The sequence below is a fragment of the Cucurbita moschata genome, unplaced genomic scaffold (assembly GCF_002738365.1).
Source record: "Cucurbita moschata cultivar Rifu unplaced genomic scaffold, Cmos_1.0 Cmo_Scf00002, whole genome shotgun sequence".
Classification (NCBI taxonomy): domain Eukaryota; kingdom Viridiplantae; phylum Streptophyta; class Magnoliopsida; order Cucurbitales; family Cucurbitaceae; genus Cucurbita; species Cucurbita moschata.
Window position 1 is genome coordinate 6137020 of NW_019268518.1, and position 120766 is coordinate 6257785.

At 37.2% G+C, this 120766-nt stretch overlaps 28 protein-coding genes across 30 annotated transcripts in view; 13 read left to right on the top strand and 15 right to left on the bottom strand.

The window, feature by feature from the left end:
* The first annotated feature begins 132 nt into the window (after window positions 1-132).
* On the top strand, window positions 133-2200 carry LOC111462530 (GDSL esterase/lipase At3g27950-like). Its single transcript, XM_023106136.1, has 5 exons — window positions 133-471; window positions 653-853; window positions 965-1137; window positions 1476-1743; window positions 1819-2200. The coding sequence occupies exons 1-5, from the start codon at window positions 222-224 to the stop codon at window positions 2070-2072; spliced, it is 1146 nt and encodes a 381-aa protein (XP_022961904.1). The 5' UTR covers window positions 133-221; the 3' UTR covers window positions 2073-2200.
* Window positions 2201-5056: 2856 nt separating this feature from the next.
* On the top strand, window positions 5057-8130 carry LOC111462538 (RNA exonuclease 4-like). The gene is made up of 7 exons (XM_023106148.1): window positions 5057-5122; window positions 5213-5364; window positions 5434-5564; window positions 6249-6472; window positions 6541-6753; window positions 6823-6903; window positions 7731-8130. Exons 1-7 carry the CDS (start codon window positions 5097-5099, stop codon window positions 7969-7971), a joined length of 1068 nt encoding a protein of 355 aa, XP_022961916.1. The 5' UTR covers window positions 5057-5096; the 3' UTR covers window positions 7972-8130.
* On the bottom strand, window positions 8027-10102 carry LOC111462548 (2-methylene-furan-3-one reductase-like). Its single transcript, XM_023106158.1, has 4 exons — window positions 9675-10102; window positions 8859-9182; window positions 8604-8763; window positions 8027-8521 (listed from the first exon to the last, which is right to left on the bottom strand). The coding sequence occupies exons 1-4, from the start codon at window positions 9882-9884 to the stop codon at window positions 8253-8255; spliced, it is 963 nt and encodes a 320-aa protein (XP_022961926.1). The 5' UTR covers window positions 9885-10102; the 3' UTR covers window positions 8027-8252.
* Window positions 10103-14414: 4312 nt separating this feature from the next.
* On the top strand, window positions 14415-16221 carry LOC111460778 (homeobox-leucine zipper protein HAT5-like). Its single transcript, XM_023104070.1, has 4 exons — window positions 14415-14496; window positions 14615-14748; window positions 15133-15372; window positions 15844-16221. The coding sequence occupies exons 1-4, from the start codon at window positions 14415-14417 to the stop codon at window positions 16219-16221; spliced, it is 834 nt and encodes a 277-aa protein (XP_022959838.1).
* LOC111462489 (potassium transporter 8-like) lies at window positions 15284-23432 on the top strand. 2 transcript variants are annotated; one of them, XM_023106085.1, is made up of 9 exons: window positions 15284-15372; window positions 18802-18910; window positions 18979-19468; window positions 19555-19608; window positions 20586-20846; window positions 20929-20981; window positions 21787-21910; window positions 22001-22255; window positions 22335-23432. In XM_023106085.1, exons 2-9 carry the CDS (start codon window positions 18875-18877, stop codon window positions 23387-23389), a joined length of 2328 nt encoding a protein of 775 aa, XP_022961853.1. In that variant the 5' UTR covers window positions 15284-15372; window positions 18802-18874; the 3' UTR covers window positions 23390-23432. The 2 variants fall into 2 exon arrangements, with proteins under 2 accessions (XP_022961853.1, XP_022961846.1); XM_023106078.1 differs by lacking the exon at window positions 15284-15372 and adding an exon at window positions 18526-18712.
* Window positions 23433-24166: 734 nt separating this feature from the next.
* LOC111462509 lies at window positions 24167-27966 on the top strand. Its single transcript, XM_023106107.1, has 7 exons — window positions 24167-24560; window positions 24713-24793; window positions 24872-25048; window positions 25465-25635; window positions 25793-26005; window positions 26096-26184; window positions 26835-27966. Exons 1-7 carry the CDS (start codon window positions 24476-24478, stop codon window positions 27642-27644), a joined length of 1626 nt encoding a protein of 541 aa, XP_022961875.1. The 5' UTR covers window positions 24167-24475; the 3' UTR covers window positions 27645-27966.
* A 720-nt stretch (window positions 27967-28686) lies between these two features.
* LOC111462519 (folylpolyglutamate synthase-like) lies at window positions 28687-33967 on the top strand. 2 transcript variants are annotated; one of them, XM_023106122.1, is made up of 17 exons: window positions 28687-29129; window positions 29524-29626; window positions 29721-29851; window positions 29930-29995; window positions 30168-30277; window positions 30509-30569; window positions 30816-30899; window positions 31003-31059; window positions 31341-31401; window positions 31577-31623; window positions 31703-31780; window positions 31856-32020; window positions 32118-32408; window positions 32571-32649; window positions 33268-33420; window positions 33506-33654; window positions 33728-33967. In XM_023106122.1, exons 2-17 carry the CDS (start codon window positions 29617-29619, stop codon window positions 33782-33784), a joined length of 1599 nt encoding a protein of 532 aa, XP_022961890.1. In that variant the 5' UTR covers window positions 28687-29129; window positions 29524-29616; the 3' UTR covers window positions 33785-33967. The 2 variants fall into 2 exon arrangements, with proteins under 2 accessions (XP_022961890.1, XP_022961882.1); XM_023106114.1 differs by having other exon boundaries at window positions 28691-29129; window positions 33491-33654.
* A 323-nt stretch (window positions 33968-34290) lies between these two features.
* Window positions 34291-35476, top strand: LOC111462557. The gene has a single exon (XM_023106171.1). The coding sequence runs from the start codon at window positions 34824-34826 to the stop codon at window positions 35280-35282; it is 459 nt and encodes a 152-aa protein (XP_022961939.1). The 5' UTR covers window positions 34291-34823; the 3' UTR covers window positions 35283-35476.
* A 1356-nt stretch (window positions 35477-36832) lies between these two features.
* On the bottom strand, window positions 36833-38636 carry LOC111431288 (RING-H2 finger protein ATL46-like). The gene has a single exon (XM_023067874.1). It carries the CDS (start codon window positions 38127-38129, stop codon window positions 37014-37016), a length of 1116 nt encoding a protein of 371 aa, XP_022923642.1. The 5' UTR covers window positions 38130-38636; the 3' UTR covers window positions 36833-37013.
* A 1225-nt stretch (window positions 38637-39861) lies between these two features.
* Window positions 39862-43087, top strand: LOC111455487 (WAT1-related protein At3g28050-like). The gene is made up of 7 exons (XM_023097205.1): window positions 39862-40150; window positions 40233-40298; window positions 40389-40502; window positions 41488-41725; window positions 42184-42342; window positions 42432-42583; window positions 42717-43087. Exons 1-7 carry the CDS (start codon window positions 39960-39962, stop codon window positions 42910-42912), a joined length of 1116 nt encoding a protein of 371 aa, XP_022952973.1. The 5' UTR covers window positions 39862-39959; the 3' UTR covers window positions 42913-43087.
* A 644-nt stretch (window positions 43088-43731) lies between these two features.
* On the top strand, window positions 43732-45051 carry LOC111464296. Its single transcript, XM_023108442.1, has one exon. The coding sequence runs from the start codon at window positions 44270-44272 to the stop codon at window positions 44819-44821; it is 552 nt and encodes a 183-aa protein (XP_022964210.1). The 5' UTR covers window positions 43732-44269; the 3' UTR covers window positions 44822-45051.
* A 1204-nt stretch (window positions 45052-46255) lies between these two features.
* Window positions 46256-49112, bottom strand: LOC111464286 (xyloglucan glycosyltransferase 4-like). Its single transcript, XM_023108431.1, has 4 exons — window positions 48107-49112; window positions 47711-48019; window positions 47231-47635; window positions 46256-47156 (listed from the first exon to the last, which is right to left on the bottom strand). Exons 1-4 carry the CDS (start codon window positions 48737-48739, stop codon window positions 46515-46517), a joined length of 1989 nt encoding a protein of 662 aa, XP_022964199.1. The 5' UTR covers window positions 48740-49112; the 3' UTR covers window positions 46256-46514.
* A 3860-nt stretch (window positions 49113-52972) lies between these two features.
* On the top strand, window positions 52973-54361 carry LOC111462615 (peroxidase 31-like). The gene has a single exon (XM_023106262.1). The coding sequence runs from the start codon at window positions 53164-53166 to the stop codon at window positions 54259-54261; it is 1098 nt and encodes a 365-aa protein (XP_022962030.1). The 5' UTR covers window positions 52973-53163; the 3' UTR covers window positions 54262-54361.
* Window positions 54362-54601: 240 nt separating this feature from the next.
* LOC111462609 (U-box domain-containing protein 40-like) lies at window positions 54602-56503 on the bottom strand. The gene has a single exon (XM_023106249.1). It carries the CDS (start codon window positions 56256-56258, stop codon window positions 54621-54623), a length of 1638 nt encoding a protein of 545 aa, XP_022962017.1. The 5' UTR covers window positions 56259-56503; the 3' UTR covers window positions 54602-54620.
* Window positions 56504-57992: 1489 nt separating this feature from the next.
* Window positions 57993-61380, bottom strand: LOC111462622. The gene is made up of 7 exons (XM_023106275.1): window positions 61075-61380; window positions 60787-60920; window positions 60295-60344; window positions 59666-60198; window positions 59443-59523; window positions 59104-59166; window positions 57993-58234 (listed from the first exon to the last, which is right to left on the bottom strand). Exons 1-7 carry the CDS (start codon window positions 61117-61119, stop codon window positions 58151-58153), a joined length of 990 nt encoding a protein of 329 aa, XP_022962043.1. The 5' UTR covers window positions 61120-61380; the 3' UTR covers window positions 57993-58150.
* Window positions 61381-62154: 774 nt separating this feature from the next.
* LOC111431406 (ferredoxin-thioredoxin reductase catalytic chain, chloroplastic-like) lies at window positions 62155-64841 on the bottom strand. The gene is made up of 6 exons (XM_023068034.1): window positions 64625-64841; window positions 64291-64403; window positions 63705-63754; window positions 63526-63597; window positions 62848-62908; window positions 62155-62465 (listed from the first exon to the last, which is right to left on the bottom strand). The coding sequence occupies exons 1-6, from the start codon at window positions 64716-64718 to the stop codon at window positions 62421-62423; spliced, it is 435 nt and encodes a 144-aa protein (XP_022923802.1). The 5' UTR covers window positions 64719-64841; the 3' UTR covers window positions 62155-62420.
* Window positions 64842-66389: 1548 nt separating this feature from the next.
* Window positions 66390-67301, top strand: LOC111460787 (metalloendoproteinase 1-like). Its single transcript, XM_023104082.1, has one exon. The coding sequence runs from the start codon at window positions 66390-66392 to the stop codon at window positions 67299-67301; it is 912 nt and encodes a 303-aa protein (XP_022959850.1).
* A 1407-nt stretch (window positions 67302-68708) lies between these two features.
* LOC111460796 (metalloendoproteinase 1-like) lies at window positions 68709-69554 on the top strand. Its single transcript, XM_023104093.1, has one exon. The coding sequence runs from the start codon at window positions 68709-68711 to the stop codon at window positions 69552-69554; it is 846 nt and encodes a 281-aa protein (XP_022959861.1).
* Window positions 69555-70801: 1247 nt separating this feature from the next.
* LOC111460805 (metalloendoproteinase 1-like) lies at window positions 70802-71512 on the bottom strand. The gene has a single exon (XM_023104106.1). It carries the CDS (start codon window positions 71510-71512, stop codon window positions 70877-70879), a length of 636 nt encoding a protein of 211 aa, XP_022959874.1. The 3' UTR covers window positions 70802-70876.
* Window positions 71513-75833: 4321 nt separating this feature from the next.
* Window positions 75834-76891, bottom strand: LOC111463086 (metalloendoproteinase 2-MMP-like). The gene has a single exon (XM_023106900.1). The coding sequence runs from the start codon at window positions 76889-76891 to the stop codon at window positions 75899-75901; it is 993 nt and encodes a 330-aa protein (XP_022962668.1). The 3' UTR covers window positions 75834-75898.
* A 1122-nt stretch (window positions 76892-78013) lies between these two features.
* Window positions 78014-78859, bottom strand: LOC111460835 (metalloendoproteinase 1-like). Its single transcript, XM_023104164.1, has one exon. The coding sequence runs from the start codon at window positions 78857-78859 to the stop codon at window positions 78014-78016; it is 846 nt and encodes a 281-aa protein (XP_022959932.1).
* A 2102-nt stretch (window positions 78860-80961) lies between these two features.
* Window positions 80962-81873, bottom strand: LOC111460843 (metalloendoproteinase 1-like). Its single transcript, XM_023104177.1, has 2 exons — window positions 81516-81873; window positions 80962-81467 (listed from the first exon to the last, which is right to left on the bottom strand). Exons 1-2 carry the CDS (start codon window positions 81871-81873, stop codon window positions 80962-80964), a joined length of 864 nt encoding a protein of 287 aa, XP_022959945.1.
* Window positions 81874-83804: 1931 nt separating this feature from the next.
* On the bottom strand, window positions 83805-85240 carry LOC111464924 (metalloendoproteinase 3-MMP-like). The gene is made up of 2 exons (XM_023109209.1): window positions 84674-85240; window positions 83805-84607 (listed from the first exon to the last, which is right to left on the bottom strand). The coding sequence occupies exons 1-2, from the start codon at window positions 85191-85193 to the stop codon at window positions 84174-84176; spliced, it is 954 nt and encodes a 317-aa protein (XP_022964977.1). The 5' UTR covers window positions 85194-85240; the 3' UTR covers window positions 83805-84173.
* Window positions 85241-88789: 3549 nt separating this feature from the next.
* On the bottom strand, window positions 88790-93656 carry LOC111464915 (ABC transporter B family member 15-like). The gene is made up of 7 exons (XM_023109199.1): window positions 93275-93656; window positions 93124-93178; window positions 92856-93034; window positions 92291-92748; window positions 91449-91989; window positions 90486-91385; window positions 88790-90408 (listed from the first exon to the last, which is right to left on the bottom strand). Exons 1-7 carry the CDS (start codon window positions 93518-93520, stop codon window positions 89041-89043), a joined length of 3747 nt encoding a protein of 1248 aa, XP_022964967.1. The 5' UTR covers window positions 93521-93656; the 3' UTR covers window positions 88790-89040.
* Window positions 93657-109122: 15466 nt separating this feature from the next.
* LOC111464085 (PP2A regulatory subunit TAP46-like) lies at window positions 109123-112737 on the top strand. Its single transcript, XM_023108169.1, has 9 exons — window positions 109123-109435; window positions 109521-109643; window positions 110564-110650; window positions 110806-110904; window positions 111111-111272; window positions 111456-111491; window positions 111577-111648; window positions 111822-112102; window positions 112252-112737. The coding sequence occupies exons 1-9, from the start codon at window positions 109355-109357 to the stop codon at window positions 112505-112507; spliced, it is 1197 nt and encodes a 398-aa protein (XP_022963937.1). The 5' UTR covers window positions 109123-109354; the 3' UTR covers window positions 112508-112737.
* A 311-nt stretch (window positions 112738-113048) lies between these two features.
* LOC111464094 (phytolongin Phyl2.2-like) lies at window positions 113049-114457 on the bottom strand. Its single transcript, XM_023108182.1, has one exon. The coding sequence runs from the start codon at window positions 114066-114068 to the stop codon at window positions 113328-113330; it is 741 nt and encodes a 246-aa protein (XP_022963950.1). The 5' UTR covers window positions 114069-114457; the 3' UTR covers window positions 113049-113327.
* A 1081-nt stretch (window positions 114458-115538) lies between these two features.
* Window positions 115539-116033, bottom strand: LOC111460852. The gene has a single exon (XM_023104189.1). The coding sequence runs from the start codon at window positions 116031-116033 to the stop codon at window positions 115539-115541; it is 495 nt and encodes a 164-aa protein (XP_022959957.1).
* A 505-nt stretch (window positions 116034-116538) lies between these two features.
* LOC111431386 overlaps window positions 116539-120766 on the bottom strand; it is a 6693-nt gene continuing 2465 nt past the window's right edge. The window contains exons 3-5 of the mRNA XM_023068012.1: window positions 118343-119911; window positions 117406-117553; window positions 116539-116766 (exon numbers count right to left, since the gene is read on the bottom strand). Coding sequence (XP_022923780.1) covers window positions 117524-117553; window positions 118343-119911 — 1599 coding nt within the window. The 3' untranslated portion in view covers window positions 116539-116766; window positions 117406-117523. The remainder of the gene's footprint in view (window positions 116767-117405; window positions 117554-118342; window positions 119912-120766) is intronic.

Here is a 120766-nt window from a genome sequence, read left to right on the forward strand (position 1 = left end):
CTTTGTCCACGCTTGTGGCCCCCCCCCCCCATGTCGCACCCTTCTCCAAATTCAATCCATCATCTAAAATCCACTCTCCGCTCATTTCGTCTCAGTGCGCCGCTACTTCCCATTATCACAAGTTGCCTATCAAACCACCGCTACTTCCCATTATCACAAGTTGCCTATCAAACCATTCAAAGTCTGAGAGGCATTGCTTTTGCTTAGCGTAGTGGAAAATTATGGACCCACTTACGCTCCGCCGTGTGTTGGTGTTTCTGTTTCTGGGTTTAGTGGGACGAACGGTGGCGTTGGCTGGCGGCAGCGGCTCCGGTTGTGGGTTTCCGGCCGTGTACAACTTCGGCGACTCAAACTCGGACACTGGTGGAATATCGGCTGCATTCAATGTGATTCAGTCACCTAATGGCGTAACCTTCTTTGGACATCCTTCTGGGAGGGCCTGTGATGGCCGTCTCATTATAGACTTGATTGGTAACTAGCCAAATTTGTTCATATCTCTCTGTTTGTGAAGGTTATGCACAAATTACTTACACTGTAAATCATAGCTCAATAAGAACCACAATTCAACTGGAATCCACCTATTCTTGAACTCAAAATCATAGTTGAATTAACTCCATTTTGAGCTCTTATGATTTGTGTGATTCTTCTGCAGCTGAGAAGCTGAAATTTCCATATCTGAGTGCATATCTTGACTCAGTAGGAACAAGCTTTAGGCATGGAGCTAACTTTGCAACAGGAGGTTCGTCGATTCGTCCCGGTGGTTACAGCCCTTTTCATCTCGGCCTCCAAGTATCACAGTTCATCCAATTCAAATCACGCTCGACCTATCTATACAATCGACTCCGCTCCAATAGTCAGTTTCTCAATAATTATTCTTTGCACATTACACTTCTCAGAATAGAACAGAGCTTCCTCTCTTTGTTGTATGAATTTTCTAACACAAATGTTGGCTACTTGTTGACAGACAGGACATCTCTACCAATGAAAAGTATAGCGAGGCCCCAGGAGTTTCCGAAGGCACTATATACGTTCGATATCGCACAGAACGATCTCTCCTATGGTTTCCAACACTCATCAGAAGAACAAGTTAAAGCTTCAATTCCAGATATACTAAACACATTCTCTGAAGCTGTGGAAGTAGGCAATCTAAATCACTCACTCAACAATGCACATAAAAACTGTAATGACCCGACTTTCCGCACACACATCGGTCGGAGAGGGGAACGAAAGCATTCCTTATAAGAGTGTGAAAACCTCTCCCTAACAAATGCATTTTAAAACCTCGAGGAAAAAGCCCAAAGAGGAGAATATCTGCTAGCAGTGGGCTTGGGCGGTTACAAATGCATAAATTTATACATTTTTTGTTGTTAAGTGATGACTCCGACTGATGTGTGCGCGGAAAATCAGGTCATTACAAAAACACTTCCAGAAACTTTAACGAAAGCTCTGATGTTCTTTTTTGGTGTATGTTTCAGCAACTGTACAAGGAAGGGGCAAGATATTTCTGGGTGCATAACACAGGTCCAATTGGATGTCTGCCTTTTGCTATTCTGGATAACAAGAGGCCAGGTAATATAGACAGTGTCGGGTGCGTGAAGAGTGCAAATGAAGTCGCTCGAGAACTCAACCGACAGCTTAAGAATCTGCTGCTAGAGCTAAGGAAAAAGCTTCCTCAAGCTAGAATCACACACGTAGACATGTATTCAGCCAAATATCTGCTCATAAACGACGCAAAAGCGCAAGGTTGTCACCTTTTTTTCTCGATGTCTGTTCGAAATATCGATCGGAAGTTAACTTTAGTATTGGAATTGGTGGCAGGTTTTGTTAATCCAGTGAAGTTTTGCTGTGGGAGCTTTCATGGCTTTTATATTAACTGTGGGAAGAAGGAAGTTGTGAATGGAACAGTTTATGAGAATAATCCTTGCGAAGATCCATCAAGGCATGTTAGTTGGGATGGCATACACTACTCTGAGGCTGCAAACTTGTGGCTTGCTAACCACATTTTGAATGGCTCATTTTCAGACCCACCATTGTCGATTGATAAAGCTTGTCAAGCTGCTCATGATGTATGATAATGACGGTAAGTTTGATGAATTACTTGTTGATTCTTCTCAAGAAAATGCTTAACATTGAACATGTGAGCATGAACTGTAGCCACACCTTTTGAAAATATAATACGTGGTTGTCAAGTGATTCTCCACTCATTTTGCTTCCTGTTTGTTTTGGAGTTCTTGTCATCTATTATCAACCACTCATTTCTTTGTACTCCATTTTTTCTTCCAAAAAATTTCAGGCCCTTAGAAGTTACAATATGATTGTGTCCTTTTGGTCAAGAGGGTTCAATCTTTTCCGTGTTAGCACTTGCTAGGTTCGTAGTTGTAATAGTCCAAGCCCACCGCTCGTAGATATTGATTACCCTCTTTGGGTTTTCCTTCTGGACTTCCCTTCAAAGTTTTAGAACGTGTCTACTAGGGAGAAGTTTTCACACCCTTATAAGGAATGCTTTGTTTCCTTCTCCAACCTAAGTTAAGATCTCGCACTCCACCTCCCTTATGGCCCCATATCTCCTGGTTGGCATGCTGCCTGGTGTCTGGGTCTGATACAATTTATAATAGCCTAAATCCATCGTTAGCAGATATTGTCCGCTTTGACCTGTTACGTATTGCCGTCAGTCTCACGGTTTTAAAACGCGTCTGTTAGGGAGGTTTCCACACCCTTTTAATGTATGCTTCGTTGTCCTCTCCATCCGATAATCCGTGGAGGGTGTCAAGTTGAAGATTTCAAGCAAAGAATGATAAAGAAAACTCTATATAATGATCTCCTCATCCTTGTGTAACCAACTTTTAGCTTGATGTAACCACCCAAGTCGGCTTCCCTTAAGAGAGCTTAAGAATGCTTCTGTTCGTTTTCTTCTCCAACCGATTTGGAATCTCACCATCTACCCCTTTGGAGGCTTAGAGTCTTCGATGGCATTTTACTCAGGGTTTGGCTCTTATACCATTTGTAACAACCCTAGCTTAAGTTCACTGTTAGCGGATATTGTCCTCAAGGGAGAGGTTTCCACACCCTTATAATGAATGTTTTGTTCTACTCTCCAACCAACGTGGGACCTCTCTACGTCGAATTGAAAACCATAAACTCTGAGCGTAGAATAACATGATCATCAACTACTCTTTCACCTTTTTTGTTTCCTGGTATCTTCAAAGAAGGATCCCTATCAAGATCCCCTGCTGATATGGTTCACATTGATTTTTCATGCCCAAAGAATCTCCATTTTGACTGATCCCCACTCTACCTTTTTCAAAGTCAAAATCCCTCAACTTCCTCTCATTTGCTAGATTCTTCCATTCATCTTTATTCATATCCGACCCGCTAAGTGAAACTAAAAGCAAACGATGGGAATGCAACCAAAACAAAATACATGGTTGAAGTCAAAAGTATGACGAGCTTATATCTAAAGTAGACAATAACAAATGATATTGGTCCCAGTGGACTGCAACGTCCTTCGATGCAGTGTCCTCTCGTGTTACTTAAGATAAGCAAATAGAGTTGACTTGGGAAGATACCTGTAAGTGGCAGTGAGCCACAAAAAGAGCAACACAGAATAATGGTTCCTTCCCATTTGAATTGCAACTTTGTTCTATTCTCTTCATCAAAGACAAAACCCATTTTGTCAAAAGAATGTTGAGCCCTTTCTCTCCCACGTTTCTAAAAGTCAAACATGAAATCCATGTCTCAGTACTAAGTTATTGTTGTTTTGATTTAATCTTAGAATTGTGTGTTACATATTATGATTTGGTCTTCTTTTTTTTTTTTTTTTTTTTATACTTTAAGGATAAATTAAATTTAAATCTTTTACCTTTTGTTATTCTGTTTCTTACTTTCATAGAATGAAAAAGGAAAAAGATAACAAAATTTCTCATTTTCTTACTTTAGGTAAAAAAAAAAAAAAGAGTTTTTTGGACAGATAAAGGGTAAGAATATGAATATTTGAATATTTTTTTGGACAAATAATGTTAAAAGAATAGGAATAAAATGTGTTTAATTTGAATATAACTTATGACATTCCCTTGACCGCTTCTTGCAATTATTTTAACATGTTTTGTTTTCACTCACGTATTTATTAAGAAAATCTAGAATAGTACTATTATAGGATTGGTTCGTTCGTGTACCATTCATTTACTCGAATGCTCAAACCCCTTTCTAAAGCTATTACCTCGACAACTAGTGCCTCTTAAAAAGACACATATTCCAATATTTTATTGATTTATTTCTTTAGTGAACTTATCATGTTGGTTCCATGAAGGATTCCTCATCTCATTCATGCACGTACGTGCTGAGGAAAAGGAGAGTCTTAAAATAACTTTCCCCATTCATTTCATGATCTCACCAATTTTGAAATGAGGATTGAAATGAAAAATTAAGTTAAATTTGATCCGTATAAATTTGAAAACCCATCGATTACTATTCGGAGGTAATAAAATTCAAACATTTGATGTTTTGGTCGAGAACATATATTTAAATGAGTTGTCGGCTATAGACACTAATGTAAATTTTGTTCTCTTCAATTCAACTAGAACCATAGGTCCTGAATTTCTACGCGTGAATTTTTTCAATTATTGACTATCAAACCCTACTCAAGGTAGAACGGGCCCTTATGTCCTGAATCCTCAACTAAAATGTCGAATGTAAAGTCATAACTAACCGAATAAGAGCACTCGTATAAAAATCTAGAATTAGCATATTTTTTACCCCTTTTTTTTTATATTTTTTTTTTATTTTCTTGTGATGGAAGTGATGTAGGAATAAATAATATGGAGACTTTGATCATATCCTCAGCATGTAGCCCTAGCTGAATATATACAAATATTCTGGTTCCTTTATTATGGGACCCCAACCCTTTCTGGATCACTCCATTTCTAACCAGGGGAAGAATAGGGTTATATATTCACCTCAAACTCCCTTTCCCTCTGCAAAATCAAGTGCCATCGCCCGTTCGAGAACCCGAGCCACCGTTATAAATACCTTCTCTTTTGCCACCATTTATCATTAGAGTTCGGTTCGATTTGGTTTGGTTTGGTTTAGTACGAGCGTATATGGATCACCCATCTGAAACACTAAGGTCTCTCTCTCTCTCTCTCTGTCTCTCTTAATTTGTACCATTCTCTGGAGGGTTTTGTTAAAGTGTGTATAATTTTGTTTGAAAGTGCAGGCACAAATGTGCAGCTTGCTTCAGGCAGTTCAACAAGATAGAGCACTTGGTAGAGCATATGAGACTCTCGTTTCACTCTCTTCATGAACCCACTTGCTCCCTTTGCCACAAACACTGCAGATCCTTTGAATCTCTCCGGGAACATCTCATTGGTACGCCAAAGTTTCCATTTTTAGTTTTGAAATTTTGATATTTAAGCTTATAAACACTACTTTCATCAGGGCCTCGGCCTAAGCAAGAATGCAACAACGTATTCGTCATAAGAGGATGCAAAATCTGCTTAGCCATCTTTGAGAGTCCTCACACCTTGAGGCTTCACCAAGAAAGATGTCAACTTCGATCTCCAAATTCGGTATGTGAAAAATTATTTCATCAACCGTAACAGCTCAAGCCCACCGCTAGTAAATATTTTCCTTCAAGATTTTTAAAACATGTTTATTAGAGAGAGGTTTCACACCCTTATAAAAGATGGTTCGTTCTCCGTTGGATTTTACAATAATATATTAAAACCAGGCTCCCAAAGGGGGTTGGCACGAGGCAGTATGCCAACAAGGATACTGCGTCCCGAGGAGGTAAATTGGAGGGTCCCACATCGATTGGAGAAGGGAACGAGTGTCAGTGAAGACACTGGGTCCTGAAAGGGTAGATCGTGAGATCCCACATCGTTTGGAGAGGAGAACGAAGCAACCTTTATAAGGGTGTGGAAATGGGGGCGAAAAAGAAAAGAAAGGAGAGGGATGGGATTTCTCTCGCTTTGGCATAGTGGGCCCCATCGGGAGGCCCACACGACGGGTTATTAGCTCAGTGGTAGAGCGTGCCTCTGATAATTGCGTCATTGTGCCTAGGCTGTGAGGGCTCTCACCCACATGGAAAACCTCTCCCTAACGTATGCTTTTTTTTAAGGAAAAATTCAAATGAGAAAGCATAAAAAGAACCATATTTACTGGCTCCCAAGGCGAGTGAGGGTGAGTGGGAGTGGTTGTACCTTGAAATGCGTTTTATCTTCTTATTTGACATCAAAATTGCTTCCTTACAGAGTCAAATCACGACCCGTTTTCGCAACATGGGAATTTGTGACAAATTGACGAGCGACAACGGCCGCATGAGGCGCCATGAAGCAGTGGCATTGGCATGCAGAATGGTGGGCGGTGGCAGCGATGGGTCGTTAGATATATGCGCAAGGGTGTGCCTGATTGACGAAAACGAAACCATCATTTTCTCTACTTATGTCAACCCAACGCTCCCCATCACAAACTATAGGTACAACACATCCCAACTTTAGAACTAAACTAACCCAAAGGGCTCATCTTTTGAATTATCATATGCAGGTTGGAGTCCACGGGCGTTGGTCCAGAATACATGAGGGATCGTGCAATGCCATTGAAGCAAGTTCAGAAGAAAATTCAAGACATCCTGTGCAATGGTGAGCCGATGTGGAAGATTCGACCTGGGGTGGGAGGAAAAGCAAGGATTCTTGTGGGTCATGGCTTGGGAGATCACCTCAAAAGCTTGCAAATTGAGTATCCACCATTCATGATAAGGTACATACTTTGAGTTCTTTCCAGATATGAAACTTTAGCTTCAGTTCTTTTTGTATGGACTTTTCACAGGGACACTGCCAACTATCCACCATTGATGAAAACAAGCAAGCTCACCAATTCTCTCCACTATCTAACACAAGCATATCTTGGGCAAGTTCTACATAACCCTACCTACCTCATAATTCATCCTTCATCTTTTTTTTCTTTTTCAAGAAATCTCTCCATTCGGGTTAAAAAGTTTTAAAATTTAAGAAAAAAGACGAATTTTTTATGATTGTGTTTGATAAATTTCAAATTAGGGCAATGTGTGGTGAGATCCCATATCGGTTGGGAGGAGAACGAAACACCCTTTATAACAGTGTGGAAGCCTCTCCCTAACAAACGCGTTTTAAATACCTTGAGAAGAAACCCGAAAAGGAAAGCTCATAATATCTATTAACAATAGGCTTGAGTCATTACAAATGGTATCAGAGCCAACGAGGAGGTTGAACCCCGAAGAAGGTGGACACGAGGCGGTGTGCCAGCAAAAAAACTGGACCCTAAAGGGGGTGGATTGTGAGATCACACATCAGTTGAGGAGGAGAACGAAACACCCCCTTCAAAACGGTGTGGAAATCTCTCCTTAACAAATCCGTTGAGGAGGAGAACGAAACACCCCCTTCAAAACGGTGTGGAAATCTCTCCTTAACAAATCCGTTTTAAAAACCTTGAGGGGAAATCCGAAAGAGAAAGTTGTCCAAAGAAGACAATATCTGCTAGTGGTGAGCTAAATCCATTCCAGCAAAGCTTATGAGTTAATCTCTTATCGTGTCTGGCTCTAATTTAGCTGCCTTTGTTATAGATCTTTATTGCGTTTTTCACCTACATGTCTGATAAATTCACATCTTTGATATATAAAGAGGATATTCTAACACGAAAAGTTTTGTATATACTAGGATGAAAATTGATAACGAGTCGGGTGCCATTTGTTTATGCAGATACGATATTCAAAACGGAAGCAAAGATCCTTATGAAGATTGTGTAGCGACCATGAGGTTGTACATGAGAATGAGATCCCAAGTTCACAAGATAGAGGAGTATCCATTGGCTTCTGACCCACAAAACAAGAACAATTTTGCAATTTGGAAGCAATTTGAGCTTGAAAGGATGAGCCCAGAACAGATGTTGGAAGTCTCAAGATCTGATTATTATTGCTGGTGCTTGGACTCCAAGCTTTAATTAGACCTTAACTAAACATTAAACTTCATAAATCATATGATAAGTTTGTAATAAATATGGAGAAGAATGTGTTTATGCATTGCAAATTTAAATAAAACTCTCAAAATTATGGTCAAAAGCTATTTCGTTCCAGCTCTAAAACAGCAAACATCACAACAATGTACATTAAGCAAGATGAACAAGAAACATGATGTGCAGATTTTACACAACTTATTTTCCCAAACACAACAAGGATTCTTCTCCGGTGCATTATGACAGAAAACTGATTAAGAAACTTGCTTCTAAGGGATGGGATAAACCATAACTTTCCCAGTAGCTCGGGAGGTTTCAAGATAGGCGAATGCATCGAGAGTGTCGGAGAATGGGAATGGAGATTTGGGGTCGATGATCGGCTTCACCTTTCCATTTTCTAGGTAAGGTTTCAGTTTCTCCAACATGGCAGCATCTGAAGTAAGAAGGAAGAAAGCATCTGGAAATTCTGCAACTGGTGCAGCAATGCTTACGATATTCCCACCTTCTTTGATCGCCTTAACGGCTTTATCGGGCTGGCCTGCAGTTTGAAAATCAAGACATGGATCATTTGTAGACATTTTCTCATAGACTAACAATCAGGTGAAAAGTGTAACTATTACCGACTGCATCGTAGACTACATCGAATTTCTCGGGAAGGTCTTCGAAGTTTTCCTTTGTGTAATCAATAGGCTGATCAGCTCCCAAGCAACTCAAGAATTCCTGTTTTGATGTGCTTGCAGTAGCAACAACTCTCGACGCACCAAACACGTGCTTTGCGAGCTGTCTCATACAGAAACACCAAGATCACATTAGCCAGCAATGAAGAAGAACAAAACTTATTAGACAATGAGTGTAGCAGCACAGATATCATTTACCTGTATAACATAAGCTCCGACTCCGCCAGCCCCTCCCAAAACAAGGATCGATTTTCCAGCAGAGAACCCAACCCGTTCGAGACCTTCATAGGCAGTTTCCATGGCAAGGGGAAGGCTGGCAGCCTCTAAGAAACTCAGATTGTTAGGCTTCAGAGCCAAAACTTTCTCTTCTGTAGCAGTATATTCTGCCAAAGTGCCAACGTTCTTTGGCTTATCTAGTGCTTTGTGATTTATATCTCCATATACTTCGTCTCCTACCTTGAACTTTTTCACCTCACTTCCCACCTTCACCACCACACCAGCAACATCATAGCCAGGTACTGACTGTAAGAACAAATCAATTACAGGAAGAAGAAGACACATAATATGTTAGTTCCCAAACTTCCCCACAATCTCATTAATTAGAGAAACCAAAATCATCTCAATAAGCCACCCTGATTTTGCATCCATTCAATTGCTAATCCACATTTTCTTTTGTTGTTCAACAAAACGATATGATATGAATCCGTATGGTTTGACTTCGAGATTCAGTCTAAAATCTCAAAGATGTTATGATTCCAGATATACCAAGATATTCTCATTAATGCAGAGGGTTCTATGTTTGCAACAGGGTGTTAGATGAATTTCTTCAGGATCATATGAGAAACGGCAGAAAGAACTACACAATATGTACTGATGAAAAAGAGCTGAACTCAACCCAGATCAGATGGTATCGTGCATGCAAAATCAAGAACAGACCCAGAAAAGCTCAGATCAAAACAAAACAACCCATGTAAAATCAAAAGAAAAAGAGAGGGAGAGAGAATGATAACTGACCGGAGGGGAGTAGTTAGAAGGTTTCAACATTCCATGGATTCTCTTGTAATCAATGGGGTTGAGAGATGCAGCAACGACCTTGACAAGGACCTGGTGTTGGTTGATTTGAGGAACAGGGAAATTGGAATCGAGTTTAAGAACATCGGCAGTGTTGCCAAAATCATGGTAGACCCAAGCCTTCATGTGGGTGGGAACAGAAGGAGCAGCCATGGATGGGATGGAGAGGGAAGAAGAGAACCCAATTGAAAGCGATTTATTGAAAGTGAGGTGGAAATTTCTGAAGCGGAAAGGGGTCTAGTATTTATTGTGGGCGGAGGCTTCAGGAGTTGATGAACAATTGTGCAGGTTTCGGGTCTGGATCATCGGATTAATACCATATTAATCTCAGGTCTTTGAATTTGATTATCGATTTGGACCCAATTGAATAATTTTCAGTCTCATGATTAATTTAGTGGGTGGAAAGGAAACAATTCGAAAAGTATATTCATATATTTATGGAATATGACTTAATTATCAAATGATCTTCGTCAATATATATATTAAATATAAATGCGCAGGTCTTAACGGGGGGAATCAATCCCACAAAATCAAACTATTATTCATGGCCTTAGTCATTCATTTATAATATTTTGTTTTTTTCTTTTCCCAAAAATAAACTTCCATGAATATTTTTATTTTAAAATAAATTATTTCTTCATGCCATCCGGCCGTTAAAAAAGAAAATGTGCAAATATGTAATAACTTTCCTTTTAAACTTTTTTAATTATTCTATTTTCTCTCATTCCGATGGGATTTTATATACCCCTCATTTTCGGGTGTATAAGAAGTAAATTTAAAAAGATTTATTACATAAAAAAAAAAAAAAATCAACTACCATGTCTTAAAATATTTAATATTTTATAAGTAAATTGGGATGTTTTTTAATCATTTTCTTACTAAACCAAACTATTCGATCGTTATTATTAATTTTTGTAAAGATTATTTATGAGGATTTTAGAGCACCGTAACAATCAATTTTTTTTTTTTTAATTTACTGCTTACGCCAATTATAAAAACTCCAAAACTAAGATTTATTTAATATTTTTGTAAGCCTAATTTTATTTGTCTAATAAATTTCTTACCGGATCTCTGCATCTTTAATATTTTTAAGTTAACAAATTATTAAATATAAAAGTAACATATCTATCTAATAAAGAAAATTATAAAAATTCATGCAAGGAAAAGTTAAAATTTATTAAAAACAAAATTATTAAAATATAAAATTTTAATTTGTTTGGACATAATTTTAGGGTAAATTAATAAAAGTTAATACCCTTAAAATTTATTAAATTTTTTAAAAGGTCCAAAAAAAAATATTCTTACGAGAAAACTATTAATACTTTATTTCAAAAATATATTTAAACTTTTAATAGCGTTGAAATTTAAAAAAAATTCATTACTGTTTTTCAATTTTCTTCAAAAAGTTCAAAAATACTTTTACTATTAATACTGCGTTTAAAAAATATTTATGTAATTTTAAAAGTAATATTAACACCTTCAATTTTATAAAAAAAATTTGCAAAAATTATTGTCATCAATATATAAACGAAAATCGTATATAGATTATTTTCCAACTTTTTAAGTTTACAAAGGTAAAAAAAAACTAGATATGTTTTTTAAGTTATTAATTTTTTTTTTTAGGGTATTAATAAAACCCTTATAAACTCATAGACATTTTTTAAACCCTTGTATTATAAAAAGAATTTTTGAATAGCAAAAAAATAACTTTTTAAATTTTTAAAAATTGAAACGTATTTTTTAGAATTTTCTAAAAAAATAATTTAAAGAGTTTTTATGATTATTTTTAGACCCTTTTTAAAAAATTAATTTAGCCTAAATTTTAACTTATAATAAATGTTTAAATAAATAAAAACATTTTAGGAGAGGAAAAATGATGAAATAAAGAATGAAAAAACAAAATTAAAAAAAGATTAAATGAATCCAAAATAAATAAAAATATTGAGAATCGAAACCAAACGTAAAATTGACTAATCATGGTGTTAATACCCACTAAAGATGGAACATATATTTGAATGAATTTAATTGGGGGAGTGAATAATGGAAATGTATGGGTTTCCATTCACCAACTCATAAAGAAAAAAGGAACCCAAAGAATATTTAGATATGAATGTTGGGCCGAAGAAGAAGATGTATAATTAATTTTAGACCAATCTTTGAATTCTTGTTTAATACTCATCCAGTATAGGGAATCTAGGAGACACCCATCACCATCAATAAATGCTTTTTTTTTCTTCACTTTCAAATTCACCGCCAAATCAACATTCAACACATGTACATTAAAATTATATTATATGCTTTTTTTTTAATGTTATGTAACCATCGAAATCGAATTACTTGAGTGAAGTTTATCTTATGACCGCTACATTCTCCACTACTACGTACCATACCCTAATCCATTCCCTCTTTGTTTACGATAAAACCTTATTCCATTCAAACAAATATCAATTCATTTTTAAATTCTTTTCAAATTACTCTTCTGCGTTCAATAACTATTTTTTTTTTAATTTATAAATTATCTCTCTGTTCTTGGTGTTCTTGGTGAAGTTTATAAAATCTTATTTATATTTTTTAAAATTTAGATAAGAATTTTTTTATTTTTATAATGAGAAACTATTGTAAAGAAAATGTGAGAAAATAAATATTTTTTTTATAAAAAAATCATGCACTAAACCCATCTTTTCTATCTTTTATGTATTTTGAGATAAACGGATTGGTGAAATAAACTAAAAAAAAAATGCATTATTATATATAATAAAATAAATTTAGTTTTCTTTTAATAAATAAAAATGATATAAATTAATTGATTCTCTCGATGCTCAAAAAAATTCTCTTCGATAAAACACGGTTTGCATACGGTATGGGCAAAAAATACAATTTTACGAAACTTCCGTAAAGAAAATGATATAAAAGAATTTATTCTTTTATATATATATAAATTTTTTTGAACGAGTACATTTTTTATTCTCGAGTTTTTAGTATAGTTTTTATTTAGTTTGAAAATTTCAATTTTAATTTTAAAGTTTTGAGTTTTCATTACTCTTTATTTTTTTTTTTATCATTGATGTTAATTTTTTTATTAATTAGATTAAGTATTTTAAATTAATTATAATAAAAAATTTCATTCCTATTAAAATTAATTAAAATTTGTACATCGTACTATTTAATTAATTAAGAGAAGTCAACACCAAAAAGATTAAAATAATTAAGAGAAGTCAACACCAAAAAGATTAAAAGTAAGTATTAGTGATAAAAACTCGAGAATAAAAATAAAAAATCTTAAAATATAGTAACTTATTAAAAGTTATGAATGAAATCAAAATTAAACTCGAAAATAAAAATTAAAATGTGATTTTTGGATTTTAGAGATTAAAAGATTTTTTTTTAAACGTAAACATACAAATTCTTTTTCTCTCCACCTTTATCAATCGTTTATAACTCTGATTGAATTGATTTGTGTAGTTATTATATTTTGAGAAATTATATTAAAAAATTCCTAAAATTTTTATATTGGCATCCACATAAAAATTGATTGAATTCATTCCATAGTTATTATATTTTTTAAAAATATTAAATACAAAATTGTAAAATATCCCAATAAAGATGCTTTTGAAGCTTTCTCTTATTTAATTCTTTGATTTCTTACTTTGGAATATATATATTTTCTTTTATTCCTACTTTGGTGGGAGACACCAAATGACTTCGTGTTGCATTTAATTTCCTCCATTAAAACAAAAGCTATTTTCCACTTTTACACCATTTTTTTTTTCAAATGGGTCTCTAATCTTTTGACAATTTCATTTGTCTAAGTCCCCATTTCATGGTATATATAAAACAATATAAATTTATTTACTTTGAAAAATAAATGAAAATTTTAGCTTATTATTATTATTATTATACACCAAACTCTTGCACGTGCCAAATAATACATATGTTACCAACAAAGGAAATAAAAAAGCCATCTTTTTTAATTTTATCTGTATGGGAGCCCATTTTAATATCACAAAATTGAATGGACAAGACAATTCTGATCGGACGGTTCAGATTTAACCTGTATTTATACATATTATTCGTGGTTACGGAAAAATTCCAAGATTACAAGAGGATGGTGCCGAATCAGTAGGGGTGTTCTGGTCTTTTCACATTATTGGGAACTATAAATTGCGGTCGGACCCCGACTATCAAGTTTACCCGCTGATAACAACCAGAGGTTGCACAGTGCGTCGTTGAATCAATTCCTCTCTGGGACTGATTTCCCGGTCGTCGGAGTTCCTGTTTTCTGATCAAACATTCGTATTCTCTCTTTTTCCATCTCTCTATTTCTCTTTAGTGTTCATTTTGTTCTTCGATTTTTCTCTGATTCGAGGTTTGTTTTTGTGTTTTTTCTCAGAGGTTTTCGAGACTGACGAAGAGCTGGGTAATAACAGAGCTGGTGGTGTGATGGGGTTTTGTGTTTCCCCATTGGGAACACCGGCTAGGTTACTGTGGAGTACCAGCTTCTTCCGCCACAAGCTCATGATTTTTTAATTTTCAGCTCTGTCGCTGGAAATACCCAACCCCCATCTAAATCTTTTCTTCTTTTAATAAAGATCTCCCTCGATTTCGTGTTCCTCTGGCCAATCCGTAAATCGCTGGTGATCCCCTCTCACGATACCTGTTTCAGATTTTAGAGAATAATTGATGATGACGGACGGTTTGATCTTCAACCGGTCTCCAGGTCACAGCAACATGCTGTTTTTCGGTAGTGGCGATTCCGTTCTTCGTGGTAATTTTCATTTTAGTTCACTGATTAGTAGAGGAATTGATGAATTTTTCATTCGAAGGGGGTTTTAATAAGTATATCGAGATAAAATTTCTTTAAATTGTGATTCTGCAAATGTTAGGACCAAGGTTCGCGATGGGGATGGAGGAAACTTCAAAGAGGCGACCCTTTTTCAGCTCACCGGATGACCTGTTCGACGACGACTACTACGATGACCAACCGCCTGAGAAGAAGCGCCGGCTAACTCAAGAGCAGGTATTCAAGCAATTCTAGTTTTGATAATATAGCACATTTATTTCATTAATTGTTTCGAATCAATGCTGATCTCATTGTTAGCAAGTTCTGTGATGAGAAAAAATTAAGCATCGTTCTTGGATTATGAAACTTCACTCTTTCTCTAGATAAAATGCTAAAGGAAAATTCCCACAGGGGAATCGTGTACATGGCTAGTATAATTGGGTACAATATCAAGTTCATTTTGAGTATACAGTTTGTTTCTGTTCTGTTTCTGGTTTTCTTTACTGTTCTTATTTTTTATCCTTCAATGTTCCATTGCTTATTAATTACTGAGACTGCGCACCTTATATTTTTATAACAATCTTTACTGCTGATCAACCCTTATTCATGGCCAACGATTAGGTGCATCTGCTGGAGATTAGTTTTGAATCAGAAAATAAACTGGAGCCAGAGCGCAAGACTGAGCTAGCAAACAAACTGGGTCTGCAGCCAAGGCAAGTGGCTGTGTGGTTTCAAAATCGCCGAGCTCGATGGAAGACAAAGCAGCTCGAAAGGGACTATGATCTTCTCAAATCTTCATATGATTCCTTTCGTTCGAGCTACGACTTTGTTGTCAAGGAGAATGAAAGGCTCAAAGCTGAGGTATCTATCCCCACTGAAAGCTATATAGTTTGTCATTTTGGCACTTTGGTTTTACAGTGGAGGTTTTACCCTTGCTTCTGAACTGTTATTAATTGTCCATAAACCTTTCATATGTTTATGCCATGTTTTGAAGATGCTGAAAACTGTCTTTGATGTGACATGTTTTCTGGATATAAGTTTAAGTAGAATTCTTTGTGAACCTTTAGGATGGTGGCCATTTATCTTAGTTTCTTAAGATGACTCTGTAGTTTCCAGTTAATCTTGCAAGTTTCTTAGTCACATTTAATGAAGGACGTCTTGTAAACTTGTGGTCGTACAATTGAGTTCGACTTTTTAGGCACGAGAAGTTAATCTGGCATAGGTTCATAACCCAATTCCAAGGATCGAGAGAATATATGGGTTACTTTCATAGGGACTCAGTATTGTTACATACCCACCAGTCTCTTATGCATGCTCAATTTCTGAACTCAGGTAGCTTCATTATCTGAGAAACTTCTAGCTAAGGAAGTGGTTGAATCCTCGTTTCAAGCTAAGAAATCCGAGCCATTTTTGGAACACCAAATCCTTGTTCCTGTTGTGCAACACAGCATGAAGATTGAGGACCACCATAGTTGCAGGAGCAATGGAAGTGCCGTGCTGGACGAGGACGGTCCTCATCTCTTAGACAGTGGGGATTCGTACCTCCTGAGCAATGACTATAATGGCTGTGTTTTGCCTGTTTTTGGAATGAACTCGGAGGAGGAGGATGGAAGTGACGATGGTCAGGGTTACTTCTCAGCCATTTATACAACAGACGATCAGCAGACGAATGAGGTAGAGCCTTTGACCTGGTGGGACTGGACGTCGTAATGCAATGTTCGAATCATCTCGATATGTAGTTGGGTGGAACTAAAATATAAGGTTTACTATTTGATACAGATGAATAAGGTTAAGGCTAGTGTGAATATTCCTTAGTTAATGTATGTGTATGGATAAAACTTGCATCTTGTACCATTACAATGTTGTTCTGTGTTAAGGCCTTAGTTGGGCACCTTCAGGACTGGCCAAGTTGTAAAAATCTTTGTAATGTTGACCTTTTCTTTTTCGTTTCACACCCTCAATGTGTTCATCTTTTAAGAGCTTCCTTTCACAAGCGTTCATTTTTTTACATTTTAGTCTAACGCGTTAGTTGGGCACTTTAGAAAGCACGTGATTAAGAACAAAACATGTTGAAAGGACTCATGTTGATATATCGGACTCATGTTGATATATCAGATAGTTTTTCACTCTTAGAAGTGAGAAATAAGTAACATGATAATCTCGTAGGGAAATGTCGAGACATGCAAGTGTTGATTTTAGTTTCAAATCTTGGATATGGGGTGTAACATATAAGTATTATAAGATCATGAGTTCGAGAGTTGTAGAGAATCAAATAGTGTATATCAAATCCTTTTTCTGTGCCACGAGATCTCAAAGAACAACATCCGAATTCATTGTATTTGAATAGATCAATCCCTCTGAACCCATTTTTTTCAGAAGAACAAAGACAAATGCTAGCTTGTTCCTCTCCCCACCTTGACTAATGAAACAGGAAAGACATTAAATGAAAAGGGTCATGTTTGCTGCAAATTAAATGAGGGTTGCTGTTGGAAAGATGACAAAAAAAGTAGCTGAAAGGATGTAACTTCATGACCATGGTGGCTACATTCCAACCTTTGAACTCATCTCAGTTCATAGTCCTTGCTTCTTTAATTTAGACTCCCAATACCTCCAAAGCCAAAGAACCCGGCAAAGGAATTGAGTGGCCAAACAGTGAATAGTGGTTTTGGTCCCCAAACAGTGAATGGTGGCTAGATTCCTACCTTGAACTCATCATCTCAGTTCATAGAAATTGTCCCGTTACCTATCGCCTTTTTAATTCTCTTCGGTCTCTTCAACTGATGTAGGGTTTCACAATCCATCCCTTCGAGTTCCAGTGTCTTCACTAACACATCGGGTTGGGGGAAGTTTTCACACCCTTATAAAAATGTTTAGTTTCTCTCTCCAACCAATGTTAGATCATACAAGATTTTGAATTTTGAGATCCTTTTATAACATAGCATACGACCGACAAACAAGATTTTGTATTGACAAATTATACTATGAACTTTACATCCTTGTAAGAGTTCACATATGAATAATATATATTAAGTTACACGACTCAAATTTAGAAGACATAAGGAAAGTAAAAAAAGAAAAAAAAAATTATAACTATTAGTAATCTAATTAAGTTTGATAATTGATTATATGATATGTAAAAATAAAATAGTATTGGCATTGTCCAAAGTACTAAAAAGAATGTGTATTGTAGGACCCTATTTCCACCCCTTGACATGTGCTTTGGAATAGTGTTTTGAAATTTCTACTATTTTCTTTTTGTAAGAAAATAAATTATTGGAGAAAATCATGATCAGCTTCTCAACTAATATCACGAAATAACAGTTCGACTTTACGACATTTTGAATGTATATTTGTATTGTATCAAGTAAATAGTTATCGTGTTTCTTTTTATGTTCATTATTGTTCTCCCCTGATCATCAATTCTTCTACTCGCATGGATACATTGAAATTATTGAATTTTGCTATTTGATCTCATTTCTCTTCAAATGGTCAACTAATTAAAGTTGACCGTTTTTCCTTCATCAAGAGATAACGGTAATCATGTTAGTAGTCACATGCATTTCTTCTTTTCTTCAACGATTTTATTTGCTTTTACTTTCTTGATTTTGTTAGTGAATGAAGTGGACAACTCGATAAAAGAAATTTGATATGTTTTTTTCGTTCAACAATGGAGGGACGGAAATATTGGAACCTCTAACTTCTTGGTTGAGATTACCTTTGACTAAATTAACTGAGCTACGTTCAAATTTACAAGAAATTTGACACGTTGGTTCGAAATAAATGAATATTGTGTATTGAATTATCTAAAAAGAATAAAATAATAGGAAACAAACAAAAGAAAGGATTATCCACCAATGTATTTATATCCTACTTTTCAAAGAAACAAACAAGAAACTTACAGAAATTAAAAACAAACAAAGAACGTGTTACTTGCACAATCAATATGTTCTAACAAAAATTGATTCCCCCATGTTTAAAAAATTTCCTTTTCCCAAGCTTAGTTATTTCAGTAACTGAGAAACAAAATGGATCGTAAATTCTAACAAACTATGATACTTTATTCATTAAAAAAAGCTTGAATCAAGCTCAGCCAATCAAACCACATAATAAATTCTGAACAACCATTGCTTTCATAGTTTTCTTTTCATTCTTCCATTGCTATCATTGCGAAGGAATTTTAAGCTTTTCAATCACAATGCATGTTAGTTGATACAGTACCCACGTTTCTCAGATTGAGCTCATTAAGTTCATTGTTCATTGTTCATTGCTTGTCTGCATTTTCTTTTGCAGTTTTCCTCCATGCAACTGACTAGAAAGCTTCCTTGCTTCAATTTTGGGACATTTTTCCTCTGAATTAGCCTTAATGGATCCGAACTTGATCTGGGGTTATCCTGAAAAGGTATTTCCATCTGTTATTTCAACAGATGGTTCTCGAAATCTGATCTTCTTGGCTTTATTTTGTTGCAGAGGGATTCATGGAGGACAATTTTCACTTTGGCTTATCAGGGTTTGGGGGTTGTTTATGGGGATTTGAGCACTTCTCCGCTGTATGTGTACAAAAGCACTTTTGCAGAAAACCTTCAGCACTCTGAGACGAATGAGGAGGTTTATGGGGTTCTTTGCTTTGTGTTTTGGACTTTGACACTTATCCCTTTACTTAAATATGTGTTCATAGTTCTTAAAGCTGATGATAATGGCGAAGGGGGAACTTTTGCTCTGTATTCACTGCTCTGCCGCCATGCTCGCCTTAGCTCCCTTCCAAATCACCAGCTTGCAGATGAGGAGCTTTCTGCTTATAAAAGAGATACACCTGAACCCACTAGTAATTTTAGTTTCAGTTCTTGTTTGAAAGCAACTCTGGAGAAATGTAAAGTTTTGCAGAGAATCTTGCTTGTTCTTGCCTTGATTGGGACTTGCATGGTTATCGGTGATGGAGTTCTCACACCAGCAATTTCAGGTGGCTGATTTGGTTTTTATGTTTTATTAGATTCAAAAATGTTATTCTAAGTTGGGAGGTTTTTGTTTTTTGTTCATATTTTGCAGTCTTTTCAGCTGTGTCAGGGGTTGAGTTATCCATGGCTAAGGAACATCACCAATGTAAGTTTCTTTTTCAGTTCATCCCTGAATTTTGTGATACCTTGATGGATCTGCATCTACTGTTTCAATGGAGGCCAATTGATCTGTATTAGCTTTTGTATTATCTTTGTATCAACATGTGAGATCTCACATTGGTTAGAGAGGCGAACGAAACATTCTTTATAAGAATATGGAAACCTCTCCCTAATAGACACGTTTTAAAACCCTGAGGCCGATGGCGACACGTAACGAGCTAAAGCGGACAATACCTGCTAGCGATGGGCTTGAACTGTTGCAAACGGTATTAGAGCTAGCCAGCGAGGACGCTAGCCCCTAGGGGGTGGATTGTGAGATCCCACATAAGTTGGAGAGGGGAACGAAGTATTCTTTATAAGGGTATGGAAACCTCTCCCTAGTTGACACATTTTAAAACTGTAAGGCTGACGACGATACGTAACAGGCTAAAGCAGATAATATCTGCTAGTGGTGGGCTTGAGTTGTTGCAAATGATATCAGAGCCAGCCAATGAGAATGCTAGGCCCCTAAGGGGTGGATTGTGAGATCCCACATCGGTTGGAGAGGGGAACGAAACATTCTTTATAAGGGTGTGGAAACCTCTCCCTAGTAGATGTGTTTTTAAAACTGTGAGGCTGATGACGATACGTAATGGGCCAAAGCGAACGATATCTGTTTGCGGTAAGTTTGGGCTGTTACATTAAAATTCTAGATTCGATATCTTCTCAAATGCTAGGAAGTCGATGAGTAGAATTGCTGGTTCGGTTAGATATAATCTTGAATAAGATGATCAAATTTGTAAAATGGTTTGGTGGAGTCTGCTAGTTCTTGCTTTTGTCGTACTATTTGGTAGCAACTCTGAATGGTCATAAACATTGCACAAATGAAGGCAAGATTTCGATCATATGAATTATGAAATGACATTTACTTTTAAGTAACATTTTTTGGTGTTTGATTCAGAAGAACGTTCCGTTCTCTTGCAGATATTAAAGTCCCTCTGGCATGTGCCATTTTGGTATTCTTGTTTGCATTGCAACATTACGGCACACATCGGGTCGGGTTCCTGTTTGCTCCAGTTGTAATTGTATGGCTTCTATGCATCAGTGCCATTGGTTTGTACAATATCTTCTATTGGAATCCTCTTGTTTACAAAGCACTCTCCCCATATTACATGTATAAGTTCTTGAAAAAAACCAAAAAGCAAGGTTGGATGGCGTTGGGCGGAGTCCTCTTGTGTATAACGGGTACGATGATGTTAGATCCAACCGCAATCAATTCTTTACGTCTGTTTCCTTTGTTTCTGATATGGTCGATTATGATTTTCAGGCTCGGAAGCAATGTTTGCTGATCTTGGACACTTTTCACCTTTTTCTATCAAGGTACTAATCTGATATTGTCTACTTTGAGTATAATCTCTCGTGGCTTTACTTTTGGTTATCCCATAGGACTCATACCAATAGAGATAGTGTTCCTTACTTATGAACCCTCGATCCTCCTCTTAATTAGCTAATGTGGGACTACTACTCTCAATAATCCTCAACAATCCTTTCCTTGAACAAAGTACACCATAGGGCCTTCCCTGAGACCTCCTTCTCTAGAGCTCTCGGACGTCTCCCGTAATCGATACTCAACTCTTCTTTGGAGTCTTTGAACAAAGTACACCATAGAGCCTCCTCTGAGACTTCCTTCTCTAGAGCTCTCAAACAGCCTCCCCTTAATCGATACTCAACTCCTTTGGAGTCCTTGAACAAAGTACACCCTTTGTTCGACACTTGAGAGGCTCGACTCCTTCTGTGGAGCCCTCGAACAAAGTACACCCTTTATTTGACACTTAAGTCACTTTTGACTACACCTTCGAGACTCACAACTTATTTGTTTGACACTTGAGGATTCTATTGACATTGCTAAGTTAACCGCTTGACTCTGATACCATGTTAGGAACCATGATGTTCCACAATGGTACGATATTATCCACTTTGAGCATAAGCTCTAAAGGCTTTGCTTTTGGTTCTCCCAAAAGGCCCCATACCAATGGAGACTGTTCCTTACTTTTGAACCCATGATCTTCCTCTTAATTAGCCAATGTAGGACTACTCCTCTCAATAATCCTCAACACTCTTTAGCTTTCTAGGTCACGAGCACAATATTTCAATGTTTTCGTAACAATAAGTCACAATGCTGCAGCTTGCTTTCACTTTTGTGGTTTATCCATCCTTAGTTCTTGCATATATGGGACAAGCTGCTTATCTTTCTAAGCATCACAATCTCGACAACGATTATCGAATCGGATTCTATGTTTCTGTTCCTGGTAGGTTGGTTTTAGTATTACCTCTCTTTTTAGTTGAACCAAATAGGCCAATATGAAGTAATGTAAGGAGCTGCCTATGTCTTTTTGCAGAGAAAGTAAGATGGCCTGTTCTTGCAATAGCAATACTTGCAGCAGTTGTGGGCAGTCAAGCAATCATCACGGGCACGTTTTCGATCATCAAACAATGTTCTTCTTTGGGTTGTTTTCCAAGAGTAAAGATCGTTCATACGTCTTCGAAAATACATGGCCAGATTTACATTCCCCTCATCAACTGGATACTAATGATATTATGTTTAGCTGTTACCATTGGATTTCGAGAGACAGAACGCTTGGGCAATGCAGCAGGTATTTGTTCATTGCTAATGCTTTTTATCATCTGTTTCTTGAACTTAACGACATGTCGGTCTGTTTGTTTATCATTCAGGGTTGGCAGTTATTACCGTTATGCTAGTCTCGACGTGTCTAATGTCACTTGTTATTGTGTTATGTTGGCATAAAAGTGTCTTCCTAGCCATAGCCTTCCTAGTCTTCTTTGGCTCCATAGAAGCTCTCTACTTTTCTGCCTCTCTTATGAAGTTCTTTGAAGGGGCTTGGGTTCCTATTGCACTTTCACTGACATTCCTTGTGGTTATGTATGTTTGGCACTATGGCACTCTAAAGAAATATGAGGCTGATGTTGAAAACAAAGTCCCTATAAATTGGCTCCTCGGTATAGGTCCCAAAATCGGGATCGTTCGGGTTCGGGGGATCGGCCTTGTACATACCGAACTCGTTTCAGGGATCCCTTCCATTTTCTCTCATTTTGTCACAAACGTTCCAGCCTTCCACCAAATTCTAGTCTTCCTCTGCATCAAATCTGTCACAATGCCTCATGTGAGACCTGAGGAAAGGTTCTTGGTAGGAAGAGTTGGGCCAAAAGAGTATCGACTCTACCGCTGCATTGCACGATATGGCTACCGTGATGTGCACAAGGACGACTTGGAATTCGAGAGAGACCTCACCTGCAGCATTGCAGAATTCATCCGATCCGAGAAAACAGAATGCAACACTTCCAGACACGAGGACTTGGATGACAATGACGACAACGAAAGAATGAGAGTGATTGGGACTTCATCAACTCAACTAAACGGTATACGAATGTGTGAAAACGAATCGTGTTCTTTGCCGATCGTCAGCAGTTCAGAGATAAGGTCGGAGAGGTTGAGGAAGAAAAGAGTAAGATTCGTTCTACCCGAAAGTACGAAAATGGATGTCGATACAAGGAGAGAACTGCAAGAGTTGATGGAAGCAAGGGAGGCAGGAATGGCATTCATAATGGGACATTCATATGTGAAGGCAAAGAAAGGATCAGGTTGGATGAAGAAGGTTGTGCTTAATTATGGGTATGATTTCTTGAGGAAAAACTCAAGAGGCCCATCTTATGCTTTGAGTATTCCCAACGCTTCTACTCTTGAGGTTGGTATGGTTTATTATGTTTAAAAAATTGTAATTTTTGGTATTTTTTAAATCGGAAACAATTATGTACACAAATTTGATAGTTTAGGGACTTATTAAATACATTTAAATATATTTTAGTCTCTTAATCAGATTAATTACATAATTTTTTAAAATTTTGAAAAAAAAAACATGAATTTTGATGGGTATTTAAAGCAATGGATCATATATATATATACACACACTTTGGTTAAAGTACAATTTGAGCATTAAAGATTAATTAATAGATTTTTGAAAGAAAACATTCTTTGAGAGAGAAAGATTAGAGGTGTATTACTGTTATTAATATTATTCCACACATAATAATTGAGATCTGAAATGGAAAGGCACGTGATGGGCTGAGGACAACAAATCATTAAAAAACAAAAAAACTTTTTCTAAGATTTTTATTAAATTGATATCCTAATTACACGCTAAGTTTAGTTTGATCTAATAATAAAATGTTTGAATCGAGTTTGATGGGTTTATTCAAAATTTTGTATGATATGAGCCAATTTGATCGATTTTTCATTGAATGTTTGAATCATCCACTCATAACAAAGCTGAAGTTTACAAAAACTTGATTTTGAAGTTTTACGGGCTTTGGACCAAAAGCATAGGGAATGTTTCTTTATTGTAATAGTCTTCTACCTTCTTTCTCTTTGCCCGAGAAGGTGATTTCTTATTTTGTTATTTTTTAATAAAATTGAATTAGAGTCGAGTTGATATAAATGGTGACGGGTTAATATGTTCGGGTGTGTGCTGGCTGGTTGGTCTCACTCTATGCTCTACTGGCCCTTCGGCTCTGTTTCCGCCTTGGTTTTGTTTTGGGTTTTGGCCTTACTACCTCAATTTCTTTTTCACTCATTGGGACAGCTCTATCTCGTCAATTGCATCTTCTAAAACCACTAAACCTTCTTTGTCTCTTTCACTGTCATTCCTTCTGAGAAAAGGGTACCACATGGTTGATATGTAGAGGCCAAAACCGGTCAACTTTCTTTTCCTCTTTACTCCACTCTTCCTCTATATGTGTACCTTCAATCCCCCAAGTTTTTGAGGGTTTTCCCTCCTCAATCTTCCTCATTCTCGACAATGGCCAGGATTTCCCTCGCTTTTGCTCTCGTTTTTCTTCTTCTTTTTGGTGGGGTTTCTCCTGCTTCTGCTTCGCCTCCTGGAAGTAAGTATATTTGATGATTATGATGACGATGAGGAAGATGAGTAATTTTGAGAAGCACCCATGTCCTTAATCTTATGATTTTTGCATGTTTTCCCCTCTTTAAATGCTGTCTATGGCTCACTCAGCCTACTGCATTTCCACTTTTTGTGCAGAAATTGTTCGTGGGGTTGTTTCGAATGTGGTTTCTTCTCTTGTGAAGAAGTTATGGTCGATGAAATCCACTGCCAAAACTGGTATGGATCTTTCTTAGCTGCCTTGGATATGAAGTGGTCTGTAATTTTTTAACTGGGTTTTCTGCTTAATCTTCTCAGCTGTTTCCAGCCGTTCGATGATGAAATTCGAGAGTGGATATACGGTTGAGACGGTGTTCGATGGCAGTAAGCTGGGAATCGATCCTTATTCGGTCGAGATGTCGCCTAGTGGGGAGCTGCTGATCTTAGATGCTGAAAACAGTAACATCTATAAGATCTCAATGCCATTGTCTCGATGTAAGCATCCTTTTGGGTCACCATTTTTATGCCACATGATGAACATTGAGCTCATTATTTTTATGACACATGATTGGAAGTTTCAAATGGAAGCTTGTGTTTTACTTTCTTGAGCTCTTGATTATTTTTTCTAATAGATTATTGTACTTTTGTTTTGAAGAAGGATCCACTTTTTGGAGTACGATGTACGTTTCTTAGTTCTGTCTCTTCTTGGCACTTGATGGTATCAGTTTTGGTCCTTTATTTCTTCCAAGCTTTGTTAGGCTAAAAAGAGAAGGCTATTCACCAAAAGTTGTGGCATACATTGGTCATTATCTGAATAAGACTTAGTAGAATGTTTTATGAAAGGATCTGTATGCACTACCTATACTTTTCTGATGAGTTTGCTGCAATCTTCTCTACTGGATGATGTGCAGATAGCAGACCAAAACTGGTTTCAGGATCTGCAGAAGGATACCCCGGACATGTCGATGGCCATCCAAGAGAAGCAAGGATGAATCATCCGAAAGGGCTTACTTTGGATGAAAGGGGCAATATATACATTGCAGACACAATGAATATGGCTATCAGAAAGATTAGTGACACTGGTATATCTACAAATAATCAGGATTTTGTAGTAGTATCCATATTAATATCTGTCTTCCTTTCAACGTAACGGTCTGGTTTAAATGTGTATGCACGTGGAGCTTCTATCAGTGTTAAGTTTCATAGGGTGAAAACTCTTATATGTGAGGTTAACTGCAGGGGTTACAACTATTGCTGGTGGAAGATGGAACCAAGGGAGTGGTCATATTGATGGTCCTAGTGAAGATGCAAAGTTCTCAAATGATTTTGATGTTGTTTATGTGGGAAGTAGCTGCTCTCTTTTGGTTATAGACAGAGGAAACAAGGCGATTCGAGAGATTGAACTTAACTACGACGACTGCAATACTCAATACGCTGATAGTCTCAACTTGGGTAGAACGAAAAACCTTACTCCTGCTATGTTCTTCATCTCTGCTATTTCTTCTTATGGTAACATGAAAACTGTACAATCTCTATCTGCAGGGGTAGTGTTGTTGGTTGCTGCTGGTTTGTTCGGCTATCTGCTTGCTCTGCTCCAACGTAGAGTGCAAGCAGTGCTTTCTTCACCAAAGGTAGATCATTCCACAAAATTCATATTTTTTCTCGTTTCAAAGAAATAACTATGTTGTCTCATATATACATACATTGTTATGAACATCTGGGTGCTGCCATTTGGCGGATGGTAGTGGGTTGTGATTTTGTAAGTTGAGTAATTATTGTGTAACAAGACAAGCCCGCCCACTGCTAGCAGATATTGTCTTCTTTGGGCAGATTTCCCTTCCAAGCTTTCCCTCAAGGTTCTTTAACATGTTTGTTAGGGAAAGCCCAAAGAGGACAAGATCTGTTAGTGGTGGGCTTGAGTTGTTACAAATGGTGTCAAAGCTAGACACAAGGCGGTGTGCCAACGAGGACGCTGGGCTCCCAAAGGGGGTGGATTGTAAGATCCCACATCGGTTGAAGAGGGGAATGAAACATTTCTTATAAGGGTGTGGAAATCTCTCCCTAACAGACACGTTTTAAAACCTTGAGGAGAAACCCATAAGAGAAAGCCCAAAGAGGACAATATGTATTAGCAGTGGGATCGGACTCTCGTATATGTTACGTTACAAATAGCTACTTTTTCTTTTTTCTTTTGTCTTTGTGTTAAGAAAATTCATTTTATTGGAAATCTTGGTTTGGATGAAAATGAAATGGACCTTAATGCTTCGTGTTTGGATGGTAGGATGAGGATGTAAGAAGTCATCAAATGAAGAAGGCTGCACAAGCTGCCCAATATCAAAGACCTCCTCTCAAGTCAGTCAGGCCTTCCTTGATTCCAAGTGAAGATGAACCAGAGAAACTGGAGGAAGGATTCTTTGGTTCGCTTGGGAGGCTTTTCGTCAACAGTGGCTCGTCTGTAGCCGACATCGTTGGGGGATTTTTGCCTGGATTTCGAAGGAAGCCTCTCAATAACCAGATCCATCAGCAGTTTCAACAAGTCAACAGACATCCAAACTCTTGGCCCTTGCAAGAAAGTTTTGTGATTCCAGATGAAGACGAGCCACCATCCATTGAAACGAAAACTCCGACAATAAAAAAAACGTATCCATTTATGACACAAGACCTCGATCGATCTCATCAGTTCAAGCCAAACAGAAACTACTTCAATGGGTGGGACAATGGTGGTGAATTCCATCAACAGCAGCAACAGCCGCAGCAGATACATCATCAACAGCAGCAGATACAGCAGCAGCCGCAGCAGCAGCAAATACAGCAGCAGCAGCAAATACAGCAGCAGCAGCAGATGCAACATCATCAGCAGCATCATTATCAGCAATATCAGCAATATCACCATCGACAATACTCTGCAGGTCCGACAACATACTACGAGAAGAATTGCGAGACGAAAGAAATTGTGTTTGGTGCAGTTCAAGAACAAGATGGACGCCGTGAAGCTATGGTGATCAAGGCTGTTGATTATGGAGATCCAAGATATAACCATCACAACATTCGAGCTCGATACAACTATACTGGTAATCCCAATTCTTATTGACAAGAAATAAAACATATATCTTTCAATGCTTTGAGTTGGTGAATTGGGGAATATGTGGGGGAGGAGTAGATTTAGGAGTCAGGATATGCTTTCTTTGTTTGTGCCACAAGTCCAAACCATGTTTTTATGGTGAGGACTGAGGAATGCTAGTCTTCATACAGTTGTTCATGCTTCATATTTGTTTGTCGTATTCATATCATCGGTCGAAATCAAGGATACTTGTACTTGTTAATGTTGAATGCATATCGTTAGTTCATATCAAACGTTCTTCATACATCCCATCCTACTGTACGAACAAGTCGAATCCAGAACGTGTTGGTTGGAAGATTCATTTCTGCCATTTTGAGTTTCTCTTGCAGCAAGTAAAAGAAAAATATCATGATGTTCATGTTCTAAACATTGCTGCCTCAGCTGTTTTTTATCATACCATTTGTTAAGGTATGATGGAACCATTTAGAAGTATTTGTAGACCAAACTTGACAATGAAGTATCAAATGGTTGCATTGCAAGTCTAGTGGATGTAGATCATGAAAGCAATAAAGCATTATAACATGAGGGGTTTGACATGCAACGCGAATACGACCATGGGCAACATGCCCTGGACAAGCATGACTATGATGCCAGGGACCCTTCTATAAGATTTGAAATTTCCTTTTCGAATCCAAAAATTTTTAGATATGAAGTAGAGGAGAAGTGATCGTAGAGGTAGGAGAGTTCGCGAGGGTAGAGACGAAGCACATCGCAGACTGAAATTAGACGATGGTGGTGAGATCTCATTACCTTATCTCTATTGCATTTTTTAGCAAAGAATTAAAAGAGAACGAGATAAAGAACGAAAATTAAGAGTCGAAAAAAAATAAACATAAAATGTCAGCTCACACCAACTTTAATAAATTTTTTTGGAGTAGAAAATGTGTAATTATGATCGTAAAGAGAATGAACAAAATTAGTTGAACACTTTTCAATCCAAACACATGGAAATCATTGCTATGAATCATAGAACATGTTATGACATTTAAGGGTAATACATTGCTTAATGAACAGCCTTTGTTGATCAACTCAATTTTATTAATATCATTTTGGGTATATGTCATTTTCTCATAAAGTACAATTGAAAACAATATTAGTCAATTTGAAGCCTAATTTTAAAAATCAAAACTTCGATAATGGAAGTTCGCAAGTTATCATTCACACCATGGCGCTGCTTTCGGCTGCTGATGAATCACCGCAGTAGTGAAATTCCAACGACATTGACTCGACCTCCACGCCACCCCACAACAACTTGAGCAACTCCTGCATTGTTATTGTTATTTGATCCATCCAATTCCTGTCCGCCCGAAACGATTCCTTTATCACCTGTTTCGACGGTCCAAGACATACCCTCTTCAGCTTATGCCACTCTCTTTCTCTAGCCGCCCCCTTCCAGTCTTCGGCACTCGCCCTCGGCTTCTCCGACGTTCCCGAAAGGAAGAGATTGGTGAAAAGGTGAGGACCCTTTTCCCCTTTTGACTCTGTTCTTATCTGAGCACTGAATCCTTGGTTATGGAATCTGTAATTATGTTTTGTTGAATATTACTCTGCTGCTTGTACGAGAAGGCGATGAAAATTGAACCCGTTTTTTCTTTATTGCCAATTAGTGTAAAGGAAACGGGGAAATTAGATACCCAATCGAATATATTCTTAATTAGAGCAGGGAATAAGCAGGGAATAAGCTAGACTATGAATGTAATATGTGTAAAGAAATTCTACCTCATCTTAAGCGATTAGGTAGCTTTTTTTTAGAGGGGGTTTGTTCCGTGAGCTATATGTTGGAACTTCCTGATTGTTTGATGTATTCTATGCTTTTCCCTGCATCTAAAAGACATTAGCTGTTTTGCAGCTTTGGAGAGTAGCAAACGTTGGGGGCCTTTGAATCTTTTAGACTAGGCTGAATCCTCAGGATATTGGAGAAGCAGGGGGTCATCTAGTAACCATGGAGGAAGGTATGGACACATTTTAAACCACTTTTGATGTGTTAAGCTATTCTATCATGTAAAACCAAAAAACGTTTTGGGGTTGTGATGGGTGCTTTTGAAGGTATGGGAGCATTGAAATACTCGCGGACAGCCTATGAAGAGGCATTGGATGTACTGTCCTCGTTGATTGTCAGCCGTAGACGCTGCGATAAATCTGGAGATCGGTTTGAGTTGCTGTTTGAGTATGTAAAGGTATTACTGAAACTTAACACTTTGTTATTGCTATAGTATACTTGAGCTGATGATCATTGAGTTGACGCAATATAATAGATGCTTGATTTAGAGGAGTCCATGTCGAAAATGAAGGTCATCCATGTAGCTGGCACCAAAGGCAAGGTACCATCTTCATCAGTTCATGCTCTTTCATTTGGATACTTCTACTTTTGTCCCATTCACTTTAACATTGTCAACTTAGAATTTTCAAACTTTGCTTAGAAAACATCATTGAGTTAGCTTGAAAATGATGCTGTGTTAACTAAACTTTTTTCTTTTTTCGGGACTTACATAGGGATCCACGTGCACCTTTACCGAATCCATATTGCGTAAATGTGGCTTCCACACTGGCCTTTTCACTTCTCCTCACCTTATTGATGTCCGAGAAAGATTTCGCTTGGATGGGTAACTATTGTGCATACTACGTAGTTTTGTTGTTCTTTTACGTGGTAAAGTTGGTCGACCGCTACTTTGTTTATTGAGATGATGCAGATGGTTGTCCTTACAGTAAATCCATTGATTTTTCGTTGTATCAACGACTTGCTTCGTATTATCTAACTTTATTTCTGGGACTATTTTTTCTCTTCCCACTTTGAAGTTGCAAACTCTTGAATACCTTCTAATTGGTTGTTGCAGCATCGACATCAGTGAAGAGAAGTTTTTAGCCTATTTCTGGTGGTGTTATAATAGGCTAAAGGTACAATTTGATGTGTTATTATTACTTTTAATACATAAGTTCATCTAATGGATAAAATATATGGTGTCTTTGAATCTAATTGTATATGTAAACATTATATTTAGATTCTGAGTTGCTTATTCTTGTAGTAAAGAGACGTTTGAACTCTACAAAACTAAACTATGGGATTCATTATTATCTTTTAACTGTAAATAAAGAATTTCATTGATATTTTGAAAGTTTTCTAGAACAATTTATTTTCTTCAGGAAAAAACTAGTGAGGATGTACCGATGCCTCACTTGTTTCGCTTCCTAGCGTTACTTGCGTTCAAAATTTTTGCAGATGAGCAGGTTTGATGTGTTCTTTTTATTTTAATCTTTTTCTGGATACGCTTTCTTTGGTCAATTTATTACTGGGATTATAATGATGATGTTTTTATTGTCATCAATGAAGGTGGATGTAGCTATCTTGGAGGTTGGTTTAGGTGGAACTTTTGATGCTACCAATGTGGTATGCTCATTCTCTTTTGGTAAAGTATTTCATGGCATTTTAGATATTGTTAGATCTCACTTCGGTTCGAGAGGGAAACGAAACATTCCTTATAAGGGTGTGGAAACCTTTCCCTAGTAGACGTTTTTTAAAACTGCGAGACTGATAGCGATATGTAACGGCCCAAAGTGGACAATATTTGTTAGCGGTGGGCTTGAGCTGTTACAGATATAATTTGTTCTTGATTAGAAAGTAGAAACCTTCATCAAGGTATAGCCATATCATAGATTCTAATGTTTCAGGTCCAGGCACCCATTGTGTGTGGTATAGCTTCTCTGGGTTACGACCACACGGAACTTCTTGGTTAGCCTTCTCTCGACCTTGACAATAGTTTTCCTGGAAAATAAATGTTCGACAACTGTTTGCGTTTATGGCTTAAGCACGAGCATAGATGTTTTCTATCCTGTTTGATAAGTTTGATAATGTCAAGGTTTTCTTACATTGTTGCTTTCTTTCTGTTTTGAATTTGTCTAATTAGGAAATACTCTTGGTGCCATAGCGTCGGAGAAAGCTGGTATCTTCAAGGTTTGCTTCAAGAAACTTTCCTTAAAGCATGAACGTCTAGGAATAATCATTTTGTTTCCATCCCTTCACTTTGGTGCAGCGTGGGGCTCCAGCTTTTACTGTATGTCAACCTGATGAAGCCATGCATGTGCTTAGAGATAAAGCTTCCCAGTTGGATGTATGTGCAAAGCTCTTCCGTTAGCTACTTCATGACTATGTGTTGTTCACACTGCCTTATATTTGCACGTCCCAGGTACAACTTACAGTAGTGCCATCGTTGGATCCGGAGCTTCTACAAGGTCATAAACTCGGGCTTGAAGGCGAGCACCAGTATCTAAATGCTCGTCTTGCTATTGCGCTATCCTCCACTTGGCTTCACAGGACCGGCCATTCCAATCTGTCGTACAAGGAACAGAGTGTAAGTTCTACATATGGGATTTGTCTTTGGTCCTCGGTCTTCCGTAAACCTATCTCGTGTTTTCTGATTCTTTTTCTTCTTAACAATATGTTACCAGGGGTCTTTGCCTGAGCAGTTCATAGAAGGGCTTACCACTGCCAGCTTTGAAGGGCGAGCTCAGATTGTTCCTGATAGATATAATGATATTGAATCCCCGGAAGATCTTGTCTTTTATTTGGATGGTGCCCATAGTCCTGAGAGCATGGTGGTTTGCAGTAGCTGGTTTTGTGCTGCAATAAAACATAACCAGGAAGGGATCTTAGATCATCAGTTGGATGATACTGGTACATCTTCAAATAAACTTCTTCAAGGATATGATAATGATGAGGCAAGGAAGAAATCTGTGCAGGTAGATTTCGACTTTAGCTCGACTTCTCCAAGCTCGTTTTATTGTTTGTCAAGAAAAAGGGATCATAAATAAGAAAGCTAGTTTCAGTTTGAATACCTATTCATTTATCTGTGCTTCAACTTCTTTAGATGTTGTTTAATCTAGTAGTGTTGGACATTGTAGGTGCTATTGTTCAATTGTATGTCGGTACGAGATCCACAATTGCTTCTTCAACCTCTGATCAAAACGTGCACAAATAATGGTATGTATTTGTCGAACTCTTCGAACTGAAAAAATATCATCTGGTTAATACACAGTATTTTTTTAGGATTTAAAAGAATGATCTATAATTTAGGTACTAAAATATAACATTACTAGGAGACAAAGAAAATGGAAGTTACAGAATAAGTTTTTAGCTGATGGATTAACGATTTACGTTATGAGATCCTACATCAGTTGGAGAGGGGAACGAAACATCCCTTATAAGGATGTGGAAACTTCTCCCTAGTAAACATGTTTGAAAACCGTGAGGCTGACAGCAATACGTAATGAGTCAAAGTGGACAATCCCTATTAGCGGTGGGCTTGGGTTGTTACAAATGGTATCAGAGCCAGACACCGGGCGGTGTGCCATAAGGACGCTTGGCTTCCAAAGGGGGTGGATTGTGAGATCCCACATCGGTTGGAGGGGGAAACGAAACATTCCTTATAAGGGTGTGGAAATCTCTTCGTAACAGGCATGTTTTAAAACCATGAAGCCGACGGCTTTACGTAACGGGTGAAAGCGGATAATATCTATGAGCTTGGGCGGTTACATATGTCAAAATAAAATATGCCACAAATCAATGAAATTCCATAAGAGTTTGGTTATATGAACTCAGGGGTCCACTTCAAGAAGGCAGTCTTTGTTCCAAATACATCATTGTTCAACAAGGTTGGAACCCATGGTTTAGCAGAAGCAAATGGTGAAGTAGACCTTTCTTGGCAGTTCCATGTTCGAAGGGTGTGGGAAAACATCATCCAATCTGAGAAAGGTATTATCTGTTTATGCTAGTGATCTTTTTCTAAGTCTTTGGAGCCATTCTTTATCCTTCGACATATTAGGAGGCGATTCTCAAGGCATTGGTGCCATGGTTGAAGAAGAAAGTGAAAAACCAGAAGTGAGTGGTAAGAGCTGCGAGAACAGCGCAGTGTTTTCTTCTCTCCCAATGGCCATTAAATGGCTCCGAGATAGTGTTCTGCAGCAGAACAGGTCCATTCGACTTCAGGTGCGAATATTTTCGAGTATCTAGACATGGGCACATTTGGAACGAAGAAATTTATGAGCTTTCTATTATTCAGGTCCTTGTGACTGGTTCTTTACATCTTGTGGGAGATGTGTTGAAATTAATCAAGTGAAGGACGGGACGTGTTTAGCGTCCATGGCGATGGGACTACGCTTTTACTCGAACAACGACATCAGCAAGAACTCGGTGCTAGAATTCTTTGAACATTCATGGTCTCATTATTTGTTGTTTACAAGACTCGAGGTAATAATGGCCTTCTTAGGCTTCCATTTTTATCAGGGTTACATTTATTCTCTTTTTCATTCATTATTCTTATGCTTCACAACTTTGGAATAATGAAAATGCCAAAAATATAAAAACTATACTTGTGCATCATGTTTCTTCCTAATTATTTCATTATTATAATATATATATATATATCTATATATATCTATATTACGACCCACCACTACCCAAGATCTAAATCTGACAATCATCAATTACTCATCATCATGTCAGCTGGATGACTAAATTGCCTTCCTACCTACAATCACGATTGATTGGAGAGTGAAACCTCTTCTCCGCAGACGTGTTTTAAAATTTTGTGGAAAAGTCCGAGGAGGACAATATATGTTATCGGTGGGTTTGGACTATTACAAATAGATAATATACGTCACATAGTCTTTAAAGTTGTAGATTCGATTCATATCCTTGAATTGGAGTTTGGGAGATCTCGGCTCTTAGAGGTTTAGTTCGATTTGAGGATTAACGTTGGATCGACATGTTTTAGATATAAGCTGAAGTGGTGGGGATGTTATGGTATGGTGCAGGCCACACAGCTGGAAAATATGACTCAACTTATTCCATCTGTTGCCACCTTAAAAACAACTAATAAGAGTTTTAGATTTATGTCTGATTAATTTTAAGGAAATAAAAAAATTAAGGAAAAATAAAAAACTATTTAAGGCATTTAGCGTAAATAAGGACTAATTTTCCAGCGTGTTTTCCGTTTCTGGCTTTACCCTAATTCTGCTCTCATATATTGATAATTAACTCAATAAAAACTGAGCCATTCGATTTCAAACTCAGGGAAGAGAGATTCTCTCTGAGAAGATTGATTTGCAGAAAACTTTTCTGCAAATCAATTCCATCAGATCTCTCTCCCTCTTTTAATGTCTGTTCCTCAATCTCCTGACCTTTCTTCCGACGTTAATGGCTTCCACACCGATGACCTTCTTCATGAGGCTGCCTTCGCCAGCCGTGGCTGCTGCTTCTGGCTTCCTTGCCTGAGGTCTAATCCATCGAAGTCCTGGTGGGAGAGGATTAGGGCTGCCGATAATGACGACGAGTGGTGGCTTCGAGGCTGGAAGAGGTTCCGCGATTGGTCCGAAATCGTTGCCGGCCCTAAATGGAAGACGTTCATTCGTCAATTTCACAAGAATCGCCATCGCCAATCTACTTACCGTTACGATCCGCTCAGTTACGCTCTCAACTTCGACGAAGGTCCAGCTCTCGACGATCCTTTCAGTGAGGACTTCATGCGCCGCGACTTCTCCATGCGATTCGCCTCCATTCCGGCCTCCGCCAAGTCGTCCATGGACCTCGGCAAGGATGGACCGTCCTTCATTTGATTCTGGATGGATATAATCATGTGGCTCTGGAACCTCCGTGTGTTCGATTGCTTCTCGCCGCAACCGCCGTGCGCGGTGGTCGGAGGAGGAGGAGGAGCGGAGGGGGTATTTGCTTTTCGGGGAAGCGGGGATTGTTAACAGTGGGGGTTAATTTGTGGCCAGCGTTACAATCTAAAAACTCGATGATTTATTTATTTATTTTTTTGTTTGGTTCTTCCGTTTTTATAAGATTACTTTTTCTTAATTATTATTATTTTATTATAATTATTTATTTGAAACCAAAATTATAATGATTTTTTTTAAAAAAAAATTTACAATTAAATAGTGATTTTTATATTTTAAATTATAAATTTAAACCATACATTTTAATTTTAATAATGTAGCATAACATTAATTAATTATTTGTTTCGTCGTATGAACTTAAAAGAGACTCTTATGGGATGAACTAAAATTTTAATCGCTACAAGGATGGAGTTGAACAACCTATGCATGCTCATATCGAAACTTTAGAAGCCACAAAAATAGCTATGAAATTTATCCAATACCCTTTAATCCCACCTCAAAGATGCTTTCTTAGATACCCTTAAATCAATCCCACCTCAAAGATGCTTTCTTAGATACCCTTAAATCAATTATCAAGGAGAAAAAGGACAAAGCGATTTCAAGGAATAGCGCTCAACTAATCGCATTTAAGATAACAAATGTGAGATTTGGCATCGATTAACGAGAGAGTTGGCAGTTGAATTGATTATATGACAAGCATTTAGTTAGATGAAAGATGTTCACATGGGGGAAGACTAATGGATACCCAAAAGACTCTTTCATTCATTCACTAAGATAGATGCCTATTCATTCTATCAAACTTCAAACCTTTGATGGATCCCACCACCACTCTCTCTCGCTTTCCCCTTCAAAGCAAGAGGGGCCTCATAAAAGAAAAGCTTCTTCTATGAGGGCAAGTGCCTTAAAAGGTATGACAAAAGTAAGAGCGCATGGGCCACTCATTCACACATCTTAGACAGATGATCATGCAATGGCAGCGCAGTGAGAGACAGTGCTTTTGAAGCCTTCTTCTCTGCTTTCGAAGATTTTAACTAACCTATAAATCTGCAACTCGAGACCTACAGTAATTGTGAGATCACACGTTTGGGTAGAAGAACGAAACATTCTTTACAAGAGTTTGAAAACCTCTTTTTAACGTTTTAAAATTGCGAGACTGATAAAAATACTCAACGGGCCAAAGCAGACAATATCTACTAGTTGTAGGCTTAGGTAATTACAAATGGTATTAGAGGCACGAGAAAATTGGCTCCCAATGATGGTGGATTGTGAGATCCACATCGACTCGAGAGGGAAACAAAACATCCCTTATAAAGGTGTGGAAACCTCTCCTTAGCATACGTGTTTTAAAATCGCAAGGCTAATGGCAATAGAAACAATGATTTAAGTAAGATCTACTACACGAGCCGAGTTCATTCGATTAATCATGTTGATTGCATTAGTGTTCAAGACATCACTACTCTTCCTATTCTACACCTTCTATATTGACATCATTTGAAACTCAAAAAGGATATGATTTATGGTTTCAGTGGTAGGAAGACATATGGATGGATACCAACACTTTTGTTGTAATCAATACCTCACAAGTTAGCACCAACCAAATCTCAAACACAAAAATGTAAATAGATACAACAAACATTCAGAAAAAAAACAGAGTTTTTTAGGCCATTTTTATGATGGCCCTTGTGTTTGCCTCAACCATGGCAAGTCTGTATTAAGAGAAGAATCCATACCTATCTGCGGCTCAGTAGAACTCAAATGCTTCCCCTTTTTAGACCAAAGCCAGATCTTCGAAACAGAGTAACTCTCTCCTTTAGCTACACTATTCAGCTTCTTCCCATCCAAATCTGCAATGCCCTTTGGTTCTGTCCCTTTGAAGGGCTGTTTATGGTCACCCTCTTGTTGAGCTCTAGACAAGGGAACTCTGAGCTCAGCGTCTATAACAACGTATTGATATGATCCCATTGAGTAACATCTCCTAGCATCCAAGTTGCTACTACTGGTCTCTCCAACTTCGGTCTCTACAGCCTCAGCTATGTTCATTCTTCTGAATTTTCCAAGCTTCACTGGGAAACCTCCTTTTTCATTCACTACCTCTTGAATCTCCATTCTTTTTTGACAATTAGGCAACCTATGATCTGCATTACCAACACATTCAGCTTCTTCTCCCAGTTCATTGAAATCGAACATTGGATTTTCGATTGAAAAACCGGGGTTGAATAGCGTTCCTCGACAAAGAGGGCATGTCGAATTTGATAAGAGCCAAGTGTCTATACAATTGACATGGAAGGCATGGCTGCACATAGGAAGTAATCTGAGTTGGTCCTTTTCAGAATACTCACACAAGCAAACAGCACAATCAAATGGCTCCTTAAGCCCCACTATCTCCTTATACTTAAAAACAGGAAGTGCGTCTATAAAAGCTTGATCTAAACCAGAATCATGGAGATGGAAGAGCTGCTGAAGCTGTCTTTGAAGTGCATCAGAAGGAGAAAGTTCTGGGTTTCTGTTGGATTGAGAGGAGGCTGAGGAAGATGGGTGCTTTATAAGGAATCTAACAAGAAGATGGAGCAGACCAGAAATGAAGAACAGAACAGCCAAAATCACTATGATAAAAAGAACTGCTGGACTTATCCTCGTACCGGACGAGGTTGCAGATGGCGGTGCTGGTGGGGTAGGTTCCTTATTGTAAATTACATCAAAAGGGGAAGAAGAAGAAGGCGGCATAGGAGGAGGGTAGCTCAGAAATCCATCTTTCTGAAAGATTTGATGCCGAATCCGAGTCATTTTCAAATGGGGTTGCTCCAGAAACCAATTTTGACATTCCAGAGATCAAAATACTGAAATTAAAACCATACACCCTCCGCTTCTCAGAGATCGAACCAAGCCCGAAGCCCCAAAATCAGTGAACTACAACAATGCAAAAACAAGCAAAAACCCTAAACCAGAGGCGAAAAGAGAAGATGGGTTTTGAAGGGGACGGAGGGTTTTCGGTTCTCCGTGTGTTTTGGGAAGAATGGGAGATACCCAGAAGAGTAAAGGAGAGGAGAAGGAAAAGAGGCGGTGGGTTGGGAGATACGCGCAGGGAGAGAGCGTGGGAGAGGGATTGGTCAACCATGGGAGACAAAGGGAAGTGTGAAAGAGTTGGGGTTGGAGAGAAGGGGTGGAGTAGATTGCAGCTCAACCATCGCGTCCATTGTTAATGGTAATGGCTGGATTTGAGACAAAACATGATATAATAATAATGGAAATAAGAACAAAATTCACACCCAAATTCATGCTTTGTTTCAAGACATTACTTGGAGTTTGGGGATGTAACATGTGAATGTTCTTTTTTAAAAATATAATTGGGATAATATAAATGTATTGATTTGTTTGTGTTGGAAATTAGGGAGTTTTAAGGAAAGCATAATGGTTTTCCTTTTGAAACTAAGTGGGAGGGAAAGCAAATGAATACCAATTTCATTACCACTTTGATTCATTTCTTTGCTCGCTTTGAATGGAGTTTTGCAAGTGGAAGGCTTCAAAAATGTCAACAAAAGTAATTAAAAAGCTAAAACTTCTCTTTTCCATCCTCTTTAATAAAAAGTTTGACCCTTTTTCCTTAAAAAATGAGCTAACATGATATTGAGCGGAGAATGAAGCATTCTTATACAACGTGTAAAAACTCTCCTTATCAAGGAAAAGTTGAACATCTCAAGCGAAAAGTTGAACCTCTCAAGCAATGAGTCCAATATCAAACACAACCATATAAAGTTCTTATTCGAAGGAGGTGCTGCCATGGCTATGGCTATGGAACTCCATCAGCCCATATTCACTTAAAAAGTAGGTATGAAAGTTTCAAAGTTCCGATGAGGGATTTCATATTGTTGTAGGGCCTTGTGGGCAATTCATCTCCACAGACCAGAGGGTTTCCCATGAACCTGTTTCAAACAAACTAGCTTGGACTTGGGCCTGGGCTTGGGCCTGGATCCACCTGCTACTAATATGTCACACCATCTACGCCTTCCTTATATTATATTATTTGAGGTAACTATATATTATATGCATTGGACTATACTAGGAAGCCAATACCTTCATATTATTATTATAATTATTTATTCATGGTTATGACCTAATGCCGTCTCACCAGTTAACTTTGAGCTTATTAGTAAACTATTATTAGGTTGCTACTTTCATTTTTCAACCTCTTATTAATACAATTTTCTTCTCGATAACCTAATAAAAATTTTAAATAATAATATTGATTGTCGTAAGATTTCACGTCGAGAGTAAAATAAATTATTTTTTATAGAAATATAGAAAACTCTCTCTAACAAATAGGTTTTAAAATTGTAAAACTGACACCGTGTCCGAGTATTATTTCCATTTGGAGCAAAAATATTAAAAAGTAAAAAAAGGGGAGAGTGTGGTGTCCTAATATGCATGCAACAAACCGTCCACAGATGGTCTCTTTATTACATCATTTCCAACAATTTTTGTTTGTTTTTTTTTTAAAAAAAATATATATTTTTGAGAGTTGATTTATATATAAACCCTCAGCTCCGGACTCTGTCCAGTTGTCTTCAATAACAGAGCATTTCCCCACTAAACTTTCTACTCTGTAATAAAGTCGCCATGGCGGGAAGTTACTTTATGGAAGGCGTTCTGCCATTTCCGGCGATGGTAACCATGGAGTGCATCAACGTCGGTCTCAACACTCTTTTCAAAGCCGCCACCGCCTCCGGCATGAGCCACCACGTCTTCATCGTTTATTCTTACTCCCTCGCAGCCTTCTTCCTCCTCCCTTCTCCCTTCATCTCTCGCAGGTCTTCTTCTCTCTCTTTCTCGATTAATTCTTTCTTTCTTTCTCTCTTTCGATCAAGTAATTTTTAGATTTTGATTTTGTAGATCCACGCGGCTTCCACCGCTCAATTTCTCTATACTCTCCAAGATCGCTCTTCTCGGACTCATCGGGTGCTCCATCTCTGTGACCTAATTCATATGGAATTTAATTGATTTTGCTTTTGTTCGAAAAATTGAATTGAATCGGAAGTTTGTTTGCAGTTCTTGTTCGCAGATAATGGGATACACGGGAATCAATTACAGTTCTCCGACTCTTGCTTCCGCCATCAGCAACCTTGTTCCTGCTTTCACTTTCATTCTCGCCATCATTTTCAGGTTCCTCTTCCCCCACTTCTCTTTCTCTTTTAATACAATAATTGAAACCAAAACTTATTTAAAAATATATTAATTTATATGATAGTATTACAATGAATTGTGTGGATCATAAGATTACCTCAAATAATACTGATTTCCATTTCCATCTTTTACACTCAAATTCATTATTTCTTTTCTATTATAAAAAAGTCTATTCTATTATGTCTTATTATTAAAGTGCCCACACCACAATTTTTTCAACAAGTGGGGCCATCTAATATTTTTTGTTTTTTCTTCCCAAGGTCAGGCTTTCCTTGAAATGTGATGAAAATATTAATAAAATCTCTATATTAAACTATATTTAAATTTAAATCGATCCACTTCTTTTATTAATTTAGAAGTCATGATTCATCACAAAAGTTTATCTAATTAAAATTTTTAATCCATGCTTTTATTTAAACTTGTTACGAATTAATCTTATATCTAATAATGAAAGTTGTGTGATTAAAATTATTAGGAGATGGTCGCAAACTTACTTACTTTATTATCAAATTTAATGTTTTTTTTTCTTTTCAAAAAAACATCAAAATCAATCATTAAAATATCCATTTTATTTTTGTCGTTTTTGTTTTGCTTGTAGAGTATGAGGAGCATGTATAACACACGTCTGTGTAAAATCCTGAGCCTTTAAGCCACAAAAAAAGTGGTCACTTGCCAAATTGGAGAAAGATACAGAGAGGCTATCTCTCCTTGACCAATTAGAAAATTTAAAGATGAATTGAAATTTGTTTGATAAGACACTTTTGTTCCTTTTTATGCAAATTATTGGTAAATTTGATGAAGTTAACTTGGATGAAGTCGTGGAGTTCTTATGGCTTCTTCATCTGAATAATTCAAGAAAAAGAATCTGATAATGCATGTGAAGTGGTTTTGTCCATTAAAAATAAGATAGGTTGGTTTGTTATCCTTTTGATTCAATAATTTGATTATGCGTGTATGATGAAAGGATGGAGAAAGTGGTGATGAAGAGCAGTAGCAGTCAAGCAAAAGTAATGGGCACCATAATATCCATATCAGGTGCATTTGTAGTTACTCTTTACAAGGGTCCAAGGGTCATATTCTCTTCACCACCCACATCTCTTTCCCTCCATCATCCACTTACCTCTTCAGATTCTAATTGGGTCATTGGCAGCCTTCTCTTGACTGCTGAATATATCTTGGTTCCACTTTGGTACATTGTTCAGGTAAATTTCATCATCATATTATTTGTAAGAGCTCGAGCCCATTGCTATCATATATTGTAATCTTTGGGCTTTTGTTTTCCCTCAAGGTTTTTAAAACGCGTATCTTAGGGAGAGGTTTCCACACCCTTGTAAAGAGTGTTTCGTTCCTCTCTCCAACCCATGTGTGATCTCACAATCCACCCCTTTTGAGGCCAGTGTCCTCGTTGGCACCCATTCTCCTCTCTAGTCGATGTAGGATTTCACAATCCGTGAGATCCCACGTCGGTTAGAAAGGGAAACGAAACATTGTTTAGAAGGGGTAGAAATCTCTCCCTAACTTTAATTGGATGTCTCCTAACTTTAAAAGCGGTACTATTAGAGCTTTAATCGATGCCTCAAAACGTGTTCTATGTCTATTTTTTGTGAAGAAATTTCAATATGAATATAACCAACCTTGAAACTGTTGAACATTTTTTCAGACAAAAATAATGAAGGAATACCCAGAAGAGGCAACAGTGATCTTCTTCTACAACATAACTGTGGCCTTCATAGCTGCAGTTGTAGGTGTGATCTTAGAGACAGATCCAAGTGCTTGGATTTTGAGGCAAAATACAGCGTTGGCCTCTGTTTTATGCTCCGTAAGAACCAAGAAAAGCCACTCAATACAATTCATTTCACAATGATATCTAACAAAACTTTGTTCTTTTTTTCTTTTCTATACTTTCAGGGACTTTTTGGATCATGCTTGAATAATACAGTTCATACATGGGCACTCCGGTTGAAAGGGCCAGTGTTTGTAGCGATGTTTAAGCCACTGTCGATTGTCGTTGCCATTGTAATGGGTGTTCTGTTTCTTGGTGATTCTCTATATCTTGGAAGGTATGACAACAAACAGAGGGAGAATTCTGGAATTAGCTTTCCCTTTTGTAACTCTAAAACCTCAAGTTTCTTACATGAATTCTTCTACCACTTAAACTAACTTGAAGAAGGTTAAACTTTGGTTGTGTTGCAGTCTTATTGGAGCATCCATAATTTCCATAGGGTTTTATACTGTAATGTGGGGAAAAACAAGAGAAGAAGTGGGCGATGAAGAAGAAAAAGAAAGGCATAGCCATAATGTTAGTGATGACAAGGAACCACATGAAGATCAGAAAGTACCTCTTCTTGGAAACTACAACTCACAGAGATACAGTTCAGATCATGTATGAAAAGGCCATGAAAATGACTGGTACAGCTTTTATTTACCTTCAAGCGTTGGCTATGGCCGAACATGGAAGGAAAAATGTAAAATTTGTTAGTGGTCAAAGCATGTCATAGGGTTGTAAATATCTTTAACATCGACCATGTAAAATCAAATGTGATAATCAAGGTAATTTTAAATCATTAGCGCTATTGTCTCATAAAATACTATAAACGCACTATAACTTGATTTGTTACTATACTGGTTAACGGAAGATTAGCTTAATGAATTTGATATAGAAGATTGATGTGAGATCCCACATCGATTAAAGAGAGGAATGAGTGCCAGCGAGAACATTAGGCTAAAAAGGAAGTGGATTGTGAGATTCCGCATCGATTTGAGAGAAGAATGAATGCTAGCAAGGACACTGGGCTACGAAAGAGGTGGATTGTGAGATCCCACATCGAATAGAGATAGGAACGAGTGCCGATAAGGGTTTTGGCTCCCAAAAGGGATGGATTGTGAGATATCACATCGGTTAGAGAGGAAAATGAAACATTTTTTATAAAGACTTGGAAACTGGTAATACATAACTTTTGAGGATTATTGGGAGTGAGCCACACATAGGTTAATTCAGTGGAAGATCGTGGGTTTACAAGTGAGGAATACCGTCTCCATTGGTACGAGGCCTTTTGAGAAGTTAAAGTGGAGAATATCATACATTGTGGAGAGTCGTGATTCCTAACAATAACGGGTCAAAATAGACCATGCCAGTGGCTCCCGGTTGGAGATAAGGAGAATCAAATTGAAACATAATTCAAATTCATACTCAACTTTAGAAGTGTTGAAGAACAATTGGGTCTACCAAACGGGTTCAAGTTCAACGCTGGTTGGCTCGGAGGTTTAAGCGGGCCGACCGATGCCCACTTTCCCTCCCTCTTTCCTCCCTCTCACCCTGTGTCTTCCTCGTTTCGATCCACTCGGCGGACATCTAATCTGGTTCGGCTCTTAGCAAGTGGCTTTCCAACTCCCACAGTCTCTTGCAGAGCCTTTCCCTTGATCCCTCTCTCAATTTCCCATCCATTTTCCACTCTTAGCTTCACTTCAACGCTTTACCTGCCTTTGTTCTTCCACTTCTTAATCCCCTTTTCGCGCTAACCTTCTGAAACTCTCGTCTTCAAATTTGTATTTTCCATTTCTCTTTTACCCTTTTCTCGTAAATTTAGGTTTTTGGGCATCTGGGTTCATCGATTTCTTCTGGGTCTTCGTGTTTTCTTCCGTTTTTGTGTTGTATCTCTAGGGTTTCGAATTTCCTTGTTTCTGGGTTTCGTTTATTTCTCCCCGTTGTTCACTAATTTAGTTTGAGGAGTTTGTGTTCTAAGGCGATGTCACAAGGTTTTGCGATCGAGCTCTATTTCGATCCGGCACTTGAAAATCAGGTTCTCAAGGCTTGGAATGTACTAGCTCGCCGTCAAATCAGTACCCAACTCATCGAAATTGAATCGCGCCCTCACATTACCCTATTTTCCAGCCCTTTCCTCGAACCCACAAAAGTTGAATCCATCGTTAAGAATTTCGCTTCGAAACAGGAACCTCTGCCTTTGTCCTTAGCGTCAATTGGCAGCCTTCCCAATGACAACAACATTCTCTTTCTCGGTCCAGCGCCTTCGATTTCACTCCTCCAATTCCAGTCTCAATTGTGCGAAGCAATGAGGAAAGAAGGAATTGAAACTGGAGAGGAATATCGCCTTGGCTCCTGGATTCCCCATTGCGCTGTTGCTCAGGAGGTGCCCAAGGCTCGAATGGCTGAGGCATTTTGTGTTCTAAGGGATTTGAAGCTACCAGTATCCGGGTATGCAATTGATATTGGGTTGGTCGAATTTTCCCCTGTTCGAGAGCTCTTCTCTTTTGTTCTTGGCAACACTCTCGAAGCTTGAATCTGATACCTCTTCCTTATGAACTTGTACAACCTTAAATTTATTGTAGCTGTTTTAGAGGTCCTGTTTAGGCGCTAGAGCATTACAAATAAGGATGCATTTTGTATTTCATGTTATGAATTTGATCTCTTTTATATTCAAGTTGAATCTTACTTGCTAGTTCATTTAATAAACACATTGGATTCTGTTGAAACATGAAATGAATGTTAAAGGTTTACACCTTTCACATATAATTTCTCTTGGATAAACGCTTGTACTTGCAAGTTGCAGTATGCAATGCATCATGAACACCAAAGTCTTATTAAAACTTTCTGCTCTAGATCTAACTCAAAGAGGTATTTGAATTAAACAATGCTTGGTAGATTTCAATCTCATATGTTTGTTAATGAATCTTTGATTCAAACCATATCTCCATGGCCTAACCTTTTTGAGTTTCTCTGTTATTAGTTGATGTTCGTCTCCACTGTATTCATGTCGGTACTCGTGTTTCTTTCTCGTAGAAGCATATGCTTTAGCTACCCTCGTTCAGTCTGTCGTTGAGGTCGTCGTGGGTTGATCTGATTCATCTGTTTCCTGAATTATCTATAAACATTCTCTGGTTAGTTGTTTATTCTGTATGAGTTCATCAGTCGCTTACTCGATACACCTCGATGCGCCTTAGATCACAAGAGACTTACCCATAGAAAACATGGAGGCTTTCAAGTCTCTATGCCTCATGAGATAGCAACAAAAGTGATATCAGGGGCTCAAGGAATAAGTTCATACTATAAGTGATGATAATGATGATGTTGAAAGTGATATAAAAGCATTCTTTTTTTCCCTTTTGTACTTATTATATGATTATAATGTTTATTGAATTGTTCATATTCATGTTTTTCTTTCAATTTAGTGAAGATAAGCTTCACACCTAATGGACCACTCAGATTGCTCGTAAGGATGAGTTTTTTGAGCTTCATGTCTATATAAAGGCCAAGGAGAAGACGTGCAAGTAAGCTCTCTAACCATATTGAAATGCTATCAATTTTTAGAGTGTCGTATTGGCTTTAGCAAGCCAACGCCACATCAATGGCCTAACTCTTGGAGCCATAGTCATAGCTCTGAGCTTCTGCTTCTGTAGACATGGCAAGAACCAAGCAGGCAGCCCTTGGACATGAAATCTTGTATAAAGTTCATGGTCAGATGAAAGTTCGAATGTTTTTTAACCGTAGTTTGGGCAAGATCTAAGGAACATACAAGATCAACATTTTCCGTGTTTCATGAGCGAATTGTCATTTCATTCTTCAGAAAATACAACACGGATTTTGTGTCCATAGGATATAAGAAGACTCGAGAACAGCTGGCTGACAAATTTGTTCGAGATTAGGGGGAGTTTTATAGTATATATTATAATGTATATTCTGTTTTTCTAAATAAAAAGAAGAAACAAGAACAACATCAAAATAACTTGTCTCTTAGACTCAGAATTCCCATTATTTTGTGTTTGAAACCCATATACTAACAATACTATATCGTATCATTATATTGTACAAATTTACTGAACAAAAAACCTCCAAAATCTTTATCTACCAATTTTCAAACACCAAATACCCTTTTGAAAATCTGTCATTTTTAGTTCATTTCTGCCCAGTTTTTTTTTATAAGGGCCTAAAACACCAAAAGAAACTTCATCAAATTCACTCCAAATCGTACTTTTTCAGTTCATTTGCTCACCAATCAAGTCAAAACCCACCACCAGGAATGACAAACCTTGGAATAGCAAGAAATAGAAGTGAACTCCATGTGCTGACAACAAGCTTCTAGCTGATGCAGTTAGCAGCAGAAAAGCAAGAGCCAGTTCTTTTCTATACACCTTGTTTCTCTTTTTCTTTGAACCCATTTGCTTCTCTTGTTGGTTCAATTTACTCAACAACTGGAGCCCTGACTCCGAATGTCTCCTCAGAATCTTCTCCTCGTTTGTAGTTTTAGACTCGCGCTCGGCAAATGCCAGGAAGTCGGATTCGGATGATCGTCCTGTCTTTTTAGTCACAATCCATTCGTATGAACTTCCAAGCTGGAATAGCCCCGAAACCATGGCGTTGAACTTTGTGACAGACATGGTGTTCTCAAACAAGAGGTATGGGATCAAGAAAGGGAAGGATTTAGGGGATGGAAGAATGTTTAGCAATGACATGAAGACTGGGATGTAGCAGATTACCCAGAGAGGCAATTCTGCTTCTGGAATGAACATTGTCAATGGAAGTATGACACAAAACAAAGTGAATGAGTAAAAGGGAAGTATGAGCTTTCTCAGGAGAAAGAACAGGAATATCAAGTTCGTCTTCTTCCATATTGATATCTGCACAAATCCAACCGATCGGTTTAAGCTCAACGAGTCGATCATACGACATAGGAATGTGTTTGAGAGTTTACCTTTGAAGTAATGATGGAAGGAAGGCATAATCTGAAGAGCTGCATTGGACCAGAATGCCAACGGTGTTGCTGCTTCTTGTAAGCTTCATATGATTCAGGCAACTCACACAGCACCTTGACATCATTGAGGAAGATGAATTTCCATCCCTTCAAGTGAGCTCGAACTGCAATATCCATATCTTCCACCGTCGTCCTCTCGAGCCAGCCACCAGATTCCTCAAGCGCTTCCGTTCTCCAAACGCCCGCCGTTCCATTGAATCCAAAGAAGTTCAGGAATGCCCCATTAACTTGCTGCTCCACTTCAAAATGGAAGCACAAGTTGATGTTTTGGAGTCGTGTAAGTAAGTTTTCGTCCCGGTTAACGAACGCCCACCGAGCTTGGACGAGACCGAGCTGAGGATTTCCCTGTTGACATGTTCAAAACATGTAAGCAAGCTTCCACAAAAGGTTCCATTGATTAAGAAAAGTTCATATAAGTACCTTGAAATGGGGGACAGTGAGTTTAAGGAAATCAGGGTTGGGCTGGAAATCAGCATCCAAAATAGCTACAAACTCATAATCTTTAACATAATCACAAGCCATGGCGGACTTGAGATTCCCAGCTTTATACCCAGTTCGGATCAATCTATGTCTATAAACAATATTAACACCCTTTTCATTCCATGACAGAACTTCTTCTTTGATCAAACGCTGAAGATTTCCATCGTCTGAATCATCAAGAACTTGAATCAAAATCCGATTCCTCGGCCAGTCAAGCTCACAAGCAGCAGCAATTGATTGTGCATAAACCTATTTCAATGGTGATAACAAATCACAACAGATCAGATCAAGTGTTAGTGCTCAAAAGTGAAATCAGGGAAGTTTTCGATTCATTACCTCTCTCTCATTGCACATTGGGATTTGAACTAGAACCATCGGAAAAGTTGAAGCATCTTCCAAATCATAAGCGTCATCTTGAATGATGGGTTTGATTTTCTTGAATTTGATCCAAAAGCAGCCAACACAGAGAACAAGGCGATCAAGAGATTGGATCATGAACAGAACAATGCAGAATTTAGAAAGCATTAACACCAATGGAGCAATGTAATCAACTCGAAACGAAAGCCAGGAGACATAAAACCATTGGAGAAGCCCATGAACCTCGAGCTCCAATGGGTGAATCATTCGCAGATTCCATTTCTTGAAATGGGCAACAAGTTCAACAATCAAACCCGCAATAGAAATAGCGAGAAAAGCTTTAATGAACCTATACAACTTCCCTCGGCTCTTGGAACCCTCTTCGTTAACATCCGCATGAGCAATGCGCTTCTTAACAGAAGCAAACAGAGTCTTGACAGTGATGGCGAACCACGAGAAGAAAAACAGAGCTCTGTGAGCTTTGAGGAGAAGAACCCAGGTGAGTTGCTTGGGACTGGCAGCCTTCTGCTTCTCGGGAAGCAACAAAGAATCAGAGCCATTGATTTCCATTAAGTTCTTCTCGATTGTAACCACAAGAGAGGTGGGAGCCATCTGGGTATGGACTCAAATGAAGAACTGGAAAGAAACAGAGCAAAAGAAGAAACACCCAGATGGGGAATTTTGAGTTGGAAGAAGAAACGAGAGGAGAAATCGTCAGAAAAGTGTGATTTGTAGTATGGGGAAGAGAGAGATCTGAGAAATGGGGTTTAAATTATTAAAGGGAAACCGAATCCAGAAGGTGAGGGGGAGTTTCCCATGAGAGTTGACAGAACAAAACAGAGAAGAAATGGATCTCAATTTGCTCAGCCGAACGATTCATAAAGGAAGAACAAAGGGTTTTTTTTTTTTTTTTTGAAAAGATAAATTTGTTTGTGTTGAGTAGGGCCATTACAATCAGCCCTACTGTAACAGAACAGAACAATTTCAGAACAAAATTAAGAACACCTTTTCAATGAAAACGAAAACCTAAAAATAAAAATAAAAATAAAAATAATAATGTAGAAAATTATGTGAAAAATGGTATCCGATCTATTATCTTAACTTTAATGGGAATCTGATTACATTAACTAATTATTATATTGCTAAGGTTTGGGTATGTGATTATGTAATTATTAAGACAACAATTTTCCCCTTTTAATTATTGTTTTTTTCTCTCTCTCACTTAACATGTTGTCATGTGGTCTATGATTATGTACATGTTTTTCAAGACGTTTTCAAGAACGGTAGTAAAAATTGCGAGATAAGTTCTTTGTGCCACTGATGATTTCAGTTTTCGTTAGCTGATTTACTCAACGACGAAACAAGAGTAAATGCGTTACACAATCGCTATATGAGTTTCAAAAAAGTGTGATTGTGATATATAATGCATGTCGATCGGCCATACGACCAATCCCGTCGAGTTATGTTTTTACTCTAATTGGCGGTGGAGGAAGGCCAATATTAGTATTTTGTGGGGTACATTTTAAATATTATTTTATAGTTAAGTGGGTCATCAATGTTTGGGACAAAATTAATAAAATAAAATTATATTAATTCTTGAGCTGAAATATGCATTTAATCGGTATAAACACTGACTTTTAATTATTTTATGTTAGTTATTCGATTGTAATTTCGGTTCATTCATGTACTCTTCTTTACTGTGTCACATATAATTTTTACATAACTAATAATTTATAGGTTTGACCAATTAATAATATTTAATATGAAGGAGAGAATTTAATTAAGAGTAAGGTAAGTTAATTTAAGTTTTGCATTGAATAATAGTGAGCTCAGCATCCGATGTCTCACTTTATGTAGATTTAACTCTATGTCATCTAAAGTAAAGCATATTTTATTATGGTTTAATATATCATAAATCTGACATTCAATTTTATAATAAAGTTTTCATCTAAAAAAAATAAAGAATTATTGCATACACATTATCATAATATTAATATGATGACCATAATTACCAGATTCACATCTCAATCAATCAATTTCCAAACATAAGCATATGATACTTCTTATCATACCATCTATAATCCAATCAAATCAAACACATGGCCATTTGTCTTCCGATCTTCAATTTGCATATTTCTAAGTGTATTTCGTATAAACCCGACTTATCTCGTTGGCCACACACACTCACATCACCAAATTGCCTGTCCTTCTTCCTTAATTACTCGCCCCCATGTGCTCCTAACTCCCTAAATTCTCTTCATTTTCTTCGGTCTGACCTCTGTTAGTAATCATGACTCTCTACAATAGTATGATAGTGTTTACTTTGAGTAGAACCTCTTATAAATTTATTATAAACCCCTTATCTTAATTAGCCGATGTGAAACTCCTTTCTCAACAATTCTCAATGTTTCTGCTCGAATTCTACCTCCCCGTTCTTCTCTCTCTCGAAAGGGAGAGGTGTGCGGTGGTGGGGACGGGGAGGTTTATAAGAGAAAAAGAAGATAGACAGGTAGAAACATGTGAGGGTTGGAACAAAGACATGCACATTTAAGGCTTCTGCCCTCTCACCAGAAGACCATCCCCCTAAACCCTTTCTCAATTCTCTCTCTCTCTTGGCTCCACCACACAATTTAGAATCTATCGGTTATTTTGAAATTTTATTAGTCTAACTCGTTCAAACATTGCTCGTGCAAAAAGCTAGTTTCAAATATTGGTAAGTTACACGAATTCAAACGACTCTATATTAGTTATAAATGTCAGTACGAATATATACACGCCATTAAGTTATCTAAATCATTGTCTTCCATTCGACTTCCTCTCAAAATTTTAAAATGAGTTGGTTAGAGAGAGGTCTCCTCTCCAATCGAGAGATCCACGTCTTGGTTGACACAATCCACCCCTTAAGGCTCACGTCTTCGTTGACACATTGCCCAGTGTCTAGTTCTATATCATTTATAACAACCTAAACTCATTGCTATCTCTCTACCTTTTTGGGTTTTCTCTTTCGTGTTTTCCCCTAAGGTTTGCGTCTGTTAAGTAAAGGTTTCTACACCCTTACGAGGAATGTTTCGTTCTCTCCTACTAGTTTCTAGGTTTAAACCATTTTTAGGGCCGGCAAGAAAGTGGGCCTAATAGTGTATGGGCTTATTAGGCACCCATAACATAATATGATTTAAATGGTTGGAATATGAATTGTAATCTAATGTTGATTTGTTGTATGCAATTGAATGGAAGCAGCAGATAAAGAAAGAGTTCACACAATGATGGCCTCCGAATTCCAAGAAATTAAAGAAGAATACACACAACGCTCTTGTTGCGTATGCATTTTCTTCATACCCATCAAACCCATATAAAAGGCCATGCCCCATCTTGGCTTTCAAACACACACACACATACACACACACCACCACTACAAATGGCCTTCTCTAAATCCAAGTTCCTCACTCTCTTTATGCTCTTCTCCACCCTTCACCTTGCCTTCCCCAATCAAGAACCTCTCCACGTCCCCATTGCCCAGAGTGACATCGTCGGCCATCTTCTGCCTTACGCGCAGGACTGCTGCAATTTCGACCACACCGGGAATTGCGGCGGCGGTGTCGGTGTCGGTGTCGGTGGCGGTGGCGGCGGTGGCGACTACAACAACCCTCCTTGTGTGCAAAATGGAGGTGGGTGTATGCAGAATCCAGGCAACCGATGCTGCAGTGGCTCGGGGTGCCAGGGTTCGTCGAGCCAATGGATGGGACCGTGCCCGTCTTGTGGCTGTGTGAGAAGCAATGTGAAGGTTGAGGGGCAGGTTGAGGCTGATCACATCAGCAGTGAACCAATTAAGACATGAAGCTGAAGCTGAAGCTGAGTGAGGGAGTAGGATCATGTTCTTCATGTTCTTCATGTCCAACAACATTACTCCCATTAGTCAATAATAATGTCAAAGCTTGCAAATAAAAAGCTTCATGAATTCATGTTCTTCTTCTTCTTATTATTATGATACCAACTTCAATTTCAATGCACAACTTTCCACTACGTATCCAACTTGATCATTCACATTGCTTATATACTCTTAATTTTTATTTCATTTCAAAATGTCCACACGTGGTAGAAGTCCTTGGGAACATGGAATTCAAATACCCATTTAATGATGATGAAGATGTGTGATATAACAATGGTAAGGGGCCACTCAATTGCATCATAAGATGAGTTGCTATTGAGCTGTTGATGTGGACCTCCAATTAAGTTTTCATTAGTATCTACCAACTTTCATGTAACTTTATTTTCTTCACTAACATCCCAATTCTATAATCATCCGAGGACGTAACAACTCAAGTTCATGAACATGAAATCTCACAATTTACTCTTTGGAGCTAGCATCACCACACAGGATTTGATTCTTAATATCATTTGTAACAACTCAAGTCTACCTCTAGTAGATAGTGCTTGTTTTAATCCGTTACGCATCGTTGTCATTTTCACGATTTTAAAATACGTCTAGTAAAGAGAGGTTTTCACACTCTTATAAAAATGTTTTGTTACTCTTTTCGGTTAATGTGAGATCTAATAAAGGGAGAACTAAACATTTTTTTTTATAAGGATGTGAAAACCTCTCCTTAGCAGACATGTTTTAAAACCGTGAGACTGATAACAATGCGTAATGGACTAGAATGGTCAATATCTACTAACGGTAGACTTTGACCGTTACAAATAGTATAGGTAGTCAACCAATGGTGTGCAAGCTAGACATTGATCCCAAAATTAAGGTTTCATGCGTTTTAAAATTGCAAGGCTAACGAAATAAGTAAGGGGCCAAAACGAGAAAAAAAAAAATGGGAGAAAAATGTAAAATTGATGGAATCATAATAAGTGGGACCAAGATAAGATTGTAGCATCACATGCAAATGCGGTAGGAAACTGAAAGGCATATGGATGACATGTTTGGTGAAATCAGTGGAAGCGATGTAAGGTTTGTCCATTGAGATTAGAGGTGAGGTGAGAGACATTTGGGTTCATCGACCTGCCTGCACCACGCCGTCGGCAGCCAACGTATGGCCGCAACAATCAAAATCCTTCACCTACTGGGCCCTCTCGATTCCCTGTCGTCTTCTTCTTCTTTCTTCTTCTTCTTCAGTTCTCTCTGTTTCTCTCTCTCTCTCTCTCTCTCTCTCTCTCTCTCCGCCATGGCCTTTCTCATTCTCCTTTTCCTCTCCGCCTTCACTCATTCCGCCACTGCCACTCTCTCCGCCGACTACTACCGCAATTCCTGTCCTGCATTCTCTCAGATCATCCGCGACACCGTCACCAACAAGCAAATCACCAACCCGACCACCGCTGCCGCCACCCTCCGCCTCTTCTTCCACGACTGTCTCCCCAACGGCTGCGATGCCTCCATCCTCATCTCCTCCACCCCTTTCAACTCCGCCGAGCGCGACGCTGACATCAACCTCTCCCTGCCCGGAGACGCCTTCGACGTCGTCGTCCGAGCCAAAACCGCCCTCGAACTCTCCTGCCCCAACACCGTCTCCTGTGCTGACATTCTAGCCACCGCCACTCGCGACCTCCTCACTATGGTCGGCGGCCCGTACTACACCGTCTTTCTCGGCCGAAAAGACGCGAAAATTTCCAGAGCCGCCGCCATTGAAGGCACTCTCCCCAGACCCTCCATGAGTGTCTCTGAGATCATTGGAATGTTCGGCTCCAGAGGATTTTCCGTTCAGGAAATGGTGGCGTTAAGCGGCGCTCATTCGATTGGCTTCTCGCATTGCAAGGAGTTCACGTCTGGGATCTTCAATTACAGCAAATCGCCGCCCTACGACAGCCATTATAACCCTAGATTCGCATTAGGGTTACAGAGAGCTTGCGCTGATTACCAGAAGAATCCGACTCTGTCCGTTTTCAACGACATTATGACGCCGAACAAATTCGACAACATGTATTTCAAGAATTTGCAGAAGGGGTTAGGGGTTCTGAAATCCGACGGCGGATTTTACAGCGATTCAAGAACACGGCCGTGGGTGGAGAAATACGCTGCAGATGAGAGAGCCTTCTTCGAGGCGTTTTCTCGAGCAATGGTGAAGCTCGGTGGCTATGGCGTCAAAGTGGGAAACCAAGGAGAAATTAGACGCAGGTGCGATGCCTTTAACTGATCTGAATTCGTGTTTCATTCCAATTTCGATTCTATACCCCTCTTTTTGATTGTTTATGATCGATTATTATAAGATCCAAAGTAAAGTGAAGATATCGCCATTGTTCTGTTCCTTGTTCATCAAAATCATGAATGAATCTTACGAGCATTGAACTGAAATGAAATAAACAAACCCACAGATCATAATTTTAAGAAATGGAGTTCTTCAGACTCTAATGAACCAGAATGCTTTCACTTGGCATCTTCACCGGGAAGAAACAAAAAAGGAACCAAGTGAAGAAGAACAAGAAGAAAAAGGTTTATTTTCACTAATATTCACAACCCAAAATGATTTTTTAAAAAAATCCAACCTGTACAAATTCAGAACTCCGACGAGTTGGCGGAGGACCTATCCATTCCGGCGACCAGTCGACACCGAGTTTGGCTGCTGCTGGAAGAACCCGAGTCTAGCAGTTCCTCCCAATTCACATTCCCAGCTTCTTCCTCTCTGACTTTCATGGACTCCATCATCCTCTTCACCTTCTCTTGTAATCTCTCACTTCCGTTTTCCTCCACCGCCATGAAAACCTCCATTGCTCCGGCGGTTTTGGCCAGACCTTTGAACCGCAAATTACTGTAACTCAGTTCTAACAGAACCGCCACGCAACTCTCCCGTGTCGACTCGGAGTCCAACTCGTTCTCTCTTAACATCCCCACTAAACATTCCACCGCGCCGGAGTTCAACAATGCCGCACGACCCTCGAAACACGCTGCTAAATTACACAATATAAGAAAAATCCGGCCGACCATGAGGCCGGATTTCACCATCCCGAGAAAAACCGGCACCGACCCAAGTTTCACTAGCTTCGAACGGTTGCTCTGAACTTGCGATAAGTGGTACAGAGCAAGAGCCGAGTCGTGTCGGGTCTGCTCCGAGTGGGATACCAACAGCCGTATCAATGATGGCAGAGCACCCAATACGCCGATCGCCGTCTTGTTGTCGTCGTGGAGAGCTAAGCTGAAAATGGCACCGGCGGCATGTTCCTGAACCTCCGGGGAACCCGTTTTAAGAATATCGATCAAATTGGGGAGAAATCCGGACCGTACGATCTTGACCTTGTTCATATTCTCTAAGGACAGATTCACCAGTGCTGCAACTGAATTCACCTGAATGCTGCTGTACCTTGAGACGATAAGAGACCGAAGAGCAGAGAGAATCAAAGGGGAACAGAGATAAAGCCTAGTGTCCTCTCGAATTCTCGTGATTTTTCTCAGCGTAACCACACCCTCTTCGATCTCAGTAACCTGAGGGCTTTTAAGCTTCGCAAGGATCTCTTCTTCTTCAGTGGAGTTCAGAGTAGAGATCTCACTTTCAGAGGAAGAACTCGGTCGAGTCGCGAGAGGAAGGGGCAGACTCGGAACGGCGGCGACAGATTGATCGGAGCTCGAGTAGAAATGAGATTCCCGACGAGTTACATCGGTGGCGGAGTGGTTGAATCGAACCACAGGATTCTCTGCAACCCCTTGAATCAATTCGTCATCGCTTTTCCTGTGGTCTGCCATGAACTTACCAACGAGCTTTTCGGCGGAGGAGAAATCGAGTGGTTTTGGGGGTTCAGAGGAGGAGTTTCTACACCAGTTGAAAATGGTGGATTTCAGAGCCAGATTCGGGATTACAGAGGTGAAATCCGGCTTCGAACCATCTAACAAAGTCGGCTTGAAGCCTAAATCTTTACAAACTTGAACACAGGCGGCCTCGAATGTGTGGCCAGAGGAGACAATTACAGGGTCCGCCATTAAAGACCCCGAAATGGGACAGAGCAATTCTTTGGGTATTTCCTTCAATTGGGGGTTGGACGAAAATGGGGAAGAAGACGATCGACTGAAGATCCGCCATTTCCGTGTGGGACTACTGGTTACCTCTGAAACTGCAACCGATGGAGAATTTTTCTCGAAAGCCCAAATAGGTTGAGTATGTCTATGGACCATAAACTTCATCAAACCCTCCTGAAACTCCATTTCCGATTCTCAGCTTCAGACTTCCAGTCTCTCTACAAAACCCTTTCAACGAACGCAAAGAAGATAGCCTCTGTGACTCGTCAATGAAACAGCTACATGAATTGATCCTGAAGCTCCATGAATTCTGTGGGTAACTGAACAGCGGCTGAGTTTTGGTGAAGTTAACAAATAACTAATCGTTGTTCTAAACTAATAAAAATAAATAGGTAAGAGAAAACCCATTAAAAAGTTCATTTCTGTTCCACTAACATTATTCGAGTTATAACAACTTGCAAAGCAAAGACATTTAAATTTCTAAAATCTTTTTTTTTTCTACTCACCTAAGAAATTTAGAAAAGCCCTCATATTTATGCTACAATCTTCCAATAAAATGATAAATTGATTAAATATCAGTTGACAGTCAATTCAAACTGTAAAGAAAGATCAAGAACATTGGCCACATTACTCTTCTCTTTCTAACCTTAATTCAGATCTCAATTATGTTTTTTTAACTTTACAAAAAGGGTTCTTTTGTGCACAAAGTGGCAGATGACTTTTTCTCGACTGTTTCCTAAGTTAGTACCATATGAGATGTGTTTGGCCCTCCCTTTAGATTCCAAACAGAAGCCTATCCTTGGTTATTAATGAAAACAACCATATAAAGTTCAAATAAAAATTCCAACTAAAGTGGTGCAACAAAATATAATCTTTAAACCATATTGGCCCACTAAATCCTGTAATAAACCGACCTTAGGAAAGGTAGTTTTCCTAGAGATACAATGAGAGAACTTGACAGTGCAATTAACCAGGAACTCAATTTTTTTATGGTACGAGATTAAATAAGTGGGTAAAGGGTAGTACCTTTTGACTCTTTACTGCTTTCCATTCTTCTGTAAGCCAAAGAAATTAGTCCACATGTTACCACTCCGCTCTACTTTCACTTCTCTCTAAGCAATAAACAAAACAATCCATTTGGCTTTATTCTCAATGGACTTTCAAGGAGGCATGGATGTAAAGTGTAAAAGCAGACTATTTAAAGTAACTGATAGACTTTCAAAGAGCACTCTATCATTGTCATCGAGGAATCCGATGCTCTAATTCCAGTAAGGTCCAACATCACTTTTTGAACAAATTGAAAGAATAAACACAGATCAAGTTCACATTAAGATAGGAGAGAGGAGAAAACCTTCACTGGCTACCCATGTTCCTTTCGTATAGAAAATTCCCCTGTTTTCTTCAGATGAAAACAGAAGCAGCCACGAAAGATCATCACCAGAAACGTACACTACATGTGGTCGATCTTCTTGATCTCCTCTTATTCAGATGTTAATAAGAAAATAGTACCAAGTGAAGCAAACAAGCAAAGATATATGAAGTACCTTTTAGCGACTGGTGTGGCCAGTCACAATTCCTTCTTCCACAATGCTCTAGTTTGTAGCATGAGTAGCATCAGCAGAGTCATACTGAAGCTTCTCGGTCTGTTCTACTACCTGGCATGTGAGAGAACGCAGAAACACAACAAGTCTCATCTCACGGTTCAAGCGTATCTGTGTAATTCAAGACGTGATGAGTTTCAAAGATTTGTCATCTAGTTGTGTTTTATGAAATTCTAATCTAATGAGACCTAATGAATTGGGAATTGATTTATTCCATTCTCAATACCTAATGAATAGGGTATTCAATGACTCCACTCTCAATAAGTAAATTGTTAAAAGTTCTATCCACGCATGCCAAGAACAGCACTAGTAAGGCAGAGGTCAATGAATGCACTATACACAATTGATTCTGCTGCTTAAATTTATCCTCAAAATGTTCATACATACAGATAAAAACATCCCCAAAGAGGGCTCTAATTTACAAAAGGAATACACCCGTAAATATTTCAGACGATAAGACATAAGTGATCCAGAACTCTACGCTCGTCCAATTGAGAATGGTGGTGGCGGCCGCTGCTTAGAACGGGGCAACAGGGCAAGAAGAATCTTTTTCCTTGGTCCCTGTTAAATAGAAGTATCAAGTGAGGGTTCAAATTAAATTTCCAATGCATACAACAAGCTTGGATGATATTGAAGTTCCAAGTGAAATCATTAAACTAGACTAGTTAGGAGGCAACTACCACGTACACTGGTATAGAGTACTTTTATCAAATGATTTCATAGTGCATATGACACATTCTTCTTTGGCAGTACTAATAATCAGATAAATGATAAATGATAACAATTACATAAACAATATAACATAGAAACCAAGACACTTCAGACTATGGTAGTATTATTGACCCTATCAGTATCCTTTAGGAGAATTCGTTTAAGGTTTTTATGGAAAAACAACATCTAAAAATAAGATGAATTTGGTGGTACATAGATAGAAATCTTCAATAATACTGCATTAGTTGAATGGATCTTTGCTTAGGATTTCATATCTTCGTTATTGTATTAACAAATTAGTAAAAGAAAGTAAAATAAAGCAATATAGTAAACCAATATAGTATGAACAGAAGTTTCAGAGTTGATAAATTAGTAATATATAAGACCTTTAACTACTTAAGTAAAATAATTAATAAGCTGATTTTTTTTTTTTTTTTTTGAGAAAATTCAAACCTCACCTCTGTTGAGAGCATATATTTTAACTAATTGAGATGTAATCAATTCAAGTATAATAAAATGGTTGCTTCATTTTATAATTGAACCGTATTATGTTCAATGAAATAAGTTAGTTAATTTATCAGTTAACTAAAATGACGTAAGACAAATTAGTAATTAGGCAGTTAGGCAAGCACGCCACACAGGACTAAAAGTTGGAAAGCAAAAAAATGTTTTTTCAATTAGAGTTTGACAATCGTTGAAGGCCAGGGAAATGGAATTACCATTGGTATCCCCAACTCTTTAAGATCCTTGTCTCCCATCTGTCTCAAAGCTGTCATATCAATCTGCAAGATACAATTTAGAAGAAGAATCTAAGTCCAAATACAAGCATTTAAAAGTCCATAGACAAGCATAAGGAACACCATACATAACGTTCACATGGTAAAAGAAACCCAGTTGTTGTATGCTACAGAATCTACGTTCTACATCTTATAACGTTTTTTTTTTTTTTTAATCAGATACAAACTTCTGATCAATTAATGAAAAAGAACTTTTAACTTTCAAGAAAATACATACATTCGGCAATACTGAAAAACAATATACAAGCAGAGATGACTTACTTCTTCTGCTTGAAAATGAATGGAATATTTCCCCAAACCAAGTGAATTCAACAAGCCAGCAACAGAAAGAGAACCCTCCCCCTGTAAACAATCATTAACAAGGCTTATCAACAAAAGGCTCAATCCGGCATCAAAGATGAGCTAATCTATAAGATTGTAGAACTTAATGAATTGAGTTGGTACATTAAATTAGGCCGATAAGCAAAACGGTCAAAGGGTATACCATTGTGGAACTTCTCTGCATGCTGCCACTTATTGGTGGGATATCCTTAACTCCCTTGCCAGATACAGGGAGGGCGGCTTTCATTTTCCCAGGTGCAGAGTCTACAGACCTATAACTGTCAGCAACGCTGTTTTCGAAAAACCATTCACCTCTTGAACGATCAGCTTCCATCATAAATGAGGTTCTCCTAAACTCATCATTGTATCTAGGTGGTGAAAGCCCCATGGACCTTTTCATGATCCCATCTGGGGATCTAACTCTCAATCTATCAACATATGAAACAGCACTTTTCCTCTGCGACTGCTCTAGGTATAGATCATCGGCACTTTCTCCAGCATGTGGTCGCCTTATAAGATTGCTCCCTCGAAATTCATGCCTACCATGTAATACATCTCCACTAGTTGAGGCCAGCGAATTTTTTGATAATTGATGGTGTAAGCTCATCCTCCGGTGTTCTTCTCCACTACCAAATTTCTTGGATTGATTTTTGCGCATAAGTTTCAAGCGAAGATCATTTTGACCAACTCTGTAGGCTTTATTCAAATAAGAACAGAAGTAATCATGAGATCAAAGAAAACCAATACGTGTAGAAAAACATACAATAATATAAGCAGAAAATTTGCCAGTACCGTCTTTTCTTTCACCATTTGAACTCCAGGGAAAGCCATCTCCACGTTGCCTGCAAAGAGAATACTCAACTAAGGCATGCAAAATTCAGAATATATACTAGTTCAAAATTCGTAGATAAAATGAGGAGATTCATAAAGAATACAAATCCACAAAGTAATCATTGTATGAAAAATCAAAACTCCAACGACACAAAATATACTTCATAAAAAGGAACGTTATTATCTCTACAGCAGCACTTAAATTAGGGAGGTCTCAAGAGCATGAAATCAAATTAACTGAAAGAAACAAGTGGCCAACAATTCGTTCAATTTTTCAAGTTAAAGTACACCATAAATGCAAGAAGAACCAACAAGGTGAAAGCTGAGAACAACTGAAAAAATACAGACTTACCGGAGATTTGGGCTACGAAGAAAATAAAAGAAAAGGAAGAATGCGCGGATAGGTATATGCTAGTAATAGTCAATACAGAAGTAGAGCAAAAGAAAGCAAACCTCTTATTCGTGGACGAAAACAAATCTTCAGCATTATCAGCTGATCTCTCAAGATACCGTTTTCTTCTTGGCTCTGATCCAGAATCAATGTTCGATTGTGCGAAGTCTGAGGCTATACCTCCTCTCTTTATCACCTGAAAACGATGCGATCACAAAAAGAAAAGCTCAGTAAGTGCAAGAATCATCGATGACATAACTGGTACAAGAAAACTAAAGGAAAACTCGAAAAATCTCTGCCTTTCCTATTTACTTTTTAAAAAGACGCTTGAACAAACTAAATGCGATTACCTGACCAGAGCGCCCGAGAGTGATGGTGACTTGGGGCCTCGACATCTCCGAGAAACGAGCGCAGTAGACCTCTGAGGGATCAACCTATCTAGCTAATTAAAACAAAGAGGGATGGAACAGAATGAAAGGTAGAATTGCAGAAGTGCAACGAAACCCTAGAATAAGAATCAAGCTGTTGTCAGGAATTGGGAAAGGAATGAAGAAGACGATGATGTTGAGGGGCGCGCGCTAACGGTTCGGGGCAATTGTTGAGCCAATTGGCGGAGTCAGTGTGGGCTGGGCTACAACGCCAGGGCACCCGAAATCGAAAATCGTAAAAGACCGAAATTTCGCATTTATATGAATAGTTTCTTAAGGAAATTACAAAAATATTTTTAATTATTCATAAAACAATATTACTATACTCAAAATTTCATATTAGTTTGTATTTATTATTTTTCTTCAACAATAATCAAATCAGAATTAAAATCTATTTAGTTTTAGGAGGTACTAATAGATATTATCATTAGAATTAAATTTACAATTTAACAATTAAAATATTTTCAAATATACATTTGTAAATTTACTCCACATTGCTACAAACTCCATTGACTGAATTAATTTTATTTCATGCCCTAAAATAAGATATTGCGACCTATGCCAAAGTTCTTGTATTGGGATGAAAATTAGAGCCTCCTAAACTTATTCGTACATATTTTCTTTTTTTTTTTTACAATTCATTGACTAAATTATAAAAGAAAAAAAAAAAGGCTTATTTTTAGTTTTTAAAACTTAAACTAAGGATTTAGAAAATAAAAAATAAATGCAAAATCCTATATTGTTCAAACCTCAAAATTACTTGGGTGGAAAATCGAACTTAAGAACCGAAAATTCAAGAAATTGGGAATTTACATTATGCTCACAATAGAATGGGAATAGCAACATCTTTATTGATTATAATTATTATTACTTTTCCAATCTCGAAAGTAAAAGGAAAAAGTATGGAGTATGCAAATTCAAACCTCTAACCCGAAAAGGAATACCTATCCATATAGGGTTCTTTCTTCTAACTCATATTTTTCACCACTAACAACTCCAGCATTGGATCCTCTCCCAAAACACCCATCCATGTATGGTTCTAGCCAAACTAAGCCAAACCAAATATTGTTGGGTCAAAACTTACATGTTACAAATACCATGGAAAAGAAATGTGATCATTTGTCAGTGGCAGATATGGCACAACAATTCATGATCTCATCAGCATGTAGTGTTACATACATAATTATACTTGTATATTTCCACCCCTTTCAATCATCATAGCACAGTTTGAAGTACTGTGAATGAAATTAACAAGTGGAAATTGAAGGTTACATGTTTGCTGTTGTTGCCTTGATATCTTCCATGGTGATCACCTACAGAAAAGAGGAATCAGAAATCCAACGAGAGCAGGAAAAAATTATTCACAACAGAAACAATGGATAGTTGCAACATATGCAAAGTAAATAGCCATAATATTTGCAGTTTAGCTTAATATTCAATTTTTTCCGGCTAAAAGATCTTGTGATAATTCCCAACTTCACATTTAGCATAGTGTTCAAGGAGTGGAGCTAGTTAATGAAATTAATAAGAAAATTCAGTTGCACTCTGGAGTGGTAATAGTGTCTAACAATAAATCATACACCTTCCGGTAAATTGAATTGTCAATTCAGTCTGTAGTCATTACATTGAGATTCTTTCCATGAATTAGAAGTATCAGTATAATCTTTCAGATCAAGAGTAACTGATAACAATTACCTGGTCGTTGCCTGCAAAGTCGTTCTCAGGAGTTAGGAAAAGCATGCAGTGACACTCTTTCCTGCCAAGAAAAAATTAATTTTCAGACCAGATGTGCCTGATATGGAATAAAATGAGTAACAGCGTCCTATCATCTACATTTCCTTGCTTCCTGAAACATTCCAATATCCAAGGGCTGGCTTTGAAAGTCAGCCTGTTATTACCATATTCCTGGTATCGAATATAACACAAAAACAACCTTACTCGCTAGAGTGAACAGCTTGGTTATGTGTGACTAATCGACTACAAATTTAGTTTACCAGATGACCATGGGAAATAGTTCTAACAAAGTCAGTTTATGAAAGATTTAAACCCTGCTCTTCATCCGCGAAAAATCAGTATAGGGCTCAGGGTATTTACTTCCAAGTTTAATAACCTAGTACTGTAAGTCTCAACACCCATCATCTTAAGAAACAAATTAAGATGGATAGCCATAATCTCCCACCCCTTCTCTTTTCCTTCCTCTTTCATAAGAATAAAGACTTATAAAGCTGAATCATCCTAATGCAGATCATTCAGTCAGTCAATAAATCAAGTGAGAAACGTTTTATGAGTATAATGCAGACAGGCAGGTGTATAGTTTCATGAATTCCAGATCGCAAAAAAGAAACTTCCCGATGATATAAGTGCATGTTTTACCTTTCTCTCATTGGAACACATGGACAATTCCAAAAACCTTGTGCAACCTCAGCAGCTTTGTCGTCATAATGCCTGAAAAAAAATAACCGAACTATTTAACTCTGCATTAAAGATAGTTTGAACTACCCTTAGTTCCAGAAAATATTACAGGATTTCTACAAAGCATTATAAACACTGACCGACAGGGACAGAGTGGTGCACCCAATGTATCTTTGTGATCTGCCAGTCCCTGTTTAGATCTAATATGAGCTTCTCTTACACTAGTTACAGATCAACGGCATTCAATCAATTTCATCTAATGTCGATACAACTGTACCCATAAACATAACGGAGACTAAATACAAAGATCCATTAGTACAGGTTCATCGAGTTAGACTTCTGGAACTTATGCAATCAACTTGCCACAGTAAAACTAAACTCTTCCATCATGAACTTTATCAGCAATGTCAAGAAAAAATATTTCCAAAGAATATAGGTAATCAAATTTCATGAACGTTGTCGTCTACCTGCGGGAGCACAGACGAAGTTTCTTCTCCTCTATTGCTTCACTAACTAATAAATAATTGCTCAATTTGAGAATGAGTAACTAGAAAACCTATCAATTCCTTGCGTGCAATCAATGAGATGTTCCATAAAGGTCAACAGATAAAACACAATCATGTAAGCCACTCAAACAACTTCATGACTACAGAATTAAGACAGAAAAATGAAAATTCCATTTATAAGTAACGGAAATAACACCACAAGAAAATCTCAGAAAATAACCTTGATTACAACAGCAGTAACCCCCTTGTCCACACAGAAATACGTTCCTGACTTGCGAGCATACTGCTCCGAGAATTTCCTCATTATTTCGACCGACTTGTCGGACGGTTCCCCTGAAGTAACAACAAAATTACATTCGAATGATCTATATCCAAAAGCGGTAGACAGGAACAATAACAAGAAGAACAACTTTGTGGTTGGACATCTAAATGAATCCACAGAGAAGGATACAGCAAACAAAAATTGGCGCTAGAATGTCGAGATTTGAAAAGATAAATTCCAAACAACAGTAAAACAAGATTTAGAATCAGTTTAAAAAACCGGCTATAATTACCTTGAGCTCGAACGACATGGCTGTGACGGGAACGTCCGGTGGAAGAACCGGAGAGTGGAACGGCGATATTGAACGACGAAGCTTGTAGAATCATTAGGACAAAGCAACGGAAAACGAGGAAGAGAAGAAATCTGTAAATTGGGAGGAGGAAGAAGAAGGATAATCTGTGGATTTGTTCATAGTTATTTCTTTTTGTTGTTAAATATTGTGGGAGTTAAAGGGCTTATAATTGCAATTAATTTTCTGAAACGAAGATAATTGAATTTAATAGAAAATTTTGGGAGGACGCCATTCCACGCATCCCAAATATCAGGGAGCGAGCTCTACGAACCACTCGGTTCGGATTTGATATGATTCCGGGCCTTGGGCCCATGACAAACCCGTCCATGTCATCGGCCCAATTATAATTTATTTTTTTTATTTTTTTTATAATTCTATCTTCGAATTTGAAATCAATGCAACAAAAAAAAAAAAAAAAAAAAAGGGTTAAAATTAAAAAATTAAAAATAAATAATTAGGTTCAAATATCATTATGATGCAAACTTTATTTTATATTTTAATTATTGTAGTTTCACATATTTCAATTAAGTCATGGTACATTTAATAAATATAAAAATTAGTTTTATGGCTAATTTATTGAATGCATGTTTTTAAAATGATCAAATTATCAAAGCATTTTAAATTATGTATTAGTCGTAGTAGTCAGTAATTCGAGTCTCTAGCAAAGTGAAATCGTTATTATTTTATTCTTACGCTATGATAAAACCTCACCCTATAATTTAATAAAATCTTCGTAAATTTATAAATTTTATTTTTTTCAAAACATGGAAACCCTACCTATAAACTAAAACCACGAGAGTAAATGCTCATAACGACCTATGATTGATAAATTATAAAAATGTTTTTAAAATTGTATTGAATAGTAGAGCATAGTTTAGCAACCGACCTAAAACATTTATTGTCGCTGATACCTTTAATCTATTTATCTTTCATTGGAGTATGAAAAATGAAATTGTATATATATATTTAGTTTTTGTGAGATCCTACCTACCAATAGTTATATGAGTAGTTGTTGTTACTCTCTTGCTTGCATATATAACGTCTTTTTTAAAATCTCTCTCTGCCCTCGTTTTCTAAAACTTCCTTAAATCGAGGCCAGAAGTTCGAGCATACGTCGCTTAACCGTAGGCGACGTAAGAACGAATTGGCTTAGCTCACTCGTCGTTAGAAAGTGACTGCCGCACAATCGCAAGTCTGCTGCCATCAAGAGTGCAATTGTGACTAGTGGTATCTAGAGATACGAACGAGTGGCAACAAGGATGCTGACTTCGAAAGTAGGTGGTTTGTAAGATCCTATGTCAGTTGAAGAGAGGAACGAAACATTTTAAAAACTATAAAAAGAAAGCCAAAAAAAAAAAAATCACAAAAATGACAATATGTACTAGCGGTGAATTTGGGATTGAGACAATATTTACTATTTTGTTCTCATCAAACACAAAAAATGATATCAATATCTCCATGAATTTATGTCCACAAGATCTTAGATATAATTATAGTATCATGAAATGTTATCGAACATAGAATCACAAGACAATGCCAGGCTTTCGAATTATTTAATTTAATTATTTAATTTTGATGTACGCATATAGTAACTCAACCTTAGCTTTGTTTTTCTCCTTCATGCAATTTTCTTTCAAAAGCGCCCCCAACTCCAACCCATATTCTTCACACACCCATCTTAGTTTGTCTCTATCTTGTCGTGAACATGGATTTGAGATCATGTCTCCAAGTGATGTTCATACTTGTCGCCGCCATAGCACCTCACGCCATCATGGCGCGCCATCTTCACATCCACAAGTTGTCTTCGTCTATATTTCCCCAACATCTTGTGGGAAGTGGGAAGGGCCACAACATAGAAGGAATCCACAACGTCAGAGCCTTCCTCCAACGTTATGGTTACTTGAGCACAAATGTGGAGACCAAAGGCAACGTCTTTGATGACAACTTGGAGTTTGCCATTAAGTCATACCAAAAATTCTTCAACCTCAACGTGAGTGGCATTTTGGATGCGGAGACTTTGGAGCTAATGTCACAGCCTCGATGTGGAGTTCCCGACGTGTTCATCAACGAGACGGGCGGAGACGGGAATGGGGACAGGGATCACCCCATAGGACTTCATTACAGTTTTTTCAACGATTTGAAACCGAAATGGTCGGCGTCCAAATACAATCTGAAATACACATTTCTTGGGAGTTTTCCGGAACAGTACAAGAATACAGTGATTCAAGCCATGATCAGCTGGAGTTTTAACAGTGTGTTTGCATTCTCAGAAGGTAGTACGGACAACACAGATGTTAGAATAAGCTTTGAAGTAGGAGACCATGGAGATGGGTCTCCTTTCAAGGACAAAAATGGAGCATTGGCGCATGCTTTTGCGCCTGAAGATGGGAGACTTCACTTCAATGCGCAGCATGCTTGGGCGGATGGAGCTTATCCTGATAAGTTTGACGTGGGGAGTGTGGCATTGCATGAGCTTGGACATATTCTTGGGCTGGGCCACAGCGACATTAGAGACGCCGTCATGTGGCCATCTATGCCTCCTAATTTGAAGAAGGAGCTAAGCAGCGATGATGTTAGTGGAATCTCGGCTTTGTATGATGGAGTTGAGGAAGACTAGCACAACAGTTTGGAGATTCATTTGTTTCTTGTTTTCACCTTTAACACAATTGGAACAAGTTGCTATGCTATCTTATGCTGCAATTCTACAGAAATAAAGCTTAATATAAGAGATTGCTTGTTTTGTTATTGATGCAACCATTAATCTTTTTACTTTTTATACATCATTTCTCACTCAATACTTACTAAATCCCATGGTTGGTAGGCATGGGCCAGCTCTCCCCCATGGTCAACGAATGGGGTACCGTCACCATGGTCACGTCCTTCACAACGTACAGTGTGATCGGATTGTGCATTGATGGGGGCTTGTAGAGATGTGTCTATGGGATGGGGGTGGAGACGAGGTCTCCATTCATACCTTCCGTTTCAATTTTCATTACTCTAAAATTTTCTATTTATTTTTGTACTATTGGTAGGGGATTCTCCGTGAAGATCGTCCTCATCTTCATTTAGCTAAAGAAAAATCTCTCATTTCCTCTTTCATTTTTCCATTTCAATATAAAGATGGTTTCCGCTAATTAAATAAACGTCCAGTTTTAGAGCTCCATTTTAAATGAATGATGTAGTGAAAGTTCATCATTTAAGAAATTAAGAAAGAGTATAAATTAATAGGTTAAATTAAATAAGTTTAAAAAATAGTCCTAAACTTTTATAAATTTTAATTAATACAACTTTGAACCATAAAAACGTGAGTATTTTGTTTAAAAAATATTCTTAAATTTTTTTAAAAAAATCGAGTAGTAACTTTTAACTTTTTAAAAATACAAAAAATACCCTTATTATTAATACTAGGTTTAAAATATACTCATGAAATTAAAAAAAAAAATTTAATTATTTATAGTCGGTAAATAAGTCATAAATTATCTCCAAACTTTTTAACGTTGATTTTCAAAGTATATGAGTATTTTTTTTTTTCTAAAAAATTAATTAATTAAGACGTGCTTGGGTTTAAGAAGACAATACTTTCTAACTATGTGTTTGGGGTGGAACAGGACAATATTTAGTAAAAGTGGACTTAGAATTGTTCCAATTTTTGTTCTTACCATAAACACGAAGCAAGCATGAAAATGAAGCAAGTATGAAAAGAATCTACTGAGGATGATGAAAGAACATTTCTGTCTGTATATGAATTTATGTCCACAAGATCCTCGATTTAATTAATTATAGTATCATGAAATGGACAATGCTGGCATTCAATTTATTTAATATTGATGTATGCATATAGCAACTCAACCTTAGTTTTTTATGTTCTCCTTCATACAATTTTCTTTTAAAAGGGCCCCCAACTCCAACCCATATTCATCACGCACCCATCTTAGTTTGTCTCTATCTTGTCGTGAACATGGATTTGACATCATGTCTCCAACTGATGTTCATACTTGTCGCCGCCATAGCACCCCACGCCATCATGGCGCGCCATCTTCACACCCACAAGTTGTCCTCGTCTATATTTCCCCAACATCTCGTAGGAAGTGGGAAGGGCCACAACATAGAAGGAATCCACAACGTCAGAGCCTTCCTCCAACGTTATGGTTACTTGAGCACAAATGTGGAGACCAAAGGCAACGTCTTTGATGACAACTTGGAGTTTGCCATTAAATCATACCAAAAATTCTTCAACCTCAACGTGAGTGGCATTTTGGATGCGGAGACTTTGGAGCTAATGTCGCAGCCTCGATGTGGAGTTCCCGATGTGTTCATCAACGAGACGAGCGGAGATAGGAACGGGGACGGGGATCACCCCATAGGACTTCATTACGCATTTATCAATGATTTGAAACCGAAATGGGGGGCGTCGAAATACAATCTGAAATACGCATTTGTTGGGAGTTTTCCAAAACAGTACAAGGCTACAGTGGTTGGAGCCATGCACAGTTGGAGTTCAAAAAGTGGATTTAAATTCACAAAAGGTAGTGCGAATAAGGCAGATGTTAAAATAAGCTTTGAAGTAGGAGACCATGGAGATGGGCATCCTTTCAAGGAGGGAAGTGGAGAATTGGGGCATGCTTTTGCGCCTGAAGATGGGAGACTTCACTTCAATGCGCGGGAGGCTTGGGCGGATGGAGCTTATCCTGATAAGTTCGATGTGGGGAGTGTGGCATTGCATGAGCTTGGACATATTCTTGGGCTGGGCCACAGCAGCTTTAGAAACGCTGTCATGTGGCCATCTATTGGTCCTAATTTTGTGATGGGCCTAAACGACGATGATGTTAATGGACTCTTGGCTTTGTATAATGGATTTAGGGAAAAATAGCACAACACTGTGGAGATTCATTAGTTTATTGTGTTAACTTTAACACAATTGGAACAATTGGAACAAGCTGCTATGCTATCTTATGTTGTAATTCTCTCGAAATAAATAAGCTTAACAAGAGATTGCTCATTTTGTTATTGATGCAAACATTTGTCTTTTTTTTTTTTCTTTTTTTAATCTCGTACTCAATGCTTATCAACATTTCTCTTCTTTATACTTAGTTTGGACATGTCGTCCCGTGGTTCTTAGGCGTGGGCCAGCTCTCCCCTACGGCCAACGAATGGGATACCATCACCATGGTCATGTCCTTCAAAACCTGTAATGTGATTGGATCGTGCATTGATGAAGGCTTGTAGGGATGTCCATGGGGTGGAGACAAGTTTTCCATTCTTGCCTCCTATTTTAATTCTCATTACTCTCAAATTTTCTATTTATTTTTATAGTATTAGTGGGGATTCTTCGTGAAGATCAGGTTTCTGTCAGAGATTGGTAGAGATTTAGTGGGGTCAGAGATTAGAATAAAGATGGGGACAAAAAATCTTTGTCCCCCTCCTCGTCTTCATTTAGCTAATAGAAAGAAACATCTCTTTTTCCTCCTTCATTTCCTATTTCAACATGAATTTTCCACTCTGTTTAAGATGGATCCATCTGAAGTCCATGGTTTGAAAGCTAGAACTACCCGCTCCATTTTATAATGAATGATATAAATTAATTTATTTGTGAAAGTTCATCCTTTAGGAATTTGAGAAACAGTATAAATTAATAAGCTAAATTAAATAAGTCAAAAAAAAAAAAATTCTAAACTTTCATCAAATTTAATAATACTTCTAAGCTTTGAATGAATGCGTGATTATTTTGTTTAAAAAATACTTTTGGACTTTAAAAAAATTTCAATAATGTCCTCCAACTTTCTTAAAAGTACAAAAATACTCTTATTATTAGAGTATTTTTAAATACTCATGAAATTTTAAAAGTAACATGAGTACACTTTTTTCCTTAAAAATTCAAAATTATCTCTGAACATCAATTTTTTATTGATCTATCTACACCTCATAAATTATCTCCGAACTTTTTAATGTTCGAGTATTAAAAAAAAAAAATTGTAATACTCTCCTATAAGCCTTTAAAAAATAAAAAATAGATAAATAAATAAATAAATAAAGAGAAAAGAGAAAGATATATATATATATATATATATATATATATATATATATATATATATATATATATATATATCATTCAAGATGAATTGGGTAAAAAAGAGTTATTTTATTTCATTATTTGAGCTTGGATTGTTTATTCTATGACATTAGTAGTCGTAATCAGAATCCATATAGAGCTTTAATTCCATTGATATCATCAGCTTGCAGTTCTTTCTTGACCGTTCCAGAACTAATGGATGGGTACATAATGGCCTGTACAACATTGCTGTGTCCAAGCCCAAGGATGTGCCCCATCTCATGCACCGCCACACTTTCCAAGTCAAATGCATTAGGAGCAGCGCCAATGACATAACTGTCATCCGCGTCGAAGTGAAGCCTACCGTCCGTCGGTGCAAAGGCATGGGCCAGCGTGCCCCCCGGACCATCAAACGGGTATCCATCTCCATGGCTCAGTCTCGCAAAGGTTATTGTGATGTCTGCAGGGGCAGAGCTGGGGACCTCTGTAAATGTGAATTGGGTCACTGCCGCCCACCTGCCGCAAGCGCTAGCCACAGGGGGCTTCCCATTAGTTGGGAAGCCCGTAAGGAATTTATAGGTGAGATTGCGTTTGGAAGGAGGCCATCTGGGGCTGCCTTGGAAGAACGAGTAGCGAGAAACCTTGTGGAATTTGATACGATGTTGGGTTTTGTTGTAACTCTCTTCAGCCCAACATCCTTCTGAACCAGGGAACAACGACAACACCACAAGGACAACCCCCAAAAACAACGTTGTTTTAAAAGCTTTCGAGGATGCCATTGTTATATGCAACATACTACACAATTTCCACCCTATTTATACCCAACAAACAATGTTCTACTTTCACGTCTCTCTTGGTTATTTTAATACGCATTTTTAATGCCATTAATTACTTATGTAAATATATTTAGCATTCCAAGGTTTAAAAATGAATGTTTTTACCATGCTTGATTTTTTTAGAGGATATTTTCTCCATAAAAGTCAACTCTTTTTATTACGTGTTCATCGTCGTTATTTTATGAATATATGTCATGTTTGGAAAATTTAAAAATATTTAATTATATTATTTCTTTGAAATTTACGAAAATTTTCGAATGAATGGGTTTGAAGTTCGTACCAAAGAAAAGTAAATTTTTTAGAAGAAAAAAAAAAGTAATATTGATAATTTGGTATTAAAAAATTTATAGGCTAATTGTGTTTAGCATAGTGTTTATAGTTTTTAATGAGAGAGTTGAAAAATTAATGAAAGAGGAAGTTCAAAGAGTTTTTTTTTTTTTTTTTTTTTTTTATCATTCCACCATTTTAGACCAATATTAATTTTTTATAATTCTATTTAAAATATTTTCTATAATTGAATCTCACTAATTTTATAATTAAAAAAAAAAGTGACAAAAGGAACTCGATGTTATTTTTGCCACTACAGGTGGTCGAAGGTTTTTTAGAACGAGTCACGAGTGTTTAGACTAGAATCCAGTCATAAAACCAAATCATGTGATACAAATGATTGAGATATGCTCAGCAAAGTTAAAAGATAATTAGTGGTTGAAATAAAACACGTTTAACCATGTAGTTTCTATTATTGAGCCACCAAAATGGAGAGTGCATGCTGTTAGTATAGGTAATGACTTCATTTTCTTTCGCTTTTTTTAATCATCTTATCTTGAGAATGGTTCTGATTCGAATGTAATCTCGATTCATTCATGTGATGTTCATTGGCCCAGATTATTAGTATAATTAAAGAATGTTTAAATAGATAATTTCATTCCTCCAAAAATTAAAAAAAAAATGATAATTTCCTTGATTTTTTATGTGAGTTTTTTATTCTCAGTCCTCCTTTCATTAATATATGTTGTGCATTAAATAATTAATTTGAGATTAAATTGGGTATTAAAACTACAGGCATAGCGCATGGTCCAAACTAGTCTGTTTTTTTTTTTTTTTTTTAAATTATATTATGATAACAAAAGCTTTAAAAATAAATAAATAAATAACAACCAATGAAATACCTGTCTTCTCTCTACGTGACTATTGGGCCCCTCCCTCGGAAACGAGAAGGATAAGGGACTTGGTCATATATCTAAGACTTTGAGGAACGAAATCGGTCACTTTGGTTAGCCATTGACCCATCATAGGTGCATGCAATAGGATCGACCTGTGGCCCAAGTGGTTAGGATGTTTTCAAATGCTTCTACTCCTTTTGTTCTATGAATCCTGACTGATTCCGAATGCTTCTACTCCTTTGATTCTAGGAATCCCGACTGACTCCGCTATGCAATAAGAAACCCGAAAAAAAAAAATCAAACAAAAAATTAATATAAGATTAAAAGTCAAACCTTTTAAATGGGATTCTAAGAATTAATAACTATAGGCTAATCTAGCGGTCAATGAAGCATGTAAAATGTAACTTTGATGAATAAGCTTTTAATTCTATGGTGATTTCTTAAGCAGAAAATTAGAACACGAATGGTAAATCTCAAGCTTAATATAAGTCATTCATTATATTATTTTATTTTATTTTATTTTATTATAACGGATTATGAAGCAAAAAAGGGTGAATAAGTTTTTATCTTTTTTGAAAGAGTTTTTGAGGACGATGACTAGTTTTAAGTGGGGGAGAATGTCACAACCATATTAAGATAAAGAAAAAAAAAAAAAAAAAAACTCTCACATGTTCTTTTGTAACCCCACACTTCAATAAAAGTCAATTGTCGACCCTCATGTGGCCCGCATTGTGTGAAGGTCACAACCTACCATGTTCTTAGTATGGTTGTGATGTTAAACACGTAACTCCTTGCCTTATAGGGTTTTAATCGTCTAATTTCTAACAATTGACTTTTATTGAAGTGTGGGGTTACAAGTTTTCGTGAACCTTATTTTACTATTGATATAGTAATACTAATGTGACACCCGAGTAAACGATGGATATATGAATGGACCAAGACTACATCTAAATGAGAACGATCCGGAAGATAAGATAATTAGGAAAAACTTAAAAGAATTGAAAGTCACTCCTTATACTAATAAGTGAGTTCTCGATTTTTTTTACTCTATATTATCAGGTAGAAGTGAACGGGTAGGAGATAAGAGTTTTTTTTTTTTTCTTTCTTTCTAAAATTTAAATAAAGATTGGGTTGAAAATAAAAGATTTCTAAGTATATTTTAACCCTAAAATATAAACCCAACCCATTAAATGACAAAAAAAAAAAAAAAGAGACGGTAACATCGAAGTCCATTGCTAGTAAATATTATATGTTTTGGCTTGTTATGTGTAGTTGTTAGACTCACGGTTTTAACACGGTCTTCTATGGAGAGGTTTTCAGACCCTTAAAAAGAATGTTTAGTTCTTCTCTCCAACCGATGTGAGATTTCACAATTCCCATTTTCGGGACCAGCGTTTTTGCTATCATTCGTTTTTCTCTCCAATCAATGTAGAATCTCACATAAACTACTTATCGAGCGTGTATTATTATTGCTGTTTTAGTGATGATAGGAAGCCTAAGCCATCACATAGCGAAAAAGACACATTTTCCTTGGAATTGGCTATAGTCAGCACCAATGGAATCATTCATTGAATATTTGTTGAATGAGGCATCGTTGGAAAGGGATGGTAATGAGCACCAAAAAATGGCAAAAAGTTCCATTGTTTATGGCTTCCAGACACTTGGTTCTTTAGGCTGTGACCCAGCCAAGGGTATACCATATTGCCTGTATGCGTCGTGGTGGGTCGAGGGTCATTTTCCGCAACCCCTGGTCCAGTGCTCTACCTTCATCAACCCCTGGTCCAGTGCTCTACCTTCATCAAACTGACAAAATCAAAAATAAAATTTCGAGAATTTTTGTTTAAAATGATATAGAATCATGTCTTTATCTTTACTTAATCATGTCAATAATGACTCAGGTGTCAGATTCGGATGGTATGATCATTTTTTCCCCTATTTAAGCATATCAATAGACGTGGCTAATATCTTTCATAGCAATGGCCTTCATAGCTCTCCAATTCTTCTCCTTCATCCTTCTACTCTCCTTCTTCCCTCATTTAAACATCTCATCTCCGTTGATTTTGAATCATAATTCCCACGGCATGAATTCATCTTTCATGTTGTTTCTAAAAGTACCTTCAACGCTTTGGTTACATTACCAATGTCCAAAAATACTCCAACGCCATGGATCATGATGACATCTTTGATAAAGCAGCTGATATGAACATAAGCTTTGAAAAAGAAGAGCATGGAGATATTGATCCGTTTGATGGTGCGGGAAAAATTTTGGCCCATGCTTTTCCACCCACGGATGGGAGACTTCACTTTGACGCCGATGAGAGTTGGTCTGTGGGAGGTGTTGAGGGTTATTTCGATGTGGGAACTGTGGCGTTGCATGAGATTGGACACCTTCTGGGGCTTCAACATAGCTCCATTCAAGGGGCTATTATGTTCCCAACCATACCGGAGGGAGATACCAAGGGTTTGCATGCCGACGATATTGCTGGAATTAAGGCCTTATATGGAATTTGATACAAATTTCTCTGTTTCCTTGTGTTTTCAATTTGTTGTTCTTGGTTGTTTGTTGTGATGCCTCTTTATTTCTCCTTGCATTTTCGATTTCTTTGTCTTTGTGTTCATCTAGCATTTTCTGTCTCTTTGTTCTTTGTATTCGTCTTGATTGAATGTGTGCTGTGTTGTGCGATCCTGACAAAAGATAATATATTTTCTGTGTAACGTCCTATTTTTACTCTTACAATAGAATTGTTACTACGAGCACATCATGAAAACAGCAAAGCCATGGATTTTAAACCTTCATAATAAAATCTTTAAAACAAAAAAAAAAGTAGAAAATAAATCAGGTCAAATTTTAATAAAATAAAGGAAAAATAAAAGTATGCACTTAACTAACCTAAGACTAATAAACCGACATGATATTATCCACTTTGAGCGTAAGTTTTTTCATGACTATATATTTTGTTTTCTCAAAATGGCCCAAATCAATAAAGATATATTCTTTAAAACATATGATCATCTCCTTAATTAGCCAATATTGAACTCCTCTCCCAACAATCCTCAACATTATTATGTTCGCAGATAGAGATGTTTCGTATAATTTTAAAATAGATTTTTATTTATTTCACAATGGTTGAATACAATTACATTATACATAAGTGTAATTAATGAATCAAACTTTATATAGAGCCCTAATCCCAGCTATGTCATCCCCATGCAAACCCTTAGTAACTCCCTCCGATATGCTTGGGAACATAATAGCGTTTTCAATGGAGCTATGTTGAAGCCCTAGAACGTGCCCAATCTCATGCAACGCAATAGTCTCCACATCAAAATAACCATCAACAGCTCCCACAGACCAAGCCTCATCGCCATCAAAGTGAAGCCTGCCGTCCGTGGGCGCATAAGCATGCGCCAGAATCCCCCCCACACCATCAAACGGCACATCATCTCCATGGTCTCCTATTTCAAAGCTTATTTTGATATCAGCTTTTGTATGGTCAAAAACACGTGAAAATGTGAAGTGGGTATTGAAAGCCCACTTGGAAAAAGCCCTCGACACTGCCATCATTGCCTCAAAGGGATACCCTGGAAGAAATGCATAGGTCAAGTGGAACTTTGAAGGCGGCCATTTGAGGTTCCCTTCAAAGAAAGCAAAGTGAGACACTAAGTGAAAATGAGCATGCATTTTTGGCTTCCTTTCCCTTCCCGATCTCATCCAAGTTGTGCCATTTATAACATCTTCAACCCCACATCGTGGCTTCCCCATTTGAGCTAATGTGTTGGCGTCCAAAATTCCAGAGGCAACAAGATTGAAGTTTTTTTGGTACGTTTTAAGGGCGGATTCCAAGGCATTATCAAAGGTGTCATCATGATCCATGGCGTTGGATTGTTTTTGGACATTGGTAATGTAACCAAAGCGTTGAAGGTACTTTTTTATCCGATGAATGCCTTGGGCTGTGTCACCCAAACGACATCCTTGGAGATTGTTGAGAAACAACAAGGAGGACGAGTTCGTGGCGTGGGAATTATGATTCAAAATGATCGGAGATGAGCCCACAGCTTCCGATTCTGAGTGGCATTGGACCGACACGATGTCGAAATGAGGGAAGAAGGAAGGGAGGAGAAGGGTGAAAGCGAGGAGTTGAAGGGGTTTGGAAGCCATTGGTGCATAATAGATGAGATTGTGGAGCCAATTTATAGAAAATGAATAGCAAGGAGGAAGATGATGTGGTAACGTGTGGTGGATTGATATGAGTTAGGCCAATTTTGGTTTGTTTATTTTATTTTATTTTCGTATAATGTGGGAAGTCTTATGCCGTTACGTGTAGGTATGAAGTTAAGTCAAAATCAAAGAGGAAGCTTATGAGATTTTGGATTTGCTTATTTTCTTTGATCTATTCTATTTATCACTAATTTCACATGTTAAATAATTTGGAAATTTTTCTAGAATTAGTTTTTTCAATTCAATAACACATTAAATGAACAGAGCCTAACCTAATTCAATTATAAGTACTTTGGTTGGGTTTGCTGAGTTATCAAATATTTATATTTAATAAAGTAAAATGTGAATTCGTAAAATATATAATAATAGTAATATGTTTATTGAATTCATGTGGAGAATTCATGGAGAATTCATGTTCAAATCGGGAATCAAGTAAAAAGAAAGAGATATTTTTTTCTATTAGCTAAATGAGAACGAGGACCGGGACAAGGATTCTCTATCCCCATCTTTGTCCCCACCTCCGACCCCCCTAAATCTCTACCAATCCCTGACCGGAAACTCAATCTTCATTGATTCTGCAAAAATAAATTCAAAATTTTGCGGTAATGAAAATTAAAATACGAGATAGGGACATGGACTCCCTGTCCTTCCCCTCCCCATCTCATAGACATCTCTACATGTCCCTATCAATACACGATCGGATCTCACAATAAGTTTTGAGGGACATGACCATGGTGATGGTACCTCGTTTGTCGGCTCCTAGGAGAGAGCTGATCCATGCCTACGAAGCACCGGACGACATGTCCAAACTAAGTATAAACAAGAGAAACGTTGATGAATATTGAGTAGGAAATGAGGTATAAAAAGTAAAAAAAAAAAACAATATTTGCATCAATAACAAAATGGACAATCTCTTCAACAAGATAAGCATAATATTTCCAATATCCCATAACTAATAAGCTTATTTATTTGGGGAGAATTACAACATAAGTTAGCATAGCAGATTGTTCCAATTGTGTTAAAAGCTAACACAAGGAATAAACGAATCTTCAAACTGTAGTGCTAGGCTTCCTCAAATCCATTGTACAAAGCCATGATTCCATTAACATCGTCGTTGTCTAGGCCCGTCACAAAATTAGGAGGTGTTATTGGCCACATCACAGCGTATCTAAAGGCGCTGTGGCCCAGCCCAAGAACATGTCCAAGCTCATGCAATGCCACAGTCCCCACATCATACTTATCAGGATAAGCTCCATCCGCCCAAGCCTCCCGCGCATTGTAGTGAAGTCTCCCATCTTCAGGCGCAAAAGCATGCGCCAATACTCCACTTCCCTCCTCGAAAGGATACCCATCTCCATGGTCTCCTACTTCGAAGCTTATTTTAACATCTGTGTTGTCCGCACTACCTTCTGTAAATGTAAATCCAGTGACTGAACTCCAAGTGTTTGTGGCTTCACGCACTGTAGCCTTGTACTGTTCTGGAAAATTCCCAACAAATGCGTATTTTAGATTGTATTTGGACGCCCGCCATTTCGGTTTCCACTCATGGAAAAATGTGTAATCAAGTCCTATGGAATGATCCCAGTCCCTGTCCCTGTCTCCGCTCGTCTCGTTGATGAACACGTCGGGAACTCCACATCGAGGCTGCGACATTAGGTGCAAAGTCTCCGCATCCAAAATGCCACTCACGTTGAGGTTGAAGAATTTTTGGTATGATTTAAGGGCGAATTCCAAGTTGTCATCAAAGGCGTTGCCTTTGGTCTCCACATTTGTGCTCAAGTAACCATAACGTTGGAGGAAAGCTCTGACGTTGTGGATTCCTTCTATGTTGTGGCCCTTCCCACTTCCTACGAGATGTTGGGGAAATATAGACGAGGACAACTTGTGGGTGTGAAGATGGCGCGCCATGATGGCGTGAGGTGCTATGGCGGCGACAAGTATGAACATCAGTTGGAGACATGATGTCAAATCCATGTTCACGACAAGATAGAGACAAATTAAGATGGGCGTGTGATTATGGGTTGGAGTTGGGGGCGCTTTTGAAAGAAAATTGCATGAAGGAGAAAAACAAAGCTAAGGTTGAGTTACTATATGTGTACATCAAAATTAAATAATTTGAAAGCTCGGTATTGTCTTGAGATTCTATGTTCCATAAGATTTCGTGATACTATAATTATGGCAAAGATCTTGTAGACATAAATTTATAGAGAGAGAAAAGTTGTTTCATCTTTAATGGAATTTTTTTATGCTCATTTTGGTATGATATCAGTATTTTTTTTTTTTTTGGGCATGGTGAGAACAAAAATTATAGTAGCCCAAGCCCACTCTAGTAAATATGGTCTTCTCTAAACCTCATACTCACCATTAATAGGTATTGTCTTCTTAAACTCAGATCCACCTCTAGTAAATATTGTCATTTTTTTTACCCTAAACCTACCGCTAGTAGATATTGTCTTCTTTGAGTTTTCTTTTATAGACTTTCTCTCAAAGTTTTTAAAACATGTCTATTAGAGAGAAATTTTCACACCCTTATAAAAATGTTTCGTTCCCGTCTTCAACCGACATGGGATCTCATAATTCACCCCTTCAAGATCAGCGTCTTAGCTGATACTCGTTTCTCTCTCCAATTGATGTGAGATCTCACATTTCCGTTGAAATTTTTTTAGAATTAACCAAATTATTATGATTGTAATTGTTTCAATCCAAACAACACTTCGTCAAATAATTAACCTAACCTAATCCAATCACAATTTTTTTTAAAACTCAAACGGGCTCGATTCGATTTCGGTTGGGTTGGGTTGGATTGGGTTCATTTTTCTAAACCCGAACTGACTCGGTTCGATTTCGGGTTCATGGGATAAAACTCTCGAGTTGACCCAAGCCAAATAAAAATATATATAATATATTAAGAAGTTAACCAGTAGGTTTGCGAGAGTGGTAATTCATTCTAACCTCAACTACGTAGTATGAGTGACAAATTTTTTAATTATTTTAGAACAAGCTAGATACAAAATTGGATTGATAGAAAATTAGTAATGTTTTTATTATTTTTTATTTTATTTTTGTTATATATATAGATATTTAAACTAATTATTTTTATTATTTTTTTTAAATTCATGATCTATCTTATATTTTTCTTGCTCCATCTAATTCTCAACCTATTTTAGCTGTTTTTAGTTTTATAACAAGGTTGAACTAGATTAATAGGTTACTATTTTTGCTATTGGTTCTTGAATTTTTTTTGTGTGAATAATAATTGATTGATGTGTGAACTTTTAATTATCTTTTGTCTAAGATTGTATCCCAATAATCATAAATTGTGGATAAATATATATATATTTTTTTAACATTCAGACAACCCAACCCGAAAATAAAGGATTGGGTTGTGAAAATTTTCGGGTTGGGTTGAGTAAAAAAAAAATCCCTCAACCCGGACCATGTACACCCTAGTTATTATGATTGAGCCACTAAAATAAAATGTGCACCTAATTGGTATCGGTAGAAACTTTAATTTTTTTAAACTTTTCTTAATCAACCTATCCTCAACATAGCTTTCACTGGGACGTAGTCTCAATTCATTCATATATATCTCCTTTACTTGAATGTCTCAATGAACTATTTTATATATTTTTTTTTCAAATGAACTTATTAAATGAAATCAAAATGAACAATCTCTTCAATAAGATGAGCATAATATTTCCAATGTCCCATTCTTTATTATTAGATGAACACGACTCTCCACAATGGTATGATATTGTCCACTTTAAGCATAAACTCTCATGGTTTTGCTTTGGGTTTCCCCGAAAGGCCTAGTACCAATGGAGAGAGTATTCCTTGATCATAAACCCATGATCATTTCCTAAAATAGGGGACGTGGGAGTTTCATCATCCTATCCCTCATAATTATTGAGCTTTATTTCTGTAGAATTACAAAATGAGATAGCATAGCAGCTTCTTCCAATTGTGTTAAAAGCTAACACAAGGAACAAACGAATCTTCAAACTGTTGTGCTAGGCATCCGCAAACCCATTATACAAAGCCATGATTCCATTAACATCGTCGTTGTCTAGGCCCGTCACAAAATTAGGAGGTGTATGTGGCCACATCACAGCGTATCTAAAGGCGCTGTGGCCCAGCCCAAGAACATGTCCAAGCTCATGCAACGCCACAGTCCCCACATCATATTTATAAGGATAAGCTCCATCCGCCCAAGCATGCCGCGTATTGAAGTGGAGTCTCCCATCTTCAGGCGCAAAAGCATGCGCCAATACTCCACTTCCCTCCACGAAAGGATACCCATCTCCATGATCTCCTACTTCGAAGCTTATTTTAACATCTGTGTTGTCCACACTACCTTCTGTGAATGTAAATCCAGTGACTGAACTCCAAGTGTTTGTGGCTTCACGCACTGTAGCCTTGTACTGTTCTGGAAAATTCCCAACAAATGCGTATTTCAGATTGTATTTGGACGCCCGCCATTTCGGTTTCGACTCACGGAAAAATGTGTAATCAATTCCTATGGAGTGATCCCAGTCCACGTCTCCGCCCCCACCCGTCTCGTTGCTAAACACGTCGGGAACTCCACATCGAGGCTGCGACATTAGCTCCAAAGTCTCCACATCCAAAATGCCACTCACGTTGAGGTTGAAGAATTTTTGGTATGATTTAAGGGCGAATTCCAAGTTGTCATCAAAGGCGTTGCCTTTGGTATCCACATTTGTGCTCAAGTAACCATAACGTTGGAGGAAAGCTCTGACGTTGTGGATTCCTTCCATGTTGTGGCCCTTCCCACTTCCTACAAGATGTTGGGGAAATATAGATGAAGAAAACTTGTGGGTGTGAAGATGGCGCGCCATGATGGCGTGAGGTGCTATGGCGGCGACAAGTATGAACATCAGTTGGAGACATGATTTCAAATCCATGTTCACGACAAGATAGAGACAAACTAAGATGGGTGTGTGATGAATATGGGTTGGAGTTTTGGGCCCTTTTAAAAGAAAATTGCATGAAGGAGAAAAACAAAACTAAGGTTGAGTTGCTATATGCATACATCAAAATTAAATAATTGCCAGGCATTGTCATGTTGGATGATTTCATGATATATAATTAAGACAGATAATGGATATAATTTATACTCATTTTAGTATGATATCGTTATGTATGGTGAGAACAAAAACTGTAACCGGCTAAGCCCAAACTCAAGTCCAAGTTCAAGCAAATATGGTTCTTTTTGGACCCAAGCGCGCGAGATATTATTCTTTTTGGACTCTAAGTCCACCCTCACCGCTAGCAAATATTGTTTTTTTCAAACCATAAGTTCATACCTACCTAATATTATCTTCTTTGTATTTTTTCCTTCGGGACTTCTTCTCAAATTTTTTGAAACGCTCTACTAGTAGAAGTTTTCACACCCTCATAAAAAAAATGTTTTGTTCCCCTCTTCAATCAATGTGAGATCTTACAATCCACTCTACTTCGAGGTTAGCGTCGTTGCTGGCACTTATTCTTCTCTCCAATTAATGTGAGATCTCACGGTCGAGTTGAATTTTTTTTAGAACTAACCAAATTATTCGGATTGTAATTGTTTCCATCCAAACAATACTGATGAAATAATGAACCCAACCTAATCCAATCGTAATTTTTTTTCTCTCTCAAAATAATTACCATTGAAAGTATCAAAATGTTTTTTTTTTTTTTTTTTTTTGGTTTATTTGGCAGAGGTGTGTCCTCCTCCCCGCCCACAGACCACTAGGGTTTGCAAAAGTTGAGTTACTACTCACTGGCCTTAGCCTTACTAATGAAGTACGGGAAGATGTGTCCTAAATTTACAGGACTCATTTGAGTTGAGCGTGACAGACATGTTTCTTGGACTACTCCATCGTAGGACACACCACTAAATAATGTCTCCATACATCTTTTCAGGGCTCTCTCAAAAATGGGAACTTCTCCCCTCTCCATAGGTTAGCTTCGTAAATTCTTAACAAAAAAAAAAAAAAAAAAAAAANTTTTAAGAGTGAATAAGACTCATTCCAATATACTTTGTTCTTATTTACATGCATCTCAAGAAAACTTTTAGGAGGTTACCTATCTCAAGTCCACCGTTAGTAAATATTGTCCGTTTTAACCCTACTCCAACTAATGCCTCACATGGTCCGGCTCTAAAGAGTTCAAGCCTATTGTCAGCAAATATTGTCTGTTACGTATCGCCGTCAGCTTCACTATTTTAAAACGAGTCTGCTAAGGAAAGATTTCCACACCCTTATAAAAAACATTTCATTCTTTTTCTAACCGATGTGAAATCTCACAATCCACCCCCTTTGAAGCCCAACATTCTCGCTAACACACATTCCCACCTCTAATCGACGTAGGATCTCACGAAATTGCACTAAATAAAACATGTTTAACCACAAAGTTCCTATGATTGAACCACTAAAATGAAATATGCACCTAATTGGTATTGGTAGTAACTTTAAATTTTTTTAAGCTTTTTTTTAGTCAACGTAACCTTAAAATAGCTTTCATTTCTTAATTCATTCACCTACGTCTCATTTATTAGTGTCACACTCAATGAACTATTTTATATATTTTTTTCAAATGAATTTATTAAATAAAATCAAAAGTTTAGGCATTTATTATTATTTTTAAATATTAAGAATTTATTGCAAAATAATAATATATAAATGGACCAAAATTACATCGGATAACCAAATTCTTGAACTTTAATTTGAATCTCGAGCATCAAATATTAACACAAAAATAAAAAGTATGTTACTTGGGAAAAAAAAACATATGTGAAATGTATGTCATGTCAGTCATTGCTTTGAAAGTAAACAAAGAAAAAAAGTTATTTTGAAGCCATAAAGAGAAACATGTGAATAATGGCATTGTCTTTCATGAAAGGTTTTCCACTGTCTCCCTTAAATGATAACTTCTAGAGCGTTGGACCTACATGTCCACCATCTTTCCCACGCCCCCTCCTAAACTTTGAATATTATGATACACTATTTAAAATTAATCATTCAAATTTTGAATCCGAACAAAATACATCATAGAGTTTTTTCTAAGATTTTTGCTAGACTATGAACGTCGTGAGATAGTTTGGTCCACAGAGATCTTAGATAGCCTTCCCTTAATCGAATCTCAAATCATTCTCTCCGGCCCACGAACAAAAAAATATAGTATTTATTACTTATGAGCTCACGTCCTTCTCCTAACCCATACTTCAAAGATTGTTGTTATATAAAGCTTTAATGCCTGCAATATCATCGGCATGCAAACCCTTGGAATCTCCTTCCGGGACTGATGGCCACATGATAGCCCCTTCAATGGAGCTGTGTTGAAGCCCAAGAAGATGTCCGATCTCATGCAATGCCACCGTCTCCAAATCGAATGAACCCGAAACCACCCCAGCCGCCCAAGACTCGTCCGCGTCGAGATGAAACCGACCATCCGGCGGCGAAAACGCATGGGCTATCACTCCTCCAACGCCGTCGAATGGATAGCCATCTCCATGATCTCCAGTTTCAAATCCTATTTTGATGTCAGCAGTTTGGTTGCTCAAAGCTTGTGAGAAGGTGAAGTGAGAATTCGCCGCCCATGTCGCAAAAGCTCGAGCAATCGGACTTGCAGTTTCCGGTGGAGTTTCGGGGAGGAACCCTAGTAAGAATAATTTATTAGTTGAGTTCTAAGTTGATTATGAGATAGTGAAAGATTTAAGTTTACCATAAATGAGGTGAGATTTTGAAGCAGGCCATTTAGGGTTTCCTTCAAAAAATGCAAAGTGAGAAACTGTATGAAAAAGGCCTCTTCCATGTCCATGTTGATATCTTTTCTTGCTTGATCTCATCCAAGTATTTCCATGGATGATATCGGCAACCCCGCATCGAGGCTTCGACATTTGAGCTAGCGTCACGGCATCTAGAGCTCCGGTGACTTTGAGATTGAAATTTTTTTGGTACGTTTTAACGGCCGACTCTAACGATTCGTCGAAGTCATTGTCAATTGTTTCGGAATGAATTTGAACATCGTTCAAGTAGCCGAAATGTCGAAGGTATTTCTTCAGCTGATGGATGCCTTCCAGTTTGTCACCTTTCTGGGATCCATGAAGGCGATTCAGAAACATCAATTGTGATGGCGGTTTTGTGTGGGAATGCACAGAGTTTGGTGGAGAAGATGATGTTAAAGGGAAGAGGGTAAGAAGGAGAAGAGTGAAAGTGAAGAATGATAAACCTTCTAACGCCATATCTCACTTCTCTTCAAACTAGGTTGGGTGTAATGGTTATTACAAGTTTGGTGGTGGATGAAGAAAAGTTGTGGCCTTATTTATACTTTTTCAACAAAGGAAGAGACTGTGGGACTCATGGAAGAGAAGACATTATGATTACAGAAGAGTGTGAAAACTTCTCTCTAGTAGACGCGTTTTAAAATCGTGATGTTGATAACCATACGTAACGGGTCAAAGCAGACAATATGGTGAGTTTGGGCGGTTACAATGGTATCAGAGCCAGACATCAAACGGTGTTACAGGGAGGATGTTGGGCCTCCCAGGAGGTGGATTGTGACATACCACATCGATCTTTATCGAATTTGAATATCATAATAGTGAATATAGTCATGATTCAACAAGTTAGGTCTACTTACTTTTTATTTTTTATTTTCTTGAATCTTCATAATTGATTGGAATAATAGAAAATAACAATATTTTGGAATTTAAGGAGACCGACTTATAATGATTGATTACTTAAAATTGAATCTATCGAGATAATAGAATTAGAAGGGCTTGAAAACCTCTCCCTAACCAGGCATTTGAAAATTGTTAGGCTGATAACGATACGTAACGAGTCAAAGTGGATAATATCTGCTAACGGTCAAATTTGAATGAAATACTAATTATCATCCTAAACGTTAATAATTAAACCATGTTCCAAGAGATGCAGGAGGTGTCAAATTCAGATTCTAAATCTTAATTTAAATCTTAAACCGTTACATATATTTGAAAGACTAAATAGACGTTGAGGAGCGGAAATGTATAAGTTATCCATGGAGAAAAAAAAAAGAGGTTGGAGGGTACGTGTAGTATTGTGTTTGAAGAAAACAAGTGTTGGAAGAAAAGGGTTAGTTAGTTAATTAATGAAATCAGTGGATAACGAGAAAAGGTGGAGAAAATTGAAATATGAAAGAACAAATGGGGAGAAAGTTAGGCTGGAAATATTGAAGCACCGAAGCCGACAAAGGCTAAGAATTCAAATATGTTGCATAAAACCACGTCAGCTTAATGATCATTTGAGGCTTCAAGGGGTGGGTGTAACAGTAATTAAACGTTTTTTCTCTCTTTTTGTTAGTCCTCTTTTCTTGGACAACCAACAATAACAGCTTCCTTGTCAAACTTTTCAGCTTCATGAACACCGTTGGGATCCAATTTTTTGTGACATGATCATGTTACGTGAAAGATACAACATGGTGACCATGTTACTTACTCTTTACTTCTAAAAGTAAAGGCTATCCGCACAGTCCAACACGAATAATTGTAACATGTTTTGTTTTGTTCTCACACACATATATCATACGAAAGTTCTGGAAGATGCCCCTCATTTTGTTATTTAATATTTCTTCTATAAAAATAGAAAAATCATATCGTATGTAACACATGGTGAGATGAATAAAATGTGAAATGCAAGGTTTGAGTATGGCCCATATTCTAGAAATACATGTGAAAAGAATATGAATGAAATTTGATTATATGAGAAGTATGCATAAAAATTAGATCAAATTTGGTGGAAGAACACATGATGTGGGAAAAATAGAAATATCAAAAAGAGAAAAAAAGGTCTCAAATATATTTGGAAAATAATGAAGTGCTTCCAATTTAGCGGTCTTTATCTTTTGTGGAGAAATTATTTTTAAAAGTCTTCAATACTATGTAAAAGAAAATTTCAAAACTGGAATCATCGAGTATTGTGACATCTCACATCGGTGGGAGAGGAGAACAAATATTTAGGGTATGAAAATCTCTTCCTAATAGACACGTTTTAAAATTGCGAGGCTGGTGATACATAACAGGCTAAAGCTGACAATATCTACCGACAATGGGTTTGAATTGAGTGATAAATTCATTAAATAATTATTAAATATTAAAAATAGATGATGAGAGCAAGGAAAGGTGTTATTGCTACCTATATTATTCTTAATTAATATTTTTTTATTTTAATTAACAAGTTATTTATTGCATTAAAAATTTTAGATTATTAATGTAATTTTGAATATTTTTTATAAATTCAATCATTTGAAAAATTAATATTTGGAGTATCTCTTCTCGAACTCAATTTTTAAAATTTTTAAATCGAGATAAATTTTCATGGACCCAAGAATTGGGCTGTAACGGCTTTTGGGCTCAACCATTGAACTTGAGCTTTAATGGCTTTGGGCCTAACATTTGAATTTAAATTTTATTTTTGTCCAAAATTTCATATCTGAATTTAACAAAATTAAGTATAATTATTTGGGAATTTTCATAATAAAGAAATGTGACATTCTAATCGAGGATTTATCAATTTCAAATTAAATTTGGGATGAGTGTAAATTTATAATTAATTCTAAATTTAATTATTTATAATTTGTGCGATTATTCAAAATTTATATGGATTGAAATACAAATAGTTTAATAAAAAATAACAAACATACAAAAATTGAATGCAGATTGTTAGATTCTACGTCGATTGGCTAGAGAAATAAATGCCAACGAAAACATTGGACTTCAAAAGGGATAGATTGTGAGATCTCTCATCGGTTTGGTAGGAGAATGAAACATTGTTTATAAAAGTAAAAATTTGTCTCTCGCAGACGTGTTTTAAAAATCTTGAGGAAAGTTCGAAAAAAAAAAACAATATCTGGTAGAGGTAGACGCGAGTCTCACATCAATTCTAATACACTTTGGATCCAAATTAAAGAGAAGTCAAGAAGTAGAGCATTGTATAAAGCCTTAATGGCTGCAACGTCGTGGGCATGCAAACCTTTGGTAGTTCCTCCCATGATGGTTGGCCACATAATAACCCCTTCTACTGAGCTGTGGTGAAGGCCCATAAGGTGTCCAATCTCATGCAACGCCACGGTCTCCATATCAAACGAATTAGGAACCGCACCAATAGCCCATGACTCAACGGCATCAAAATGTAAACGTCCATGTGTGGGCGAAAAGGCACGAGCTATGACTCCTCTGCGTCTCCATGTTCACCACTTTCCAAGCTTATTTTGATGTCTGTTTAGAGATAACAGGCCAGAGGTACCAAAAAATTGCACCAAAAGTCTCAAATACGTTGCATACAACAAATGGTTGTAGGGAAGACTTTTGTTTGTGAAAATAAATGGAGAATTTCTTAAGATTAGAGAATGAATTAAAGACAGGGACGAAGTTGGTGTAGGCTTCCTCGTCTCCCCCCACTCGTGGACAATCTATTATTAACAAGAATTTTATCCAATTATGACAAAATTTTGCAATAAAACAAAACAATAGCCACTAATTAGTCAACATGGGACTTCCCTCTCAATAATTCTCTTTCGTGGTATAGAGCCTCCCTTGAGGCCTAAATAGAACAGTATCCCCTTAATCAAGGTTCGATTCCTTTTTCTGGAGCCCTCAAACAAAGTGGATCCCTTAAATAAAGTACACGGTTTGTTCGACACTTGAGTATTCTACTGACATGACTCTAATACCATGTTAAAGAACCACTACCCTCTACAATGACATGATATTATCTGCTCTAAGCATATGCTCTCGTGGTTTTTCTTAGTTTTTTCAAAATGTCTCATATCAATAGATACTATATTTTTCACTTATAAGCCCATAAATATATATATATATATACTAAATGAGTCTTGTTATACATACCTACTTTCTTTAATCTCTCAAGACTCCAACACTAACTAAGAACAGGCTTAAGTGACACAAATGAAATGGAATGGAATGGAGAGAAGAAAATAGGAAAAACTTCACATGATTTACCTAAGGAAGCCCCCCCTCCGCCTCCATTATTAGCATCTCTCAACCAAAGATGACTAAAAACTAGAGATATTCAAACTACATCAATCCCATCTTAATGGGATCTCCTCTGCAAATTGACCAAACTATAATAAGCCCCACTTTCTCCCTTCCCCAACAACGCCGAATGCGTCCCTGTCTCCACCACCGTCCCTTTATCCAACACCGCTATCATATCGCAATTCTGTATCGTACTCAGTCTGTGCGCCACCACCACGCTCGTCCGCCCCACCATCACCCTCTCCAGCGCCTCCTGTACCACCTTCTCCGACTGCCCATCCAGCGCGCTCGTCGCCTCATCCAGCAGCAGCACTGCCGGATTCTTCAATATTGCCCTCGCTATTGCAATCCTCTGTTTTTGCCCCCCTGATAGCTGCAATCCCCTGTCCCCGCACCACGTCTCGTACCCGTCCTTTAACCCCGAGATGAAATCGTGTGCGTTCGATGCCTTTGCTGCTTCGATTATCTCTGTTTCCCCCACCTCCTCGGAAACTCCGTACACGATGTTTTCCCTTATTGTTCCGGCGAATAGTGTCGGCTCTTGGCTTACCAACGCGATGTGTTTTCTTAGCGTTCTCAGATGGTACGATTTTATATCGCGACCGTCGATGCTCACCGTCCCTTTGATCGGGTCGTAGAATCGCTCGATTAACCCGATTATGGTGGATTTCCCCGACCCGCTTTGCCCAACCAACGCCGTCGATTTCCCGGCCTCGAGTACGATCGAAAACCCACGAAATATCATCACTTCCGCTCGAGATGGGTAAGCGAAATCGACGCTATTGATTTCAATTCGGCCGGTTAATTTGTTGGGTTTATACCCTTCTGGGTCGTCCGGTTCAATTTTCGTAAACCGATCCAACACGTCGAAAACCGACCCGACAGCCTCGGACCCTTTGGCGAGATCTGACGTCATACTGCCGGCGTCGGCAATGACGCGACCTGTGCTGATCAGAATCATGAACGTTTCAAACAAAGCTTTGGCAGTGGTTTGGCCTTTAGCGATCAACTTGCCGCCGTACCAGAAATCCAAGGCCCAGGAGCAAGTAGTGAGGCTTTGGGAGCAGCCGAGGCCGATTCCGGCATACCAAGATTGCTTGATGCTTTCTCGTCTGGGGCCTTCTTGTGCGTTCTCGAGCATTTTTAAGATGCGTTCTTGTGAGGAGAAGGCGGTGATGGTTCGGAGATTGGAGACGGCCTCTGCAGCAAGCTTGCTGCTCTGTTCTTGGGCTTTGATGGATTTGTTGGACATGTTCTTAAGAAGGACTCGTCTTGTGTAGAAGCACATTATGACTAAGGGTTGGACTGCGATCATTACAAGTGCTAGCCTCCAGGCGATTACGAGCCCCATCGTGAATGCTATGGTTACTGCTGAGATTGTTTGTACAATTAGTGCCATTCTATCGCCCACCAAGGATCGTACCTGCACAAACAACACAATTTTGTAGTACGAGGATTGGATCGTCATTGATTTGATTTGATAATGAATAATGTGCTTACCACATTGGCATCTTTAGCGAGTCTGGAGCAAATTGTGCCGCTAGAATGCTCATCCTGATCGAACCACCCAATTTCAAAAGTAAGTATTTTAGACAGCATCATCTCTCGAACCCTCTTCGTAAGATATTCCCCCATGTATGCGAAGTTGTAATGTTGTGTAATATTCACCATAAGCGAAAACACCGCCAACCCAACAAAGCTAAGCGCATAAATCCTTGTCTTCTCCTTAATTTCTTCATGACTTGTCAAAAAATACACTGAAACCATCGTGCCCATTGCGTACGCATACAGCGGCTGCACAGCGCCGAAGAGCATCGCTCCCACGCATCCCATGGACGCCTGCTTCCACTCGGGTAGGTTCAGAGCTAGCAGCCTCCGGAAAGAAGGAACCGGGAGTTGGTCTTCTTCTTTTTTGGTCATGGTTGGTGGGGTCTCCTCAACCAGGGTGAACCGGTCGGAGCTGGCAGAATTGGAGAAGCTAGAGCGACGGCTGCTGCTGGTGTTGATTTTTTCGATGTGGGACATGGAGGAGGAAGTGGAGTGGTGGGTGTTAGCGGTGGGTTCGGGGGGAGATTTGTGTTGGAGATGGACGAGGGAGGTGTAGAGGCCAGTGGGGTTTTGGATGAGGTGGTCGTGAGAGCCGATTTCCATGACTTGGCCGTTTTGGAGGACGGCAATGAGGTCGGCATTGCGGACGGTGGAGAGGCGGTGGGCGATTATGATGGTGGTGCGGCCAACGGCGGCTTTGTCCAGAGCTTGTTGGACAATGCGCTCTGATTCGGAGTCCAAGGCGCTGGTGGCTTCGTCCAGAAGGAGGATTCGTGGGCGCTTGATTATGGCTCTGGCAATGGCGATTCTCTGTTTCTGTCCTCCCGACATTTGAACGCCTCTTTCCCCCACCTGTTTAATCGGACCCAATTTCAAAAATTGAAAATAGAATCCAAGAACAAAATAAGAAATTACCTGTGTATCATATCCTTGAGGAAACTGGGAAAGGAAATTATGAGCATTGGAAGCTTTAGCAGCCTCCACGACCTCATCCATCGTGGCATCCTCCTTCCCAAAAAGAATATTCTCTTTAATAGATGTGGCAAAAAGCGCAGGCTCTTGGCTCACCAGCCCCATCTGCGACCTTAGCCACTTCAATTGCAGCTTATCAATGGCCACTCCATCCAGAAGGATGGATCCCGCAATTGGGTCGTAGAATCTCTGCAGCACAGAGATGACGGTGGACTTCCCGGATCCGCTGCCGCCGACAAGCGCCACGGTGCGTCCGGCCGGAATCGTGAGGGTCAGGTCCTTGAGGACTATGGTTTCGGGGCGGGAAGGGTAGGCGAAATGGACGTTTCGGAACTGGACCTCGCCGGAGACATTTTGGAGGATCTGGCCTTCCATGTCGGCGGAGTCAATTTTGGGGACCCGGTTTATGACCTCCATGATTCGCTCCCCGGCCGCACATGCCTCCGAAAAGTACTTAATGTTGGATAAACCCGAACCAATTGATCTGTCATTTTCCGTTTCCATTAATTCAAGCATAATTCTCTATAATTCTAACATATATAATATGAATTTTAAAAAATTATTAAACCATATATATTGAAGTGGACAAAGACAAGAATTTGAGGACTGCTATAACTGTTTTTAATAAGTAAGAGAGAGAGAGAGAGAGAGAGAGAGAAAAAAATAGATTTTTTGTTTAAAAAAAATAAAAACTTTTAAAATGGGTCATTCGATTATGTTCTATCTGGACAAAAATTGATCAAAAAAACACTTGATGGGGAAATTATTGGGACATGGATACTTACAATCCTCCGACAGAAATGGCAGCTCCAACGGCAAAAACTGTCCCACCTTGAGCGCCATGGTACATAACCATTCGGCTTCCATACCAAGACATGAACGACCAAATTACAAACGACACTCCATTACTTCCGATGGCCAAGCCTTTGGAAAACCCCTGCTTGATTCCCAGCTTCACCGACTGTTCTAACGCCGACGAATATTCCGTGATGGTCTTGTCTTCTCCTGCGAAAGCGTACACGGTTCTGATCGACGAAATAGCCTGCTCTGCAACTGTTCCAGCTTTCTTGTACCCTTCCATGCTTTTTCTCACTAAACCCATCAACGTTTTGCCGTAGAGAAGGCCGGGGATCACCAACAGCACCACGAACGGGAGTCCCACCACCGCTAGCCTCCAAAACAGCGACACCGCCGCGATGTAGCTTCCGACGAACATGGCGGCGTTCATCAGAAAATTTGGGATCTGAATACATCAAAATATTAAATTTACTCCAAATTATAACTTGAATTTGAGTAAAAAAATAAAAGCAAATCCCAAAGGACAAGAACTGGGCAAAAACAAAAGCTTACCTTTTCACTAAAAACGTCTTGAATCACTAAGCTATCGTTGGAAACAGAGGTGATTACTTCCGACGTGCTGGTCACGTGCAGATCGAAGTACCCAACGTCTTGCCGGAGAACCGCTTTCAGATACCGTGCTCTCATTCTCGCCGCCTGTCGCTCTCCGGTTCTCGTCCAGCAGTACCCCTCTAAAAATACCCTAAATTAATTTTTTTTTTTATAATAATAATAAATAAATAAATAAAAGAACCAAACAAGAAAGGAAATTCAAACCCACCGAGAAAACAAGCCACAAAGCCTCCACAAGCCACATACAAGAGCGCCACCGCATTCTGTCGCCCACAAAAATCAAATCGAAAATCCCATCATCCATTGTTCAAATTTAAAAAATAAAAAATAAAAAATAAATTAATAATTTAGAATCGCACCTTATCGACGTTGGTTACAAAAGTTTCCGTCGGGGAATTTGAAGAGGTAGCGCCGATGTTGTTCATAAGGCGGCTTGAGACGATTAAAACAAGAGGGGTGGTGAAGCCGTCGCCCATGGCTCCGATGAACCCCAAAGTCATGAGAAACTTGTCGACGGCGTCGGCGTGCATGAAAATTGACGCCATCCCCCACCTACTTTTCTTCTTATTCCTAATTCCTTCCGATTCTCCATTTTCTTTCCCCATTTTTCCTTCTCACTTTCCGGCTGTTTCCCGGAATCCAAACAGAAACAACGTCCGGGAAACTTAACTGCAGAATCCCACGGCGGATCGGTGGGAAAAATTGTTGTTTCTTGCACAACAGCCTTGATTTGTTTGTTTGCTGTGAACACTTCTGGACGGCCAGTAAGGCCCTATATATAAGTGACTTCGACCTGTGTTTGTCACTTTGTGAATCTTTTTTTTTTTTTTTTCCCCATAAAATCACTTTGTGAAAGTTTTTTTTTTTTTTTTTAAATTTTTTTTTATTGCATTTCTATGTTTTTAAAGTGTTTATTTATTTAAGCTGCAGAGTCAGAATCCACAAATATTTAGAGATGTATTTAATCGGTAGAGTCGGAGCCCACAAACATCCACACTAATGAACGATTTAAATAGAAAAATGATAAAAATATAAAAAAATATATATTTTTCACAAAATCTGTAAAGAAAAAAATAAGAATATACAATTCAACAAGTTTTTATGCCATTCAATGGGTTAGGAAATATATTCTTTCGCTGAAAAGATAAAAATTTTCGATATGTGTTCTTACACTATAATATATATATATTATATAAAAGCATATCTATAAATATTTAAATTTAAATCACCACCATGTAGATTTGGGTTTTAGAGTTGAACAAGTGTTTAATTTGGTTTGAATTCCCCTAATGTCATCTCGAGATCGTGTCATCGTGCTTCGTAGCATTGAAGATCGCGAGAGGGGACATGTATTAGAGGTTTGTCGATCATGCGATTATGTTACATATGTGTGCACATATATAACTATTTCATTTATATGATTGGACTGTCGTTATTTCATTTTATAAATTCCATCCTACATTTTCTTCCTTAGCTCATTCTCTCTCTCTCTCTCCCGAGTATACTCTCCAACGCTAATGTTTACTTCTCATCTCTCTACTCTCCTCCCAACCACTTGTTCGATCCGTCTTACTAACTATTTCTTCCCTCCAACAACCTCTCCTAGCACCTGTCACGGTCAGCGATTTGCCACAATACGACCCAGGTGGAGTACTTCTTTCCTTCAACAACGGTGGATAGCACGAATTCTCAATTAATGATCTTTAAAGTCGTAGAAGTCAGATCATATACCACTTCCACGTATGAAGCGTGGAATTTATATATCGTATTTAACTAACTCGTACCACCTTTCATATTCAAATTTATTCCAAATGTATTTTTCTCAATTAAAGGCGTGATAATCTATTTTAAAAAAAAACATATAAACAAACCAGGAAAAATGTCTATAAATAAGCATATAGAAAATAAAAAGTGATCGAATAAGCTCTTATTTTAGAGCACTCTATAATCCAACCATTTAATCAATGGATAAATAATTAAATATAATTTCAATAGACAGCTTCAAATCAATAGATTATATTATACACTCCATCAATAACAAGTATCTAATTCCTTTTTTTTTTTAAGTAATAAAACACGAGGCCAAGTGTTGACTAATTATATTATAATTATAAAATAATACAAACAAATATTTTATATAATTAAAATGGGACGAAGCTGTGATAATAAAATAGGAGGACATGATCATGGTTGACCTTTCATCATATTAAGGCCTAGAAGCGTCACTAATGACGATTGTAATTTTAATTGTTTTTGTTTATATTATGAGATTTAAATATCACATCCTAATATTTGGAGGATAATCTTATAAAAAATAATTAATAAATTTATCAAATAAATATGGGAATATTCTCGTAAATCAATCAATAACTACGAAAAACAACCACTCTTTACTTAATGTCTTTCAAACAAATTGAAAGATCAAAAGAAAAGATGGTTCGTTATTTTATTTTATTTTATTTTTATATTTTTTAATTTTTATATATACGTATAATAATTAAGAATAATGCTCTAAAGTTTCGTATCAGTGATTTAGAATATTAATTTTGGTTTGGAAAATATTCCTATCCTATTGTCACTATCAACGATGCCAAAATTTAATCTTTTATGGGCTCGTCATGTGTGAGACTTTTTAGGGCATAATAATAAGGAATAAATTATTAACTAAAATATAATTTTCTTTAAATTATTTATAGGATTAAATTATCCAACCCAATCTTTTAGGGTAGAAGAGTTGACCTATAGGTAACATTTACTTGGGGAGTCCACATGATTACACGAATTTGTATATAGCTTTATATTCATAATTATTTTTATAAAATATGTCAATAAATTGAAAATTAGTGTAATAAATAAAACAACTTAATTCAAATTAATATTAATATTAGTATATATATATATATACTATTAAATCTTGTAAACAAAGATTTGTAGCCTTTTCCTATTATAGTAAATCTTCTGAGAATTAAAGTCCAAAATAGTACAATAAACATTGCTAGATCACCTTTTTTTTCTCTACTTTTAATAATTGATTTGATATCACAGGTGATAAATATGTTGGTATGCTGTACCTTTTTCTCCTCTTTTCTTTTTTTTTGTTTTAATTATTTATTAATATAAACTATAGGAGGCCTAATGGACTAGAGTTAAGATAGATTTATTGCTCGTAGGCTAAGTTGATGTATAAATTGAAGTAAACGAATGCATCTGCATGATCATTAGTGAAATTGTATTTTGTGGCCTGCAAAGCAAAAATAGTTGCACATCGATGCAATATTTATTATTACATGCTTAAGTTCGAAAGCTAAAGTATAGGAAGTTTATGAGTTTGAGATTTGTGTCGAAGTTATCTCTAATAATTGAATTTAAGGAGAGTAAGATTTGACCTTCCTCCAATTTAGAGAGTCAAATTTGGGTTGTGGGCGTGCAAGATGCATAACCCATACGTGCTCAAACCAGTTTGGTTGGTTGATATCTAGTTTGATTGGCCTCGGTTTAGGTTTAGACCTTTGAGCATTTTTGCTTTTTCATTTTAGCCAAATCTCACATCAAGTTTGGATAAATGTTTATTCATGTGTATTTGATGTATAATTTAAATTTGTCCATTATTTTAATTTCTATTTTAAAATATAATTAAATTTAAATATTTAAAAGTTAAAAGAATAGACTTTGAAAAACAATAATATTTTAACGAAAATGACAAGGTGAGATCACTTGTCGTTTGAAAGGAATTTAATGTTTACTCCAAAAAAAATGAAAATGAATTTAATGTTTAACAGAGAAAATGAGACCTCGGAAACAGCATTTAAGCAATGGAAATTGTGCACGATGAAAATACTTTTATACCCTTCAACATGCATTGAATGTCAAGAAGAGTGTGAAAGCTTGGGCTTGATACTACCCCTGAGTTTTACGTCTTTTCCCACCCCCAAGGAATATTCTATAAATTAGAATAAAAAAATCTTGAAATTAGGGCATTTAAGTGAAAAGGACAACAGATAGAGCTTTCATTTACTAAACTTGGTAGTCAAGGAACCTGCAAGAATCATAGTAATTTAAATGAATTATGCATTTAACCCTATGAAAAGGTCAATCCACTTGAACTGTCCACGTGTCTTTTAGGTTAAAAGTTTTAAGTTCATTTTTTTATGTTATTTCTTTTTCAGTAGAGGTTGGTCAAATAAGGTCGAGTAATGTCATCCCAGACTCGTGTAGCTGGTTGCAACACAATGCATGAGACACTTGGTCGAACAGACTTCTTGACTCGTATGACGTATTGCAACCAAAGTTGACATTTGGTCAAAAAGTATAAAAGTCCAAGTTTACCGCTAGCAAATATTATCCATTTTGACCCTTTAGTTTCATGATTTTGAAACTCACAATTCTCCTCTCTTAAAAATTTAGCGTCTTTACTGGCACACCACTCGTTATATCATTTGTAATTGTCAAAGCCCACCCCGGATATTAATTAAATTAAATATATTTTCCATATTTAAATTATATAATCCGTTGACGAACAAATATATTATTTTAAGATTTTTTTTGTTTTTATCGTCGAAGAGAACAAATAATTTTCAAACAATATTTTATATATATTATCAAATATAGTGCATGCGGGCTATTTTAGCTCATCACGTATGACATAGGGTGGGAAGAAAACCACATTTTTAATTAAAATAATAATAACCAAATTTTTATGATTTAAAAAAGGATGTTGACATGGTGATTCATAATCATTTTATTTATGCTACAATTTCTCTTCATAAATAATTTTTAATATTAACAGAATAAGGATAATCACTCATTCATGTCATTTTTAGGTGATCTTAGCATTAAACTAACTAAAATTATGGTTTTTTTTTTAATAAAAAAAAAATCCTTGCTTGTAAAAATGAAGCAAAATGACGTCGTTGCATACGCCAACCACCGTCCATGCATATGAAAGCACTGAATTTTATACCATTAAATGCTTAACCGCTTATACTTTCTCTCTTATCTTGCGTACAAAAATTGAACTCATCGATAATTCTGCGTTTTTTAATCCCAAAACTTTTATTTTATATATACAAGAAATATTAGGATCTCTAATTTTGGGCTGTTAATTCAAGGAGTTGACGAATTTTACGTTAAACAAAACAAAAAAACATTAATTATTTCCAACCGACCAATAAATTATGATGGTGAGCACTATAATTATATTATTTGATACATGGATAAATTATAAATTAAGTGCATTATCCAAACGTAAAATTAATAAATAATTATTCTACAATCAGTTAGTTAGTTCCAGCTTTTAAAAGGGAATTCAAAATTCTTTTCTTTCTTTATAATTACACTTTAAAAGTAACAAAAAAAAAAATCAATTTCAGAAGGAAATTAAAGAATTTTGAAAGTGATAAGAGAAATTCAATCTTTTAATATATATTTTTTTAATGTAACGTTCGAGTTGTAAATGCATAGTATATGAACGAATCAAAACCAAGTCGAATGAGAGTGATCTTAAAGTCGATGAGCATACAACAGTTTAATAGAAGCTCAAGTTATATCAAGATCATTCGGTGTCGAATTCGAATTTTAATTATTGACTTGTAGAACATTGAATCAAGTCCTTGAAAAAAAAAGTCGAATATTATTTAGATGTGGACTGGAGATAATCGTGGTGATAATGAATTATAAAAAAAGATGCTATGACTTAGGTGTATTTATTGAATATGGTTTCAAAATGTAAATGCTAGTGTCTTGGACTGGTCTATTAGTAATAGACTTTTCATATGATGACAGAATACTTTATGGCTATCCATTCATATCAAACTTCTATAAATTTGTGACCGTTGTATGCGTTTATAACTCTACTATGATTGTGATGATATATTGTTAAGAGTGAAGACTGTCTTTATAGATTAACTTGTTCCCACGGACCAACATGCTCAGGGGTTACCTAACATAAAATTGCTCTAAGTAAAGCACGTTTATCTATGAAGTTTCTATGATTGAGCTGCCGAAAAAAAAATGTGCATCTTGCTAGTATAGTAGTAACTTTCGTTTCTTTTTTAGGTTTTCTAAGTTATCATATCTTTATAATCGCTTTCATTTGGATGTGAACTCGATTTATTTATGTATCCCTCATTTGTTCGGGGTTTCATAATAACACCATCTTGGCTATAAGTCGATGCTAGATTCGTTTATAATCAGGATTTGTGGTTTGAGGGAAAAAAAGCAAGAGATGTGCATGAGTTGTGGTGGATTAGTATAATCTCTAAAGGGAATTAATATGGCAAAGAAAGTGTTTCTATCACCACTTTAATGGGATTCCACAATCATATCAATCACACAAAATGCACTTTCAAAAATATAATAATAAAGTATTTTTTTACTTTTTTTTATCTTACCCATAATGATTGCTACTATTATTTTAATTTTATGATCACTATAATGATTGCTACTATTATTTTAATTTTATGATCACTATACGTGGCGCTAAACTTGATTTAAGTAGAAATATTTAAACGCTCAATTATTTTAAAATTACATTAAATTTTTTTTGTTTAGATTAGAGAAAAATCTTTAAAATCATAGATAGTAAACTTCAAAGCAAAAATACGAAAAGACTAAGTTTTTTCTAATAAATATTTTAAATAAATTTTATTGTTATTTTTACGTGAAAGTCAGATAGGTTGTTTTAATTAAAATTTGGTAACAATATATCTTTAACATGTTATATTTTTAACATAGTATTATAATAAAAGAATGACAAATATTGTAACATCTAATCATTTTCAATAGTTTTTCTTTTCGGTACTTTTTTCTTGAACCAATCATGTTTCCAACGTGTATAACGTTTGTCAAAAGAATTCTATCCTTACCTACGATCAGAAAAAAAAAATCTAATTTATATTTAATGAGTAAATATCTATAGTTTGTTTCCAACTTTCTATAATTTTAATTTTCTTTTTCAAAACCATAGCGGTTTTCTTAGTTGAAAATTTGAGTTCTTCGTTTATATTTGCATAGTAATTTTTAGCAACTATTCTATAGAACTTTGATTTATAGAAACACCTTTAAGTATAAAGAACGGTTATAAAGTTGGTATATTACATGGTCAATACTCAAATCTTAGCCTTTTCAACTACAAAATGACCCTCGTGAAATTGATCGTACATTTCTAGGTTGGCTGACTCTTGTCAACTTTGGTTGGTGCTTGTGGTGGTTGACTTCTTGAATCTGACTGACCTTCTTTAAATACTATTTTTTATATTTGAATTTTCAAGCTTAACGAACTTTTAACCTCATCGATAATTTCATCATATGTCTAAAAATTAAAATAATTATTTACACACTCATTTGGAAGAAACAATAAAACCCAATTCTATTAATAAACATGAAAATAGTTTCCCCTCCAAAATTTTTATTTATGAAAAAATAAAGATTGTTTACTAATAATTTATTAACCATATTTTCTTATTTTCCACCAACACCAGTCAGATTTAGAATTCTAGAAGCACACTTTTGAATACTTCTTTTTTCTCTTTTAATTCTTAAAATTTAATTAAAAATTGAACAATTACTTTTTTTTTTTTTTTAAGAAAAAAAAAATTATTTTATTTTTTTCTTTTGAGATTTGAAGAAGGCATATATATATATATATATATATTCTTTATATTACAGGTCTTTTTCATCCGAACGTGGATAAATTATCTTCTCAATAAAATAAAATCAATACTATTCCGTGATATAACTTTATAAGCAAATTCGAGTATAATTTAATGGTTCAAATACTTATCATATTCTTTTTTCTTTTTCTAGAAGATTCGAATCATATTCTTAATATTCATAATATTTTCTTGAACTCTAATAAGTAATTTCTAAAAATATATTTTTCGACACAAATAAAAAAAAATTACAAAAAAAATTAAAGAATTAAAAAGTTTAAAACAACACTTAAAAAGAGAATCTCCAACCAAATTTAATCATATCAACCACTGAAGTGAGTTGAGCTAGCTATTCCCTCATCAATTATACCCATTTTCAAAATCCTCCTATCATTCAACTTGCCTTTCAAACAACATAGTTTCTTTTGTTCCCTACCCATTTATTATCATCTAATCCCATTTACCCCTTACGATCCCCAAGAGCTATTAAAAAGAATCGTAAATGTTATTCTTACGATTCATATCAGAATATCGATTCAACATATGATAACTTTGACATTCTTATGTGACATGACTATATTACGGTGAGAGTTCATATCAGTTGAAGAGGATAATGAAGTTTTCCTTATAAGAATGTGGAAATATCTCTTTAGCAGACACATTTTAAAATCGTGAAGCTGACGACGATACGTAACGGGTCAAAGTGGACAATATCTACTAGTAGTAGCTTTGGGCTGTTTTAGTTAATTAGTTGTCTTAAAGTTTTTCTAAGAGTGAAAACTATTCTTACACGAATCTTTTCAACATATTTTGTGTGACTGTTTATGAAGATCACTCGACATATGATTCTTTTAAGTATTTCTTAACCATCAATTAACGTAAGCAACTCACATTATTTGTATTTAGTGGACAAACACAAATGGGTCAAGTTGATATTTGATGGTGGCAAGGGAACATTAAGGTAGTTGATTAGCAATTTAATGTCGGAAACCAAATGATCAAAACGGAACCATGATTTAACTTAAATTAGTGTGACTCATATACCATTAATTCATGTAAGCAACTCATAATTTGTTTTTAGTGGAACGAATTTGTGTCCTTCCTTTAATAATTAAGCTTAAATTATATCAACATGAATTAAGACGGGCTTCCTCAGTGTTTGGATCTCGAGATATCGACAAATTATTCAATATGACTACTACAACAACACGTCTAAGATTTATGAAAATTATCGTATTATTATTACTATAATTAATATCGTCTCTTATATCACTTTTGTTGAAACAATTCTAAATTGGTGATCTCTTATAAACTTTTTAAGAAATATGTGAACGAGAATAAAGGTGTTAAAGAATCCATGTTGGAGATAGTCTTCTACCACGACTCAAATTTTGAGACTTGGAAATTTGGATGGAAACTAAGAAAGACAAAAGGGGAAACCATTAAAAATAAAAGTAAAATAAGAAAATGTTAGTAAAATTTAAATGAAATAAAAGCAACACTATCAAAATTAAATATTGAATTTTTTATAAGACGGAATTGTTCAATTTTTTTTTTTTTTTTACAAATGTGGATATATGTTTGTGTACGGTTATTGGATTGACGTTCTGAAACAACCCCTTCTATGATTGATTAGCTCTCGAACGCTCCCCAATACCTGGAAAAAATGGGAAAAAAAAGCGAGTAAAAAAATAATCGGTAAGCAATCTATTTGTAGGCTCTCATCGCAACCATCAAAAGTCATCTACCCGTGTAGTCCAAAGTCCCCTTCTAAGACTTACGTTGTCAACTACCAGTGTAGTCGCAAGTCTCTTCCAATACCGATTTACAGAGTTGTAGCATCAACCTTGACCCGTTTCTACACTCTATAGAAGTATTCACCTTAACCACCTACCCGTGTAGTCTCTAATCTCTTCCAAGACCAATTTACGAGTTCACGGTTTTTTTTTTTGTTTTTTTCTTGTTGAGTTCCACAGATTTTTCTAAGAATTTTTCTAGTTCTCCATTATCTTCAAATTGGGCCTCTAAACCCCTCAATAAAATTCCAAAAAATTAAATTTAAAACAAAAAAAAAAATCAAGTATTTAATATCTCTGTTGCGTTTCATTTCTAAAAACAACTCAAAACAAGTTGGTACATTATGATATTATAAGGAAATATCAAGCCATTTAGCATATTCTAATATGAATTGGCATGAGGTACTATACTATCTAATAGCAATCGCTTTGTAATGATGATAGTAGATAGGTAGAGAGAAAGAAACGTGTACACATTTTTGGGTTGGCTATTCAAATACAATTCATTTTCACAATGATTTAGAACATTAAGATGGGAAAGAAAAAGTTCGGTTAGTGGGTCCTTTTAAAGCATGTTTAATCAGCAGCACCTTTCAACACATGATCGTGGGGCAAAATAAACATCTGCAAACTCATATCTTCTTGCTCTATCGATGGTGGTGGAGAGATGCCATGGAAGGTGCCAAATGACCTAAGAAAATGCTTCTTTTTTTCCCCCCTTTTCTCATTCTTCTGTTATCTAACAAATGATTCTTTATACACACACAAAGGAGGGGGAACATAAACAATTATCAATTCATGAAATATATTTATAAAGATCAAACGTAGAACTTTGATGAACATGAACATGAACATGAACTGTTGGTGTTAGGAGTGTTGAAGATGAGTGAATTTTTGTATCACAAGTATTGTCATGTTCCTTTCTTAGGGCATGAAATAAAGAACCCTACTACCCACTTTAATTGGATCATATTGAAGCACCTAATTCACTCTCTTTCTTAAAAACACACATTTTTTCTCTCCTTTTTTATGGTCTTTTCTTTTGCTTTTTTATTTTATTTTTATTTATTTTTTTTTGAAGTTGGGACTGCAGGGTTTGGCCCCCAATGTCATATTGGCAACCAACTTTGCCTTTCCTTGCTCTTCAACATCCCATCACTATGAAATCAACATAATTTTCTGTATAGATCTTAGAGTATTCGAATAAACATTTATGTATTTCTCCATTTACCAAAACATTCACCACTATGCCTCCCCTCAAAAAAGTATATCGATAATTGCTCCGATCATGCTCACTTTTACTTTTATATTTTAGATTTTTTTCCACAAAAAAAAAAAAAAAAAATCAAGTTCAAGGTTTGATGAGAAGATAAGAACCAAGCATTCCTTATAAGGGTGTGGAAACCTCCCCTAATACACACGTTTTAACATTGAGGCTGACGACCATACATAATGGTATCTATCTACTAGAAGTGGGCTTTGTCTGTTACAAATGGTATCAGGGCCAGACACCAGGCTGTGTACTAACGAGATGCTTGGCCCCCAGGGGGTGGATTGTGAGAACCCACGCCGGTTGGATAGTAGACGCGTTTTAAAAACGTGAGGCTGACAATGTTACGTAATGAATCAAGTGGACAATATTTGCTATTGGTGGGCCTGGGTTGTTATAAATGGTATAAGAGTCGGACACCGAGCAGTATGCCAGTGAGGACGATGAACCTCCAAGGGAGACGGATTGTGAGATCCCACGTTGATTGGAAAAAAGAATGAAACATTCCTAAAATGGATATTATTTGGTAGCGTTTTATCGTTAGAGTTTTATCACATGATACCACTCTAATACGTGAATTTAAGGGTGTATCCCGGCCTTAGCCCACACGACCAATTCAAAACACCTACACTCGAACATAGCAATATGTGGAACTAGACTACTAACTCAACCAACCCAATTTAATCTATCCATCTCCACCATATAATTACAATTTTGTTACCCTAGGCTGGGGCGTAGGCCTACATGTGAAGGCATCTAAAAGTTAATTATGGAACAATGTTTGGCGCGTTAATCTTTGGTTTCTTTTTGAAAGAACCCAAAAAGGAAAAGGAAAAGCAAAAAAGAAAAAGAGGAAGTTTTATTTGGAGTTGTGAGATGATGATTAAATGTACATGGTCTCATGTTGTGAGATGGAAGATTATATGTAATATCTTTGTGATCTATTTTTAAGGAACATTGAGGGATCTACTTGGGGAAAAACCCCATCTTTTTTACTTTTGTTTTTGCTTTACAAATATGTTATGAACAGTACGTAGAACAAGCTTGGTAGCTAAGAGAGGTCCATGTCCATGTCCATGCCCTACCATTAATTAATTTAGGTACACTAATGAATGCTTAAGCTTATTATGGGTATAATAAACATGAAATGAAATGAATGAGAGCACAAAACAGAAGGAATCAAAGAAATAAAGAGAGCAAAAGAGAGAGAATTTGAAAAGTGGAAAGGGCATCTGGTTAGCCCTTATTCGAAAGGGCTGTTGGAGGATGGATGGTGTTAAATTTGGAAGAACAGATATGAGTCCAGTCCATTTGAATCTGGAAACGAACCCATCTCATTTTAAGTTTGATGTTTTGAGAGGGGAAATAGTGAATTGAGGAAAAGGGTGTGGTGGCCAATGGAAGGGGATGTAAGTGGATAGCCATGTGTGTTGACTTTTTGAGTATCAAAGGAACAAACCCCAGGGTTGCAGAAAGCAACAGCCAAAGGGACAGTCTCACGTGAACTTCACAACTCCACCACCCAGGGATTGGATTTGGCTATGAGGATCATATCTTCATAGATCTATGGAGAAAGATAAATTTGCTTCTTTTTTTTTTTTTTTTTTTTTTTTTAGGTTGAATTATATTCATTCCTCAATTATGAAAGTTTGATTTTAATTATGCTCTAATCATTTTAAAAGTAGCTAAGTGTTGGTAGAGCGAATCTTTCGCTCATATTGAGTTAAATTACAAGTTTAGTCGTTAAATATTTCATTCGACATTTTCTAGTTTAACACACTTTTATCCTAAGAAATATCGAGCCAATTACTCGAGCATGCACAAGAAATGAGCACAACTAACCCTCACAAGGAAGAACAACATGCCCAATTCAACATCCCAACCGAGGAGGATTTTTAGACTGAGTAACAACCCAAGTCTACTGCTTTGAGCTTTTCCACTCGGGGTTCGCCTCAAAGTTTTTAAAATATGTTTGATACAGAGAGGCTTCCATTCTCTTATAAGGAATGTTTTGTTCTCTCTAATCGAAGTGGGATCTCACACTACTTAAGACAATGCTAAGAAGTTCTTACAAAATGGATAATTACTTAATAATATGCACATTTCTTTTTAATGATTCAATCTTAGACGCTCCAAAGTTTTTTTTTTTTTTTTTAGTCGATTTGATTGAGAATAATTCTTCGTTGTATGGCCATGCCCCATGCGATTCAGCACCTGATGGTCTCGACATCCTTCTACATCTCCTGCGACATAGTCACGTAACCTATTTCTCGCTTCTTAAGAGTGAAGATTATCTCCACAGACCAACACGAATCATTCCAGCATGTTTTGTCCTCACTAAAATGCATCAAAGGAAAATTCCTAAGATGTCACCTAACCATCGAGAACCAAGGTGCATCTTGTTAGTGTAGATACTAACTTTCATTTCCTTTAAGCCTTTCTTAGCCATACAATCCTCAAGATCATTCTCATTGGGAGGTGACTCAGTTCATTCATGTACACATCATTTACTCGAGTGTCGCAACAACACATGTTATAAACCAATTTTGTTTGACGGCATTTCTCATCCTTTACCCTTTATTATTAATAATATAAAAACTTAAATATGTTGGAAGAAGATGGATGTGAGATGTTGGAGGTGGGAGGTGAAGGAAAAATAGCTTTCAAGGAAGGGAAGTGAGAGTATGAAAAGATAATACATTTGTACAACCATCTTCAACAATGTGGTCGATATCATAAGGACCACACAGCTGGTTACCAATGCCATATTATTTCTCAGCATAAAGAATGAAGTGATTTAACCACGCACACTCCTTTTGTTTCCATGTTTTTGGATATGGGATTTTGTTTAGGATCTATATATTTCCCTTTACTTTATTCTCTCATCCCCCCATCATTTTAAAGCTGCCCAAATTCAACCATTTACTTTCGATATTACTCGAGAGATTAGATTTCGATCATAACAAGCAACAAATTTTAAACATGATAACAGAGTTTGATAAATTACAGGAATCGAATAAGAATATTGTTCAAAAAAAATCAAAGAAAGAGATTTTTGACGTCTCGATCATCATCGCCATCTAGAACGAAGATTCCCCATCTCATTCAAAGCGTGGTCTCCACAAAGACGAACAAAGACGAAAAAAATGGAGAGCAAGCGAGGAGGGGGAGGGCCCTAGAAATGATATGGGGTAAGTGGCTTAGAACAGTAATAAGGAGAAGGATATAGTGAGGAAGTGGTTCCACCACTTTCTTCCTATGTGCACGAAAGAATCTATCTTATCTCAGTTTTTTTAAGTCGATGGCAGTGAGGGCTTTAAAAAGGCACCCTCCACCTCCTCACCCCATGCCTCATGCATCATGCCTCATGCCTCTTGCCTCTTGCCATTTCCCCACGACGTGCTACCTAGCTTCTTCTTTTGTACTTAGCATAATTCTCTCACTTTTCCACCTCTCATATTAGGTTCATATGTTGTTTCATTCCTGCTTCAGGTTCATTCTCTTTCTATTTTAAGTTCAATCAGCCTTGCACCTGACAATGACCTTACTTTGAGAATAATAACAATAAGAATAAGTATACATGTGAAAAAAGCTAGTAACAAAATGTGCCTTTCAAAATCTTTTGGTAATAGAATGTGCAACTTGAAATTAGTGAAAGAATGTGATACCCGAGTCAATAAAGGGTGCATGAACGAATCGATATCACATTTGAATAAGAGCGATCTTAAAGATAGGATGACTAAAAAAGAAAAAAAAAAATTATTTCTTGTAAGAATAATTAGTATCATTATATTTTTGAAAATTTGTTAAATGATAGTCTATTCCTTATCTTTATCTTTGCAAAAATTAATTTATACTTCCAATATCAAATAAACTAATAATGGTATCAGTTTAAGTTCTAAATTTAGATAAGTGTATCAATTTAAACCCTATCTTATGTTTTGTTCCAAAAATATTAGTCCATAGGATATCTAGTATACCTAAATTGATTCACTTATGCTAGTTTAAGTTCTTAATTGTTTTGCAATATAAGGGTCCAAACGACCCCGATCAAGAATGCTTTTGAGCCTTTTGGCCTAATAGTCTCTTTTACTTAGATTCAATCTTGCCTTGGGTTCTTTATAAATCTCTTTTTAGCATTAGTTCTTTATTTCATGGAATTTGATCTCTTTGTCCAGAATCACTCGAATAATTACAAGTTTAGCTCTTCATCTAAAATTTTTTATCTAGTCCAATATAGGAATACACAAGGGGGTCTTTGTATTTTTTTAAGATTACTGAATTTTATTTCTTTATATATGAATACCCTAAAAGGATGTGCCTAGGATGTCTAGAATGCATGCATGTATGTCCAATATAGGAATACAAGGTGGTCTTTGTATTTCTTTGCTTTTATAAATTTAATTAATCAATGTTAATCTACTTTTTGATCTAAAAGCCCGCCCGTACGAAATGCTTATTGGGCCCATTATTTATGGATTTTCCCTTTATTGGGCTCACGGCCCACGCAAAATATAAAAGCCCACTCGTATGAAATGTTTATTGGGCCCATTATATGAAATACTTATTGGGTCAATTATTTATGGAGCTTCCCTTCATTGGGCTCACGGCCCACGCCAAATTCAAAAGCCCACCCGTATGAAATGCTTATTGTACCGATTATATCCAATGTTTATTGGGCAACCTGTTTATGGATCTTCCCTTCATTGGGCTCTCGGCCCATTCCAAATTTAAACGCTCAACCGTATAATTGCTTATTGGACCACCTGTTTATGGATCTTCACTCCATTGGGCTCGCGGCCCATTACAAATTTAAACGCTCAACCGTATAATTGCTTATTGGACCAACTGTTTATGGATCTTCACTCCATTGGGCTCGCGGCCCATTCCAAATTTAAAAGCCCACCCGTATAATTGCTTATTCGGCAGACTGTTTAAGGATCTTACCTTCATAGGCCTCGCGGCCCATTCCAAACTTAGAAGCCCACCCGTGAAATTCTTATTGGGCCAGTTATTTATGAACTTCCCTTCATTGGGCTCACGGCCCATTCCATTTAAAAGCCCACCCGTGAAATTCTTATTGGGCTAATTATTTATTCTTCCCTTCTTGGGCTCGCGGCCCATTCCAAACTTAATAGCCCATCCGTAAAATTCTTATTGGGCCAATTATTTATGATCTTCCCTTCAATGGGCTCTCAGCCCATTCCAAATTTAAAAGGCCACTCGTATACATTCTTATTGTGCCCACTTTTTATGGATCTTTTCTTCATTGGGCTCACGGTCCATTCCAACTTTAAAAGCCCATCTGTGAAATTCTTATTGGGCCAATTATTTATGGATCTTCCCTTCATTGGGCTCACGGCTCAGTCCAAATTTAAAAGCCTACCCTGGTTTCGAGTGATGTGAAAAGCCTTCTAGCTTCTACCATCCTTGTAATTTACTGACGTGGCATGATCTGGACACAGACCACACTATAACCTCTTGTGTACGTGTCAACACCGAATCCTAAACATCTAGACATCACCGTACGCCGCAACGGAGACTCGAAAAGTCGAACTCTGATCGCCGTTGTTCTTCCATTTCTCTATCTCAAAACTGATTCCTTCCAATTTCTCATCGACAAAACCTAGGGATTCGAATTCTGATTCCCGGAGTTTTCATGTGAATTCATCTTCCATCCATTTTTAGGCGGTTATTAGGGTCTGCTCTGCGAGATTACAATAAATGGAGGACCTGCCTCTTCCGTCAATTTTCGAACAAGCGAGGAAGATTTATGACGCAGCAACTGAGTCTGCGTCGGATCAGGTACCCTTACTGTACCTTTGAATTCCTTCGATGGGTTTGTGTATTTTGGTGGTTTTTATTTTCTCTTCCGTTTTGGGAAATTTAGGATGGTGTGAGGAAGGGTTGTGAAGCATTACGGAAGTGCGAGGATATGATTGGGAAGTTGGGCTTGTTCTCAGTTAACGAGACTAAGGAGGATATCAGCACCGGAAATCTGAAATATATTATGGTAAGTTCTTATTTTAATTTTTTCTTTAGCTTTTTGTATTCAAGGGTTACCTCATCATAATTATAATAACATTAGTAAAATGGTGACCGACGGTTTAATCAGAAGAGCTTATCAGCATAGACTTTGTTGTGTTGCTGATTCGTTGTAGTGCTACTTTGTAGTTCTTCCACAGCGATAGTGAAGGCCTACTTGAGTTTCTGAATGCTCCAAAACACTTCAGAAAGTCATTCCGTTTCAGTATGTATGAAAGATGAAGGATATAGGAGGAGGGATCGAAATGGTTTTGTGGTTGATAATTTGGTATAGATTATACCTCTTTTTTAATTAGATATGCGAAGAAGACTGTTCATATTAGGTATAGTTTTACTGATATTTCTTTAATTTCCTATCATAGTATTGGGGAGATTATTTTATTATGACTCATTATTTTTTCATTTCCTATCTCTAGTAGGCATGTCTTTTGTTGGCTACAAATGAGGCTACTTACTCCGATTTTGAAGTTGTACCGAGTGAAAGAAAAGAGATTAGGCTTCTGGCTTTGCACTTAAGATTGATGCTCTGTTTTATTTAAGCTATAAAGAGTGGAAAGTTTCAGTACCATCTATTCATTTCGCCACGCACCGCGCCCATTCACTTGCTTATCGTAGAAGCTTTTAGTATACAGTGCCCCACAAATAGAAATCTCAAGACCAATGTTTTACCAACCAAACCTTCCCGATATCTCCCATGCTACTATCTTTTATCCTAGCTAGACAACTCTTTGCAAATATATTTCACCATCGTTTATAACTTCATTAACGCATAGGGTTCGAAATATGTTATTTATGATTGATATTTCTTTGAAATGGATAGTTTTAACGGCCTTTTCTACAGTCACCAGAAAATCCATATATTTTATTTCTGATAGTTGTTTCCTGTAGGTGCCATTTTATCTTGCTGAGTTGACTGAGAAGATTGCACAAGATGACAGGATAGAGATCCTTAAGGCTTCCCAGGCAAAATTAAAGGTTAGTGCTGTCTACTATTTCACATCTGAGTAATTTCCGAAGCTCATGTTTCATGGTAAAAAGAAATATGTGTGGAATAATAATAAAATTTGATCTTATTATTTTAAGGCTTCATCATTAACTTTTTAAAATACGAATAATTGACATCTATTTAGGAGTTCATAGCATTTTGTGAAACTATGGAACTGGTGCCAAAAGAGGAACTCGAAACATCTACTGAAGGAAATTCCCTTGCAGATCGAAGGGCTCGGAAAGTACGTATACCCGCATCACATTTTGAGATTTTTTTTTTTCTGCCGGAGATGGGGGAGCAATTATTAATTATGATGGGGTGACTGGTTTTTGATGTCATGACACAGATTTTAAATCATCAATTCTTGCATAATATGAGATGTTTCTTAATATTGTGGATGGAACTGCAGTTCCATTCTTGAACTTATTTCTTAATGTTTGTTTGTAGATTGCAAGGTTCAAACGTCAAAAGGCTGCTGAGTCAAAGTTACTTGAGATAAAGGAGCGAAAAGAGCGCCGTGGGCGTTCAAGCAAAGCATCTGCTTTGTCTGCTCCTATAGAGGCTGGAGAGGAGGATGTGCTGGAAGATGATGGAGAGGAAGAGCGAGAGGTTATTTTTTTTTAAAATCATATAGCAGTAGTATTCCATTTCTCTCTATTTTCTGTCACATTGCCTGTTCTAGGGTGTGAAATATTTTGAACGTTTGCCGTTCCTCTTTTGAATCTTTCTATAGGCTTTTTTATGTTTTTTCTTAGTCGTTGTTAATTACATTGTGTTCTTTCTTTGCTGTAGGCTTGGCTTACGACCATCACTTTGGCTATCTGCAAGGTCAGTTATGCAGAATTATTTAACATCTCCAGGTTGTTGCTCTCTAGGATTGTACTCAAATTTTCCTGGAATGCTATATATTCAGGCTTTTGATCTACTAGAGATGCTGAAGGAGGAGGAAGAGATGCTCTCTTCCATCAAGGAAATACAAGAAAAGGTAAGAAGCTACATTCCAGACTTTGTGCGAGCATGCTTAAAGCATTTCGTGCGCTGTTTACGTCATTCGCTCTCTATCATTAATCGGAGCCATGATATGTCAAATAGATGAATTCTCTTTTATGTTTTCTTGTTAGAATTCTAAGAGCAACTGTTCTTTGCTATATATGTCAGGATGGGGACAAGAACTTATCTAGAGAGATTCTTGATGATCGTATGAAAAGAGCAGAAGATTGGCATCGTGACGGGGTCGTGAGAGCAAGATATTCAAAACCAGCGCCACCAATCACTTGTGCAACGTTTGCTCGGGATGTTTTAGAAGGGAGAGCAAATGTGTCTGAAACACATGATCACAAACATCAGCCTCTCATATTTGGACCAGCAAGTCTTGTAAGTGGACCCCTTACGAGTGAGAGGGAGAGGTTGGCTGCCCAGGTTTTCCAACCTGGCTTTAGGTATGTAGTTTTTAAAAAGTTTTGTTTTTGAAATTGTCTAAGGATTCATATCTTTCCTCCAGAAAGTTGAAAAACATTGAAAGCAAGTTATGATTCGGAGTTGTATGATACACATGGATAATTTATGGGTTGAAATTTTGTGTGGAAAGGATGCCAACCATGAGCATCGAGGACGCAGGGCTGAGGGAGATGGAAATGATGAACAAATGGCAAGAGAGGACTGCTAAGTTCATAGAAGAAGCAAACTCCGCATGGTATAAGGATGAAACTCGAAAACCAGGGCAAAGTGAGGATGCCGATGACGAAGACGATGATGCTGCCCAGGAGAAGGCCAGAGCATGGGATGACTGGAAAGACGACAATCCTCGAGGTGCAGGCAATAAGAAGCTTACGCCCTGTGGGTAGGAGGAACTGTAACCAGAGATTCCGAAGTTCTATGGATTCGAGATCCGATTATTATACCATGTAACGGAATCCTTGTTCATGAGAGGTTGAAAGTAGAGTTGGGGTGTAGTTTGATTGTTTCTTATCGTAGGATGGATGATAACTTCTGTACGGTGCTACCTACCTTTAGTTCGTTATCATTCAACAAACCAGATAAATTTTCCATTGATTGCAAAGTCAACATCCAATCATATCTCATTCCTAAAATGCCCTTGAAGACAATGTGACAATGACATCCTACCCTTGAAGATAATGTGATAGTGACATGTGGATAGGTGAATTCTTAATGAACTCCCATCTCCAACACGAATGGGAGATGTTGAGATGTTTTATTTTATTGCAAGTTTCAGTAGGACTTGATATGTAATTTAATCCTTAAATAAATAGAACAACTTTTCACGAACTGAAGAAGCATTCATTCAAGAATCGTTTCCAAGCAAGTTTAGATGATATCTTCGTTGACAGAATCCCAATTTCATGTTCAGATTGAAGGTGTGAGAAATGACCAAAACAGAGACCATCTTTATTTTCATTCGTATAAACTGAACTCCATTGATTTGTTTTTGTCAATTTTGAGAATCGTACATGATGTGTATGAAAAGAAATCAAGAAACCCATAAATATTTACCAGCAAAGTAAAAAATAACTTGAAGCTTACGTGAATCATCACCACCGCTTTCTTCGTGAAGCAATCGTCTCCGTTTTAACCATCAGTGATTATCCATTCCAATGGCCATTGCTGCCAATCAAGGATTGAAACCCATAAAAACTCAGCAGGATTTCAGCTCTCAATGCACTGAAATCCACTGCAAACCCAAAGCCATATGGCGAACAAAACCAGACATACAAACAAGTCGATGGACAGAACAACCCAAACATGCTTCCGCCATATTTGCTTTGCTTTCTGACGCTCATATGAACCATTCTTTTGCATCAGCAATGTGATATCTCTACTGCATAAGCCATTGTTATCGTCATACAGATCCACAGAATCATCCACAGTTGATGCGTATTTTCCCTCTTCGCTATTAGCATCTCCAACCACTTTCTTCTTCTTCTTCATTAGGCTACAGGGTTTCGAGAACTTCGAAATAAGCGATGTCTTCTTTCTTTTATCTGAATCCAAGCCCGACGACGTCTGGTCCTGATTCGACGTTAGGATACGCCGGAAAATCGAATCGAACTGCGATTGAAAGCAATTAGAAGTGAAATTCTCGAAACCCTTGCGTAATTCGCTTTCGATGAAGTCCTCGAAAGCTCGCCTTAAGCGGTTTAAGAAACCACAAACCTCCGATCTGAAAAGGTCCTCATGGAAGATTCCAAAATAAACGAAGGGACCTTCGATCAAAAAGGTGTACACTCTGTTTCTAACGGTATGAGAGAAGGTTGAGTGATGAGGAGGAGCTTTCTCGATGCATCTGAAAGCCAAATCATTGAGATTCGGCTCTCGATTGAATTCAGCAAGGATTACAGTTCCTCTTGCAATGCAGGCATAGAACACAAGATCTGGATTCGAAACCATTCACGGATTCAAATGAAACCCCCCACCGCTTCGATTCTCGTAGAATGGAATTCAGATTCTCAAATTCGAATCCGATCGAAAACAAATTTCAATGTGAGATCACAGAATCATTTGGCAAAAATCAAATCCCACAAAAAAGTCGGTTGGCTTGACGGATTTCACAAAAATCAGGGACTCCAAATCAAGTCCCGCATTATAGCGCACACATTCGTGAATGTCCGTGAACAGAATCCAAAAACTTCGATTCTAATTCTGCATCTTTCTCATCAATTTTAATGTATGAAGAGAAGTATTAGAATCCCTTGGAGAACGGTTTTTCTCTCTCTCTCTCTCTCTCTCTCTCTAGGGTTTGGACTTTCTGTTGGAAGAAGAGGACGGGGAAATTGTTGTATACGAAAGGGCGGAAAAAGACATCAGAGAAACCAACAGAAAAACGATTGCCAGCGTGGCATTCGCCCCCCTATTAATTGCTGATACTACGTAAAAGCCCCCCTTCCAATCCTGTGGTTTTGACTTATAGTCATTATCATTATCTCCTCAAAATTGCTAAAAATAAATAAATAAAAATTAACTAACTAAAAAAGTATATTAGAGATAGGGAGGAACAAACATATCTTTAGAAATTCTTTTTAAGGATAAAATTTTACTTTGCATAACCGTTGTCCATATGTTTTTGGGGTCGATACATTAGATTATTTTGACGTCATCTTTGGTTAATATTAGTTTCATCATCCTCCCCATTTAATTAATGATTTTAACTATAAGATCAAAAATTCAAATATTTCGCGGTTATGAGTCAATCTCTAGTTAGATGATGGTCGTTAATAGAAGATGTAATAACGTAACTCTCTATGAAATTTTTCACCTCTATCACTTATAGACTTTACTCCCATTTGTAGTTTATCAACGGAGTGATAGAAGGAGTAGAAGGAGTTTTTAGTCTTTTCACATGGGTTCGCTTAAATTTTGCCGGATTTGCAAATAGTTCTAAGGTTTGCTAATATGTTGGTTGAGTATGCTATATTTTCAACCATCCTTCTACGAAAAGAACTTCCACCTTTGAATTTTGTTATCGACTTTGTACCTATAATTACAAAGAAACATGTTGCACCTATATCGATGAGCAAGAGAATGAATGAAAACGATCCATACGAACAAAAAAAAAGAACAAAAAAAAAAAACTTAGGATGAGTGCTAAAATCATATTTGCTCATATATTTCGAAGTTATGCTTTAAGGTTACATTTTTTTTAACCTCGCTAAATAACTAAAGAACATCTTCATTTCATTTTCATTTTCGTCCTCCATTCCAATCCCAAAAGCTTAGACCGAAGGGAAAAGAAAAGGATTCATTTTCATTTGGCTTCGGTAGTCTTTCAATGTCCTCCTTCGTTGTTGCAAAATGGGTAACGGTTAGGTCAAAGGTTAAGGCATCGCTGAGATAGTGGTCGGTCTTTCCCTCCAAATTTGGCTATTGAGTCTTATAGCTCAATGGGGTTCGTCTACTTCCCACTTTTCTCGCATCTGAAATCAATTGCTTCTTGAACATCACAATGAAAGCTTCAACTCTCTCATTCAACTCCTCTTTCGACAACCCAATTACCTCTTCTTCTTCATCTTCTTCAATTTCCTCTTCTTTATCCATCTCCTGCTGTTTGATCTCAACTTCTTCCACTTTTTCAGGCTCGCTGCTTCTAATCTTCTTCTTCTTCGTCGGCTCTTGGGTTTGGCTTTCACTGTAACTTGCAGGACTGGAAGTGAAGAAGATTGTTACAAGGATGAGATTCAACGCAAGGAACACCCAGATCCGCCATTGCTCAACCAAGAAGAACAGAACCACAGCTCTCTTCAAACAAGCTGCCATTAACAATGCCGTTCCAGCTGACAACACACCTCTGCTTGTACAATCTTTATCTTCAACCTCTCCTTGCTTCGATTCCCTGCAACCTTCCTCCGCCCTCCACATGTTTGATGATTTCTACTCAAAAATTTGAACACTCAAATCCTGCTGTGTTTGTTTATATGGTGGGAAAGGAATTGGTTTGAATTTGTTGGGTTGTGTGGGGTGGGTGTGGGCCAACGTTGGAAGCAGCAGGCTTTAATGATATCAAAGGGACAAGGTGCAGCTGCTCGGGAAGACAAGAAGACATAGCTATGCTAAAGCCTGCAACTCTCACTCCCTTTTCTTTTTTTTTTTATATTTTCTATTGGGTTTAGTTTATGATTGCTCCAACATAGGATTAGGAGTTAGGATCGAAGTAATGGATGTGCTCATGTTGGGTCCTGGCGTGCTCATTCCTTGTCTTTCTCGGATGCCTAATTCATGTGTTCTTAGCTTCGTTGGGAATAGGAGAGAGCTACTTCTAGTAGCCTTTTTTATATAAAGAATTGTGTCCAAAAAATATATATTTGATTTATTTAAAAAAATGTGTGTGTGTGTGTGTGGCCATTGAAATTACCAAGGAATGATAGAATAAATGAAACTATTTAACCAAAAAATGAAACGGAAGACATAAAGAGCATTTCTCGCAACAAGTTGAAAGGTGTTCTAACAAATACTTAATTTAACTATATATTTGGTCCCTTATAATTTATAAATAAAAATAATGAATATTAAATATGACTTGGATATGTATCTGTTCATTACCAAACAAGTCTTCCTTGGTGTTAGCATCAGTTTTCCTCCTTTGGCTCCTCACCTTGGAAGAAAAAACATTAATGTCAACAAATACTCCGACCAATAAAAATTCAATAAGGCATACATCATTATCATAAGATTTTTTTTATATGGATGAGTGTGTGAGCTATCTTGTGTGCACCTCAACTAATTTCACTGTCAATATTTTGTGTAATATTTCTAATTTTCTTCAAATTTCATTTTGGAGATAAAATAGTCCTTGTAAAGTTTATCATATCAGAAATCTCGTTCTCAACCAAATCTTGTAAGAAAATAACAGAGTGGAAAAAGCTATACAAAGAATCCGATGTGTCTGGGAAAGTGAAAAACACCTGCAAAAGATCTCACTTCTTTCATTTTGGTACTAAAAGGTCTCTCACCTTTCATCAGTGAAAAAAGCAGTGTAATGTCAATGCATAGTCGATGATGATAGAACAAAAATGCAAAAAAGTAGAAATAAAAATTCGAAGGCATGCTTGCTTCAAAACATGTTGAGTTACATAGATCATCACAAAATGACCCTACTTGTATCATTTCACACCATCATCACATTGAAGCTGAAGATATTCCTGATGCTTTTTGTTATTGATTTTTTCTTTTTCAATAAATTAAACTAAACATTAGAAAGCAAGCTACAAACTATGTGAAGCTAAACACCAACCTGTGGATTCCTTGGAAAAGTAAATTCTGAAGAACTGTGAGGAGAACCGACGTGTTGGATGACCAATCATATCCAGGTTCTGATTGTGTTGAGGGCCGAAAAGAAATCACCACTATTACTACCATCTTTCTCTAGACAGAGATATGAGCTGCGGGAAAAAAAAGTAGGAAGTTACAGAAAATTGTAACCAAGCACTTAGGATCTGAACCAACCAAATGATGAGTATATGGACAGAACCTCATCAAGTATATGCAATTTGCAAGTAACATAACCAGCACTAGAGTCTTACTAAATAAATAGTAGAAAAAGAATTCAATGGTACAAGTTGTTTCAAACCTATTCTAGTTGAATGTTAAAAACTAAACTAAACTCTCAAGGGGTGTTTAGGGTAAGGATGTTGGATCCGTTGGATTGCCTTTTGTACACAAATTTATATTTGGTCAGTAGATTTTTTTATTCCAATCTTCTACTTACTTAGTTGGTCCACTAACTGTATTGATTATACACTAGCTTCCATAAATGCAAACCCAGAAGCTAAACAAATAAACTTCTAAAACTCATTCCTTGCATAATCTAAAATAAATCATAGAAACTCAGAGTTCCCAACCCCATAAACCAACTACCTCCTAAAAACAGTTCGAAAATAAAGTGAGATGTTTTCCTTTTCCTGGTTGAAATTCATAAGTGAACAACAGAATGATTAACATTCGTAATCAAAAAGCTGACTTGGGCTAATGCCAGAAGAAAATATTGAACTCAATTAAGGAGTCGGCCATCTGTTCCTAAGAGAACATTAAAATGAGTTTTCACCATGTAAAACATTCAAAATATTGCAGGCTAAAACAACTGAGTTTTGTTCCCCATTCTAAATAAAATCTCAACATCTTATGCCAGTTCATCACACGTTCAAAATTGCAAAAGAGAATTTGTAACCAACCTGACGAGCAACTTCAGATAGCTGTCGACTCTCCCTCGTTGATTCTCTGTTCAAGTCAGTCCTCTCAAACTGAGGCTCAAATTTTAGTTTTTCACCCAAGCTCCTTTTTCCATTTCTCTTTTCAGGAGAAATATTTTCATCTGAAATGCCCATGGCTTCCCTCTTGCGTTTGCTTTGTCTAGTACAATTGAGGTGTTTCTTGTCTACTTGGCAAGGAGAGCAGTTCGTAACTACACATATTTGCCCGCATTTCGTATTAGGATTTATTTCAGAGTTCAACTCAAAACTTGGACAAATCAAATTCCTTATTTCATCACTTTCCTGTTTCACTGACAATGCCATCAGTTCCTTCTTATTGTTTGCTGTATTCTCAAGAAATTCGGAACTATTGACCTTAATACTGGCAGTAACACTAGCAGGTACTGATGTAGAGTCGACATAACTTCCAGTTGATGTGAGTCCTGGATCCAAGCAGGTTAATTTCTTCATCTTGCTCTGATGCTTAGTTTTGGAATGATCATCACCAGATTTTCCGTTATCATTAACTAGATTAGTGGAAGTCGTACATGGGGACAGGAAAAAACACTTATCACGAGGATTGATGGGCTGGTCAGGCGAGTGACCATTTAAATTCTCACGCTTCATGTTCCCTTGTGGTTGCCTCCCATTAGAATTTCCACTTGCACCGCTGTAACTGTCAGTTTTATGCTCCTCCGGCAAACAAGATTTTTTTCCCACATTCCCACTATCAGCCATCAGAGATGGTGCAGAATATTCATTATTATCAGATCTCACGTCATCATCTTTCAAATATGGCCTGCAAAGGGAAATGATGCATGATGGATGATGAGGTTTTGTTAGTTGACTACCATGCAACCTGCAAGAGCCTGTTTTACATTTTCCAAATTGAGACGTCCTTCTTAATGTATGGAGCTTTACAGATCTCTTTAACACAGCACCATGCACCCTCTTCCCTATATCTGTCTTTCCAATTCTGGTAGAAAGGCCTCCTTCCTCCTTGGCCTTCTTTTTTACTAAAGGTTCCTTTTCCTCAAGGACTTGGTTATCTTTTACATCAATACCTAGAGGTAAGCTATAATCCAGGTAATTCCTTTCTAATGCACGAATTCTCTGGGTGCATCTCTTCCCATATGATCTGCGCTCCTTGGTTCTCACTACCATGGAGGAAGAGTCAGAATCGTGAGCGTGGACAATGTCCACTTGAGAAACAGATGAATGTTCGACAGACTTTGGCACACTATCATGTATTGCATGGGCTATCTTTTCCATCTTCGTGTTCCTCAAATTAGAAGACACTGTTTGCAGTTCTGATGAGGAAGGACAGGAAGAATCTGGATCAAGGATAGACTGACTAGAGAGAGTAATTTTATTCATAATCATCCCTTCCAAAGGCTGCATTTTGTCTTTTTTCTCCTTCTCCAACTGGAATTGTGCCTCTTTCAACTGTATTCTAAGATCTGTTATCACATCCTCCGCCTCATGAAGTTTTGCTTCAAGCTCTTCAACTTTTCTCCTCTGGCATAATGATGTAATTTCTGCTTCACGCATCTGCGAAGGAGAGTGTTATGTTCATTTGGATGAAATAAGAAAAGCAGTTAGAAATGGCTACTACAATAATAATGATACTATTTTTGCCCATGTTAGATCGATAATCAATTCAGTTTATTGCAAAATTGGAAATGGCCACTACAATAATAAACCAGGACTAATTGGCTATGCCTCCGTAATGCAAGCAAGGTAAAAAGTGGGCCTTTTTAAAATTCCTATTCCATGTGTTTTAGTCTCATAAACACATCAATGAACTTGAGAATTCAAATATCTAGACTATTTTCACCTATTTCCAATGTGTTTGAAATGCATTGTTAACAACTCCAGTGAGTTGCTTCTAGCATTTAATAAAATATTCTACACCAGTTAGCCTTTATAAACCATAGCAAGCTGAAAGCCTAGATGAAAACCCCCCGGTGAATTATAGATGGAAGTTAAAAGTCCCAAAGAAAGTGAAATTCTCCACTTGGTCCCTTCAATGTAGAAGCCTTAATGCTGCTGAAAAGTTACAAGGGGAGTTCCCAAGTTGGGTTATCTCCTTCTGTCTCTGCCGCTTTTGTTTTAAGAGCCTGGGGCACTCGATCATATTCTTCTCCATTGCCCTTATGTTCAAAGGGTTTGATGCTACCTTATGACTTCGGTACGGCCATATGTCTTCCAGATAAGGTGGATCTCTAGCCTGTGTAAGTCTAGGAGGAAAGTTGTTTAAATGCAAATCTAAAATTCTATGAAACTGTCGCTTTGATTATGTAGCTCTCTTTTGTGTGGGGTTCTCTCAACTCCCAACCCCTAGTTTTTTTTTTTTTTTTTTTTTTTTTTTTTTTTTTTTTTTTTTTTTTTTTTTTTTTTTTTTTT

What these genes read in the sequence shown, in the direction of transcription:
- LOC111462519 (XM_023106114.1), top strand. An exon ending in CAAAACGTGCACAAATAATG is followed by an intron (nt 32,650 to 33,267) that starts GTATGTATTTGT and finishes ATATGAACTCAG; the next exon opens with GGGTCCACTTCAAGAAGGCA. An exon ending in CATCATCCAATCTGAGAAAG is followed by an intron (nt 33,421 to 33,490) that starts GTATTATCTGTT and finishes TCGACATATTAG; the next exon opens with GAGGCGATTCTCAAGGCATT.
- LOC111462530 (XM_023106136.1), top strand. Translation starts at nt 222, where the DNA reads ATGGACCCACTTACGCTCCGCCGTGTGTTGGTGTTTCTGTTTCTGGGT. An exon ending in CATTCTCTGAAGCTGTGGAA is followed by an intron (nt 1,138 to 1,475) that starts GTAGGCAATCTA and finishes TGTATGTTTCAG; the next exon opens with CAACTGTACAAGGAAGGGGC. An exon ending in AAACGACGCAAAAGCGCAAG is followed by an intron (nt 1,744 to 1,818) that starts GTTGTCACCTTT and finishes AATTGGTGGCAG; the next exon opens with GTTTTGTTAATCCAGTGAAG.
- LOC111460796 (XM_023104093.1), top strand. Translation starts at nt 68,709, where the DNA reads ATGGCGCGCCATCTTCACACCCACAAGTTGTCCTCGTCTATATTTCCC.
- LOC111431288 (XM_023067874.1), bottom strand. Translation starts at nt 38,129, where the DNA reads ATGACTCGGATTCGGCATCAAATCTTTCAGAAAGATGGATTTCTGAGC.
- LOC111462548 (XM_023106158.1), bottom strand. Translation starts at nt 9,884, where the DNA reads ATGGCTGCTCCTTCTGTTCCCACCCACATGAAGGCTTGGGTCTACCAT. An exon ending in CTTCTAACTACTCCCCTCCG is followed by an intron (nt 9,183 to 9,674) that starts GTCAGTTATCAT and finishes TTGTTCTTACAG; the next exon opens with TCAGTACCTGGCTATGATGT. An exon ending in TCGGAGCTTATGTTATACAG is followed by an intron (nt 8,764 to 8,858) that starts GTAAATGATATC and finishes TGTATGAGACAG; the next exon opens with CTCGCAAAGCACGTGTTTGG.
- LOC111460787 (XM_023104082.1), top strand. Translation starts at nt 66,390, where the DNA reads ATGGATTTGAGATCATGTCTCCAAGTGATGTTCATACTTGTCGCCGCC.
- LOC111464085 (XM_023108169.1), top strand. Translation starts at nt 109,355, where the DNA reads ATGGAGGACCTGCCTCTTCCGTCAATTTTCGAACAAGCGAGGAAGATT. An exon ending in CTGAGTCTGCGTCGGATCAG is followed by an intron (nt 109,436 to 109,520) that starts GTACCCTTACTG and finishes TGGGAAATTTAG; the next exon opens with GATGGTGTGAGGAAGGGTTG. An exon ending in GTTTTCCAACCTGGCTTTAG is followed by an intron (nt 112,103 to 112,251) that starts GTATGTAGTTTT and finishes TTGTGTGGAAAG; the next exon opens with GATGCCAACCATGAGCATCG.
- LOC111462489 (XM_023106085.1), top strand. Translation starts at nt 18,875, where the DNA reads ATGGATCCGAACTTGATCTGGGGTTATCCTGAAAAG. An exon ending in AGTCCTCTTGTGTATAACGG is followed by an intron (nt 20,847 to 20,928) that starts GTACGATGATGT and finishes TATGATTTTCAG; the next exon opens with GCTCGGAAGCAATGTTTGCT. An exon ending in TTTCACCTTTTTCTATCAAG is followed by an intron (nt 20,982 to 21,786) that starts GTACTAATCTGA and finishes ACAATGCTGCAG; the next exon opens with CTTGCTTTCACTTTTGTGGT.
- LOC111460805 (XM_023104106.1), bottom strand. Translation starts at nt 71,512, where the DNA reads ATGGCATCCTCGAAAGCTTTTAAAACAACGTTGTTTTTGGGGGTTGTC.
- LOC111462538 (XM_023106148.1), top strand. Translation starts at nt 5,097, where the DNA reads ATGGATCACCCATCTGAAACACTAAG. An exon ending in TATCCACCATTCATGATAAG is followed by an intron (nt 6,754 to 6,822) that starts GTACATACTTTG and finishes GACTTTTCACAG; the next exon opens with GGACACTGCCAACTATCCAC. An exon ending in CTAACACAAGCATATCTTGG is followed by an intron (nt 6,904 to 7,730) that starts GCAAGTTCTACA and finishes TTGTTTATGCAG; the next exon opens with ATACGATATTCAAAACGGAA.
- LOC111464286 (XM_023108431.1), bottom strand. Translation starts at nt 48,739, where the DNA reads ATGGCTCCCACCTCTCTTGTGGTTACAATCGAGAAGAACTTAATGGAA. An exon ending in TCACTGTCCCCCATTTCAAG is followed by an intron (nt 47,636 to 47,710) that starts GTACTTATATGA and finishes ACATGTCAACAG; the next exon opens with GGAAATCCTCAGCTCGGTCT. An exon ending in CTTCCATCATTACTTCAAAG is followed by an intron (nt 47,157 to 47,230) that starts GTAAACTCTCAA and finishes GGATTTGTGCAG; the next exon opens with ATATCAATATGGAAGAAGAC.
- LOC111463086 (XM_023106900.1), bottom strand. Translation starts at nt 76,891, where the DNA reads ATGGCTTCCAAACCCCTTCAACTCCTCGCTTTCACCCTTCTCCTCCCT.
- LOC111462509 (XM_023106107.1), top strand. Translation starts at nt 24,476, where the DNA reads ATGGCCAGGATTTCCCTCGCTTTTGCTCTCGTTTTTCTTCTTCTTTTT. An exon ending in CTCAATGCCATTGTCTCGAT is followed by an intron (nt 25,049 to 25,464) that starts GTAAGCATCCTT and finishes GATGATGTGCAG; the next exon opens with ATAGCAGACCAAAACTGGTT. An exon ending in CGCTGATAGTCTCAACTTGG is followed by an intron (nt 26,006 to 26,095) that starts GTAGAACGAAAA and finishes CTCTATCTGCAG; the next exon opens with GGGTAGTGTTGTTGGTTGCT.
- LOC111431406 (XM_023068034.1), bottom strand. Translation starts at nt 64,718, where the DNA reads ATGATTCTACAAGCTTCGTCGTTCAATATCGCCGTTCCACTCTCCGGT. An exon ending in GCACCACTCTGTCCCTGTCG is followed by an intron (nt 63,598 to 63,704) that starts GTCAGTGTTTAT and finishes ATTTTTTTTCAG; the next exon opens with GCATTATGACGACAAAGCTG. An exon ending in ACTTTGCAGGCAACGACCAG is followed by an intron (nt 62,466 to 62,847) that starts GTAATTGTTATC and finishes TCTTTTCTGTAG; the next exon opens with GTGATCACCATGGAAGATAT.
- LOC111460778 (XM_023104070.1), top strand. Translation starts at nt 14,415, where the DNA reads ATGACGGACGGTTTGATCTTCAACCGGTCTCCAGGTCACAGCAACATG. An exon ending in GCCGGCTAACTCAAGAGCAG is followed by an intron (nt 14,749 to 15,132) that starts GTATTCAAGCAA and finishes GCCAACGATTAG; the next exon opens with GTGCATCTGCTGGAGATTAG. An exon ending in ATGAAAGGCTCAAAGCTGAG is followed by an intron (nt 15,373 to 15,843) that starts GTATCTATCCCC and finishes TTCTGAACTCAG; the next exon opens with GTAGCTTCATTATCTGAGAA.
- LOC111462609 (XM_023106249.1), bottom strand. Translation starts at nt 56,258, where the DNA reads ATGGAGTTTCAGGAGGGTTTGATGAAGTTTATGGTCCATAGACATACT.
- LOC111462622 (XM_023106275.1), bottom strand. Translation starts at nt 61,119, where the DNA reads ATGTCGAGGCCCCAAGTCACCATCACTCTCGGGCGCTCTGGTCAG. An exon ending in TTTTCGTCCACGAATAAGAG is followed by an intron (nt 60,345 to 60,786) that starts GTTTGCTTTCTT and finishes TTCTCTTTGCAG; the next exon opens with GCAACGTGGAGATGGCTTTC. An exon ending in TTCATTTTCAAGCAGAAGAA is followed by an intron (nt 59,167 to 59,442) that starts GTAAGTCATCTC and finishes TGTATCTTGCAG; the next exon opens with ATTGATATGACAGCTTTGAG.
- LOC111464296 (XM_023108442.1), top strand. Translation starts at nt 44,270, where the DNA reads ATGTCACAAGGTTTTGCGATCGAGCTCTATTTCGATCCGGCACTTGAA.
- LOC111460852 (XM_023104189.1), bottom strand. Translation starts at nt 116,033, where the DNA reads ATGTGGAGGGCGGAGGAAGGTTGCAGGGAATCGAAGCAAGGAGAGGTT.
- LOC111460835 (XM_023104164.1), bottom strand. Translation starts at nt 78,859, where the DNA reads ATGGCGCGCCATCTTCACACCCACAAGTTGTCCTCGTCTATATTTCCC.
- LOC111455487 (XM_023097205.1), top strand. Translation starts at nt 39,960, where the DNA reads ATGGCGGGAAGTTACTTTATGGAAGGCGTTCTGCCATTTCCGGCGATG. An exon ending in GCTCTTCTCGGACTCATCGG is followed by an intron (nt 40,299 to 40,388) that starts GTGCTCCATCTC and finishes GTTTGTTTGCAG; the next exon opens with TTCTTGTTCGCAGATAATGG. An exon ending in ATTCTCGCCATCATTTTCAG is followed by an intron (nt 40,503 to 41,487) that starts GTTCCTCTTCCC and finishes GTATGATGAAAG; the next exon opens with GATGGAGAAAGTGGTGATGA.
- LOC111460843 (XM_023104177.1), bottom strand. Translation starts at nt 81,873, where the DNA reads ATGGATTTGAAATCATGTCTCCAACTGATGTTCATACTTGTCGCCGCC. An exon ending in TGGAGTTCCCGACGTGTTTA is followed by an intron (nt 81,468 to 81,515) that starts GCAACGAGACGG and finishes ATCACTCCATAG; the next exon opens with GAATTGATTACACATTTTTC.
- LOC111464094 (XM_023108182.1), bottom strand. Translation starts at nt 114,068, where the DNA reads ATGGTTTCGAATCCAGATCTTGTGTTCTATGCCTGCATTGCAAGAGGA.
- LOC111464924 (XM_023109209.1), bottom strand. Translation starts at nt 85,193, where the DNA reads ATGGCGTTAGAAGGTTTATCATTCTTCACTTTCACTCTTCTCCTTCTT. An exon ending in AAAATCTCACCTCATTTATG is followed by an intron (nt 84,608 to 84,673) that starts GTAAACTTAAAT and finishes TATTCTTACTAG; the next exon opens with GGTTCCTCCCCGAAACTCCA.
- LOC111462557 (XM_023106171.1), top strand. Translation starts at nt 34,824, where the DNA reads ATGTCTGTTCCTCAATCTCCTGACCTTTCTTCCGACGTTAATGGCTTC.
- LOC111462615 (XM_023106262.1), top strand. Translation starts at nt 53,164, where the DNA reads ATGGCCGCAACAATCAAAATCCTTCACCTACTGGGCCCTCTCGATTCC.
- LOC111464915 (XM_023109199.1), bottom strand. Translation starts at nt 93,520, where the DNA reads ATGGGGAAAGAAAATGGAGAATCGGAAGGAATTAGGAATAAGAAGAAA. An exon ending in AAGACGTTTTTAGTGAAAAG is followed by an intron (nt 92,749 to 92,855) that starts GTAAGCTTTTGT and finishes TGATGTATTCAG; the next exon opens with ATCCCAAATTTTCTGATGAA. An exon ending in CTCAAGGATATGATACACAG is followed by an intron (nt 91,386 to 91,448) that starts GTAATTTCTTAT and finishes CCGATTAAACAG; the next exon opens with GTGGGGGAAAGAGGCGTTCA.